The 134,193-nt window shown below is 40.2% G+C and overlaps 3 protein-coding genes, 1 long non-coding RNA gene and 1 pseudogene across 9 annotated transcripts; 2 read left to right on the top strand and 3 right to left on the bottom strand.

Annotated features, from left to right (window-relative positions):
* Window positions 1-12,867: 12,867 nt before the first annotated feature.
* LOC116630950 (cytochrome c) lies at window positions 12,868-21,125 on the bottom strand. Of its 3 annotated transcripts, XM_032401905.1 has the most exons (4): window positions 20,978-21,125; window positions 19,702-19,879; window positions 19,434-19,578; window positions 12,868-13,251 (listed from the first exon to the last, which is right to left on the bottom strand). In XM_032401905.1, exons 2-4 carry the CDS (start codon window positions 19,868-19,870, stop codon window positions 13,248-13,250), a joined length of 318 nt encoding a protein of 105 aa, XP_032257796.1. In that variant the 5' UTR covers window positions 19,871-19,879; window positions 20,978-21,125; the 3' UTR covers window positions 12,868-13,247. The 3 variants fall into 3 exon arrangements, with proteins under 3 accessions (XP_032257796.1, XP_032257795.1, XP_032257797.1); XM_032401904.1 differs by lacking the exon at window positions 12,868-13,251 and having other exon boundaries at window positions 18,328-19,578; window positions 20,978-21,124; XM_032401906.1 differs by lacking the exons at window positions 12,868-13,251; window positions 20,978-21,125 and adding an exon at window positions 20,788-20,921 and having other exon boundaries at window positions 18,328-19,578.
* A 143-nt stretch (window positions 21,126-21,268) lies between these two features.
* LOC116630952 lies at window positions 21,269-76,969 on the top strand. Of its 4 annotated transcripts, none has more exons than XR_004299052.1 (5): window positions 21,269-21,401; window positions 54,689-54,841; window positions 65,723-65,936; window positions 75,159-75,591; window positions 76,740-76,969. It is a non-coding gene; the product is annotated as an uncharacterized LOC116630952 (long non-coding RNA). The 4 variants fall into 4 exon arrangements; XR_004299051.1 differs by lacking the exon at window positions 65,723-65,936 and adding an exon at window positions 62,356-62,399; XR_004299050.1 differs by lacking the exon at window positions 65,723-65,936 and having other exon boundaries at window positions 75,164-75,591.
* Window positions 26,621-27,224, top strand: LOC116630951 (annotated as a pseudogene).
* On the bottom strand, window positions 33,337-70,070 carry CUNH7orf31 (chromosome unknown C7orf31 homolog). The gene is made up of 9 exons (XM_032401902.1): window positions 69,937-70,070; window positions 60,239-60,415; window positions 52,096-52,167; window positions 50,035-50,064; window positions 46,832-47,013; window positions 44,856-44,944; window positions 37,282-37,456; window positions 36,913-37,004; window positions 33,337-34,158 (listed from the first exon to the last, which is right to left on the bottom strand). The coding sequence occupies exons 1-9, from the start codon at window positions 70,068-70,070 to the stop codon at window positions 33,337-33,339; spliced, it is 1,773 nt and encodes a 590-aa protein (XP_032257793.1).
* Window positions 76,970-96,824: 19,855 nt separating the features above from the next.
* On the bottom strand, window positions 96,825-100,534 carry NPVF (neuropeptide VF precursor). The gene is made up of 3 exons (XM_032401903.1): window positions 100,351-100,534; window positions 98,366-98,769; window positions 96,825-96,928 (listed from the first exon to the last, which is right to left on the bottom strand). Exons 1-3 carry the CDS (start codon window positions 100,486-100,488, stop codon window positions 96,877-96,879), a joined length of 594 nt encoding a protein of 197 aa, XP_032257794.1. The 5' UTR covers window positions 100,489-100,534; the 3' UTR covers window positions 96,825-96,876.
* Between the last annotated feature and the right edge of the window lie 33,659 nt (window positions 100,535-134,193).

Genomic DNA, 134,193 nt, shown 5'->3' with positions numbered 1-134,193 from the left:
TCTCTGTGTTTCTTCACTAGGGGCAGAGAAGACCCAATCAGAGTACAGGTTTCCCTCGTTATCTGAAACTAGAGTGTTCTTATGAAACCCGAAAGCAGGAATGGCATAAATTGAAGAAGCTATTACCATTAATTTATATGGTAAATTTATTGAGCATCTCCAGACCAAAAACATAACCTCTCTTTGGCTTTTCTGATACCTGAGGACACATCTTGCTAACAGATGCACAAAATAAATCAAGACAAAGCCCAGATGCTCGCAGACACAGTTCAAAGCCCGGCAGCTTGCAGAGACGTGGCTCCCAGGGAAGGAGTGTGGCGGGCCATTCTCGCTGCTTGGGGCATGCTGCTGCTACAAACCTCGCCGCAGAACAAATGCCGAGTGCTATTTTCACTTTTCGCCTTTTTTCCTAAAAGCAAAAATCCTCTCCAGATTACGTTCAGTTAGCGAAAACCCGTACTTACGTTAGCTCTTTCGTAACAATGGTGCGCCGTGCGCTGTCGAAGAGCCGGAGATCTGGGTTCCAGGAGCGGTGCCAGGAGCTCTACCTGCAGGGGCTTGAGTGGAGCCAGCATGTGAGCTCACACGGAGGCCTCCTCTGAGTTCTTTATTAGACTTGTCTTCCTCCTCAGCTCCAGCACCTCCAGTGATGCCATTTGGTTTTCTCCCTTTCTGCAACGAGATCCATCCAACGGGTCACGGGCTGTTTACTGCATTTACTGCTCAAATGCAGGCACATCAGCCTATTTACCTGCTCTGAAAATACTGTGAGTTAGGGGTACCTGGGTGGCGCAGTCAGTTCAGCACCCAGCTCCCGATTTTGGCTCAGGTCTTGATCTCAGGGTTGTGCGTTTGAGCCCCACAATGGACTCCATGCTGGGCTTGGAGCCTACTTAAAAACAAAACAGAACAAAACAAAACTGTGATTTAAGTTTGTGCTAATAGAACATGCTAATAGAACTCTGGAGCTTTCTGGCATTCAGAAGCAGAGGAATAAGTCATGCCATACTTAATCATCAAGTTTTTATTATATACCTCTGTACTATTTACAACAATATTTTTTGGTGCTTGCTTCAGCAGTATGTATATTAAATTCTTTTTACCAGCATCATATTAATTGGTGGGCAGCCTTGTTTGGTGGGGGAAGACATGCTTTGGAGTAAAGCAGAGCTATGTTTTAACTCTGGTGCTTCTACTCAGCAACTCTGGAACCTCAGGGGCTGAACGCTTTACCCCTCTAACCTCTGTTCCTCATTAGTAAATATGGGTGATGTTTCCCAGCTATGAGGAGTGAAAATGATACCTTATTTAAGTTCTTAGTAGAGTGGATGGTCTGAGGAACACATTTTGAGAACCGGAGACCTATTCTCGTCTTACTGTATTTTGTATTTAATAGTAAGACTGTTCTTGTCTTACTGTATTTTGTTTTCTTAAATAGGACATTAACCTCCCATTCACACTGATATGTCTTGCTTTTATTCTTTTTATGACTACCAGAGTTTTTAAATTACTTGACAAAATCTCCTGTCTTTAGTTATTAACGTTTTTTTCTGTTATGAATGGAATTTTTATAAAGTTTATAAATTTTAACTTGGCGGACAAGGCAGTTGATTTGTGTGGATTTCTCTTATATTCCACGACTCTCATTAATTTTTCATTTCCTTCATTTTGTTGTTGTGTTTGTTGACTTGCCTAAGTTTACAAATAACAGTGTAACAGGTACATGAGGGAGTTCAGGCTGGAAAGTTTACCATCTGGTGCAGGAGTACTGATGTATTTTGATGATTGGTTCAGCCATACTGGTGTAGATGAGCTCAGGATCAGCCTTATTCTTAAGTAATAAAAAATCGACTGGTCATGTCTAGTGCCGAGTTGCTGATTAAAACTTTATCTCGTATATTAGGCAAAATGCTAAACTTCATTTCACTTTAAAGTCTTTCCTCTTCCCCAACTGAGGAAAGAAGGGAAAATCAGCTTCTTTCTTTCCTTCTGCTCCCCTCTTTCCTACTCACCAGGATGACTCTGGCAACTCCCCGACCCGGTTGGGGGCCGTGGAGGCAACTGATTAGAACCAGGGAAGGTGGGACTTTCACAGGCACAGATGTAATCTGGAGCTGGTGTCTTTGATGTTGGCAGTATGGAAGACTGTCTGTGAAAAGCAGAGAGCTACTGCCTTCATTTCTAGGACTGTACTACATGGGAGTGTGTGTTAATAGGGGCTGTAGTTTTGAGGAGATAGGGGGCAGGCGGGATCGAATGTGGATATTGCCACCCACTGGGCACAGAGTGTAATGCAGCACTTTCTCAGAGCAAACTGGACAACAGTCTATGCTTTTAAAAAAGCCCATGTTTTTAAAAAAGAGAGAGAACGGTATAAAGAAACCTCCGCGTACACATCACCTGGCTTCAACAGTTACCTGCTTATGGCCAAACTTGTTTCATCTGTTCCCCACCTACCCCTGACTTACCCCTGGGCTATTTTGATGCAAATCCAGACATCATATCATTTAATCTGCAAGTATTTCTGTGTATACCTCTAAAAGAATAATTTTTTAAAAACAGCACTGTAGCACCTAAAAAAACCCTAACAATTGTTTAATATTGATTATACTGTTACTGTTCACATTTCTCCAGTTGCCTTATAAATTAGGACACATCACAATTGGTTGAGGTTTCTTTTTTTTTAATTCTTTTTTTTATTCGACAGAGAGAGAGAGAGAGAGCGCAAAGCAGGCAGAGAGGCAGGCAGAGGGAGAGGGAGAAGCAGGCTCCACACTGAGCAGGGAGCCTGATGTGGGGCTCAATCCCAGGACCCTGGGATCATGACCTGAGCCGAAGGCAGCCACTTAACCGGCTGAGCCACCCAGGTGCCCAAAGGTTTCTAAGTCTTCTAACAGTAAGTTTCCCTCCATCTTTTGTTGTTGTTCTTATAAGGTTTTGTTGTTGTTGGTTGGTTGGTTGGTTGGTTTTGTTCTGTTTTGTTTTGTTTTATGATGTATTCGTTTGTTCTGTGGAGTTTCCCACAGTTTGGATTTTGCTTATTGCATTTTTCAGAGTTGTTGAGTGTGTTCCTTTGTCCCCTGTTTTTCCTATAAACTGGTGGTTGGATCTGGAGGCTTCACCAGTTAGGATCTGCTGCTTTGGGAAGAAGAAGTCATAGGTGGTGCTCTGTACTCTCGTCAGGAGGCACAGAATATCCAGATGTCTGTTGCATTTTTGTGATGTTAGCTGTCACTGATAATTATTGTCCAGATCCATTAATTCACAGAGGATTGGGAAATGATGGTGTTCTCTCTTAATGTAATAGCTGGAATACTTTTATAAAGAAAATTTTTCCTTTATCAACTTTTTGGTTACGAAGGGTCAGGATGAATACTTGATCATTTCCCTTTATCAGTCTTCAAAATACTGTGCCAGTTTCCTGGCAGTGAGCTCTGTTTGTCTTAATATCATTTTGAACTTATGCATTTAAACATATTTGATGTGTTTCAGTCTGTTGTAGTTACTGTGGTAGGCCATGACCCATGTCCATGTCCTGATCCCAGGAAACTGTGAATATGTTCCATTATATGGCAAAGAGAAATTAAAGTAGCAAATGGAATCAAGGTTGCTAACCAGTTGACCTTAAAATAGGGAGATATCCTGGATTAGTTGAGTGGGCCCAATGTACTCACAAGGGCCCTTAAAAGTGGAAGAGGAAGCAAGAAAGAGGAGGTCAAGAGTGATGGGAGCTGAGGACTCTACCATTGCTAGTTTTGAAGATGGAGGAAGGTGGTCATGAGTCAAGGACTGCAGGCAGTCCCCTTGCATTTCTTGGAAAGTCATGCTGGAAAAGATAAATTGGAAAAGGCAAGGAAACAGATTTTTCCCCTAAGGCTTCCAGAAAGGAATGCAGTCCTGCTGACATCTTGATTTTAGCTCAGTGAGACCTGTGTTGGCCTTCTAACCTACTGAACCGTAACTTTGTGTTGTTTCAAGCAACTAAAGTGTGGTAATTTGTTATAGAAGCAATAGAGAACTAGTACAGTTACCATCCTTATTGATGCCATATTGATTCATCTTTGGCCAGTGCTATCCTTTTCAAACTGGCTTCCAGATCCTTGAGTTTTCTTGCTTTCTGGTATGACGATATGTTTCCAGCCCACCTCCTGGTAAACTCTTAGAGTTTGACTTCTACCTAAACTTATCTTGTTCTCCTGACTGTAACCAGTGATCTTAAATAGGAAAATCCAGCCTTTACAGTGTCTTCTCTGCAGCACTTGACATTACTCCTTTCCTTTCCAAAAGACATCTATCCTCCGCTATGATAGCGCCACAGGATCTTGTTCCATTGCCTTTCTTGGGTCTTGCTTCCTAACCCCCTAAGGCTGTCCTCAGGCCTCATTTCTTCTTTCTCCACACTGGTCCTTAATAATCCCATGCATGCAATAATCCCCCCATGCCAGTGGTTCCTTCACTTGTATTTCTCTCCCTCATATTTCCTGGTACCAACATAGGACCTCATTTCCAACTGCTTGTCATTGATGGCTGTCACCTATACAAATAGCCTGTACCTCAAATTCATGGCAAAACCTTAACTGCTATAGTCGCCCATCTCTTTTCTATTTCTGCTAATGATTCTGACACTCAGATTCAAACTCGGGGTGCTATTTTAAAATCTTCCTTGTCCTGCGACCCTCCTAAAACAAGAAATATAGCTGCCACCAAATAATTATAATATTTTCACTTTTGTTTTGCTATAGGAAATAAGAATTTTTAAAGTTTGTTTTGCCCTTGAGCATCCGTTTATGGACACAGACCTCCCATGAGAAGCCAAATAATCTCCAGAGGTTGCTTTGTGAGCATGGAACTAGAGCACGGGGGTTAGATGGTTTGAAGAGTTAATGGTGTTCAGCTAGGATGATGTGAGTATATGGGTCTTCTCATGGGATTGCAACATTTGAAGTCTTTGCTAAGCCTCCCTCTTCACTGAGAAAGCTTAGGGGGTTCCTACCAATGCTTCTGCAACCTTTCTATGCCCCTACGCCTGACCAAACTTCTTTTTATTTCCTTAGAAATATTAGTATCTTTCAGGCATAAAAAAATCACAAAATTAACTGAGATGGATGTCTACTAAATTAGGGGTAGATAAGTCTCTGTTTAACACTTTATATAACTTCTTAAAATTTCTTAAATTTATTTTTTATTTATTTATTTTTTATTAACATATAATGTATTATTTGTTTCAGGGGTACAGGTCTATGATTCATCAGTCCTTTTTTTTTTTTTTTAAAGATTTTATTTATTTATTTGACAGAGAGAGACACAGCGAGAGAGGGAACACAAGCAGGGGGAGTGGGAGAGGGAGAAGCAGGCTTCCCGCCGAGCAGGGAGCCCGATGCGGGGCTCGATCCCAGGACCCCGGGATCATGACCTGAGCCGAAGGCAGACGCTTAACGACTGAGCCACCCAGGCGCCCCTGATTCATCAGTCTTAAACAATTCACAGCACTCACCATAGCACATACCCTCCCCAATGTCCATCACCCAGCCATCCCATCCCTCCCACTTGATATAACTTTTAATAAATATCACTTGAGGGGCACCTGGATGGCTCAGCTGGTTAAGTGGTCGACTCCTGATTTTGGCTCAGGTCAAGATCTCAGGGTCCAGGGAATCAATCCCTGTCTCAGTTTCCCCACTCAGAGGAGAGTCTGCTCAAGGATTCTCCCTCTCCTTCTGCCCCTCCCCCTGATAGCTCTATCTCAAATAAATAAATAAACCTTTGAGAGACAGAGAGAGACAGAGAGAGAGAGAGAGAGAGAAATACCACTTGAAAACTGCTATTTGTATGTATGCCACGATGCTAGATGCAGGCCTTAGTGGCCTATGCATCATTGTGGAGATTAGCGCCCTCTTGTGTTCACTACAAAGCCAAGCACAGCAGCTCTCCAGGATTTGCCAATCATATTTTGAACTGCATCTCCTATTTTATGGGGACTGTCTGAATTTGGCTATCAGTTTTTAAAAGGACCTGTCATATGTACACAGAGACAGCTCTAGGAAAAACCGAGGATGTAAAATTCTTGAGCTCCTTTATTTTCTCTTTCATCCTATTCTCCCAACACTTTCTTTTCCCCCATTTTATTCCCTCCAGAGCTCCCATATCATATCTGATCCTGTGACTTATTAAGTCATCTAAATTTACATATTTTTTATGCTTCCAAGAAATATTTTCATATATTGGGCACCAAACTATGTTGTCTAGATGGACCCAAAGAGAACTCAGTCAGCTGCATCAGATAATGAAGAGCACCGGGGGGAGGAAAGGGGAATGAGGAACAGGGGAGCTGGGAGGCAGTTCTACTTCTCTGTGAACCCCAAATAATGCCCTGTGTTCTGAAAGAGTCTGGAAAATGACTAAACATAGGTGGGTAGAATGACCAGACTGACAGCCATGGGCTTTAAACCTCCATCACTATACTCACCAGCTGTGTAAACTTAGACAAATTATTTAACCTTCCTGAACTCTAATTTTCTAATCTGTAAAATAGTAATAATATCTACCTCACTGGGCTGTTAGGAGGACATCAAATACTGTATGTAGCATATTAATAGTATACAAAAGGTATACAAAAAATTCATGTTGAATTAAAAAAAAAACAGACATAAGGCAAACAGAACACTCAAAGGCCAAATCAGGACAATATGAAATTGCTTATTTTTGTACTGAATGATTCAGAGAGAGAAAAGGACATATTGCTCTGGTAAATGGTTATTTAAAAATAAAGTGTCACAGCTCTAGGCTCCAATGGGAAAAACGTTTAACCTCAGAAACGAGCTGGCTCTTTAGTCAAAGGCACAGAACTGACTGTGAAGAAAGGGACAGATTCACAAACTTCCAGAATCTCAAAATGGCAATGACAGCTACAAATCAAAGAAAAGGACATTTGTACCCTAGCTCAATGTTAAGGCCCAACCAAATATCCAGGACACACTAAGCAGGATTAAATTATACACAGTCATGAAATTCTTCTGGCTCTCCCTTCAGATAACTTAAATAAACATTTATTTTGAACTCCGCGTAAGGCCCTTAACGGACATGCCAGTCACAGGGCCTGCCAGGCCCACTAGCTACTTCCTCCTTGAGAATCCAGAGCTAACTGAAGTAGGCTCTTGCTAGATTGTTTTTTGGGTTAAAGAAGACCACCAATTAGGACAGAGGTGGGCACCTGGAAACTTATGAAGTGTCTTGGTTTAAAACACTCTACTTATCAGGAATAATTAATAAAGTAATTGGATTTTTTCCCTCAGGTAGTTGAATGGGAAGAGTCAGCTAGTTGATAGCAGGGGTAGACAAGACAGAAAAGAGAAGAAATCTAAAACAGGAGTCACATTAATGGCGGCATGTTAGGTTAGCATCTTTAGATCAGCAATTTCTGCTGGAGGAGCAAACATGTTAATCTGGCCCCGAGAGCTGCCTTCGACTGAGAACTTAGAAGCCTGCATGATACCAGCCTCCCTCCCTGCAATGAGTTTTTTTCCAGGAAACGCCCACTACTTGAGATAGTGCGAGATCTCTGGCTCGTGCAATCAAAGAAGAGTAATTAACAACAGTGCGGGGACTGAAATTAAAGGAGACAGTCTCTGCCATCACTGAACTTAAATTGTAGTTGGGAAGATCGTGCATATTAATTCATGGCACATTAAGTTTCCTACTGTCGAATAGTATATTAAGTGCTAGGGATACAAAGATAAACAGAACACAGACCCTCTGCTCCAGGGGCTCAGAGACTGCAATGGGAAATGGACAGTGTGAAGGGGATGCCCAGCATGCAGAAGGGATGGGGGAGGGGCAAATCACTAATGGTTGTACTAAGAATCTGGATTTTTTTTTTTAGAGATAACAAGGTACTTAAAAGCCTCAATCTTCTTTGTGTGTTCTCAGCCACTAACTAGTACTTAGGTATAATAGTCCCAAATTTTGTTATCAGCGTGTACAAATGTTCTGTGTGTCACTGCATTTTAACTGTTCAGTCAGGGTGATAGACTGTACTGCGTCATCCACAGCCTCACCAGGGGTGGTTACGATGACTACACCGGATTGAGGTTAGCAATTGTGGCATCAGACACTGAGAATTAGGGGCCAGGGGGCAGAACTGTGTTAGAAAGAGTAAGGGCTTGGGACTCAGACTTGACTTTGATTCTTAGTTCTACCACTTGCTAATGAGCAATGTAACATTTCTCAGCTCCATTTCCTGATAAAGTGTATTCAGTAATCCCCCCAACCCTGCCCTGCAGAGGATTGTTGTGTTAAATGAGACCAGGCACAGAAAACACCTGATACCCATGCAATGGGAGCACAAAATCTCAGAACTATAAAACAGCTACCATTCTTGCTTTTAATAAAGATCTTTGACCCTGCTTACCAAACATAGTCACAAACTGACTCATTTATAATTTCTGGAAGAGAATGCAACCTACGAGAGGGCTATTAAGGCTTTTATTTCAGGAATAATTGGAAAAACAAAAGGAATATATATATGAATGTCAAAATGAGCCTTTTTTCTTGCCTGATTTGGAGCTGGCAAAGCACTTCAGAATTATCAACAAGGAGAGAGGAGGATTTAGAAAGCAGGCAGTCCTACTTTGCCTACGTGTTATTCACTCTGGCCTGGGATGCAGAGTGACGCTGGTGTGGTGTCAGGAACTAAACCAGAGTGAAACACTGGCAGACTGTGGGGAACGAGAGAGAACATCAGCCCTCTGTCATTAAAGCAGGGCTCAGATGCCAGGCAAGTTCTTTACAGGGGCAGGTCACAGGTAGAGCCTGAGAAGAGCGGTTCAGGTGGCCTAGAGCTCACCTCTCTCACACATGTGGAGCTACCATGAAGTAGATTGCAGCTACTGTTTGAAGATAATGGAGAAGCTATCAGGTCTTGAAAAGATAATCTTAGAGAAGGGAGGATTTGAGAGAGAGGTGAACCCACAGTGTGTAGCTGCGTTTTCCTTCTGGGCAATTACTGATTCCGGATGTGGGTCAAAAAGCCTAAGAATCCAGTGGAAGGGCTTGGGCAGAGGACCTCTACTAAAAGGTAGAGAAACTTCTCGGGGATGAAGAAACATTAAGTAGAAAATGGAAGGGTGAATGTCTCTAAGAAGGGGCAAAATGTATACCCAACATCCTGCCCTTAAGACATTTGCCAAATTTTTAAGCTGACCAAAGAAGCCAAGCAGACAGGCTCTAAAGAGCACAACGGAGTTCGTGTCAGTCTAGGAGTGCTGAGCAGACAAGGGTAGATAGAGTTCAAGACTTACGTTGGGATGAGCCCAGTCAACTCCCCACACCCAATCTTAGCCAAAAGGCTGAGAAGTGATCTGCTGGAACCCTTAATGGTTACACTTTAACAGCAGGGTTGAATCAGACATAGAAAAAGCCTTTCCAGAATTTCAGCCCAGCCTTGGGCCAGCTCAGTCTCTAAATGGATTGAGATAATTAGCCTCCATTCTAACTACCCTGCAAAGAAAGGGTGAACTTCTACTGGAGGAAGATATCATCCAGAGCCACTATAATTTTTAATACTCTATGTCAGCATTCAATTAAAAATTACTTGGCATGTCCCTAGGCATGCGGGGTGGGGGGGACCACATGATAATCACCTGTGACCAACAAAGAATAACCAGCCCCTAAAAAGGAAGTAAGTCATCAAAGTGTTATCAATAGAGACGTTAAAAGGATTTAAGTTCCCTGGTTAGCTTTCTATTTTAAAAGACCAACACTAAAGGCCCTCTTGGCAACCCTGCCCCAACCCTGTTGGGACCCCTCTCACTCTTTGAGAGCTTTTTCTGTATCTTCACTTAATAAACTTCTTACACACACACACACACACACACACACACACACACACACAAAATTACTTGGCATGTCAAGAGAAACGTCAAAATGACTGAAAACTGATGAGGAAAAAAAATACAATAGATCTATAAGTGATCCAGATATTGACACTATTAGTCAAGACTCCTTAAGGACAAAAAAGAGTCATATCTGGAAGATATAAAGTGAAGATTGCAATAAAGTAATATTTACAGTAAAGCAAATGAATTTTTTGGTTTCCCAGTGCATATAAAATTATGTTTACATTATACTGTAGTCTATTAGGCGTGAAATAGCCTTATGTCTTAAAAATATGTACATACGTTAATTAAAAATACTTTATTGCTGGGGCACCTGGCTGGTTCAGTAGGTAGAGTGTGTGACTCTTGACCTCAGGGTGTGGGTTTGAGCCCCATGTTGGGTGTGGAGATTACTTACAAATAAAATCTGAAAAAAAAAAAACTTTATTGCTAAAAAATGCTTTCAGTGAACTGTAATCCTTTTGCTGGTAGAAGCTCTTGCCTCCATGCTGATGGCTGCTGCCTGATACGCTAGTGGTTGCTGAAGGTCGGAGGTCTGTGGGAATTTCTTCAAATAAGAAAGCAGTGAGGTTTGCTGCATCAACTGGCTCTTCCTTTCACTGTAGAACTTTCAAAATTGGAGGCAATCCTCTCAAACCCTCCCACTGCTTTATCAACTAAGTTTATGTACTATTCCAAATCTTTGTTGTCATTTCAACAATCTTCACAGCATCCTCACCAGGAGTAGACAGATTCCATCTCAAGCAACTACTTTCTTTGCTCATCCATAAGAAGCAACTCTTCATCTTTTCCTTTGCATTCACGACTTTACTATTTGGCACAAGAGGCCTAGCTTTGGGCCTATCTCAGCTTTTAGGACATGCCTTCCTCACTAAGCTCAGACATCGCTAGCTTTTGATTTAAAGTGAGAGACTGACTCTTTCTTTCACTTGAACACTTAGAGTCCACTGTAGGGTTATTAACTGGCCAAACTTCAATACTGCTGTCTTGGGGAAAAGAGGGCCTGAGGAGAAGGAGAGAGATGGGGAAACAAGTGGAGCAATAAGAATGTACACACTTCTCAATTAAGTTTCTCCATCTTAAATGGGTGTGGTTTCTGGCACCCCAAAACAATTATAAAGTAACATCAAAGATCACTGATCACAGATCACCGTAACAAATATAATAATATGGTAAAAGTTTGAAATATTGCAAGAATTACCAAAGTGTGATACAGAGACACAAAATGAGCAAATGCTGTTGGAAAATTGTGCCAATAGACTTGCTTAACGCAGAGTTGCCACAAACCTTCAATTTGTAAAAAAAAAAAAAAAAAGTAGTACCTGCAAAGTGCAATAAAATAAGATATGCCTGTAGATTTCACCAGGGAATTGGAAATTATAATGATCGTGACTGGAGTGGTTTAAGATAGGAGGCAAGGAGACTAGTTTTAAGACTATGGCAGGCTTTCTCATCTTGGCAGTATTAACATTTTAGGCCAAAGAATTCTTTGTTGTGGGTGCTGTTCAGAGAACTCTAGGATGTTCAGTAGCATCCTTGGCCTCTACCCACTTGATGCCAGCCAACAGCATCCCTGCACAGTGGTAACAACCAAAGATGTCTCCAGACATTTGCCAAATGTCCCCCTCCTCTGCCCAAGGTGGCACATTTACCCCCAGTTGAGAACCATCGTGCTACTATAATAATACAGATGGAAGATAACGCACACAAATTAGGAACTGATTTGAATGACAGTTAATACATAGAAATGAAAATACAAAGTGATGAGTGAAGGATGATAGAGTGGGGCAAATCTAGGATATACGACTAACTTCATATATTTCATATTTTGGATGCTATAATACTCAAGATAGGAAAAGGATCAGGTTTTGGGGGAAAGTTAATGAATTTAATTTAGGATATGTTAGGTTTGAGGTACCTGTATCAGTTTCCTATTGCCATTGTAACAAATTACCATAAACTTTATATCTTAAGGTTCTGGAGGTCAGAATTCCAAAATGGGTCTCAGTGGGCTAAAATCAAACTGTTGGAAGGGCTGGTTCCTTCTGGAGATTCAAAAGGGGAATCCATTCCTTGTCTCTTCCAGCTTCTAGAGGCTGTCAGCATTTCTTGGTTTGTAGCCACATCACTCCAATCTCTGCTTCCATTGTCACATTGCCTTCTTCTCTGACTCATCAAGCCCATCCAAATAATTCAGGATAAATTCTCCATCTCAGATCCTTAACTTGATCACATTTAAGGTCCCTTTTGCCATATAAGGTAGCATTCATAGATTCCAGGGATTAGGGCATGGACATATTTGGGTGGCCCTTTTTCAGCCTACCACAGTGCCTAGGGGGTAATCCAAATAAAGATGTCTAAAAGGCAGTTGAGCATATGGCTTTTGAGCTCGAGAAGGATTTGGACTGTAGTTATAGACATGAAGTCACTGGCATGTGTGTAGATATGCCAAAGGGGGAAATGTAAAGAAAAATATCAAAGATGTAACTGTGGGGGGCACTGACATTATAAGGGGTGGGCATCCGTTAGGATTAGAATCAGCTGCATATAACAGAAACTTAAGTAACAATGGCTTAAATAAAAAGGAAGTTTATTAAACTATTAAAGAAGTCTAGGTTAGTATGGCACTTTGACCACATCACCAATGTGCTAGTTCCCTCTGTCTTTCTGCTCCACCATCCTAAGGTATATGGCTTCCATCTTCAATGATGCAACATAGTCAAAAATGGCTGCCAGGGTTTGGCCATCTTATCTAGTTTCTAGGCAGGAAGAAGAGAAGGGTTAAAAGGGCAATCCTTCTAGCTGAGTCAGATCTCTCTAGAGATTTCTTGTTAAGTCCCACCCAACTGACTTCCACTTGACCCACTGACCGCACCTAGGGAAGTTGGAGAGTGTAGTCTTTTATAGGTATATTACCACCCTAAAAAAAAAGAAAGAAAAGAAAATCAAGGTTCTGTTACTAAAAATGAAGGGGAGAATGGGTATCAAATAGGCAAAGAGCAGTCTCTTTGAGAATGGACAACACACACACACACACACACACAAACCAAAAAACTCTACAAATGAGGCTGAGAAGGAATGATCAGTGAAAGAGGAAACGAACCAAGGGTGAGGAGTTTGGAGCTGTGTCCTGGAGGGCAGTGCCCTGTCAAAAAGTAGCTGGACTCAGAAATTGCACCTGCATGTAAAATGCCAAGGGTAAAGTCATTAGCTGTCTACTTTCAAGATATTCTGCTGGAGAACGAGCAAGGGTAAAGGGGGCAACTGCTCCAGCTAAGAGGGTTTTTTAGAAAATCACACACCTTACCTGAATTCTCTTGTATCTTCCAATAGAGGCCTTGGTTGTGAACTGCTTCAACTTTAGGATGGAAAATAGAAAGAAAGCTATCAGAATTTTCAGGTAGGGTATCTACAAAAAGAAGTTGGCATATGCAAGCTACCTTTTGTTTTGTTATGCTATAAAAGAGCACTGGAGTCTTTACCCTACCTTGATTTACAGTACTTTATCTTGAGAGATATCACGTTGGAAAGGGGCAAAGTGAGCAGGCCCTTCCTGTTTTTCCACGAAACACTGGTTCTTTAAAATCCCTTTCCCCCCTAATATTATGTACATACCAAAAAACCAAATATCTTAACCTACTCTGATTCAGGAGACTCACAAATTAAAAATCTTTCCCACAGGGACGCCTGGTGGCTCAGTCAATTAAGCGTCTGCCTTCGGCTCAGGTTCATGATCCCAGGGTCCTGGGATCGAGTCCTGCATCGGGCCCCCTCCTCAGTGGGAAGCCTGCTTCTCCCACTGCCTGCCGCTCCCCCTGCTTGTGCATGCTCTCTCTCTGACAAATAAATAAATAAAAATCTTAAAAAAAAAATCTTTCCCACAGATCTCTTCCCATACTGTCTCTAACCTGGGTACATGTTTTTTTGGCTAGAATAGTGATATTTTGTTACATCACACATGACCCATCCAAGAATTATACAAGGTGCTGGTTTCCAGAATCAACATTCTTTAAAAATACAACGACTGAATATTGTTCATGACAAGTTGTAACCGCTGTGCCAAGACAGGAAACAGAAGCACTAGTTCTTCACAGGCAAGGGACTTGCTGGTGGTATCCTACTATGACCTGGATTAAGCCTCCAGATAAATCCTGGGAGGTGGAACAGTGGAGGGCTGGAGTCAGCCTCCTAAACATTGTCCTCTAAGCTGCCTTTATTATTATTACTTATTTGAGAGAGAGAGAGTTAGCAGAAGGGAGAGGGAAAGAGAATCTGAGCTGAGCGCAGAGCCCAACGTGGGGCTCGATCCCAGGAGCGAGACGTCATGACCAGAGCTGAAACCAAGAGTTGGATGCTTAACCAACAGCCACCCAGGAGGCCCTCTAAGCTGCCTTTAATGCACATGGTCCCATCTTGATTTGTCTCCTTTCTTGTTGAAATTACCTTTAAAGATTCAGAAGTTGGCAGACTGGCATAATCCCAATAAGTAGGCATTAACAACTAGGTTGCTGGAAAAACTAGACACACAAGTGTATGAAAATTAGGTGCCCATTTAATCCTTTGATCACATCTCAGACCTCCCTCCAAAAAGGTAAATGGAATTGATGGATGTTGCACTTCACTGATTCTTGTTCCTGGTCATGAATAGGGAATGAGGCATCACCCCATGAGTGAGTTACTAGAATTATGGTCTGGAGTCATGGATACAAATCTCTGATTCTAGGCACTTCTCTTCCATTTTACCACTTCAGTTAGGAGTCCTCTTGGTCTCCCTTCCATGCAATCTGTCCAGCTATTAATTTAATAAATTGTACTGCCCATCCAATTAAAAATTAGCTATCATTTCAGTGTGTAGAATGTCAGGCAGCGTGCTAAGCACATTCTCTTGTTTAATCCTTACAACAATCCTGTTGTAATTGTCAGTTTACAGATGAGTTAACTTAAGGCACAGAAGTGTTACTGTGCAGGAGTCCATTAAGCAGCGTCAGCAGAGGGTTCAGATCCTTGGGCTGTCTTCTTCCAACACTCACCAAAAGTAAAATTTATCTGACAATATGATATGCTCCAACTCAGGGTGGGTGACTTAGAAAACCTATAGATTTCCCCTATCCTCCCCAAATTGTAAAGATTTTTTATCTCTTGGTTCAGATGTATTACCCCTGCTGAGCTACAATTTCATTAAACTAAGAAAAGCTGTAACTTCCAGAACGTAAGTGTATTTGTTCTGTTGGCAGTATGGGTCCCAAAGTGAAGCTCCTGCATGGAAATGAAAGCAAGCATTTACCTCTTCAAACTTCTATGGGAGAGGAAGCAGAAGACAGAGGGTTCGGAATTGGGACACATCTGGAGCTCCTGTTGATGTAATTGAACATTCTGAACCATATCTGAATTAAGAACACTGTTGAAGGTGGGGGATGGGAGACAACGAAACCCTTCCTTGTAGTCAGGAAGTAAAGAATTCGTATCTGAAATGGGAGGCAAGGTCATCCATCTACTGCGAGAACAAGGAACACGGGAGAGATAAGTTTGAGGAGCATGATTTTATAACCATGAGGAAGACTGGGAAAGAATGGTTATACAAGCACAGTTGTGCTGGGTGTCTGCTGGTTCAGTTGAATCAGAGGTTTACAACAGTGCCAATTGGCAGATGTGTGTGATTTTCTCCAGTAATGCTCAGATTGGGTGTGGAAGTGGAGAAATCAGATAGCTGGGCTGCTCCCAGGCCGGGTGTGCATAGAGCAGATGCCCCAAAAAGCAACACAGATGACAACGGTAGAGGGTGCAGGCAATGCAGTGACTGAAAGATACAGAGAAGTTGGCTAAGGAAGGAAAGCCACAAGGGAATGATCAGGGACTGGGGTTTTGAGGAGTTCAAGGAAACAGAGATTAAGAGAGACATGGAGTAGTATGAGGTTGTATAATGGGATTTCAAATTTCAGAAGTGGAGTAGTTCTGGAGCAATGACAAGTTTAAGTTGCAACGAGAAAGCAGCACTGAGTTAAAATCAAGTAAAAAATTTTGAGGTTATAGGGGCGCCTGGGTGGCTCAGCCGTTAAGCTTCTGCCTTCAGCTCAGGTCATGATCCCAGGGTCCCAGGATCAAGCCCTGCATCGGGTTCCCTGCTCCGTGGGAAGCCTGCTTCTCCCTCTCCCACTCTCCCTGCTTGTGTTCCCTCTCTCACTGTGACTGTCAAATAAATAAAGTCTTAAAAAAAATTTTTTTGAGGTTATAATTGCATTAAGGACAGGTCATTCATTCACTTTTATGTAGTTATTACCAGTATAATTTTTTTAAGAGTTGGAGTACGTAAATTCTCAGTTAATGTAGTGAAGGTCCAGGAGTACAGAAAACAGAAAAGGATCCACAAAGATACCATGAATCTCACACAGGTAGTTCTGCCTGTGAGAGGAAGAGTAATGACCTGGAAGATGACAAGACCACAATGGCCTCTGTTGTGGACAGTGTGAAAGGACAAGCAGGCACCACCTGCAAGTACTGCAGAGGGTTAGACACCTGGAGAACGCAGTCTTTTTTTTTTTCTAAGATTTTTTTTGAGAAAGAGTGAGAGAGACAAAGCATGAGGGGGAAAGGTGAGAAGCAGCAGACTCCCCACTGAGCAAGGAGCTGGATGTGGGACTCAATCCCAGGACTCTGGGATCATGACCTAAGCCGAAGGCAGAAGCTTAACCGACTGAGCCACCCAAGCGTCCCTGGAGAACGCAGTCTTTAGTAAGAAAAGGAAGATGTAAGTTCTGTAGAGACTAATAGATGACCCGGTTTAAATGGAGATGGAGTTTTAGAAGACAGTGTAAAGAAGGCAGGGTCAGTTCATGTGATACTACTCCAAGGTAATGCCTGTGTGACCTTTGACAGAAACCTCTGAGCCTGTTTAAATATAAAATAGGAACGATACTTGTTCCATACACCTTATGAGGTAGTGAAGATAAGCTGAGAAGTGAATGAACTTTATAAAGCAATCCGAGTTATAGGGCTAGAATTTGGCCAAAATGTGAAAAAAATGAATTTGGGTTAGCAACAGATTACAGCGAAGTGTGTAAAGACTTTAGGATGCCTGTTTTATTCCACACTGAGTGTGAAACTACTTAAACCAAGGGAGATTAAAATAACAGCAGTCAAGGGTGTCAAAAGTCCTAGAGATCATCAGAGCTAATTGAGAATATGAAAGAACACTAGATAGGACAATTCGACCACTGCAACCTTGGAAGAGGTAAATTTTCACTCTTTCAAGGAATTTGACATGGCTATAAAATGAAAAGTATTCCAGTGCTCACCAGTTAAGTGCTTTCACAGATGTCAATGCTCAACAGCAATCTTATAATGTAGCCATCTATGGCTATGTAAATTTAGTCATAATTCAAGGGCTTAATCGCCAAATGTGGTTACTGGCTACTGTACTGGACAGCCCAAGTACAATCCATCATCACAGAAATTCTATTGGACAGTGCAAAATCCAGAGTGTAGGTGGCACTTGGGAAACACTCCTTAAAAACCTGACTCACTTGTGATAGCACCAAGCCACCTATAATGGAGCAATAGGAATGAAAACATGGGTTAGACAGTGCTTTTTTTTGTCTTCTTTTTAAAGATTTTATCAGAGAGAGCACACAAGAGCAGGGGAGATGGAGAAGCAGGCTCCCCACTGAGCAGGGACTCAATCCCAGGACCTTGGGATCATGACTTGAACCGAAGGCAGATGCTTAACCAACGGAGCCACCCAGGCGTCCTTGTCCTCTTTATTTCTAAGAAAGCATATATACTTCATAGATGGGAACCTCACTTCCGAATTAACTGTAGATCACTTAAACGTTATATATAAATCACCAGGGGCACTTAATGAGTACAATTGGCCTAGAACACAGCAGGTACTTAGTAATTATCTCTGCCAACACAGGCTTTAGTTGATGTAGGAGGCACAGAAATAAATCAACTCCCTGGCCTCCAAGTCTTCCCATAATGATCTATAATTCTTATAAGCTAAATTGCTGTACTGTCTCTGAATACCACTAACTTCTGCAGTTACCAAGTTCTCTGTTACATAGGCTTTTCCTCTGAGTTACAGCAGGCTTTGTTTTGCTTTCCCAAATTGTTTCTGCATGTTTCGTGACTTCTTTGCTTACTTACATTTCTCTGATGACTGAAAATAAGATTCTTAAGTTACAAATTGCTTTGTCAAGCCTTAACAGGCTATCACCCCCATCACCTTTGAAACCATTAACAAAGCCTCTTCCCACTCTCCTTGTCCCAGAGATGGCTCTCATCGCCACCAGATTTCCTTCACTGAGAATTTCACCATCTCCATAAAACCTCCAGGGCCTACTCTAAATCGTATGGCATGGACCACGTATGAAATAACTTGGTACACAAATTATACAGTTATATACCTCAAAACTATGACTAGAAGCACCTTATCCTATCCACATTTGGCATAAACACTCCAGTGCTCATTCTGGCTGAGGAAACTCTAAAGATAAATTACTGATGTGTTGTTCTAGTTCAGGGTGTCCTAGAGGACTAAGTAAACACAATTGAGTACTATAACTAGTAACACTGCTCCACAAGTACTTGGAATGGTTTTACTCAAAATTTTGGCATCAGTCATTAAATCAGGCACATTAGAAAAATCATGATCTGTGATTTTGTTTTTAATTATCTCAAGCCTCATCACATAATTTACAAATTTGTGCTGATGATAGATCTCTTTATTTTAACCTTTCTAACGAGTTGGCAAAAGCACCATTACCGATCATACATATATGGTATTTCCACAGCTGTGTCTTTGCATAGCTGTTTAGAAGACAATCCTGAATTATAACTTAGTCTGACTTAGTAGAGAATTCACAAGCCAAGTCTGCTGCTGTATGTTGTCACACTGAATTTTAAAAGCATCTGACCTTACAGATCATCTATAAAATGTGAGAAGTGTTAAATATTCTTTAATATTAAACATAAACCACACTAAAATGCCTTTCATTAAGCAAAAGGCAACATTTTAGATGCAGAGAATTTTAATTAAATTGGCATAGTTAAGACCAAAAAGATAAAGTGGACATCGCCAGCTTATCTTCAACCTTTGCCTTTAAAAGGCTAACAAACACAACTTGAAACACAGCTGAGTCTTGCTGGTTCTGAGACAGTGAAGGGATTTCTTCAGTATTTAAATATATTAATATAACCAGTTATATAAATCTAAATATAAAACCAATCTCCTAGAAGTTTAGAGATGGCATTTACCATCTCTGCAAAAAGCTGAACATTACTAATCAATTCCAATCATATTTTAAGAAGGGGAAAAGTGACAGCACTTGCTGAACCAGAATTACTATCAAAGTTCAAAAAGCTAATCATATTCATTTAACCACAAGCCAATCTTATCTAAATCAGGACTGTCCAAAAAAATATTCTATCAGCCATTCATGATCTGAATTCTGGTGTATGTGATCAATTTAAATACGGTACACACAAAAAAAAGTCATGAGACACTTTTGTTTTGCAATAAATAAGGCAATAGCCAACTATTACTCCTTAGTAGCCATTTTGAGATAAGCTATCAAGTCTGCTCTTTCCCCTGTCTTCTTAATGCCAGCGAAGATCATTTTTGTTCCAGGGATGTACTTCTTGGGATTCTCCAAATACTCCATCAGTGTCTCTTCTCCCCAGGTGATGCCTAAACAAGGAGGGATGTATTGTTAAGTATTTTACACTCCCGATAAAGGTCTCACCATTGGTTATATCCATGCAATTTGTGCTTCTGTTATTTCAAAACTGACCCCAGCCCCCAGCCCCTTACCTTTGTTCTTGTTGGCATCTGTGTAAGAAAATCCAGGGGCCTGACCTGTCTTTCGGCCAAATAAACCATGGAGATTTGGCCCAGTCTTGTGCTTGCCTCCCTTTTCCACGGTATGGCATTGGGCACACTTCTGAACAAAAATCTTCTTGCCCTTCTCAACATCACCCATTTTTTAAATCTAAAAAATGAAAGACTCCATTTATTACCTTTTTCTTCCACGGAAAAATCCAATGGAAACCAATGAGTGGTCACTCTAGTGACTTAATTACTAATCCACTGCACATCTAGGATGTAAGTACCAGGATGAATCTTGTTTTACTCCGTACACTTGCAACAGACTCTTTAGTACCAAAACCACGAGGTGAAAGGAGAAATTCCTGAAATACACATCTATGTGTGCTCAAGTGACAGAATTAAACACCAAGTAAGCCAAGTGGGAACCTAGTTCTAATTCAAAAGTTGAGGTCAAGGTCACAGAAAGTCACAACTCTGAGTAAGTTGAAAACCATGATTACATTAAACCAAAACTACCAAAATGTCAACCTTCAAGAAAGCCTAATTACTTACTCATACTACAAATTGAAGCCACTTCTGAGAAGTCAGAATACGTTTTAAAATAACAGAAGTCGTGCTTGATCCAGCCTGCTCAGGTCACTATAAACTGCCTTGCTGTGTGGGTGGGAGGGCAGTGGTGGGCTGCGAGGTTTCCCAGGGACCCCATCCTCCAGTCTGGATCTCAGGAGTCAACCACGAGATCACCCAATTAGGCCGATTTCAAGAAAACTGATGAAACCTACCCTCCCGAGATGCCTAGGCAGGTTAAGGGGAAAAGCGACAGGTGACCCAGAAGAAAAATAACCCCTTTTTGGAGGAGCAGCAGTTTTTGCTCCCTTTGAAGGAGAACGTGAGGCGCTACGCGCCGTCCCTCACCTTCCCGCCCTTATCTCGGGAAGTCTTGTCACTTCCACTGCCCCTCAACCCCGACTACGAGAGCTTGGGTCTCAGTCGTATTGCAACAAGGTCTCCTCCGGGCTTTCAGGACCCTGAACAAGTCCATTCCCCGACTTAGATGGGGTTGCGCCCCACCTCAAGCCGTAGCCCACCGGGTTCTGGCTGACCACAAGCGGGGGTCGTGACTCCCGGGCCTACCGGCCCCGCGTGGGCCCCACCCGCAGAAGCCGGGCGCTGGCCTCGGTCTGCCCGCGCACCCTTCAACCAGTCGCGCGCTCCCGTGCTCGGCTTGCAGCCCGCTGCGGCCCCCGCGCCGCGCGCTCACCGCTCTTTTGTCGCGCGCGAAACCAAGGTACCCGCTCGCAAGCCGGACGTCCCGCTCTCTAAGTCCAAGGACACGCCGGTCCGCCGTAAGTACCGGTGTTGGTGCAACCGAACTCTTTCCGTCCCCTCGCGGCGGGACGTGCGGCGGCGCCGCCTAATACGTAGTAACGTCACCGCTCCTCATTGGCTTCAGTCTCCAGGGCCTGCGCCAACGACCTGCACGTATGCCGGCTAGCAGGGTAGGGTGTATCGCGCGAGTGCCCTTCTGCTCTCTTGACTGCAGTTACGACAGGCCATTGGATGTACGACAACGAGGTGGTGCCGGGAAGGGCTGACATCACCGTTTTGCACTTGTGTGCATGCGTGTACCCAAGGGGAGGGTGGAGCGGAGTCGCGTGGTGGATGGAGGGCGTTATCCTGCCAAGGTAACTGCTCTTGTGCTAGTTGACGTAATGCGCTTTGAGGGCGGCGTTTTGCCTGCCCGGAGGGGAACGCCCCAGCTCTACGCACGTAGAGGTCTCCTGGCTACCGTGCCTTCAGCTGGCGACCTTTACCAGTTTCTGTGATGGTTGTACGGCTGGCGCCAGCCGCACCCAAAATGGATAGCCTGGAACCAGGAATTGTAAGAGTTGGACCCGAGCTCCCGACATGTTCTTGTTTCGCCTTCACTCTGATACTTTAAGTCATGTTTCAAATCTCCCCTTGATGGACGCCCCGAGACTGGGGAATGGGGAAGGTGCTGCAGCTGCGGCAGAAACTGGATTGTAGCTCTGGTCGCACACTTGCCGGCTTTTGTGCCGACACGCGTCTCTCCCTTGCGTTTATGTACAGAACAAGGAGGATTTATAGGCTACATTAGGAAGAAACATTTTTACATGGTTAGAGAATTGTTGGAAATCTAGAGAGGATTTGCGTCTCATCCAACCTAGGTTGAATGACATGTTCCAGTAAGAGGATGTGGTTGGGGTCATGAGAAAGCAGGTTTGATACCACAGCTTCCAGTTGTACTTTTCCTCCAGAACTAGCTCCCTTTCCAGACATACTCAATTCCACTGGCAAGCTTCTTCTGGACTCCCTTGTCCCTCTGATTCAGCCCCCAAATTGTGAATGAATTTTTCCTCCCATATTCTAGCACTGCCATATTCAGTCAAAGGTTTATTGAATGCATATTATGTACCTGGAGTAAATCATTGAGGACTCTTTCTCTGGTGGAGCTTACATTCTAGCAATCTTTGTCCTGCCCCCAATTTAAGCAATAGATACTATTGCCTTACACCCCTTCCAAATCACTGGTACTATGATAACTGCTCCAGACCACCCATCTCTCCATATAACTGGATTATTTCGTTTTCTGTGTCCTGATTTCCAGTTCCCTCCTCTCTAATTGCACACACTACTGCCACAAAAGGGTGCTGGGAAACAGCAGAAATCACACTATTCAAGATCTTCTGTGGCTTTTGGAAGCGACCAAGATAGCATTTAGGTGTACTCCTGAAGTAGGCTTATTTGGCTAACCAAGTTTTTAAAAGACCAAGCTTAGCAACACCTTGCAAATTTAACCTGTACTTCGGAAGCCAAGTACTGATATTCTCACCCATATCCCTCCAAGAAATACGTGGTCCTTAAATAGGTATAGTTCTATCAAAATCTGTTGTGTTTGTTATATCAGAAGTTACTGTCTTTGTTCATAGGGGAGTTGACTCATGGGAGTATCAGCATTGTGCTGATACTGCAGATCATATAGATGTAGCATTAAATCACTTGGCCCAGTGAATTGATTGATATCATTTAAAATTTATTCCCATGAAGGGGAGAATAGAAAACAGAAGTTCTTAATACTTTTAATTAATGACATTGTGGATAAAGAGTCTTGTTATTGAAAGTAATGGGAAGATGAGGAAAAAGAAATAACAGCAAGACTAAATACTTGACACATTCCTTTAGTAAAGCAGATACCGTAAATTATGTTTTATAATATCTATGTATTCACGTTTGGAAGAGACACATAGTACTTACAGTTTACTCAAGATACCTGAGAGAATTAGTTGAGAACAATAATATTCTGTTTTTTATTCTATGTAGTATCTGTTCTGTCTACCTCCATCTTATCCCATAGGTTTGATAGTGGCTGGTAAGGGGTAGAGCTATTATAAAGCAAATGTCTTAGATATTTCCTTCTACCAATATAATGGATGCCATATTTTTTTTTTTAAGATTTTATTTATTTATTTGACAGAGAGAGACATAGCGAGAGAGGGAACACAAGCAGGGGGAGTGGGAGAGGGAGAAGCAGGCTTCCCGTGGAGCAGGGAGCCGGATGCGGGGCTCTATCCCAGGACTCTGGGATCATGACCCGAGCTGAAGGCAGACGCTTAATGACTGAGCCACCCGCGCCCCCCTGGATGCCATATTTTTAAAGACCCCGGATAAAAAAGATCTAATAAGATACCCTCCCTCCAGATCAAAACATTGAACAAGGTCACAAGAAAGTAAGAGAAATCAGGTTAGAGGCAGGGGTGAGGTGGGGAACAAGAACTGAAAATGAACGGGGTAAGCTTAAGCTGACTTTAGGGCCACCCTAGGGACTTTTGCTGAAATAAAAGAACTTTAGGCTTTAGCAGCAGCTCAGCAGAATGAAAGTAACGCTCATAAAAGGTGAGAGTAAGGGGGTGAGGAAATAAGCTCGGCTGAGACCCCTGCATAATGCTGAAACACTTGAATCCAAATGATAAAATAACAGTCTGTTCACTAGCAAAGGGAAGAACCAGGTTAGTCTTGTCTGGCTTGGCCTTAGATGATGTAGGAAAGAACATTAGGGTTTGAAGCCGATGACCAACAAAGAATTCTTGAGATGTCTTTGGTGCAAAAAGGTGGTTTTATTAAAGCACGGGGACAGGACCCGGGGGCAGAAAGAGCTGCACCGGAGTCATGAGGAGCGGCCCATTATATACTTTCAAGTTGGGTGGGGGTGTAGGGATAGCGTAAGTCTCTAAGGAATTTGGAAGCGAGGTTTCCAGGACCTTGAGGGGGCTAGCTATTGTTGGGAAAAGGTCATTTACTACTGTTAATAAAACCTTAGTCATGAGACCCTTCAGATGTATATCAGTGGGCCATATGCTTGGGTTTGGGGTGATTGCCAACACGTATCTCGGGGGATTTAGAGATAAAGGAAGTTTCTAAAGGAGTTTTTATGTTAGGTAGATTTACAGGATCCTGGGAGTGCGGGTGGGGCTAGGGTTGTCTTTTGCCCTTAGCAAAGTATTAACATCGAGGCAGCTGAGTCCCTAGAGGACTGTCACTCTGCCTGCTTCAAGGACTTGTCAATGGGCTGTAGGTAGTAAGGAAATTTAATAATTTTTCTTCTGCCTTTGTTTCCCACATCATTAGTAGGTACTGAGTGGAAGGAAAAAGTGTTCCCTGAGAATTCGTAACTGCAGGTTGGCCCTCATGCAGTTTTAGGGTTTGATTTTACTCTATCTGCATGGTCTGGGAAACCTCTAGCTGAAAAATTAACACAGTAGTTGTGGATGGGCAGTGTGTTCTGGTGTGTGGCAGAAGCAAACATAAATCTGCAAAGGACTATTTTAACCCAGGCTCTCAGGATTCCTGCACTTAAGAAATGCAAGGCATGAGATCATTATGAAAAACAACAAAGAGCAAAATTACACCCACAAAGGGCCATAGGAGTTGGAATTATTAGATATCATTGGGGAAGTAAGAAACTTACCAAGAAAGAGATGTCTCCTCACTTTACTATATTATGAAAGTAAATTTGTTCATTATTGAGTTAAGTACAATAAAGTGGTTGTATATAGGTAGTTCACAAGGAACTACCCAATCAGAATAAAATTTCACACAGTTTATACAGCTAAATTAATTATAATGCTTTTATACCATGCAGTTTTTAGCTAGCATGTAACAAACCTGAGGCTTTAGGATCAATAGTAGCCTGTTTCCCTTTTGGCAGCACAATTATTGCTTAGTATTTGGATTAATGGTAACCACTTTTCTGTAGGAGGACTGTCATCACAGTTTGTGGCCAGATCCTTCTTGGTTGAGTTTTTGTTTTTTTCACATTCTCTCACCCTAAGTTCACTCAGGAATTGGGGTAGCCATTTGTTTAATTAGTTGTCCTCATCCAAAAGAATAATACAACTTATTTTCCCTAGAAACAAGTAGATACACCTACTTTAAGCTCCTAAGGTGAAGCTCTGTCTTCCTAGGTGTTTACATACCAAAAGGGGTAAAGCCCAGACCACTGAGAGAATCTTTTACGTTCTTAAAAGGCTGGAGTGAGGACTTTGGCCTTTTGGATTTTCTTTTTTTTTTTTGGATTTTCAAAGGAAACAGTCCTAGAAGAGGGAAACGAGAAAATGGTGTCATTTTTCTTTAAAAACAGAGAAAATTTTTTATTTACCTCTTGAATGGGTAATATGAAATGACATTTAAAACATTTAGACAAAGCAGAAAACAAAAGCGTTTGCATTGAACAAGAGACTATCAAAAACAACCAGGCAGATTTTTTTTTTTTTTTTAAGATTTTATTTGACAGAGAGAGAGAGAGTACAAGCAGGGGGAGCGGCAGGGAGAGGGAGAAGCAGGCTGCTGCTGAGCTGAGAGCCCACTCGGGGCTCTATCCCAGGACCCTTCCCGAGCAGAAGGCAGACACTTAACCGACTGAACCACCCCACCCGGGTGCCCCAACCAGGCATATTTTAAAAAAAGCCAAAGCTAATTTGTAGACAGTAACATAGCGGATTTGAAGAAGAATCAAATAGAAATTCCAGAGCTGAAAAATAACCAAAATGAAGAGGATACTGAGACAATATATAATATACTTTTTAAAAAATTTTTTAAATTTTTTTTATTTTATTATTTAAAAAAATTTTTTTTTTAAAGATTTTATTTATCCATTCATGAGAGACAGAGAGAGAGATGCAGAGGCAGAGGGAGAAGCAGGCTCCCCGCGGAGCAGGGAGCCCGATGCGGGACTCTATCCCAGGACCCTGGGATCATGACCTGAGCCGAAGGCAGACACTTAACGGACTGAGCCACCCAGGCATCCCTATAATATACTTTTAAGTGGAGTCCCAGAAGAAGAGAAGAGAGAAGGGGTAGAAGCAGTATTTGAGTGAAAGATACCAGTCCATAGGTTTAAGAAACCAAATAATTTCTAATACAGTAAAAAAACTAAAGACAAAGACAGTAAATAATGTAAAAGCAAATTGAGAGAAATACTGACATTCAAAGAACTCAGACTGACCACTGAGTTCTCTACATCAACAGTGGAAGCCAGAGGTCTGTATATGGATATTCTCAATGTACTTGAAGAAAATAACTGTCCAATTCTTTATCTGGCAAAATATTTCTTAAGAAAGAAAGAAAGAGGGGCGCCTGGGTGGCTCAGTTGGTTAAGCGACTGCCTTCGGCTCAGGTCATGATCCTGGAGTCCCAGGATTGAGTCCCACATCGGGCTCCCTGCTCAGCGGGGAGTCTGCTTCACCCTCTGACTGTCTCCCCTCTCATGCTCTCTCAAATAAATAAATAAAATCTTTAAAAAAAAAAAAAGAAAGAAAGAAAGAAAGACATTTCAAACAAAAACTGAGTTTGTTACAGCATATCCACAATGAAGGAAATTCTAAAGGGTGTTTTTTATACAAAAGGAGTATTACAGATTAAGAGATCAAAGATGAAAGAAAAAATCAAGAGCAACAAAATAGGTAAATACATCGTTGAATCTAATGGACATTGTTCAAATAATGGTAATGTCTTTTGTAGCTGAAATATATACAGAGCAATGCAAGATGGCAGCCATGATTGACTTGGGAGTAAAAGTCCCCTGCAATGTTAGACTGTTGGAAGAACTGGAAGGAGGCCAGAAAGGAGTAGGAGATGGCACAGTTAGCTGGAGTCTGGAAGATGTGATGTCATGACACTTACAAGATGAGCAGGGATGATAATTGGGCCTCCAAGAACAATTTATGAAAATTGCACATACAGCCTAAAAATAGAATGTGGTCCTAAATACCCAGAAGACCCCCCCCCTTTTGTAAGATTTGTAACAAAAATTAATGTGAATGGAGTTAATAGTTCTAATGGAGTGGTGGAGCCAAGAGCCATATAAGTCCTAGCAAAATGTCAGGATTCATATAGCATTAAAGTTGTCCCGAAAGAGCTCTGGCACCTAATGATGTCTAAAGAAAACATGAAACTCTCAGCCGCCCAAAGGACAGTGTTACAGCAACTAATCAAAAAGAAAAACCACACGACCCCCTCCCTGCCCCCCACTTCGATTTAAGCAGTCTTCATTTTCCATAGTAGTACATTTTCTAGATAACGTCTTAAAAACCTCAAAATACTGGGAAGGACGCTCCCATTCAAAGGCAGTTTATCTTAAGATACTGTAAACGATACTAATTTTTTGCCCATTTGAAATATGTAAGTTGTGATATAACAAATCATCCTGTCAAGTGAAACTACTGTCCACATACTTGAACTTGTGGGATCAAGAAAGTATATTTAAGGGCGCCTGGGTGGCTCAGTTGGTTAAGCGACTGCCTTCAGCTCGGGTTATGATCCTGGAGTCCTGGGATCGAGTCCCATATCGGGCTCCCTGCTCAGTGGGGGGTCTGCTTCTCCCTCTGACTCTCTTCCCTCTCGTGCTCTCTGTCTCTCATTCTCTCTCTCAAATAAATAAATAAAATCTTTAAAAAAAAAAAAAAAAAAAGAAAGTATATTTAAATTGATTCCCATAACCAATGGGGCACATCTGAGTCAACTATGAAAAGACACATCACATAATCACCTTGCTGCTGATTACATGGCCTGGGTTCTCTGCCTTCTACCCTTCTCCCTCCCTGCCTTCTCCCTCCCTCCCTCCTTGCAACAGCCCTCCAGCTGGGGTGGCTTGCTAGAGTAGGTGAGAGGTTTCAGGTCACAACCTGTGGGACTACTGATGGGTGGGCGGAGGTACTCCATCTGCACCCCTGGTTTCTTTTTCTTAAGTCTTAAATGATGCCCTCTCCCTTCCTAGCCATTGTCCTTTCTTCGCTTCCCACTACCACTCTTGGCCAAAACATAGATTGTAACCCCCTCTGCTCCCCTCTGAAATTGGCCTTTGGTGAGGAATTCAGGGCTTTCCCCATATCTTCTCCCCCACCTTAATCAAGGGGTACTGCTTTTTCCTTCTTCCTAACAGCCCTTTTTGTACCATCACAACCCAACACTTTTCATGATACTTCCTTGCTTTGGCCAGAAGCCGTCAGGTAAGGTTGGAAAGAGCTTCTGACTTCCTTCATTTAGTTTTGGAACCGCATTTACTCCACCAGCCTGGGAATGAATATTGGGTCCTCAGCCCTGCCACCCTCTGCTGTCATCATCAACTGATGGCAGTTTTTTTTTTTAAGATTTTATTTATTTGATAGCATAGGCAGGGCGGCAGGCAGAGGGAGAGGGAGAAGCAGGCTCTTGCTAAGCAGGGAGCTCCCCGACGCAGGTTCGATCCCAGGACCATGGGATCATGACCTGAGCTGAAGGCAGCCGCTTAACCGACTGAGCCACCCAGGCACCCCTGATGGCAGTTTTTTAGCTCAGGTTTTGATAAAGTGAAAAGAACAGTCACCAGGGGTACTCAGACCTTCCAGCTCTCAAAATTCTTGGTGGTGAAACTTGGAGAAAGGCCACAGAAGACACCTGTAAGCAAGTACACACAATCCCTCTGAATGAATTGTTTTCTTTTCCTATAATTGCTTTTGCTTTTAAAACTTGAAGAAGTTTTAAACAGGGTTCTCATTTGGTAATCTTGCAATCCATTTGGGTCTAGTTTGGAATCTGACAACTGGGACAAAAAGAACCTTGAATTTGGTGCATATTTTGGTTTTGGTGCTGCTGTTTCTCATGGTCCTCAGCAGAGATTAAGAAAGAACTCAGTTTGCACAGCAGATCCCTGAAACTGGTGGGCTTGACTCGCAAATTGCTGCGTTTTTCCACTTTTCTGTTCAGGACCACTAAATGCTGAGATATAGATGCATACCAAAATAAAAGCATTTCATTGTGTTCTAAAGTTTTTTGTTTTTTTTTTTTAATTTAGTGTTTGTGTAAAACCACCTTTGAAGCAGCAGCTATCAAGTCTGAAAAGCAATTGATGTTTCCATTAATCTTTTTCTGGGGAAACCTTAATTCTAAGGATTTAACACCCTGAAAGTAAAGTTTAACATAACAGTATTCCATAAGCAACTTTTTTATTGTCAGACCATTTTAATACAATAAAAAAGTATACATTAATATTAGAAAATATATATATATACGTAATTGTAGCATATAAATCAGAAAAAAACACAGTACAGTGGTCACGTGTGACAGATTTAAACCGCTCATACAGAATGTAATGGTTTGGGTTACAGTGTGGTTGGGGTTTTAACGCCAGCTGTCTCCAGTACAGATCTTCATCTTTTTAGTATCCGTGATTTTTGGAAATGTTTTTATGTCACAAATGTTAGATCTTTTGTTGGGTAATGAGGTGGGGATGCATAGGTAGATAGCAAGCTTTGTTCTTGCTTAATCTTGTATTCTGGATGTTTGTCCTTTGTTAGATATGTGGTTTACAAACTATTTTCTCCCAATCCGTGGCATAGCTTTTCATCCTCTTAACAGGCTCTTTCACACAGCAGAATTTTTTAAGTTTGATGAAGTCCACTTCATCAAGTTTTTTTTCTTTTATGTATCACATTTTTGGTGTCAAGTGTAAGAACTCATGTCTGAATGAAGCGCATCTAACAAACATTTTCTCTGTAAGGCACATCAAAGACTTCTTGCTCTTAGGGATATTAGACAGCACTTCAGCACTATGCTTGAGGACCATCTTAAACAGCAAAATTACCAACAAAAGATAGAAAAATGTGAAAAACATGGCACGAAGTAGACTGTGAAAAGGATACTTTTTTAAAATTTATTTTTATTTATTTTTAAAGATTTATTTATTTGTCAGAGAGAGAGTGAGCACAAGCAGGGGGAGTGGCAGGCAGAGGGAGAAGCAGGCTCCCCACTGAGCAAGGAGCCCGTTGTGGAACTCAATGTGGGGCTCTATCCCAGGACCCTGGGATCATGACCTGAGCTGAAGGTAGATGCATAACCAACTGAGCCACCAGGTGCCCCCCCACCCCCAAAGGACACTTTTAATATGAGAACTAAAATAAGAAAATAAGAAGGCAGTGTGTAGCCTTGTTCAGCCTCAGCTATGAATTCTCTCTCTCCTGGAGAGCTGATATTTGTCAGTTTTCTGGAAGCCTAGTGTGGAAGGAAGCTGCATGTCTCAGCACTGAGGAGTTGGTATTTATAAGATCACTGTTCTGGTTATTTTCTTCTTGCCTGTCTATATCCATTTTCCGCCTTTCTTTGCCTTAGTACATTGGTATCTAAGGACTACATCACCTGAGTCTCCTTGCTCTCTGGCTTCTGGTTGGGTATATTAGTGGGAGGCACTGTAATACTGGACCCTCACCTCTCCTAAAGGGTTGGGAGTGGTAAGGCTTCTTGCTGTTGCTGGTTCCTGGCTACCTCACTATTGGAGGTTCCCTTAACCCTGCCCACATCTTTGTAAATTGTTCCTTTACTAAACTCCTCTCAGTGGAATCCTTTGACAGGGGTCTGTTTCCTGCTGGGACCTGACTGATCCAAGTACTTATTCCTCCTGGTTTCAGAACAGCATCCAGTTCTCAGCTATGCCTGGTATTCTCCATGCCAGAAATCCTGTTTTACCCTTCTTCAGAAAATTCTCCTCTGGACTTCTGCCAGGGTGAGGGAAGTAGCCTAGCGCTGTGGAGTGAGACAGGGCAGGGAGAGGGTCTAGGGAGCCCGCTGTGGCTTAGCTTTTGTCCAGTCTTCCTTATGTAGCAACGTCTCTCTCCAACCCCACCCCTGGCCTTTACTCCCAGACCCAGAAGCTCTAGGTACTGATTTCCTAAACCTTTTGAGGAGTCTGCTGTGTAAATCAGGCTGTTTTCCCCACTGCCGGTTTAGAGTTCTTAGTGTCTTCAGCTAGTTAGGATCTATCTTTCATTTATCTCCTTTCCAAGATATTCCTAATGTCTTGGCGCTATTCCCCTTACTGACCTGGCTGGTTTATAGTTTTGTGTATAGGATAAAACAAACAAAAAAATACAGTAAAAAACCAAAATAATTTACCAAAGTTTTTTTTTTTTTTTAAATTTATTTATTTGACAGAGAGATAGCACAAGTAGGCAGAGCGGCAGGCAGAGGGAAAGGGAGAAGCAGGCTCTCTGCTGAGCAGGGAGCCCGATGCGGGGCTCGATCCCAGGAGCCTGGGATCATGACCTGAGCCGAAGGCAGCCGCTTAACCGACTGAGCCACCCAGGCGCCCCAATAATTTACCAAAGTTTTAATGTGCTTTTTAGAGTGAGATTAAATACATGGATTCAATATATCTTAATGTGGAAGACTCCATAAATATTTTTCAAAATTGAGCTTATGACGAGCATACTTGGAGGGTAGGTATTCACTGTCACCTAGTAAGGCCTTAACAACCAGAGAGTTAGGAGTAGGTCTTCCATCCTCTTAGGAGTATTGAGAAGGGTGGCTAACCCCGATGTGTGAAGAGAAGCCTGTGTCACTCCTGCATAGAGGTGGGTGGAGTGAATGCTCATGGTCCTAATGCAATTCTGTGTCCCTGCAACCCAGGGGAAAATGTGCAATTAAAACCCACAATTCCTATACTGTAGAATTGCATCTTCCAGAGTTCTTCAGAATTGTAGTCTGATGATAACCTCTAAGATAAAAAGATCAAATTAATTTGAGAAATGTGTATATCTCCCCCCCCCCACATTCCCAAATATGTTTCATATTAAAGGCTATGGAGAATCCTGTGATTAAGTAATGGGATTGGTTTTGTTACCCTCGGTTTTCTCCAATATTATTTTACCATGTAACTTTTTGCATCCCGTAATCCCAATACTAGTGCTCTAACTATACTATAACTAGTGCTCTAAAATAGAGATTGGAAAAAATTCCATAATTGTAGTCCAGAATAGTTTTAAAGGAGGTGTAATTAAATGACATGGTCATGAAACATAAAAATTAAAAGAAATCTCAACAAAATACTCCTTAGAAATTCCTTATGAACTTTCCATGATAAACTATGTCTAAAATGTGCCTGTTGGCTCATTAAATGAGTTGACTTTGCATTTGAGGGTTAGCCAAACTCTTGGTAGACAACTTTCAAAAATATTTGGCTTTAGAGTAATTGATATCAAGCCATCTGCTATGATGTGCATATTTATGTCCTCCTAAAATTCATATGTTGAAATCCTAACCCCTAAAGTTTATTAGGACCTTTGGGAGGTGGTTAGTTCATGAAGGTGGATCCCTCATGAATGGGATTAGTGCCCTCATAAAAGATGCCCAGAGAGATTCCTTGCCCCTTCCACCATGTGAGGTGGGAGAAGTTGGCAGTCAGTGGGAAGCTGACACCAAATCTGCCAGTGCTATGACCTTGGATTTCCCACCGTCTAGAACTGTGAGAAGTAAGTGTTGTTGGTAAGCCACCTAGTTTATGGTGTTTTGTTTTAGCAGCCCAAACGGACTAAGACACCATCCTTTCTTGCCACAGTTAGAACTCACCAGTTACTAATTAAAGCCATTGTTAGATCTTCACAATAAAATCATTTTTTTTCCTGCATGAAAGAAATGGTTATGTTTCTCTATCAGAGGGCTAAAGGAAAAGAAACATCCAACTTTGAATGTGTGCATGCAAAGCATTTTCGGTTTCATTTTTTTCTACCAATTTATTTTGTCCACATGTTTACATAAAAAAAGGGCCCGTATATTTAATTAATTAAGTTAATGTAATTTATAGAGCTGTCTCTCAGTTAACTGAGTTTTGTCTTTTGTATTTGGTGTTATTTTGTACAAACATTTATAGAAGGGGACATTGTTCACATATTTATTTTATTAGGGTACTATAGTTTGTATAGACATCTGTCAATTATTGGGCATATAAATTTCAAATACTCATTTTTATAAAACAATGATGTAAACTTTGTCATACACATTGTTTTTCAAGATTTTGGAAAATTTCCTTGGAGTATAATTTGAAAATGAGATTAAAGACTATAAATTTTTCTGGTTCTAATATTTTATTGAAATTGTTAAACTTCTCAAGAAGTAAGAACATCCCCTTTTCTGGGTTCCTCTGACCAGATCCTAACTTAAGTTCCTGAAAACAAACTTCATTAGCAAGATCATCATGGCTCTTCTAGAAAACAGAATCCAACAACATGGAAGAAGTTCTTTTATATTTTTACTTTCCTTGCAAGAAGCTGAGTTTTGAAGGAAAGGATGAATATCTCAATTATAGAAATAATGGGAATTATGGCCATAGAATTGGTGTTTCATTCCTGAATACTCCTTATCCCTGAGGTCTTTATGGTCTTCTAGAACTGATTTATGGAAATGTTTTTGTGCACCAGTTTTTGAAAAAGAGTTCTTAAGCTCCAGCAGGTCAGTCTGAGGCTTGGCCACTCCAGCTCTAGGAATCCAACCCAGAATAGGTCTTGTTTCCTCGTTGTTTTCTGTGTTCAAGGACATCTGTTCTTCTCGCTTACTTAAAAAATGGTCTAAATCAAAAGCTTCCAAGTCTGGTTTACTTTCTAAAATACTAGGCTTACTAAGGCTAACAGAGTTTTGACACATAGTACAGTGGTCACGTATGACAGATTTAAACTGCTCATATGGAATGTAATGGTTCGGGTTACAGTAAGGTATATGTTGGGGTTTTAACGGCAGCTGTCTCCAGTACAAATCTTCTATCTTTTTAGTATCCGTGATTTTTGGAAATGTTTTTATGTCACAAATGTTAGTCAGATCTTTTGTTGAGTAACTAGGTGGGGATGCATAGGTAGATAGCAAACTTTGTTCTTGCTTAATCTTGTCTTCAGTTTCCTGTTTTTTATGGGTGACACCCCCCACTGTGTTATCACTAAGTGCCATCATTTCTGTATAACTGGGTACAAAGGTATGAAAAGTACACAAAACCCTAGGGGTACAATCTGGACAGGAAGGTGGTCTTTGCTGGACAGTAGCCTCCAGAGGACGTCGGTTCTGAATCAGTCGAGCAATTCGTCCTTCCAGGGGTCTGGGAGGTTTTAAGACAGGATGGAATTTTTCTTGCTGTAGTGGTGGGATGAAAAGGAGAAAATCAGTTAATCTGGCATTATTAAGTTTATCGCTACAAATGTCAGGTCAAAATTCATACCCATTTTCACTGAGTAAACATGGGATGGGTGTAGGAGTGCATATTGCAATGTTTATTTATTTATTTATAGACATTGACATTTGTGCCCTAATAAACACATGTTTTTCTCATCTACTGGTTTTTGCTGATAAAGGGGGATAGATATTTTTACTTGGCTATAGAAAAATTCCTCCATCTAGGAACTCTTTGCTTTCAAACTTTCAGAGATATTGAAAGAATCTCAGGAGCAAGACTTCTGCCATCCCCAACAGATGATGTTAACAGTTATGTGCAGTTATTTAAATCTCAGCGAAAGCCTTCCTTATTGCCCAACCCAAGGGTTCTTAAACCTTGGTTGAATCAGAATCAGCTTTGGAGCTGGGAGAAAATGAGATTCCTAAGTTTGATCATCTGAGATTGTGATTCAGAGGTTCATTCAGACTTAAGAATCTGCTTTTTTAACAAGCATCTTGGGTGATGCTGAGGCCAGTGATGTGTTTTGCTTAGAGAAACACTGGTGTGTGGGGAGCTAGTCATATCTGTGCTTTTTGAGATGTTTTACAAATATTGTGAATCATGTCTGGTAACTTCAAAAGTGTGTGTATTTAAAAGGTTATTAATAGACATATGTCTGTGGTTGGGGGACAGGAGGAAGATGGGGGAGTTGATGAGGAAAGGGCATGTGGAAACTTTCTGGGATGATATTCAATATATCTGTAGGTGGTTGGGTAACAAAAGTGTGCATTTGTCAAAACTCACTGAACGTATACTTAAAATTTGTGCAATTTCATTGAATGTGTATTTTGCCTTAAAAGAAAAACTGCAACAAATTGAACTTTGTTTAATGATATGCGTGCTGAATGTTTAAGGCTGAAGTATCCTCTTGTCTGCAATTTACTCTGAAGGGCATAAAACATCAAGTGTATTAATGGATGGTTGGAGGGATGGAAAGATGGATAGATTATGTGATAAAAGAAGTATAGCAAAATGCTAATGGTGTAGAATGTAGGTGGTGGATATATGGATGTTAATTGCAAAATTATTTCAAATTCTGTATGTTTGAAAATTTTTATGACAATATGTTGAAGAAAAACTAAAAAAGAATGGATGGATGGTGAGGATGGAATTGATAGCAGAGATAATATAAATGAGAATGGTGAGAAGATCGTAACTGTAGTTTGGATTTAGAAACAAAACGGACTTAGGAGTGTCTTCTTGGATCCTAATTTGCTCAGAGTTGGAGGAGTTTCCATCTGTTATTAACAAATCTGTTATAACCTTTAGCCAATCAGGTTTGAGTAGATACTATGAAGAAAAAAAGAAACCCCAGCTCTTTAAAATACTGTGTTAAATTTGTCATAAAGAAAAAGTCTAGGGTGTATCATATCATACTTTATAGTATCCTTTTATGCAAGAAGCAGTTTTTAGTATCTTTATTTCATTCTACTACAACAAAATATTTCAACACTATTACCACTAAAACATGCCTTTCCAGAGTCCGTTATTTGTGTTTTAGAAACCAGCAAGATTCACTAAAACTTACTTTTAAACTTTTAACTATTTTAGGCATATTTTATCTTGTTATTAATAAAATTTTAGTTGATGATTTGCTTGCAGAATAATTTTGCACATAATATACTTGACAAGCATCCTTTGTATTACTGTACATATATTTTTTTGTAAACATGATAAAGCTGCTTCCTGAGGGGCTGGATCCTATGGGGTCAAATCTGTGGAAGTCTGGACAGCTTCTGAACACGCTTGACAATGTCAGTATAGGTATAGCGTTTTCTAGTATTAGATAATATTTGCTGCCAGTGAAACATAAAGAAAAAAACCCTTCTATGAATGATAAAGCACAGTCTGTGGAACTACTTCAGGTGTTATGATTTTTTTTTATCACCTTGGGAAATACTGAAGCTAATGTAAAATAAATGAGTCCAGTCTAAAAAGAGTTCATACTGAAATATCTTACAGTCACTTTTTATGGGTCTTTCCACAATTTATATCTTTGAAAATACTAATTTTGTTTTAAAAACTTTGTAGTTTTATAGGATAAAATCGAGGCCCTAAATAAAACAACATATATGTGTACTATTACTTCATTTTATTTCATGTATATAAGTAAGCCAACAGATGATAATTTCTGTCACTAAGGGCTTAATCATTTCTTTCAGGCCATTTCACATAACCAGTTAAGAAATCTGTATTGATATTTGCAGAGAATTTATTGGCTTTCAATTGTAATTCAGCCAACTCTCAATTATTGTGGATATCAGGAAGAAGCCTTTATCTCTTCAAAAGCAGTGATAATGTAGAAGATATACAAATCTATAAGGATTTGTAGAATTTATTAAGAATCTCATTAAATTAAAGGGTAAACATTTGTAAACTGACTCCTTTGTAAATTTTAGAAGAGTAGCATAGTAGAAAATCTGTTTTAAAAAAACACAAAACAACAGCACTGTGAATAGGAAAAGAAACCTGCCCTGTTCTTTGAAATAGTGGACAAGGATATTCAAACCGGTTCAAATCAATTCAGAATTAACTTCTAAGATGAGTTAAATTTTCCCTTTGCTAGCTTGGTCACCACTACTCATGAAGCAAAGAAAAAGTGGGCAAAACAAGAAGGAGCCTAACACCTGGATACTTTCCCCCTAAATAACTGAGAGTTGACTGCAATTACTTACAGGCTCTGGGTCAAATCCTATCTGTCCAGTTAACTCTGCTATCTCCTTTTCATGGTAATCATCCAGTTCAAGGGGGTTCATGGGCCCCAGACCTTAATGGAAACATCACATCTTATTACTTTGTTAGAGTAAATGAAGGATGACAGTTAAATGACCTTTTATAGAAAAACTTACCCATTTCTCTTTGTAATATGATTAGAACAAATAAATTGAAAATGAATTTTACCTCCCAGTTTCTTACCACCCACCCTAACTTCTATTAGTACTTAGATTAAGAAACGGAAAAACACTAGAAGATGCAAGCTTGTAACAGCATTTGTCAGATATTCTAATTTTGTTCTTTTTATTTGGATTAAAGTAAACTCATACCTGTAAAATCATGAGTGTATGAAGTGATCCAGTGGGACCTCTCAAGATTTCTTTGTATGTTGGCTTCTTTTAGAGAGCTAATAGGGTCCCACGAATTTAAAGAAGTGTTAGGAGCGAAGGTTTTAGGAGGTTTTGGGTAGAATACGGGCTTGTTTCTCTCAACGCATTTAGGAAACTAGAACATGAACATAAGTTTATTGTCGTTAATGTTATCTAGTAGAATAAGGGCTGATTCACTATGTCAGCAGGAAGGAGGGTAAAGGAAATTCCAAGCTGAAGTCGGATACTCTTTTTTTCTTCATTAATTACTAACATTCTGCAACTTAACCATATATAGAGTTAAACACAATATTTTACCAAAGGAATGGTGAGGTCTTTTCTGAAAGTTTTTTGCTTTAGTAAGGACTCTGTCTGATAACGTACATTGGAGAAACGTCCCTGGGAATACTCTGCCTCCAGTAACCTTTTATTAGAGACATAAAGGGCTCTGAGGTACTCCTTTGGCTAAGTACAACAAAAGTTGTGTGCCTCCCACTTCTCTTTCCTTGCTTGAAGTGGCACCATTTGATATATTTTATGGATTTCTTTCTTTCTTTTTTTTTAAAGAGAGGGGGAGGAGGGAATGAGGAGAGGGAGAGAGAGAATCTTTTTTTTTTTTTTTTTTTTAAAAATTTTTTTTTTATTTATTTGACAGAGAGAGACACAGCGAGAGAGGGAACACAAGCAGGGGGAGTGGGAGAGGGAGAAGCAGGCTTCCCGCAGAGCAGGGAGCCCGATGCGGAGCTCGATCCCAGGACCCTGGGATCATGACCTGAGCCGAAGGCAGACGCTTAACGACTGAGCCACCCAGGCGCCCCGAGAGAGAGAATCTTAAGCAGACTCCACGCCCAGGGCAGAGCCCGATACTGCTCAGTCATGACCCTGAGATCATGACTTGAGCCAAAATCAAGAGTCTGATCCTTAACCAACTGAGCCATCCAGGCGCCCCCATTTTATTGATTTTTGATGAAGTTTAAGTCACTCAAATTCAAATAAAATTTTTTATTCTGTTGACATAACTGTTTACTATGGAGTTTATTTTGTATTTTCAAAAGGAGGTCTAAAAGTAAATGAACGAGTGCGTTTCATTACAGGCTTTTTGGCAGTTTAGAAATTCACTTTTTTCAGATTGATGACACTCAATATTTACTGAGTACCTATATGTGCAAGGTAGTGGCAGGGAACAAGGATGGATCAGAAACAAGTCATCCAGGAATATTGACTAGAGGGGAGGTAAGGCATGAACATAAATGACTGTAAGATGGAAAGTAACTCTTTGTTATAAAAGAAGTTAAGAAAGAATTATTTGTTAAAAAAAAAAGAAGAAAGAATTATTTGTAAATTGAGGGGAGGAAGAGATTGATTCCAGCTGAACAGGGAAGTAGGGCTGGGATCAGAGAAGAAGGGAGGAGACAAGAGACCATGTTATGTCATATTACAGAAATAGGCCTTTGAGGACATGCAGAGATGGGGAGGCCGAAGGAACAGTAAGAGCAGAGGTATGGATGGCGGTGGAAAGTATGGGATTAACATTCTTGAACACTATGCACTTGTCCTGACAGTCAGGCCCACCCTTAACATTTGCAGGTTCTGGGGCTAGAGTATAGTGAGAGCCCACATTCCACTAGTCTAACTAGTTTAATTTATAAATGAAGCAAATAAGCTGTTAAAGAAATAAAGTGTGTTCCTTTCTCCTACCCTGACAAAATACCTTCATGACAACTTGGAAGACTAAGTTCAAATTTAGACTTCTTAGACTATCCTAATTGTATATTGGGACGTGGTAGTTCAGAAAGAGCTAGTTGCTGGCCCTTGACCTCAGCATCCCTTACTGCTTTCTTCCTACCCCCAATTCCATCCCAAATTATGAAGTGTCTTGGATATGAGGGTACCCTGGCGCTCCATTATAGTTCAAGTTCAAGCTCCATTATACCTATTATCTCTGCTTCCAGCAAACAGCCATCACTTGGCCAGCCCTTTGACCTAGAGGTATATACTAGCTTGGAAGCAGTGTCAACCCCTGGGAGGATGGACCTGAGGAAGAGACCCCATGAACTTAGTTCAAAGCCATTTTGTCAAGGATTTCTGCAGTCCAACATCAGGCTGGGGTGGGAGACTGGGGAGCATGGGCTCTTGATAGATATATCCTCATGTTCCCATAAACATCCTGTGCCATAGGGAGGGGTATAGCCAGAGGAAGGCCAGAGCAGGGAAGAAAGGCATGGGACCTTCTAAAGTTCCTGGATCTAAGGGTGATGCTGATTATAGCAACACTGTGAAGTTGGAATGATCCCCATTTTCCATGTATGGAATAGTCATGGTAAAAGGCACTTGACAGAAGACTATCAAGTATTAAGTAACCACCTCTATAAACCTTTAATGAATATGTGGCTTGCTTATTCTTTGTTCTTTTTATCATGATTTGCAAAGCCAGCTTAGAAATAAGGACTTTTTTTTCAAATCTTGTTCCAAGGGGCTGGATTAATCCTGTGTCTTAATCTAGTTTAAATAACAGCAATGATCTACTGAAATGCAGGCAAGGGCGCAGAGGAAGAAAATAGGGGATGTGAGTTTTTACTGTAACCTGTGGTCTCTTGAGAAGAGTTTAAAGAGTCAGGAATATTTGAGAGTAGAGAGCTCACCAATTTTCAGTATGTTAAGCTAATGGTATTCTGAGAGGATAGTGAGAGGGGCTGCTGGTGATCATCCACTCAATAGGAATTAATTGGTTAAATGTACTATTCACAGGGTGAAGTTTGTGTCAATATATGCAAGATAAGTACAAAAGCAGGAAGGAATTCTGGTTCCTGAGATGTCAGTATCTAGGCAGATACTCTAGTCTACAAAGGAGTGATGTTAGTTGTTTTAAATTTGGAATACATTTTCAGAGGAGTAGTGCCATATAAATTGTAGTTACATTCCCCAGTAGCCCATAAAATTTATGTAATTCATAAATTGCTTAATAAACATTTACTGAATACCTATTACATGCACAATTATGTGCAAGCTTCTAAGGGCCTGTGGTAAGCACCAAAACTCCGTTAGTTGCCACAAAATAACAGAAATTAATACTATTGTAACACATTAAAAAAACCAAGAAATTAAATATAGTTTTTTGTTCTTAGTCTCGAATGATGGTGCTTAATCAGGTTTAATAGGGGAACAAGAACAGGTTTATTTTGGAGACCACTTTGCCCTTTGGAGAGCTTAATACTGGGTACGGTGGTTCCTTAGTGAATCGTGTTTCACTTAATTCTTTTGTATCAGCATCATTTTTACATTAAGAAGTTGTGATTAGGAATTTTTTCATTTACATATGAAATGAATAGAGAGAGTGTTTGTAAATAAGAGATGAGAGACTGGCAGAGATATATTTTCCTTTGGTATCTAGCTAGGACTTTGGAAGAGAGAGTTGAAGGGAGAAGAGGATGCACAATGGGAGGAAAGGCTGCCTGAGATGGAGGAGGAAAAGTGGAGGGGAGGGGCGAGACCATAAATGGGGAAGCATGCAGGGTAGAGAAGAGAGAGCCTACCAGTTTATTTCCCATTCTGGATACATTGGTTGTTGCTGGAAATGAGCAGGTGGGAGGATGGGGCCCAGGGTGCTGGTGGTGATGGAGAGGTGAACTGTGGGCAGCCAGTTATTTGAGGACACATTCCTAAAGGAGGTACCTGTGTCCTTGCCAAATCTATTGTGGTTATTGAAGGATGAGTGTGGATTATGGGTGTTCTGGTGGAGAGACAGAACTGTCCTAGGAATGAGGAATGTATCTCTAGGAGGGGGATGGGCACTTCAGATTAGAAAGGTGGCAAGATGGTTCAAGAAGGAAACCACACTCCTCTGTAAGGGTGATATGAGTGGATGCTCTTTACAAGGGAAGCCAAAGGTCTTTCCAAATATTTACAGTTAAGGAAAGTTGGATAGTAGACTCAGTTTGGCTTTGAAAATGGTTTGTTAAAATATTTCAAACAGGCAAAGGTTAGAGAGGTTTATGGCACTTGACCTTTGTGGTTATTATATCTCATCTTACTCAAAAGATGATTACAAGGGGCGCCTGTGAGGCTCAGTTGGTGGAGTGTCTGACTCTTGATTTTGGCTCAGGTCATGATCTCAGGGTCATGAGATTGAGCCCCTGCATTGGATTCTGAGCTGAGCATGGAGTCTGCTTAAGATTTTCTCTCTCTCTCTCTTCCTCTGCCCCTCCCCCCCTCAAAAAAAAAGATTCCAAGGTAGATTTTATCCTAAAGAATATTTTCGTATTGCAAAAGCTAAGACCAGACACTTGAATTCTTGAGAAATAGAACAAAAATCTTTGGCCATTTGAGGAAGTAATGACAAAAACAATCCAGAAGAGTCAAATATTTTAACCTATTTGTTTGCCAGTTATAAGAGGAAAAGGAATGTCCTGACTGGCTTGGTGATGGCTAGAAATGGCCAGTGGGAAGAGGTCACCGAGGAAAGAGAGTGGTTTGGAGGAGAGGCCGTGGCTAAGGTGAGGGCAGCGCAATGGTCAGTGGCTCTGCTGGGGAAAACTGGACCAGGCCAAAGAGATAAGAAGGGAGGACAGCTCTGGGGCCTGGGTGGGAAGAGGCACCTGGATTTTTGCGATGCCTGAGTAAAAGGATGGGAGCAAAATGAGGATATAATACTGTTAAAATTAAGGCCAGAACGAAAAGGTTAAACTTTTTTTTAAGAATATTCCCCTTTCCAAGACTACCCATTTCTTTCTTTTTTTTTTTTTTTTAAAGATTTTATTTATTTATTTGACAGAGAGACACAGCGAGAGAGGGAACACAGCAGGGGGAGTGGGAGAGGGAGAAGCAGGCTTCCCACGGAGCAGGGAGCCCGATATGGGGCTCGATCCCAGGACCCTGGGATCATGACCTGAGCTGAAGGCAGACGCTTAACGACTGAGCCACCCAGGCGCCCCTACCCATTTCTTAATCTTCTAGGTCAACAAAGTGTTATCATTATTGTAATAATAGCACTGGCAGAAGCTAACACTTAACTCTAAGCTTTCTGTCTGCTAACATGCATTTCATTCTCAAGACAACCCTATGAGGTAGAGTGCATTATAACTGCTGTTCTATCTATGAGGAAATTGAGGTATTAATGGGTTAAATATATTATTCAGGGCCATACAATTGATAAATATTAGAGCCAGGAGCTGTGCCACCTTAAAATTTATACTCTTTCCAAATGTTACACATGTTGTCTTATTGGCTTGGATAGAAACTACTAAAATCTGGCTTCTGGGGTTTTCTGTTCTGTAGCCAGGAGATATATTTTTGGTCCTACTTATTTGTGTCCCTGCATCTCCTCCCACCCTCAGAGAATGATGATTATAATTATGTCATCAGTTATGATGTGGGTGGGGTACAGCCTGAGAATTGGGATTTTTGAAAGCACCCCAGGTGATTCTAATGTGCAGCCAAGGTTGAGAACCACTGTTCTAGCAATAGGAAAGGTAAATACTATAAAAATATTCTCCTTTAACAAAAATAGAACATGAGAGATAAAGTTGACCACTTCCCCCAGTGAAGTGGTGAAAGGCAGGGGAGGACAAGTATAGGTATTATCCTAAGCGGGGGTGGGGTGGGGGGAGATGAGTCATGAGGTACTCCCATCAAGCTCAGTATCAATTTTATTTTTATTTTTTTTGTCCAGCAAAGTGCAAAACTTGATTAGAATTAGGGATAAACCAGAAGAATAATTGAAAAGTTGAAAAGATTAGAACAGATTAAGAAAGTCAGATTAATCATTGGAAGAAGAGTCAGATAAATCAGTCAAAAATATTTACGTACAAAGTGCTGTGGGGAATATACATATTATAAAATATTCCATTTTTAAAGAGCTTGTAATTTAGTTGACAAGATATAAAATACATGAGAAAAGTTATTGGTTATAGTGAGTGTTATAGAAAGTCAGAAGAGGGGAAATCATTTCTATTGGAGTAATAATGCTTATAAATTATAGCACTTTCTATTTTTCAAAGTGCTTTTATATCTTTCATATCCTCATATCCTGTGAAGTTTATAGGATAGATTTTACTGAAATCTTATAGGTACGTTTTATTAGTGAAAGCTCAGAGAAGAGAAACAATATCTCTCATATCACCAAGGGAACAAATGGCAGATACAGGAATAACTAGAACACAGGTCTCCTGATTTGGTTCACTTTCTGCTCTGCACTGCAGAGAATTAGAGTTGAGCTGAGGCTTGAGGAATGAGCAAGTTTGAGATAGGCAGAGAGGCTGTGAAAGGAGAGCACTCCAGGAATGGGACATGGCCGTCCACCTGTTCAAGGACCAGTGAGCTGAGCCAGGCTGTAGGAAGTAAGGAAGGCCAGACTCTGAAGGGTTTTCAGAGCTCAGTTAAAGCCTTGGGATTTACACTTAGGTAAAGGGGAGCTAGTCAAGATTGTGCAAAGGGGTGAGATACGGGGACAGCAACGTTTTCCTGAGCAGGACGAAGGGAGGGAGATTGAAAGAAGAAACTAAGCCACAGAGCTGAAGACTTTGGCTATAATGTGTAATGATGGAATGGTCTCGAGAATAACTTCTCATATTTCTGGGTTGCTTTGATACCGATTTTGCTTGAAAGAATGAAGAAGTCCAGTAAGATAAATGATTCTTTAAGGATTTTTCTTGATGTATAACTTTACAAAGAACAAACACAAAATTGCTTCCTTTGGAGATGACCGTGTGACACTGCAGGGACCACACTCCGGCCTGCCACAGTGGTCATCCCAAGTAAAATTCAAATGTTTCTAGCCTTGCATAATTATTTCTTGCCTACCTCATAGATTCTTAGATGCAAGAGGATAATATATGGAAAACGCCTGCCACTGCCTCTCACAGACTAATTGGTCAATGAATGTCAGCTGTTACAGTTTTCAAATGTGTAGATCTTTTCCTTCATGATTTAAAATTTTTCTTCCTGTCTATGTGGAGTCCTGGTACAGAGGTTAAAAGCAGAGACTGGAGCCTGACAAGCTTGAATTCTATGATTATAAGATAGCCACAAACTCTCTGAGCCTCAGAAATGAGAATGATGATACTAACCTTTAGGAGTTATTGTTAAGGGCTAAGTGACCTACTGTATCTAAAGTGCTTAGTGTGCAGCAGTTGCTCAGTGCACAGTGGCCATTGTTTTATTTTTGATTCTATACAAATACAATGGTTGGGACAATAAATTATAAATCTTTCTGAAAATTTTTCATTTACTCTGTATATTTGGAATTACTTAATATACTATGAATTATAAGAATATAGTTGGGGGATACACAGTGAGTGAAACACAGCCCTCCACCTTCTTTCAGTGGGGAACCTTTTTTTTGTAATCGTGGAAATGTTACATAACTGCCCAAGGTTTGTGAAATCAGCTAAGAAAACAAAAAATGTGAATCATGGTCAAAATCTCAAGTTTTTTAACCAGATAGAAAACAAAAGAATCCATCTTTTGGGTTTTTGTAAGTGTATACAGTAAAAACATTTTTTACTTTGTTTTAAACACACATTTTAAAAGATACTTACATCATAATATACACCCTGGCCTGGCCAAGTCAAGGCTTTCTTCTTTGAATCCATTGGAAGATCAAGCAGTTCATATCTGTAAGGATTACCTGAAATTTTTCAGGAAGAGCACTGTTATCCCGAATATTCAAGAACAGTTTCCTATGAATGGGGTTTTGGGGTGCAGTGGATAGAAACGAGATGATGGGAGGTAGAGAGCAATGCAGGTGCTACTGTTAATAAGCTACTGTTTTAGCTACTGTTAATAGCTTTGTTTGAATTCTTGCTCCCCTTAATGAGCAGCACGTGGCCACACACAGTGAGACTGTCTAACCCGAGGTGTGGCCAGCAGCATAAGAGAGCCCTGTACTGCACCTCTCTGATTAATGAAAGGGATTTGTAGGTAAGTTGTAACTTTTAAATTTAAGTTTTCCTGGATCCTCTTTCTGGTCTCTGAATGCTGAGCAAATACATTTCTATACCACCTGATTTGGGCTTTCCCTGACCAAATATCAAGACATAGAATTAGTACTTGCTTACCAAAAAGGTGTTGAAAGAGAACATTTTAAAGACTCTAGCTTCTTAAGTATTAGTGGTAGTTTGATAAGCTTTATCAAACACAGCATGGCCTCCTCTGGTCCTATAGTAAGTTCCACAGTAAAGAATGCTCTGAACATCCATCCTCAGGGGTAATAAGAGTGAAGGTTGGCATTTAGTGAACACTTACCATGTACCAGTACTGTTCTAAGTATTTTATGTCTATCATCACATTATTATGAGGAAGGTACTATTATTTCCACTTTAACAAACGAAACTGAGGCACAAAGAAAACAAGCAGTTTGCCCAAGATCACACAGCTAGTAAATGGAATAATTCAAACTCAGGCAATTTGGTACTAGGGCCTGCACTCTTAATCCATATAGTATTGATTTCTATTAAAGAAGAGTTAAGGTAAGTGTAGAAAAAGAGTAGAAAACCTAATGCAATAGTAGTTTTTGGAAAGGTCTTTTATAAGGGTTATTACAATATACTCATCTTTTTAAAGTCCTGTAAGAGAGACTTTGCTATGGTCCATGGTAAGTGGCAGAGCTAGAATTCTACCCATGCAGTCTGACTCCATAGCTCTTAAACACTCCACTATTATGTCTCTCGAAATGTTACTATCTCCTAATAAGGTACTGAAGCCGATATTGATGATGGCAAACATTTGGGCCTCAATATTTATGTACAGAGGAACCGCATTATAGGACAGTTCTTGGGTCTTCCCTTCCCCACAGCCTAAATTTATTCAACAAATGTTTTTCTCTGCCAACTATGCACCTGTTCTGTCACCTTCAGTTACCTTTTCTCTAGTATCTTCAGTCTTTCTCCGTAGGTTTTTTTCTCTCTTTTAAGGTGTCTAGTGTGGGAGAGTCTTGACGACTAATGTATGGGCTTACCATCCTAATAAAACACATCTGGAAAGACCCCTAGGTTTGCATCTGAAGAAGATGCCCCAAGGTGTTAAGAGGACCTAAACAAACTGTTCCCGTTACCTTCTAAGTTTTATTTCAATGACAGTCTTTCAGTTTCATCACCACTGCTATACCCGTGTCTAGACCCTGATGATCTAAACCAAATATCCTTGTGCTAATCACTTGAGCTAGGGTGAAATCTTTAAAAGCTAAACCATAGAGAGAGCAGGAAGGAAATGAAAATAGAAAATACAGGTAAATAAAAACAATTAATTCTTCAATGTTTGGTTTCTGATTCCACCATGGAAGGCTCTGTATAAAGAAGAAAAGTTAAGAGCACCTGCAGAGAATCTGATGTACTTGGTCTGTGGTAGGGTCGCAGATGATTCTAAAGTGCAGCCACAGTTAAGAACAAATTTCATAATCTATTGGTGGGTCACACTTTTGTGACTTGAATTCTTTGCCCTACCTTATTTAATTTTATTATTGAATATAATTCAAATATGAGAAGAATCAATATTCTTATATCAAATCACATTTTACCTCTTGTTTTCAAAATTGTTGTATCATAAGCCTTCGTTGGCACAGTGGGAGGAAATGGCTGTTGGCTTCGGGCTTTAATGCCTGTGTAGAGATCCTTAGGTGATGTAAAGGTCGGGAACATGGCACCGCGGGAGATGTGTGTGTGGTATGGGTGTTCAATCGGATATGAGCAACAGATTTCTCTGAGATTTAGTTGAGCAAACAAAACAGAATAGAAAGAAATGCAATTGAAAAAAATTAATCATCAGTTATTTATTGGGATCCTTTTTTGTAGCAGGTACTGTTCTAATCCCTGAGGATATGACAGTGAGCCAAAGTCCCTAGACTCATGGAGTTAGCTTTCTGGTGGAATATATTCCATTAAACATGAGATTTTCTTAATTTTGCTAGACAAATTAATTTTTAAAATAAATCATACTGAATTCTTTATCAGGGAATAACTTTCACAACTAATGCAGAAGATACATGAAATTTGTAGTTTTTAGAATGCTATAGGACGAATTTCTAGTTGCTTTCAATTTCTGCCTCTTGTTTTAAGAGGATCCCAGTACTTTATTTTATGGGATCATTTTGGGCATTCAGTATGTGAAGTGATCTCTCACCATCTTGCATTGAACTTTCAATCCAGGCCATCTGTTCCTTTTAAGCAGTCAATCAACAAAAATATACTGCCTGTTTAGAGTACACAGTACTGTTTAGAAATAAAAAAAACTAGTATACTGATGGGAAAAGAAACAAGTAATCCACAGGGATATAATTTTCCTATGATTTGAAAAACTAGCAGAGTTCTTAAAAGAAATAGCAGAGGTTTAAAAAAATTGTGATAGCTGGCTCAGATCTGGGCCCCTAATGCTTGCTTACTTGGCTCACTGATGCAGATCTGTACTGAATTCAGCAGTCTTGGCATCTCGATGGGCCTCTGAAATACCTAGCAGTATAATATTTCAACAAGTTCCTGGTCTGTCCTAGATACCACAAGAAGTTAAGGTTGATTTGTAAGAGAGAAAGTTGACTCCAAGCAAAAGTCATTTACGAGGCCAGCTAGTTCTTTCTGTTTTTGTGTAAAGTGATTTGGTTTTCTTGCCCTTGTCACAAATTCTCTCAGTTGAACACATTTTTGCCTTGGGTGTAGCATCATTTTATTGTGAATCACTAAGCACTTTTCTGATTTATTTACTTTGCTTAAAAAGCACCACATCAACTACTACATGGCTTGGTACAAGGCACAAGGTCGTCAACTCTGTGATGACATGAGAACATAGAATCAAGACTTTCATTCCTCAGTTCTAACTAACTGATGCCCCTCATAGTCATAAAAACACTAGCCTAGTAACTGCTTTCAGTGAAGCAATGCTTCATTTTATAGAAGACACAATGATTTCCATTTATTCTAAATAAATATTTTCATTGTCTAATTTGGTGGGTTCTATAGTTAACTATCCCTCTCAAATTCACTTCCCCTTACAAATTGGCTTGAAAATAAGTGATCATTTATAGTTTGAGCAAACTATTTGTGTGAATAAAACAGGAATGAACACATTTTTGCTCATGGAGAGAGTATCCAGTCTAAGGAAAGGATGGAGTTCACTGAGGTCTAGTAAAAAGCCCATGTTCCAGGGGAAGTTCTTAGACATTCAAAGCCTTGGGGGACTGCAGGTGGAGTGGTCAGGAAGCAGGGGACCTGGACAAGAAAGATAAGAGACCCTGGGGACAGTGAAGAATGAAATGAGAAATGCTGGGGTTCAAATATTGTCCAACAGTCAGAGGCATAACAAAACATATTGGAAAGAATGGCTGAGTAAATAAAGTGTAATGATTGTCTCAATATGTGCTAATTATCTGGGAAGAAGATTCATCCTGATTCTCTTGGATTTTTTCCCAGTATGTGTCAGGTTGACCAAAGATGGAAGAATTAGTGGGAATGGGGAATCAATGAGGGATTAATTTTTAAACTTCCAATACCATTTCGCACAGACTTGATGAAGTTTAAGGAAATGTGGTATGAATATTTCACAAAATGGTCACATTTGTACACTGTCCCTACAGAATATCTCTGGGTAATGTGGGAGGTCCTGAGACATTGTAACTACTGTATGAATAGGAATTGTACTCAAGAGGACATTGCCTTGAAATATTTTTAACTCCAGCAATAACTACTACAACAACAACAATAAAGCATTTATGTGCCAGGCCTTGTGCTAACTGCTTTATTTCTAATCTTTATCAGAGTATCATTCAACAAGTTAAATAAATGCTAGCATGCTCCCAGAGGCCAGGGCAGGGTGGCCCCATTTTCTACTAATCTGATGTTGGTAAGGACTTCCTGACAAAGGCCATTACCTTTGGTTTTCATTGTATCTTGTTCTCATTACAAAGCCATGATCAGAAAGTAGAGATTGACTTCTTAATTAATTCTAAAGACCAAGATCATGTTAAATTACAAAAAAAGAACCAAAAAATTTCATAAGCCATTTTTTTTTTTTCTGGGGATTAGTCCCCTTGATAGAAGAAAGGCAATTTGCAAAATGTGTATACATCGTTACTGGGTCCTTCTGGTTTTATCTGTAGCCAGGATTTTGGCTTTGTGAAGAAGGGATAAAAGGTAGAAGTTAGGAAGGCAGGGAGAGGCCCCAATTAATTCTGTTCATTTGGGATTAAGGCAGAAATTTTTTCCCCTCAGATTCTAGAAACTATTTCTTAGTTAATAGTATTGAGTTATATCTGGTAATGATTTAGCAAAACATACTTTACTCTAAGACCTGCAAGCTATGGACTCTGTGTCTTGAGTCTATGTATAATACAAGATTTCATTCAATATCTTGTACATATTATAAAGGTTATTTTTGTTAAAAAAATCTGAATAAAGTAGGATTTTAGTTAATAGCAATGCATCAATATTGGCTCATGAATTTTGACAAATATACCATACTAATATAAGATGTTGTTAATAGGGAAACTGGGTATGAGGTCTATAGGAACTCTGTACTATTTTTCAAATAATTCTGTAAATTTAAACTGTACTAAATTAAAAAGTTTATTAAAAAAAGGTTAGCAGGGTATATAATACCAGCCTCTTCTCCCACTTGTTAAAAAAAAGTCTTTCATGAAAAGGCACATTTATCCTCACACTGTCTGAGACATATGGATTGCCAATATTTTTTTCTTGATTGTAACAGGGAAGGAAAATGTAAGTATATACTTACCCTACTATTGAATTAGGTGGTTTGGGCATCCTAGAATAAAAACAGGAAATAAATCCTAATTTATATTAAGAACTTTTTAAAGCATACATTCCTATTGGAAATTTGCTTAAGAATAATGATGTATCCCATTTTCAAACTACAGCGTCTTTAATATTGTTGATTGACTTTCTGGAACACTGAATATTGACCAGACAGAGATATGATATCCTTATAACTCAGTTCTGTTGATCCATCTGACTTCAGTCCCACTCGCCACACATTTTGCATTTCCTATTTGCAGTGCAGGTGCAGGACTGACTGCTTCTAATGATAATATGGTTCTCCTTCTTATTGACATTCACCCTCATAATCAGGCAATTGCCAGAGTGCTTGGAGGCAGCCTGACACCATGTATGGGTACAATTACATGACCTAAAGTGACCTGAGTGTGGCCAGGTGGACAAGATACATAAGTACTGTGTGTACTTTGTGTGCTTTGTCCTTTTGCCCAGGATTGCTGATCTCTCATGATAGTAAATATTGTCCAGTTGACAGAAAGGCTAGAACAAAACTGAACAAGTTCCTGGAGCCATGTCTTTTCTGACTCAGTTCATTTGAAAGTTGTGTATTTACTAATTACTCTGAGCCCTGCCTGCCAAGAAATAATACTGAAGCCCAGGAACAAAGTCCACACTAGAGAAGGACTGTCACCTGCTTTTACTGGATTCAACACTTACTTTCAGCCTGTGAGGATATTTCTGAAGTATTTCGGGCATGAAAAATGAATACAGGGTTATCCGTTGATAGCAAGGATGGAATATACTATTCAATATTTGTATGTTTATTTAGAAAGTGGTACATAAGCTATATAATTTTTTGAGTCTACAGTGTATTATAAATACATAGTTCACATTAATTTTAAGAGGTTTATATCTTTCTTTATTTGGACTCCAGGTTTGTAGGCTTGGAACTAAAAAAAAAAGAAAAGACCCAAAACATGTCTTCCAGTTATATTTGTGGTTGAGTTGGGAAAGGGGGGGCAATGAATATGAAGAATCCAAGGGGTCTTGAGTTGGCTATGAAACATTAAATAGGTTAAATCAGCATCTAAAATTTTTCTCATGTGACAAATTTGGCTGATATTGACAAGTGTATACCTAAAATGCATTCTGATTCAAAATGGAAAAAACAAATTTAAAGGAAAGCTTTTTTAAAAATTAAAAGTTTGAAAGGTTGAATAAAAATTAAAAATGCTCAGACACTAGTTCCTTGACTTGAGCCAGTCCATTATTTTACTGCTGCATTCTACATTTACTTTTCGAAGTTTACTGATCCCAAAGGGATAAACAGCCTAGCAACCACAAAATTCATGTCTTCTTGCCTCCCTCTTGTGGCTAAACTCCATATTAACTTCCTTCCTATAAACTTTCCTAACGGTTCTAATAGTTAAAGAAGTGATATTTTCATTGTTACTTTAGTATTGTCAGTGTTTTATTTTTATCTGAAAATTAAAAAGTATGCTTTTGTAATATATATACACCAAACTATTTCAAAGAGGAAAAAATAATTTAATATACTGGAAAATAATTCCTCTAAGCAAAGGATAAATTAAAAAGTATTCCTTATCCAAAAAGGAGACTTAGGGAGTAATTTTATTACAAATTATTTGTAGATTGTCATATTAACCTCTATCCTCATAAGATCCTGATGAAAAATTTTGCTGAGGGCGCTGGGGCATTTCCTATGAACCTTTAAAGAAATTTAACAGATTCTTATTAGATTAACTAGGTCAAAGGCAGAGGAATGGACCCAGATGACTTGTGTGAATTCTTTCAAACATTACTATTCCATATTTTGTATTTTTTTTCTTGTTAAATGCCACAAACTCTTAGTGGGTTTTGGTTTATTTTATTTCTGTTTCTTTGGTCTTGGCTTCTATTATTAATGATCTCTGTTAAAAAAAAAAAAAGGAACACTTTTTCTGAAAGATCCCATATTGGGGCTTTTTTATTTCTCATATAACTCACTTTCACTTAAAAACATTATTTGGTCCAATATAAGGAAAAGAAACCCCAAACTTACAAAGAATCATTTCCATAGATGCCACTTTTTTTATTCTGCGTCAAATAATAGAATTGTTCAATAGGAAGTTTTCTGAAAAGAAAAGATTAAATTGAACATCTTTTCAAATTAACATAGTGATGATCAGATAGTAAAAGACAAATAGACTAATACAACCATGTATATATGGAAATTCAGTATATGAAAAAAGGTGGCATTTTAAATCAGTGGAAAAGAATTTACTTTTCAATAAACAATGCAGGAAAAATTCACTAGCCATTTGAAGAAGAGTAGATTTCTATTTCATACTATGCATAAAGATAATTTCAGATGGATTAAAAATCTAAAGAATTGGGAAAAACATACAAATATTAAAAGAAAATATACAAGAATATGTTTTTTTCTTTGTGGTGGGGAAAACTTTTTTTTTTTTTTAAGGGAGAAAGAGGGGAGGTGATGGGGAGAAGGAGAGAGAATGTTAAGCAGGCTGCATGTCCAGGGCAGAGTCCAGTGCAGGCTCAATCTCACAACCCTGAGATCATAACCTGAGCTGAAATCAAGAGTCCAATGCTTAACCGACTGAGCCACCCAGGCGCCCCATGTGGGGAAAACATTTTAAATTAGATTTTTCTTTTAAAATCCAAATCCAAAAGGAATTTGATAACATCAGAAGAAAAACTTTTGAAGATAAGATGGAATAAAAAAGCTCAGATAAAGTGTGGAAGAAATTTTTGTAATAAAGATATGTAAAGGATTAATATCTAGAACATAATAAGAATCCATAACTAAAAGACAATAAAAATGGGCAAAGAATAAGAACAGAAAAGGGAATGTAAATGACCATACATAAGAAAACAAACATAAGTACTCAACCAGAGAAATGCATTCTGATAACCAAGATAACCTTTACACATATTAGATGGGCAAAAATTATGGTTTGATAATATAACATAGTTGTCCAAGAGTATGAGGGAAATGGATACTTTTACTTACCACCATGAGAATATAAAGCATTTGGGCTATATTTCTAAAATTGAAAATATTCATATATTGTGACCCATAACTTTCACTAAGGCTTTTCCCTAGAGAAACATTTGTGCATGAACTCAAGGAGGCCTGTACAAGAATATTCGTTACATATAGTTAATGCCAAGAAGAAGAGGAAACAATATGAAAATCGCTAAATAGTCTATGATGCATCTATATTGTGGAACACAAAGAGAAATTAAAAAGAATTAAATAGATCTGTGTTGGGGCGCCTGGGTGGCTCAGTTGGTAAAGCGTCTGCCTTTGGCTCAGGTCATGATCCCAGGGTCCTGGTATTGAGCCCCATGTTGGGCTCCCTGCTCAGTAGGGAGCATGCTTGTTCCTCTCTCTCTCTCTGCCCCTCCTCCCTCTGCTTGTGCTTTCTCTCTCTCTTGCTCTCTCTCTCAAATGAATAAAATAAAATAAAATAAAATAGATCTGTATTTACAGTCTCTAGATTATAGAAAGAAAAAAAGAACCAAGTTGCCTACTACTATATATCCAGTGATTCCACACATAAACAATATAATACATATATTTTCAATGGGAACATATATAATTATGTAATTGTGTAACAAAATGTGTGAAAGGAGACATACCAAAGGAGACATTTCCCTTTCCTTCTCACTATACTTCTGTCAGTACATCACCAGTGGACTTACTGAATACCTTCTTCACTGCATGCCATCTTAAAAAATACTACTTTTGACTAAGGAACTCAGTTTACCACCAAAGAAATAAGGCACTGATTGAATTTAAAGGACTCAACTGGTCTTATCCTATTTACAGAATGTAGACCAGCCTAGTGAAGATTCTTTTGTGGCTGAAGGAGTGTGGCACATGCTCTGAACCAGTGACCAATAAATGGTTTCTCCCATAGCCAGAATGGATGGTCTAAAAAATGAAGGGTGAAAGTGGGAGTGGTACCTCTCACTGTTATACTTACTATTACACTTGAGAGAAATTTTACTTCCTTCCTAGCCACCTTGAGTTTTGCTGGTTTTGAGGTCAAAGGAGAAATGCTTCATCGGGAAACACAATGGTCCCATTGAATTGGAAGCTGAACTGATGATGTGGTAATTGGGGCTCCTTATGATTGGGGTTTGAAACAGGCAAGAAGGGATTATACCAAGTAGATTGGGATGATTGATCCTGAATGTCAAGGGTAAGAGGATTGCTGTTATGCAATGATGGGGAAAAGGAGTATTTCTAGAATCTAAAGAATCTTTTAGACACCTCCTGGTATTGCTTCTAGTGGCATAAAGTTAATGGAATACTGGAACAGCCTCCCACAGGCAGAACCACTAATTGCTAGATCTCTCAGGAAGAAAACTGGAGGCACTCCACCAGGTAATGAACTCCTACCAGCTCAGGTGCTGGCTGAGGGCAAGGGAACTTGGATGTATGTATATAATTATATTAATATGTATATAATTATGTTATATATAGTATGCTTTTATATACTATAATATATAATTATAATATGAAAAGATTATAACATATAACATATTTATTATATTTATATGTATTAACTAGTTTTATTTTTTTCATTCACCCTTTTCCCTTATTTCCTTATTACTCTATATAGGGTGTTGGTGATGGTTTACTTCATTAAGTGCATAGCTATGGACTATCAGGACAAGATTATGACTGAACTAGAGAGGAGAACATCACCCAGACATCTTGGACTTGGAGCTGGTTGCAGGAACTGATGAGACTCTGAATTTCCCCTTTTGGGGAGGTGAGTGCATTTTCATTTGTACGAAAAAGTCTTGCATTTTCTTACACTGGCAGCAGTTCTCAAACTTTGCTACATGTTGGAATTACCCGAGGGATTTTCTTAAAATGCGGATTCTCTCTCAGTCAATCTGGGGTGGAGTCCAAGATTTTGCACTCACCATTTCCTTGATGCTGCTGGTCCATGGGCCCCATGTTGAACAGAAAAGCATATTATTGTTGTGGCTGCTATTATGTAGCATGGCAGCCAGCTGGCTGGCACAGATGGCTAGCATCTTTATAACACTCTCTCTACATTTTGTTAGTTTTCCACATTTTTAATATCCCATTTGCCCAGGAAGAATCCAGAAAATCTACTTCCCAGCCTCTTGAGCAACCAGGGTACAAATGTGTGCCCTAAGTTCTGCCACTCAACCATATCTGCACTAGACTTTGATTTGAATGTGAGTAGCCTGAGCACACAGGCTTCTTCCTTTATGAATAAAATAATGTAACCAGGTTGTATCTCAATGTCAGTAGCTCCGTTTTTTCCATTGTATGGCATATCCTTTTGATTTTCAGAACCAGTTCTTAATTTCTTTTCTTTTTCTTTTTTTAAAGATTTTATTTAGTTATTTGAGAGGGGGAATGAGAAAGAGAGAGAGAGAGAGCACGAGCACGAGAAGGGGGAGGGTCAGAGGCAGAAGCAGGCTCACCGCCGAGCAGGGAGCCCGATGCGGGACTCGATCCTGGGACTCCAGGATCATGACCTGAGCCGAAGGCAGTCGCTTCACCAGCTGAGCCACCCAGGCACCCCTCGGTTATTGATTTCAAGGGACTTTTCTTGTGTATCTCTGACTATCTATTTCTGTTAGATTTACTTATTATTTGTTGTTTTTTTTGCTAGATGATCTACATTTGGGACATCAGTTTTCCTTATGATAAGTAATTATGCTTGTTCTTAATAGCATAGCTTTTTATTTTTATTGCTTTAATATCCTTATCTTTCCCCTCTGTCTTATCAATTTTAAGTCACATCTATTCTGTTTCTTGCTGCTTCTTTTTGGACTAGATTTGTGAGTTCTTTTGTGTAGTTGTTTTTCTCATTTTTCCCCTTAGCCCTGTGATCTTCCCTTTTATAATGTTCTACCATTTAATCATCTTGTATTTTTTTATTAGAATCACATACTTATTTTGTCCTTTAGAGAATCTACTTTTGTTTCCTGGGCTGTGTTTCTTCTCAGACTAGTTTCTTCATGTGTTTTATATATTAAAAAAAAAAATATATATATATATATAAATGTATATATGTAATATATATATGTTATACATATATAACATATATATCATATTTTTTCTTTTTTCTTCCTGGTTTACAAAATTGCCTTACCATATGTTCTCATATTACATGTGTTTAATTGGACAGCTCTGTTTAAACCCAGCTATTTGCTATGATACAGTGTGAGTGAATTCTTGATTCTGTCATCTGAAATCAGTTTGCCTTTCTGTCTGTGCTACAAGCTTGACAACTGAATGTTATTGTCTCCATACGTCTTTAGCCTGATGGGATGGAGGTGGCGGAGAGTAAGTGCTGAGATTGAGTCAGATAGGATACAAGCATCTTGGGTACCGCAGTCTAAAATCCTGTTAGATGTCCTCTGTAAGGCTCATTCCTTTCCGTTGGGGAAGTAGCCATACCCTTGGGCTTCTGCTTACTCCCTCAAGTCATCCCAGTATTCTGGAAGAGTACACATTCTGCACAACTTCCGTCTCTCTTGAGATCTTGCTGTTTTAAAATAGAGGCTTCTATTCTTGAGGCTTTTTTCTTTTTTTTTTTTTTTTTTTAAAGATTTTCTTTATTTATTTGAGAGAGAGAGCACAAGACGGGGGAGCGGGAGAGGGAGAAGCAGACCTCCCGCCGAGCAGGGAGCCCGATGCGGGACTCGATCCCGGGACTCCAGGACCACGACCTGAGCCGAAGGCAGTCGCTTAACCAACTGAGCCACCCAGGCGCCCCTTGAGGCTTTTTTCTATTCTAATAGGATTACCTACCCAATCTTTTAATCTTCTCTTCAAATTGGAGAAATACCAGGATTTTGTTGACTCACCTTGTCTCCGTACACATTTGGAATGTAGGGATGGGGTTGGGTATGGTGCCTCTCAGGCAGTAACGTGGCTTCCCTCTGTACCCCCAGCACTTCCAGGCAGGTCTGGAAATATGTGTGGCTGGGTTTATTTTGGTTGTCACAATGAATGAGATGGTATTAGGTGAAGGGCCAGAGATGTTAAATATCTTACAGTATATGGGACAAAGAATTGTCCCGCTCCAAATGCCCTCTTGAGAAACATTTAGTTAGAACTGGAATAAACTACACAGAATTTTCTTTCCTTGGCACATTAAAATGAGTGGCATAAGATGTTCTCCTTGTATTGTTTAGGGGGTGCTAGTAAATTTCCCATTTATTTCACTTTTAAGTAACAGGAGAGGGATATTCTGTGATTTTGCTTCATAAGCATTAACCTTCAAGCATCACTACCACCTCCACCACCGCCACTGCCACTACTACTATCATTACTATAGAGTGCTAGTTACAGTTAGCAGGAATTTCAGAGTATTCTTTAGTTCACAGAGCACTGTATATTTAACAGCTTTTTAACATTTGCCAATATGTTAGAGGAAGATCCATTTCTTTTTTCTTAAACAAAGTAAAAACTTAGCTACTTTAGGGGCTCCTGGGTGGCTCAGTCATTAAGCGTCTGTCTTCAGCTCAGGTCATGATCCCGGGGTCCTGGGATCGAGCCCCGCATCGGTCTCCCTGCTCGGTGGGAAGCCTGCTTCTCCCTCTCCCACTCCCCCTGCTTGTGCTCGCTCTCTCACTGTGTCTCTCTCTGTCAAATAAATAAAATCTTTAAACAAAACAAAACAAAATTTAGCTACTTTACTAAACTTATAAAAAAGAAGTGTTTATGGGGGTGCCTGGGTGGCTCAGTCCGTTAAGTGTCTGACTCTTGATTTCAGCTCAGGTCATGATCTCAGGGTTGTGAGATCAAGCCCCACACGGGCTCTGCGCTCAGCACAGAGTTGGCCTGAGATTCCCTCTCTCTCCCTCTGCCTGTTTCTGCTTTCGCACACGCACACTTTCTCTCTCAATAAATAAATAAAATCTTAAAAACGAAGTGTTTATGGAAGTGAAAACAAAGTTATAAATTTTTATTACTTTGTAACATCATTCTTCTAAGTGAATGTATGCTGAATTAGGTGATGACAACTTTGCTTGGAATTTCTGAAACTTGCCCCTATGGTTAAGTAGATACTGTTAAAGTTCCTTTAAAAAAGTTTTACTTAGATATAGGTATGTCGCAAAGCGCTGGAAGGAAGAGTGATGTTGGAAGGGGGACGTTGCATTGGAACATGTGTATATAAACATATGTGATTATAGTTCCATTAGTAAGCCATGTTCTTTTGCTTTCTTAACCTCAGATGACATACTGTCGGATATCTCACTAGATATTTTCCTAAGCAGTAGGTACTTTCAGTTTACCGAGTCCTATGACAGGAGGGTTGGTGAGGCAAAGCAGTGGTCCTGCTCCTGCTAAGTGATGCCTGTATGGCACCATGGCACTCCCTGCGGATACCCTGCAGGGAGGGTGGTAGGGCGTGATGGGTAGCACTAGCTTTTATCTGGACCACATGAGGCCTGACCCCTCAGGGAGCTGGAGAATATCCTGTTATTTTGAATAAAAGGCCCTTTTTTGGGAGAAAGAAAAATACTGTGACAGAAGTTATTCCCTACTAGGAAACAAGAAAAACCTATTCTGTAGTTGTTTGGCAAGGGATGTGCATTGTATCAGAAAATAGGACTGTGTCCTAAATATATTTTTAAGAGATAAATATGCCAAAATGGTAACATTTGACATAAAAAGATGTGAAGAGAACAGAACACAGGAACCTGCATTTCTGAGCTGGGGATGATGGGCGTTCTTATTGGGACAAGTACTTCATCTCCTGGTGGCCCGCCCAAGGCTGCATTCAGTGAGGCAGCAAACACAAACCTCTCATTTCAAACTGGATTTCCCTTAAGAAACTCATCTTTGGCTCTCTTTTTACACTCTGGGATTCTGTGAATACAATTCTGATCCTTTTAGAATGTTGTGCATTTTTTTAATACATAAATTTTGAGGACAATACATGTAAACTCCATGAGGAGCTATACCTCTAGTATCTAGAACAAGCTTGCTGTACTCAAATTACTGAATAAATGAATAGCTGGAGTAAATGATGAATGGAATGGACAGATGAAAAGAATTTGCTTGGGCTTTGGACTCAAAGAAATGTGGACTCTAGTCCCTGTTCCACAACCTCATAGTTGTCTGATCCAGGGGAAGGTATTGAATCTTCCAGGTCTCTGTGTATTGTAAAACCAGGATAACAGTAGTTTCTTTACAAAGATATTATAAATCTACCTATATTATATTATAAAGTAAGTTCCATGAGAGTGGGGACTTAAAAAAATGTGTTGGATGAATGAATGATCTTGAGGTCCTTGCTATCTATAATGTGTTGATATTTGCATCTTTCCAATTGGACTGACAGACCTTTTCGTTTGCCCGCTTTTTATTGCTTCACTGAGGCTTCATTAAGGTTGTTGGCTGCCACATGTCATTAATGTGGCTGTTTCTCTTTCTACTTGCAGCTTGTCTTTCCTAATTTATTTTTTTAAACTGCTTTAGCTAGGTAAGCAGTGACTTTATAAACTAGGTAAGCAGGATTATTAGATAAAGCAGGAGTAGGTAGGCTCTGTGTGAAGGTTTGTGCTTTGAGTAAATTTCATAGTTTTTTTTTTAAAGTTTCATATTTTTAGTAAATAATGTGACATTTAATTTGCTGCTCAGATTTTTTGCTTTCTCTTCAGTTTTAATGTGTTTTGAATAAAGTTGCTGAAAGAGTGACTTTAAAAGTTATAAATGATTATTGCAATATTTTAATACTTGAAAATGGTGCCCAGTAGATTCTAATGAGTACAGATTGATGAACAAATTAGAAATCAAAAGTTCCATAAATCAGCAGCATCTGTACAAATTAGGCCAGCTATTTGCTCAAGAAAAAACATTTTTAATTTAATGTCTCTCAGGAATATTCCCATTTAGTTTTAGATAAAATGTGATTAGCAAGGGAATTAATCAAAATTTCTGACCACAATACTTAAACATCTCTAAGGATAGCAAAGTCATCCATAAACACAGATTTTTTTTTTCTGATTTCACAATTAGAAATTATATAATTGGTTTTTCCATCTGTGTCTTTTCATAAACAGTAAAAAGTAAGTTTGGAGGTAGATTTAAGTTAACAAAGGACTCATAATAAAAGTAAAGAAAAATGAAAAATAAAGACCTCTGTGTGAAGGGCAGAAAGTTTACTTACCTCGGCCAGGTTTCCCCACCAAATCCATAATGCTGATGTCCTTTGCCCATGACATGAGGAGGTTCACATTTTTGCCTGTGTTCCTCAGGGAGTGAAATGGGCATTATCCCACCATATTCCCTATCAGCACCCCATCGAAGTCTACGTTGTTGGAGCGACTCCCTTAATTCCTGATACCTGTGAAAAAAGACTTTTGAAAATCATTTCAACATGAAATGCTATGGTCAGAATGTTTTTGTCCCCAAAATTCAGATGTTGAAATCGTAATGCCCGATGTGATGGTGTAAGAAAGTGGGGCCTTTACTTAGTGATTAGGTCGAAAGAGTGGAGCCCTCGTGAATGGGACTAATGCTCTTGTAAAAGAGACCCCAGAGAACTTGCTTGCCCCTTCCACTACAGCAAGAAGGTGCCAGCTCTGAACCAGGAGGAAGGCTTTCACCAGAATGTGACTATGCTGGCATCAGGATCCTGGACTTAAAGCCTCCAGAACTGTGAGAAGGAAATGTTGTTTATAAGAAGCCACCCAGTCTATGCTGTTTTGTTACAGCAGCCTGAACAGACTAAGACGAATAACCAAAGTTCCTATAGCTTCACAATTATTTTTGGATTGCATTTTTAAAACACGGAATTCTCCCTGCTGGGGAGATTATGAGAGATACTGTTGCTCTAGGTGATATTTCATGCCTTCTCACCTGCCGTCTCAGAGATGCGGCCTTCCTGCCCCTATTCACTACCCTAAACTCTGTCCCATTGGAACCAAACTACCCAGAAGACCCCAGAACGTTCCCATGTTCAAAATTGGCTGATGGTAACACAGGAAAGGGAAAGCAAGATGGAGATCACTTAAATGCCAAGCACTATATCGTGCACCTAATATATGGTATTTCACTGAATCTTCATGGGAGCCCTAAGAGGTGAAAGTAATAATGATATGCCCAGATAATGGGGCAGTAGGACACCGGGGGAGCCAACTTGATTTCAAGGGTCAGCAGAATCACAAGCTCACTAAGAATGATCTGTAGACCAAATAAATAAAAACATCTTACGAATACCACACTACCAATTTTCAAATACATGTGGGCATTACATACTTAAATGAAACTTCATTGTAAAGCATTATCAAATTCATAAAAGCTTCTGGTCATTATGGTTTTTTACAATTTCAATCAATGAATCATGACACACATGTGGGAGATAAAAACTGTTGAAAAGGAACAGGAAAACAAAGAGATCCTCATCTTTGAAAAATATTGAGAATCACTGCACTGTAGTATTATAACTACACTGAATCCACAGCAGAGTCAGTACCTTTGGGACAATGCTAAACTATTTAGAGTGGTATTCTTACCACTAAAAGCCTACTTTTTGCCATCAAGGTAATTTAAAACTCTAGACCAGGAAGTCAGTACACAGATATGAAAGGCATCATCAGATTGCTGAAAGAACAAGGTTAAATTCTTGAGGGCCTACAGATTATTATTATTATTATTTTTTACAGTTGTAGTCCATGTGCTGATTTCTTTTAAGCATCTTTATTGAGATACAATTTACATATCATATAATTCATCCATTTAAAGTGTACAATTAAATGGTTTTTAGTATATTCACAGATATGTACAACCATCATCACAATAATTTTAGAACATTTTCATCACCTAAAAAAGAAACCTTGTACCCTTCAGCCATCATTTCCCACTTTCCCTTCCCCACCCAAGCCCAGAGCAACCACTAATCTACTTTCTATCTGTCTCTCTTTTTTCATATAGCCCTCCCAGTGCATGTGAAGTGGTACCTCTTTGTGGTTTTGATTTGCATTTTCCTAATGACTAGTGATGTTGAGCATCTTTTCACATGCTTATTGGCCATTTGTATATGTTCTTTGGAGAAATGTCTATTATTCAGATCCTTTGCCATTTTTAAATTGGGCTCTCTTTTTATTACTGTGTAAAACTACTAGATACCAGTCCCTTCTCAGATATATGATTTGCAAGTATTTTCTCCTACTTTGTCTCTACATTGTCTTTTCATTTTCTTGATAGTGTCCTTTGAAGCACAAAGTTTTTAATTTTGATGAAGTCCAGTTTATCTATTTTCTCTTTTGTTTCTTGTGCTTTTAGGGTCAAGAATATAGTGCTGAATCCAAGATCATGAAGATTTACCCGTATGTTTTCTTTTAATAGTTTTTATAGTTTTAGCTCTTACACATTTAGGTCTTTGATCCATGTTGATTTGTTGTTAATTTCTATACATGGTGTGAGATAAGGATACAACTTCATTCTTTTGCATGTGGATATCCGGTTGTCCCAGCACCATTTGTTGAAAAGAATAGTCTTTTCCCATTGAATGGTCTTGGCTAGAGATTGTTTTTTTTTTAAATATAAATTCAATTTAATTAACATATAGTGTTAATAGAGTCTCCCTCTCTGCTTTCATTTTATTTTTCCTTCCCCTTCCCCTATGTTCATTTGTTTTGTTTCTTTTTTTAAAAGATTTTATTTATTTATTTGAGAGAGAGAGAGCATGAGGGGGGGATGGTCAGAGGGAGAAGCAGACTCCCTGCTGAGCAGGGAGTCCTGCAACTCCAGGATAATGACCTGAGCCGAAGGCAGTTGCTTAACCAACTGAGCCACTCAAGCGCCCTCTGTTTTGTTTCCTTAACTCCACATTTGAGTGGAATCATATGATATTTGTCTTTCCCTGACTGACTTATTTTGCTTAGCATAATACCCTCTAGTTCCACCGACGTCGTTGCAAATGGCAAGATTTCATTCTTATTGATGGCTGAGTAATATTCCATTATATATATATATAAATACCACATATTCTTTATCTGTTTATCTGTCGATGGACATGGAGATTGTCTTTTGATTTTTAAAAATGGAGAGTCATGTAAAGGAGCAGAAGCCCTTGCTCCTAAGCTTTATCTAGAGCTCCTTTAATAGTGGTTCTCAAAGTGTGGACCGTGGACCAGCAGCATCAGCATCTCTCTTTTTTTTTTAAGATTTATTTATTTATTTGAGAGAAAGAGAGCACACAAGTGGAGTGAGGGGCAGAGGGGGAGGGGGAGAGAGAGAGAATCCTCAAGCAGACTCCCTGCTGAGCATGGAGCCTGACACATGGATCAATCCCAGAACCCCGAGATCATGACCTGAGCCAAAACGAAGAGTTGGCTGCTTAACTGACTGAGCCACCCAGGCACCACAATATCAGCATCTCTTAAAACTTAACTAGAAATATAAATTCTCAGGCTCTCCCTCAGGGCTAGGAATCAGAATTTCTGGGGGTGGGCCCCAGTAATCTGTTATAATAAGCCCTCTAGATGATTGTTAAATTGTGCTAAAGTTTTAAAAGCATTGCCCCATTCAACAGTTACCTTTCATAGGAATCAGGTCTCATCCCTTACAACTGTACCATTTAGTGGACTGGAGATGTGGAAATTTCATAAATTGGCTGGTAGGCCTTAACCTGATCTTGAAAACTGGTAATTCAGATGACTTTTTCTGCTCTTAACAAGAGAGTGGAGGGCAGGGAGTCGATTTAGTTCACTGTTGTAAACATGCTTTGTAGGAAGTACTCAGTGGAGTCTGTTGAATGAGTGCCTATATGAGTGAATGAGTGAAGCCAAAGAGATGGTTTGTTTCCTGGACTGTAGCCTGTGACATAGGAATGAAAGCTTTTTCCTTAAAAGCAGGCCTCGTAAAACACTTAAGAACATGTGGCAAAAAAATCTGCTTCCTAATTAGCAAGGATTTAATGACTTCCGGTTTCTAGTAATGGCAGTCTAGATTATTTGGAGTATCCTTCCCACTGAAAACAACCAAAAGTGCTGAAAAGGGAGCTTCTGGTTGGTGAATACATGGAGATGTGGGGGAGAGTAGTGCACTCAGAGAGCATGGAAGCACCATGCACCTTTCCATATACCTTGCCCTATGCATCTCTTCCATCTAGCTATTTCTGAGTTACATCCTTTTATAATAAACTGGTAATCTGTCACCAAGAGATGAACAGTACAATATTGTAGAGAACAAAGAACATTGATTCGTCACAGTTTCCATAGCACAGCAAAAAGGACAAGTCACCGTAGATAAGGACTCTGCCACACTCACCGTAGAATCCCCAGGATATAGAATAGTGTCTTGCAAATATATGATGCCTAACAAATATTTATCGACTAGGTAGTTTTCCTTGAGAGCAAGGAAATGTAACTCTTAAAAAGGGAATCAATTACTTTGGATTAACTTTTCTTGGAGAAGTTGAATTCTATTTCTATCTGACCTTATTGATTTACCTGGAGAAGACAGACTTAAAAACAAAAAACAAAAACCCTGAAAAGAAAAAAAGAAAAACATCTTTTTAAAAGCAACTAGTTGTTAACAAGACAGGAAAGAGTTACCAGAGCTCCATAAGAAGAAAATAGGACTCCAGAGAGGTAAACAAGCAAAGGAGACACTTTTGCCCTTAGGGCAGTGCCAATTCTTGCAAATTTTATTTCTGTTTTAAGGAGGTTTCTGGGTGAGGGGTACAGAAATCAGCCAAGTGACAAATCTCAAGGAGACCATCTCCACAATCAGTTGCAAAAGGTTACTCTCTCATATTAAAGATAAGTTAGAAGTAAACCACCTCTCTTGTTGTCTTTTGCTCAAATTTGCATCTGCCCACCATCTGACCTTGGTTTTAAGTGGTCCAGGATAGATAGTATACTGCCAGGCACCTTGCAGGACCAAGATTCCTTTCTGGAGGAAGGACTCTTGGGGGAATCACTATCTAAGATGAGTTCTAAAGAATGAGTAGGACATGTAGGTGGGGGAATAACACGTCAAAAGGCCTAGAGGTCAGAAAAGTGATGGAATTGAAAATTCCTGACAGTGTTGGCTCCAGAACCCTTCTTTGGAAAGGATCTGTTTTGTTTGATAAAATATTTTGTTAGGCCACTTGCTGTAGAGGTTGGGATTCTGCAAGTATGGGTGTTGGTAAGACACGGAGCCACCTAAGACTGATTAAGCTGCCCTGCAGAGGGAAGGATTTGGTTTTTTACTCTTGTGAGAGGAAGATGAGAGGAAAGTAGAGTAAAGGGAGATGAAGAAGGGAGAAGCCAGCAAGGTATTAGGAGGCTGGGGACTGCACTGGGTGAAAAGCCAGTGAGGAGGGGTGCCTGGGTGGCTCAGTCATTAAGCGTCTGCCTTCGGCTCAGGTCATGATCCCAGGGTCCTGGGATCGAGCCCCACATTGAGCTCCCTGCTCGGCGGGAAGCCTGCTTCTCCCTCTCCCGCTCCCCCTGCTTGTGTTCCCTCTCTCGCTGTGTCTCTGTCAAATAAATAAATAAAATCTTTAAAAAAAAAAAAAAAAAGAAAAGCCAGTGAGGAACCCCGGTGACAGCTGGGTTCAAGAACTTTTGAGAATACAGAAGTTACGGCTAAGAAGGGGCTTTAAGTTATGTGTTATATGGTGTGATGTGATTCTTCCTTTTGACCCCTAACTAATCAGGAAAGTTTACAAGGCTCACAAATGCTCTGTGTGGATGAGGTCTTTGGAGGAAACTGGAGAATGACTGTGTTTCACATCTGGGTCAAAGTGTTACTGAACAGAAGCAGCAGAAGTGGAACCAAAGGAAACCAAAGTCAGAAAGTCATTAATGACCAACCCCACCCCTATCCTGGGAATGTGGAAAGTTTTGAGGAAGGCTTTGGACTTCCAGAAGGTATGGAATAAAGATTTGAGTGGAACTTATCTAAATCTTAAGGCCTGAGAAAATGGAGTTGAATTTTGGGCCAAATCAGTAGAGATGATATAGAATTCAGGTATTTAAAGCACAGTAGAGAAGAGCTATGGTAGGAGGTGAAGCAAGAGAGGAAAACAAGAACAATAGCCTGTGTTGTTCAATGGTCAATTTAAATAGTTATATTTAAATTAGATGAGTCAATTTCTCAACATCTGACCTCCATATATATTACATTGTCCTAGGAAGATGAGCCAGTAGAAAATGTTAATCATTTGGGTGGGCATCCATCTAAAGCCAATAAGTTGCAGGAAACCATTTAAAATAAAAGGCAAAAGCAAACATAAGTCCTATTTCTCCTTTATTTTAGTGTCTCACATATCCCCTCTTAGCTTGAATACTAACTGCATCTTATAGAAGGAACTAATTAAAATAAATATTGAAGTTTTAGGATTAAATAATTTGAAAGCTTAAATAATACATGTCTCCACAACAAAGAAAATAACAGTAAATTGTTAGTACTGCAAGTTGTGGCCACATAAAATTAAGTGTTTACTTGTTTTTGAGATAGATAGGTTTCCTATGGATGAACAAGCATCTTGCTTTGGAGTCACTGTGGAGTTTTGAGCATTACATTCTACTTGGGCTGAATTTAGCCAGTAATTATTGGAAGGAATGATTAAAGGAAAGCTCAGAACAAACGTATTCTCATTTTTAGTTGGCAGAGAACTTGTAGTAAAAAAAAAAATACTCAAGAATCCTAAAGCAATGGAATGAATCCAGAAACCAAATGGGAACGTTTGATGAAATCTTAAGCAATTCTCAAGGCACTGCCTTAACTGATGTTTGTTTGTTTAATGAGCTAGAGAACTTGCTAGAGGTAAGGAGATGTCAACTGAATGGAAAACAGACATCTGTCATGATTTTGAATAGCTGTATCAGCCATTCTTGAATTTTCAATGGAAGGAATACAAAAGACTACCACTTGTTTACTGATATATATATTTTTAGTTTTATTTTATTATGTTGTGTTAATCACCATACATTACATCATTAGTTTTTGACGTAGTGTTCCATGATTCATTGTTTGCGTATAACACCCAGTGATCCATGCAGAACGTGCCCTTTTTAATACCCATCACCAGGCTAACCCATCCCCCCACCCCCTCCCCTCTAGAACCCTCAGTTTGTTTCTCAGAGTCCATGGCTACTGATATTTTTAAAGGAGATCAAGTCAGAGTATATATAATAGTGACTACTATAATTGCTCTAAAATACACCAGTGAAGAAAGTAACTGACTCCCGTTTGGCCAGTGGGTAAGCCAGAACCATAATCCTGGTTTTCTTACTGTTTTCAGTGCTTTCTGCTAGCCTAGTGGTTCTCAAAGTAAGCTGAAAAATTTCTAAAAATGAAGATTTCCTAGACCCACCTCAGACCTTGTGAGCCAGAATATCTCCAGATTGAGCCTGGGAATCTCTATTTTTAGAAAGCTGCTCATGTGGTTCTGATGTGTCCTGTGCATACCAGGGCGGGGAGCTAGACTGCCTATTCTGAAAAGAAAAAAGTATGCTGATGTGAGGAAGTCATTTTGCATTGTTGTTAAAATGGCTGAGTTCAGAACACATGATATTTAAAAAAGGTATCCCCTTAAGTACATCCAAGTTTAGAAAAGTGAACTGTTGAGAGCTAACATATGCTAGGATTCATACCCTTACCATTATGAAGGGTAATCCCTAAAGGCTAGGAGCTTTTTGTCTTGTTTTGCTCTTGAGATACCTTGAGGCTTGAGTTGGGAGCCACAGACCCTGACCTTGCTCTGAAGAAGTAAGCCTCAGCATTGACAGCAGTTCAGAAGAAAAAGAGAACTTCTGTTTCTGTAAGCTGCCCAGCTGCTTTTTAAGAGGGAGTTAAAAGGAGGGGTTGTGAGAATGCATGATCATCCTGGCTTTCCCATTTGGGGACGATGATAGGAAAAAATTCACATGGATTGAAGGGAAAGAAAGTTTTAGTTATTAGGAATCAGGAACATGGTTGTACCTACCTTTTGCTTCAAGTAGTACCTTACTGTAGTTTATAGGTAACTGAACATATGTTGTATTTAATTTTATAATCAGTTAATAAAAAGCAGCATTTTCTTAAAGATACTTCTCTTAAATTTCATGCCAGTTAAAAGGTTTTGGAACCAATTACTAACCAACCATAGGTTGGTATGTAGAAGAGGTAAACATTTCAGCGAGAAGCCTTACGAAAGTGCTTTTGAGGGGATAGTGAATTTATTCAGATAGGATAGCCTTAAATCCCTACTCAGATTCTTTTTGGCTAAATATAAAATTTTACCTTGCTTTTGAGCCAGGGACAGTTGCCTATCCCCAAATCATGCACAGTCTGCTAAGGGTTCCCTTTGACTCAAGGGAAGCCCTCCATAATCTGATCCCCTTGGAGCTGAGTAGTAGGACTTCAGGGCTGACAGCCGCTTTTGGGAATCAGGTAACAAAAGAGCACATGCAGCAAGGACTGACTCAATAGAATAAACTGAGTCTTCTTTCTCACAAATATGAAAATATTCCTTTTCATTAAGTGAAAATACCAGTTTACAAAAAATATGTTAAATATGATCTTTAAATTTTAAGAAATGGAGAAGACACATATTGAGATGTTAACGGTGGTGGTTATTCGGGATAAAGGAAGTACAGAGGTTTTCTCCCTTGTGCTTTAATTTCATAGCTTTTCCTTTGTTAGAAAAATGGAAAATTTGCTTTCTTTATGGATGTCCATGATTTCTAAATTATTTATAAGGAACGTGTGTTAGTTTTATCATTAGGAAAAAAAAGTCGCCTTCTTTTTTCATATAAAAAGCATGTTTACAAACTAGACTAGATCCATGGACGTCTGATCAAGATGGTGAAAGCCTCGATGGAAGAAAGAGTAAAGTCTATAGAGAACCAGTGTTTAGTCTGGCAAAGAGAATTCTTACAGAGCCAAAGGATCTTCAAACTTTTGAAGGGCTGCTGTCATGGAGATGATAGATTATTCTTATTTTGCAAAGCTTTGGAGAGAAGAACTAGGATCAGCAGGTAGAAATTAGGAGGAGGAAAAAATGTTCTCAGTAGAAAGAATTACTTAACAATCAGTAGCATTCAAAATTGGGATGGATTGTCTTTGTGGTAGTGACATTCCATTTTGGAAGTGTAAACTGAGGCTGAGTGGCTTTCTTTGTGGTTTCTTAAAGAAGGAATTCTTAAATGAGAGATTTGACCAATTGAAATTATAAACAAAACAAAACAACCACACAGGCTATTTTTTCACTGTCCAAGTGTTTTGAGATTTTCTTTTGCCTCAAAATGATTGAAGTAAAAACAGAAAGCTGGCACTAAGATCTTGGAAAATTACTTATTTGTACCCATTACTTCATATGTAAAATGGGGATGATAATAGTACTTATAGGGTTGTTGTGAGCATTAAAAGAACTGCTACATTCAAAGCATTTGGTTCAGTGCCCACTCACAGTAATTACTTGGTATACGTTAGGTGCAGTTTTAATAATAATTTGTAATTAATGTGTTACAGGAAATTCAGTAAAGCAAAAATTTAGATAGCAATCATGAACAACAGATTCTGGGAGTGTTTTTGAACAGATGGTGTTAGGGGATGTTAGGGAACCACTACACTACTCCTTATAAAATAAAAAGTTTGATTAAACAGATTAATTTTCAAATGAAGGAAGTGATCATTCTGGAGTTCCAGAATGTAGTGGATGAAATTGAGGTCTGCCTTGTAAAAAGACACACCAACTTACTTTTGATCAAGTTCCTAATGGATGTGGAGACTTTACAGTTAATTGTCATGTTATGCCATCCCTATGATGTGAAAACAGAAGAGCCCCCTAACTGAATGTTTTTTTCTCACATATATCACATATAAAAATAAACTAATGTATTAAAGCCCTTTTTAATTATTTACGTTCTCTAGTTTTTGTTTTACCTGTCCTCTGAGGCAGTTGGACGAACAGTTGTTTGTAGCGGAGTGTGCAGTTCATTAGAGTAGAAGGTATTGGACAGTATGTGAGCTCCTTCAAGCTCTCTGCAACAATAGGGCCTGCCACGAATTACCTCCATGTTTCTTGACTAAGATGGCACAGACTGGAAGAGAAGAGGAGGGCACACTCCGTTCAGCAGTCAGCTTGATTTGGTCCCTATCACAATGACCCTCCCTCAGGGAAGGCAGGGAACATACTTTATACTGCTGAATTGTTCAAGTCACCACTGCATAGAAATCACTTCACCAACAGGCCCTCTGTGGACCCTCGGATGATCACATCAGTAATAAATAGCAACTTAAATTCTATGGAAATGAATTTCAATGGAAACAAATCCACAAGTGGAAGATGTTCCTTAGTATAATCTAAACACTATGTGGATTACATGACATGTAGGTCCATATCCATAAAAGGCCACTACTGTATGGACATCAACTGAAATGATATTTTTGCCTCAAAATTTACCATAACTATTTAAGAAAGCTCAGCTGATCCCCCACTCCCTCCCCACCCCATAATATTTCCAAAAAGTAGGCAGAATCATCCAAAAGAATCAGCAGCTGTGCTTCTAAAGGTTTCAGGGATCCGGAATGAGAGAAACCCTTTGCAGAGTGGAGAAGCAGGGGCGCAGCACGAGCAGGACGCCAAAGGGGTGAGAATCCCACCCTCTCCCTCAGACTTGGAGGGGGAAGCCAAGGAGGCACCCTGGCTGGGACCGCGTGGCTCCCTGGCCATCAGCGTCCTGCCAAGCAGTGTGACTCGGGGGTTCGGACGCACCTGGGACATCCGCCTGGGAGCGGCTCTGGACCGCGTCTCCCCTTCCCCAGAGCTGGTGGGCCTCTGCGGGGCGTGGAATCCCGCTGTCATCCGCACCTGCGGGCCCGGGGAGCTTGCGGGCTGGGGGCAGGTGCGGGTGGGAGAGAGAGAGGGACCGCGGACAGGCCAGGGGTGGGGTTGAGGGTGCCTGTGACGGCAACCGTGACCGTGGCACTAGGTAATGCATTCTTGCGGGGCAGCGGGCGGCTCTTAGAGGTTTCGCAGGCTCGCTCCGCGACCCGTAGGAATGGGAAGTGGGACGTGAAGCGTGGAGGGAGGGCTAGACATCCAGTGTAGAGGTGAAAGGAACTCTTCTGGCGACCCAGGCCCCCGGCCCCGCCCCCACGCCTCGCCCCGCTCTGCCCCCAGGCGTCCTCTGGTGGCGGCTTCATGTTCTTCTTTGTGGGCTGCCTGTTCTAGGCTTTTCCCCTGGCCGAGGCGTTCGCTCGTGTGGACCGGGCAGAGGATGAGCACAGGGCCAGGATTGAGGGCCAGAGGACACCCTGGTGAGGCGGGAGCGATGAACCCATGTTCCCCCTCCACCTCCCCTTGCGGGAATGGAGAAGAGTGCCGCCACATCCAGGGTGGCTTTTCAGGACTCTGCGCGCGGAGCCCGCGGGATTGCGCCCTGTGAGAACCTCAGCTCTTCCTCCGCTGGGTGGGTGCGGACGTGGGGAACGGGCAGGTTGGCCTGCGGATGCCCTATGCAGTTCCCAAGGATCTAGCCCCACCTTGATGACCTCAGTTACCCGCACCCCTGCCCTTGCCTTCCCCAGCCGCCCGAAACCAAATGTGAACCACGTTTCTGCACTTAAAGAGCCACGAGTTTCTCTGATGACTGAGAACTGGGCTCCCCAGAGGGATGGGGGCGTGGGAAGCTTAGGTTTCGGGAGAGGCTAGAACCAAGCCTGCAGGAACACAGAAGGATGTGGGGGTAAGAGTGATCATCACCTCTGAGAAGGGAGGTGTGACAGTGTCCTCGTTCTCTGCCTTTTTTTTTTTTTTTTTTTTTTACAACTTTTTAATCAGCCGACCAGTGGTTATCATTTTATGCTGTGCCTTCTAGGTTAATGTTAGCTGATGTGAGGGAAAGAAAGGTACATTGGAGTAGGCAAGGTAGTCATTTTGTATTCTTGGTCAACTTTTTAGTCCCGGCACCTCTTCCACAACTCCACTTGCAAGAGTAAATACTGCTGGAGATAGAGTTGTGAATTAGGTGGTTTGCCTATGCCTTTTACTCCTTTAAACATCTTTCCCCCCCAAAAAAAACTTCTCATGGAAGTCCATCCTAACTTTTTTTTAAATTTTGTTTTGTCCTTTTGCTGCTCTAGGGTTTTCAGGATTTCCCTTTAAATTCCTTCCCATTAAATTTCCTGTCAGCTCAGCCTATTTCCTGTGCCCAGCCTTCCATTAATTTCCATATTCCACCTTTCTCTTGTGCTTGACCTTTGTCCCATTTCCTTATGGCTTGATTCTTCCTGGGAGGTAATAATTGAGCATAATAGATTGAATCAGGCATATCTGCTGAAGCTGCATCACTAGCTCCATGTTTGTATGTATGTGAATGGTTGTGGTACCAGGGAAGTTAGGGCAACAATGGGTTGGTTGACCAGGATATATGGTGATAGTCTACAGGTTCTCCTGGGTTTGAAATTTTATTTTCTGTCAAGTGGGAGTAAAGGATAGGAAAATATAATTACTTATTTTTAAATTTGCTATTTCCAAATAAAACTTATAGGCAAGAAAAAAATTCATTGTCAGGGGGCGCCTGGGTGGCTCAGTCGTTAAGCGTCTGCCTTTGGCTCAGGTCATGATCCCAGAGTCCTGGGATCGAGCCCCGCATCGGGCTCCCTGCTCGGTGGGAAGCCTGCTTCTCCCTCTCCCACTCCCCCTGCTTGTGTTCCCTCTCTTGCTGTGTCTCTGATAAATACATAAATAAAATCTTTAAAAAAAATTCATTGTCAGATCTTTATAAAACAAGAGAAATCCTTCCCTATCTGAAAGTTTCCTGAGGATGTCAAGACTGGGTCTACTTGACCATGCTCCTTATTCTAGGCTTTTTTAACTTAACTCACACCACCTCAGCCATCAGGTGATATATATGTGACCCCAACAACACAAAGTAGCCACTTACGGGGAGGTGCTCAAAATAACTGACTTCTTAGGTCTATCACCACCACCAGCGGAGTCAGTAGCCTCGGATCACTTTCCTACTTCTGACAGGTTGATCTCTCCTTCATCACCTCATTTACCTTAATATATTCTTTGAGTCACCACTAATCCTTCCAGCAGGGAAAATGAAATTTGGGATTGAAAAAATGTATGCATAGAATATTGTGGCTGGGTTGACAAAAATTCCAAACCCCTAAAGTTAGACCTTTAACCTTCAAGGAAATAATATATAGGAAGACTATAATAATGTAAATTATTAGTTATACTCTGTAACCTTTGTTTTAAATCTGTTATTGAGACTTTTATTTTTTATTTATTTATTTATTTTTAAGATTTTATTTATTTGCAAGAGAGAGAATGAGAGACAGAGAGCATGAGAGGGAGGAGGGTCAGAGGGAGAAGCAGACTCCCTGCTGAGCAGGGAGCCTGATGTGGGACTCGATCCCGGGACTCCAGGATCATGACCTGAGCCGAAGGCAGTCGCTTAACCAACTGAGCCACGCAGGCGCCCTATCGAGACTTTTAAATAAGTGGTATTTGATAATGAACCAAATAAGGTTTTGAGATATCTGGTACTTCTTGGCAGATAGGAGTATTTAAAAAAATTCCCACCTCCCAGTTTTGATATAATTGACATATAACATTGTATAAGTTTAAAGTGTACAGCATAATGACTACATATATGTGTATGTAATGAAATAATTATCACAATAATTTTAGTTGTTAGCATCTGTCACCATGTTTAGTTACAAAAAAGACTTTTTTCCCCTTGTGATGAAATCTTTCAGGATTTGCTCTCTTAGTAACTTCAGATATACCATATAGCATTAACTCTAGTCATCCTGTTGTGCATTATCTCCCAGTACTTTTTGTATTTGGAAATTTGTACTTTTTGACCACCTTCACTTGATTCCCTCATTTCTTACCCCCTGCCTTTGGTGACTACAGATGTGATCTTTTTTTCTATGAGTTTGGTTTTTTTTTTTTTTTGGATTCCACATATAAGTGAGATCATACAGTATTTATCTTTCTCTTATTTTACTTAGCATAATGCCCTCAAGATCCATACATGTCATTATGAATGCAGGATTTTTTTTTTTTAAGATTTATTTGTGAGAGAGAGGGAAGGAGAATGAGAGAGAAAGTGAACAAGCAGGGAGAGCAGCAGGCAGAGGGAGAAACAGACTCCCTCCTGAGCAAGGAACCAGATGCAGCACTTGATCCCAGGATCCTGGGATCATGACCTGAGCTGAAGGCAGACCCTTAAGCAACTGAGCCACCCAGGTGTCCCGAATGCAGGGTTTCTTTATTTTAATGGCTGAACAGTTTTCGTGTGTGTGTGTGTTTGTGCATGTGCCACATTTTCTTTATCCACTCATCTGTTGATGGACACAGGTTGTTCCATGTCTTGGCTATTATAAATAATGCTGCAGTGGACATGGGGTGTACAGATTCCTTTTGATATAGTTATTTCATGAGTATTTTATAAAGATTATTTATTTATTTGAGAGAGAGAGAGAGGGAGAGAGCACAAGCAAGGGGAGTGGGAGAGGGAGAAGCAGGCTCCTCGCTGAGCAGGGAGCCTGAAGTGGGGCATGATCCCAGGACCCTGGGATCATGACCTGGCTGAAGGCAGATGCTTAACTGGCAGAGCCACCCAGGCGCCCTCATGAGTACTTTTTAAAGGGAAAAAGTTTGAGTCTTATTCCTTGCCTAGAAGATGGGTTGGGAAGTCTCTTTCAGTGACTTTAAAATATACATTTAAAAAAATTGCAAAGCTTAAAACCTCATTGATTCCAATGTATATATCCTACTTATTAGGATGACAAAAATACATATTCTGCTGGCTTTAAAATTGAACTGATTACAGATGAGTTTAATGACACTTTAATTAATAGTAAATTGAGTTTTTTTGCCTTAAGTAGCTAAGGAACTATGTAGTCATTGAAATGACATAGATGCAGATATTTATAAAATGTGCTTATTTAGTAAATAATCCCTAATTGCCTAGAATGTGTCAGGGATTGTCCCAGTGCCTGCAATCTCTGGGGATATGGACCCAGGGACCAGTTATAGTCCAATGTGTAGGTGCAGCATCGAGAGGCAAACACTCTTGCACTTCTAGCCTCAAGAATTATGGAAGTGAGGACTGTAGTCATGCTGTATATTTTCTTCCTAGTCTAGGTGGACTAGCTCCAAAGATGGCCCCCAGTGAACCACAGCTCCTGCTATTAATGCTCATGTGTACTTCCCACCTACATTTGAATGGGCTGGTCTGTGACTCATGTTAACCACTTGAATGCAGTAGAAGTGATGCTGTACCAATTCTAGACCTAGTCTTTAAGAGGATTGGCAGCTTCTACTTTCTCCTTCTTGGAACATTTGCTTTTGGGAGCTCTGAACCACCATGAAATAAGTCTGACTGCCTTACTGGAGAGACCCTGTGGAAAGATTACATGAAGAGGGAGAGAGACCCTGTTGTCATAATGTCCCTGTTATCTGAAGAGATGACTCCAGTCCCACCTGTCATCTGACTCAACCACATGAGAGGCCCCAGGTGACACCAGCGAAGAACTGCCCACATGATCTCAGTCAACCTACAGAATCACAAGGTAATAAAACAGTTTTTCTTTAAAACCACCAAGTCCTGGGAGGGCTTATCATGCAGTAATAGATAACCAAACACTTGTTATGTAATGTTTGTACATATTGTGTAACTTTTTGTCTTTCTTATTTTTTTAAATATTAGAATGTTTTAATATTTTAATGTTAATTAAAGGATGTTTGTTGGTGGTTGACTTTACAGTGTAGTATTTAAGATGCAGAATATTTTGATGGCATTGTAACTAAACTAGGAGAGGAAATTAACATCATTCAGAAGTAGACATGGTGAGTGTTAGGACCGTCTGGGGAGTGAGTGATAGTATATTCATTTGTATGAAAAATAATTTCATCATTTTAGGTGGAAGCATGCCATATTATTATTGCATTGATGTTTAAATATGGGTAGAGAGGTGTCTGTGGATACCGAAGGGCCAAAGGAGTGGACTTTAGGCTAGTTCATGCCACAGTAACATATAACCCCTGAATCGAAGTGGCCTGAAATCTCAGTAGCTAGTTTCTCCTTATGCTCCAATACTGCAGGGGGCCTCTGGACCTTGTCATTCAGGGGTCTAGGTTGATGGAAAACCTACTGTCTGACAATTCTGCCATCTCAGTATGGGGGCCTCAAGATTTGGACCAGCAGAAGGGAGTGTAGATAATTAAGTACCAGCTCTTAAATGTTTCTACTCAGAAGTGATTTGCATCAGTTTCTAAACATTTCAGTGGCCACAGGAAATAACAGGACGTGGCCTGGGATATGTCATGTTCCTATATATCTAGAAAAAGAGGGAACTGGAAATGTTAGTGAGTTTTAGAAACATCAGTTACAGTGTTCTACTACTTTGCCTCCCTCCAAGTTTTAGCTTCATCCTATCATTCTCTACACTGCCACCTGGGAGACTTTTGTAAAATGCAAATCTGACATGTAAAATGCAAATCTTGCTTGAAAGATATGAGTTGGCCAGAACTGGCCTTTAGAAGTGGCCTGCCATTGCGGGAGGGTATGGGCTGGATACAGCTGCTGGTGGAGAGAGAGTGGTCTAATGGCACAGCTGGAACTCTTCTTTGTAGCTGCTGGGCTCTGGTGGTGAATAATAATAATAGAGGATCAGTACCTGAAACAGAAGTGTCTTACACTGTTACCTTTGCCTTGCAGGGTCATTCCAGTACCCTCTACTGATGAAGTTTAAAATTCTGCCACCTGACAAAGGAGAAGCTTTTGTGGGATCCAAGTCCACTATCACAAAACGCAGGGCAAAGAAGAGTGAATTTGGAATGGAGAACCAATAAATTGATAATTTGCACACCTTAGCAAAGATAATTTATTTAACACATACTATGTGCCAGGTGCTATGATAGAATTATGTGTGTGTGTGTGTAGGTGTACATAATTTTAAATCCCACAGCAGCCCTGTGAAGTAGATATTATTCTTATTTGACATATATGAAAAATGATCCATGTTTGTCTGGACATCAAAGCTATGCTCTTTTCTGCTATCCTGATATTCTTTTCTTCTCTGTGGAAAGTTAAATGCACCCTCATGTCTTCCCCTTTAGTGCTTGCCTCTGTATTACAACACTTATATTGCAGTACCTATTGGTTTGTATGTCTACCTCTCTCCATAATATAGGAGTTCCTAAAAAGCAGGAATAGTGTTTTTCGATTCATTTTGGGTTCCTAATGCACACCTTTAGTGCTTAGTACCTAACAGGCACTTAAATGCTCATGAAAAGAATAATTGTTTGGGTGTTCCCTCCTTGAAGCCAGTGCCAGTGGGCTAAATAATTCTGGAAACACCTAGGTAGGTACCAAGTAAATCTGTTGAATTGGGTTGAATATTTGCCATTGGATTAAGCTAGTTGGGTCTTGTTGAGTCTTGAGAATAGGGAAAGCCTTTTTTGTTTTTATTTTATTTTATAGTTTGGTTTATTTATTAATACTATAATGTGGTGGGAAACTGTCTATTTAAAATCTCTTTGATATGTTTTTGTGCCTAGGAGATCTTTGATTCCTAAAAAACACTTGGCCCATAGTATAATGGTACAATTTTAGTTCACACTCCTGGGTAGGTTCTGATGTTGGTCATTCCATTAAATTTCCTTTAGGTCCACATTTTACCTCTGTCACTTTTTCAAGTAAGGAATTTTGGAATCATCCTTTGGATTATGTTGTTGGTATTGAAAGAGTATTGAGTTTTTTTCTGGCAGGCAGTTAAATTACCAGCATGTATGAGACTTGGTTTTAGGCTTTATTAAGGTGGGTCTATTTCAACTTTGCCCCTGACTCTTTGCCCCTTTATAAAGGGGCCTTAGCTGAATGGCCAGAATGTTCACCAAAGTCCCTTCACTGTCCCTAGGCCTGAACTCCAGTGTGTCCCCAGCACTGTTCAGTGTCTAGAATCTTTATTCAGTTCTCGTGCTTCCAGCAGCTATTCTAGTCCTGGATTTTGCTGTGTGTTTGAGACCCTCCCTCACAGGTCAGAGTTAAGATTCATGAGCTTCCAGGACTTGGTAACCCCTAATTTATCCTCTGCTTCCCCAACTTATTGTCATTATTATTTGTTTTGTTTTTTTCTATTCTTGTTTTGGTACGTCTCTGTCATCACTTTTCTATATTTCATCTCTGTACATTTCAGTACATCTCTGTCATCACTTTTCTGTATTCCCTCTGCTGAAATGCCTAGTTTCGTTTCTGTTTTCCTAACTATACATATTGTATCACACATAGGTAAGAAAAACTGTTGAATAAAAAAGAAACAATAAGATCTAAAGCTCCATGACATTTATTTAAGTTAAACACAACGGAAAAAGTGACATAATCAATATGGTGACATAGGCCATTCTTCACTTCAGTCCCCCTATATAAGAAGACCAACTAGCAACTATCTATAGACAAGACATTGTGAAAATCGCAGAACCCAGGGGTGAGGCTGAAGCACCTCCATGTCTGCAGAGATTGAGAAGAACCTCATTAGGAGAGTAGGAGGAGTGACTGCACTCTGATTGTATTGCCCCTCCATGCCTGGATGCACTGAAGTCCCCCCAGGGCCTATGGTTTCACAAGTGGGGAAAAATATAGAGCCCTAGGTGGACATCCAGCCTCTGAGCATCGTGGGATGCTTCCCAGGAAACCCACTTGGGTCTTCCTTCACAGAGATGGCTGGGAGAATCTGTGGAGCTCAACCACTGGGGATAAGATAGAGATGGAGAAGAGGTTAGGGCTTACAGCAACCGAAGCTCAGAACTTGGCAAATCACATTCCTGCTTGCAGTGGTGCCTGAGCAGAGGTCCTAGCCAGTGGCCCTGTCTGGACAGGGAACTTGGTTGGCAGTTCTGCTTGATTTGGGTCCCTAGCAACAGGCTTTACCAGCTGTTGAGCCTGTTCTATGCCTCCTCACCCGAGGCAGGGAAGTAAATTTCCATCTGCACCCAATTCTTGAATATAGCTTCCAATCCCACCTGATCAGGAAATCCAGGCAACCACAGAGTCCATCCTACAGCCATGCACAGGCAGGGAGCCAGGTCAGCAGTTTTGCCCAACTATTAAGTGTAGCTCTGGCCCCACCCACATAACCAGGGAGTGTGAACAGTGACCTTAGGAAGGCTTGCAGTCAAGCCTATATTACTGCCCAGCTGTGGAGCCCAGCCTACAGCCCAACCCAATTGCTGAACCCAGTCCATGGCCTTACCTAATTGGGAACCCAGCCAGTTACGCTGCTAGACCTCAGTGTACACTATCTAGCCCCACCAAAGTACAGGATACAGCTGGACCCCTCCTGACCAGAGAGCATAGCCAGCAGCCTACCTCATCATGAAGCATAGCCTGTAGTCTTGCCCAGCTTCAGGGTCTGTGGCCTTGCCTATTCATAGGAACTAGCCTGAGGCCTGTCCAACCCTGAAGCTCTGCCTGCAGTCCCACCCGAGCACAGAGTCCAGTCAGCAGCAGCATCCAGTTGGAGAGCACAGTCTGAGATCCGATCTAACAGGAGCAATTGCAGAGCTCAGCCCATAGCCTTTCCCAACCGTGGAGTTCAACCAGTGGCATCACCCACCATGGAACATAGCCTGTGACCTTGCCTGACCAGAGATGATTGCAAAGCCCAGCTAGTGGCCACATCTGACTGTGAAGCACAGCCAACAGCCTCACCCCATGAGAGAGCCCACCCAACAACTTTGCTTGACATGTAGCTCAGCCAGGAGGCCTACCCTGGAGCTCAGCCGGTGGCACCGTCCCCCCTTACAACCTCAGAGCATAAGCAGTGGCCTCGCTCGACTAGACCCTGATAGCAAGCCCAGTTGCTCACAGACTGTGCCAGCTGACCCATCCAGTCCAGCTGAGCTGACTAGTGAAGATCTTTCTCTGCTGAAATGAACCTGTAAAGTATAGAAGAAGACACTGCTATTCAAATGCATAGATACAAATGCAGGGAATCAAGGATCATGAAGAATCAGGGAAACATGACTAAAGGAAACTAATAAAGGTTCAATAACTGACCCTAAAAAAATGGAGATCTATGAACTGTCTGATAAAGAATTCAGAATAACCCTCTGAAGAAATTCAGTGAACTATAAGAACACACAGAAAGTTAAACAAAATTAGGAAAACAATGCATAAACAAAATGAGAAGTTCAACCAAGAAATGGAAACCATAAAAACCCCAAACAGAAATCCTAGAACTAGAATACAATGACTGAACTGAAGAATTTAATAGAGAGCTTCAACAGCACACTTGACTAAGCAGAAGAAAGAATCAGTGAACTAAAGGTAGGGCATTTGAAATTATCCAGTCAGAGGAGCAAAAAGAAAAAAGAATGAAAAAGAGTGAAGAAAGCCTATGGGACTTATACCATCAAGAGAAACAGTAAAATGGAAATCCCAGAAGGAGAACAGAAAGAGAAAGGGACAGAAAATCTATTTTTTAAAAGATTTTATTTAAGAGAGAGAGTGAGTGGGGGGAGGAGCAGAGGGAGAGGGACAAGTGGGCTTTGTGCTGAGTGTGGAGCCCCATGCAGGGCTTGATCCCCCTGAGATCATGACCTGAGCTGAAATGAAGAGTTCGATGCTTAACCGACTGAGCCACCCAGCCACCCCCAGAAAGTCTCTTTAAAGCAATAATGGCTGAAAACTTCCCAAATTTGGGGAGATAAATTGACATCCAGATTCATGGGGTCTAAACAACCCCAAATAGGTTGAACCCATAAAGGGCTACACTAAGATATTATAATTAAATTGTCAAAATTTGGAACAAAGAATCTTGAAAGCAGGAAAAATGAGTTGTCACATACATGGGAGGCAGTCGGGGTGCCTGTGTGGCTCAGTCATTAAGCGTCTGTCTTCGGCTCAGGTCATGATCCTGGGGTCCTGGGATCGAGCCCCTGCATTGGGCTCTTTGCTCAGCGGGAAGCCTGCTTCTCCTTCTCCCACTCCCCCTGCTTGTGTTCCCTCTCTTGCTATATCTCTCTCTGTCAAATAAATAAATAAAATCTTTAAAAAAAGAAAGAAACTTTGCAGTCTAGGAGAGAGTGGTATGATATATTTAAAATATTGAAAGAAAAAAAAAACCTGTCAACCAAGAATACTATACCTGACAAAGCTGTACTTTAAAAGGGAACAGAAAGACTTCCCCTAAGAAACAAAAGCTGAGGGAATTCATCACCACTAGACATGACTTACAAGAAATGCCAAAGGGCATTCTTCAAGCTGAAATAAAAGGATGTTAATTAACATGATAAAAAGTGAATATGTAAAAGTCACTGGTAATGGTAAACATATAGTCAAAGTCAGATTTTCTAATATTGTAATGGTGGTGCATAATTTACAACTCTTGTTTAAAAGTTCAAAAACAAATGTATTAAAAATAGCCATAACTACAATAATATGTTACTGGATACATGATATAAAAAGACATACATTGTATCATCAATAACCTAAAATGTGAGAGTGGGGGAGAAATAAAAGTATAAAGTATCTGTATGCTACCAAAGTTGAGTTGCTATTAGCTTAAAATAGGATATTATAAGTATAAGATATTTTGTGTAAGTCTCGTGGCAACCACAAAAGAAAATCTGGATTAGATATGCAAAAATTATGATAAAAGAGTCAAAGTATACTACCACAAAAAGTCATCAAGTAACAAAGGAAGACAGTAAGAGAGGAAGCAGGAACCAAAAATCTACAAAGCAGTCAGAAAAAAATGAACAAAATGGCAATAGTAAGTCCTTGCCTATCAATAATTGCTTTTAAAATAAATGGATTAGATTCTTCAATCTAAAGATAGAATGAATGCATAAAAAAAGATCCAATGATATGCTGCTCCTAAGAGACTCACTTAACTGTAAGGACACACATGGACTGAGAGTGAAGGGCTGGAAAGAGATATTTCAAGCAAATGATAATCAAAAGACAGCAGACATAGCTTTACTTAGACAAAATGGACTTTAAGCTAAAAATGGTCTAAAGAGACAAGATCATTATAAAAATGATAAAGGTGTCAATTCATCAGGAAGATACAACAATTGTAAATATTTATGCAGCCAGGGGCGCCTGGGTGGCTCAGTTGGTCAAGCGACTGCCTTCAGCTCAGGTCGTGATCCTGGAGTCCCAGGATTGAGTCCCGCATCGGGCTCCCTGCTCAGCGGGGAGTCTGCTTCTCCCTCTCCCACTCCCCCCTCTTGTGCTTTCTCTCTCAAATAAATAAATAAAATCTTTAAAAAAAAAAAATTTATGCAGCCAACATCAGAGCCCCTAAATACATAAAGCAAATACTAACAGAACTAAAAGGTGAAGTAAACAACAATGCAGTAATAGCTGGGAACTTTAATACCTCTCTCTCAACAATGAATAGATCATCCAGACAGAGAATCAATAAGGAAACAGCGATTTGAACAACATTCATCCAACAGCAGCAGAATACACACTTTTCTCAAGTGCACACAGAACATTTTCTAGAATGGATCATATGTTAGGTCACAAAAGAAGTCTTTAAAAAGATACTGAATCGTTCAATATCTTTTTTGATCACAATAGTATGAAACTAGAAATAAATAATAGGAGGAAAATTGGAAAATTCATAAGTGGAAATTAGAACACTTCTGAGCAATGAATGGGTCAAAGAAGAAATAAAAAGGAAATAAAAGATATCTTGAGATAAAATGAAAACACAGCATACCAAAATACAGGATATGCAGCAAAAGCAGTTCTAAGGGCTTATAGTGATATATGCATACATCAAGAAAAAAGAAAGACCTCAAATGAACAACCTAACTAGTTCCTCAAGGAATTAGAAAAAGAGCAAATTAAACCCAAAGTAATCAGGAGGATGGAAATAAACATTAGAGCAGAAGTAAACTAAATAGAGAATAGAAAAACAATAGAAAAGATTAACAAAACTAAGAGTTGGTTCTTTGAAAAGATGAACAAAAAGGACAAACCTTTAGCTAGACTAGCCAAGCAAAAAAGAGGACCCAAGTTAATAAAATTATAAATGAAAAAGGAGGCATTATAATTGATACCACAGAAATAGAAAGGATCATAAGAAACTACAATGAATAATTGTACACCAACAAGGTGGACAACCTAGAAGAAATGGATAAATTCCTAGAAGCATGCAACCTACCAAGACTGAGTCAGAAAGCAATAGAATATCTGAACAGATCAATAATGAGTAAGGAGATTGAATCAGTAATCAAAAACCTTATAACACAGAAAAGCCCACGACCAGATAATTTCATTGGTGAATTCTATGAAGTACTTACAGAAGAAGTAACACCAATCCTTCTCAAACTCTTCGGAAAAAAATAGAAGAAGGGTAACACTCTCACACTTATTTTACAAGGCCAGCATTACCCTGCTACCAAAGCTTGATAAGGACATTACAAGAAAAGAAAACTATAGGCCAATATCCCTGGTAGATACAGTTGCAAAAATTCTCAACAAAATACTACAAAACTAAGTTCCACAACACATTAAAAGTATCTTATCAAGTGAGATTCATCCTTGGGATGCAAGAATGGTTCAACAGATACTAATCAACAAATGTGATCTATCACATTAATTGAATAAAAGATAAAAATCATATGATAATCTCAGTAGATGCAGAAAAGCATTTGATAAAATTCAACATTCATCCATGATAAAAATTCAACAACTTAGATCTAGAAGAAGTATACCTTAATATAATAAAGGCCATATAAGACAAGCCCAGAGCTAACATACTCAGTAGTGGAAGGTTGAAAACTTTTTCTCTAAGATGTGGAAAAAGACAAGATTCCTACTCTCACCATAGTACTGGACGTCCTAGCCAGAGTAATCAGGCACAAAAAAGAAGTAAGAGGAATCCAAACCACAAAGGAAGAAGTAAAATTATGTTTGTAGATGACATGATGTTATATGTAGAAAATGTTAAAGACTCTAGTGAAGAGTTGTTAGAACTAGTAAATGACTTTAGTAAAGTCACAGGAAGCAAAATCAACATACGAAATTATTTGCATTTCTATATACTAACAAATTATCTAAAAAGAAAATGATAACATTTACAATAGCATCAAAAACAATAAAATACATAGGAATAAATTTAACCAACCATATGAAAGATCTGTACTTAGAATTATGAGACAATGATGAAAAATTGAAGAAGACACAAACAAGTAAATGGAAAGATATTCCATATTCATGGATTAGAAGAACTAATATTGTTAAAGTGTCCATACTACCAAAGCCATCTATATATTCAATGCAATTTTTATCAAAATTCCAGTGGCATTTTTTACACTTGATCTTAGCCAAAAGGCCGAGAAGCGATCCAGTGGCATTTTTTAAAGAAATAGAAAAAGCAATCCTAAAATTTGTATGGAAGCACAAAAGAACCTGAGTAGCCATAGTGATTCTGAGAAGAAGAAAGCTAGAGGCATCACATGTCCTGATTTCTAACTATATTACAAAGCTATATGATCAAAACAGTATGGTATAGGCATAAAAACAGACACATTGACCAACAACAGAATTGAAAGCTCCGGATAAAACCCATGCATATATGTCAGCTAATATTTGACAAAAGAGCCAAAAATAATCAATTGGGACAAGATAGTCTCTTCAATAAATGGTGCTGGGAAAACTGAATAGTCACAAAGAATGAAACTGGACCCTTATACTACTCACAAAAACGAACTTGAAATAGATTAATGACTTAAGACCTGAAACCATAAAACTCCTAAAAGAAAACATTGAAAAACCTCCCTGACATTGGTCTTGGCAACAATTTTGTGGATATGACATCAAAAGCACAAGCAACAAAAGCAAAAATAAATAAGTGGGACTACATTAAACTAAAAATTAGCTTCTGCACAGCAAAAGGAATGATCAAGAAAACGAAAAGGCAACCAATGGAATGGTAGAAAACATTTGCAAACCACATATCTGATAAGGGGTTAATATCCTACATATATAAGGAACTCATACAACTCAATAGCAAAAAAACAAACAAAAACAAAAACAAAAAAAGAAACAAAAACCCCCAAATAATTTGGTTAAGATGGGCAAGGGGTCTGAGTAGACATTTTTTCCAAAGGAGACATTCAAATAGATAACAGGTACATGAAAAAGTGGTTAAGATCATTAATCATCAGGGAAATGCAAATCAAAACCAAGTGAGAAATGATGCCATACCCGTTAGAATGGCTATTATCAAAGAGACAAGAGATAACATGTGCTGGTGAGAATGGAGAAAAGGGAACCCTCATGCACTTTGATGGGAATGTAAACTGGTGCAGCCACTATGGAAAACAGTATGGAAGTTCCTCAAAAAGTTAAAAATAGAACTACTATATGATCCAGCATTTCCACTTTTGAATATATATTTAGAGGAAATGAAATCACGATCCCAAAGAGATATCTAGGCCCCTATGTTCATGCAGCAGTATTTACAATCGCCAAGACATGGAAACAATGTCAGTGTCCATTGATGAATAGATAAAGAAAATATGTGTGTGTGTGTGTGTGTAAAATGGAATTGGTAAAAAGAATTTTGAGCATTTTGGGCATACACATATGTCACACACATACACATACACTTTACCAACATAGACTACAGTTGACTCTTGAACAACACGGATTTGAACTGTGTGGGTCCATTTATATGTGGGTGTTTCACAGTACGGTACTTTCTTATGATTTTCTTAATACTTTCTTTTCTTTAGCTTACTTTAAGAGTACAGTATATAATAAAAATAACAAACAAAGTACCTGTTAGTTGATTGTTTATGTTACTTGTAAGGCTTCTGAGCAACAGTCGGCTAATAGTTAAGTTTTGGGGGAGTAAAAAATTATACTCGTATTTTTGACTGCTTGGGAGTTTGGTGCCCCTAACCCCTGTATTGTTCAGTAATGAACTGTGTATATATATCTGTACACAACTTTTAAGACATTTGGTGGTAAAATATGCATATTGAAATGAGAGATTTTATATGCTTATATTTATTGCTTACCAGATTTATTCTTTTTTCCATGACTTCATTTATTCTATAAATGTTAATTGAACAACTGTGCGTTCAACATAGGGGATGCAAAGTTGAAAATGTCTGATCCTTGATCTCAGAAAACCGCAGTTTAGTAACCTGTTGGATTCCAAAGTGGGGTGAAGCATTACCAAGATGGTACAAGGTGATCCAATAGGGCATGGAAAAAATAATTAGAACCTCTATATTTTTTACCCAAACATTTAAATTTCTACTTTTACTTATATTTTATACTGGACTTTGTTAATTCTGTGATACACATAAAGGAAGTGTATGGGGAAATAGCCTCTCATTTATTTTTCAAGGGAATATAATTGGTACAATATAAATGGAAGGCAATATAATGGAATATATTGGAAGGCAATTTACAATATAAATGGAATTTTCCAACATCTATCAAAATTGTGACTGGATAGCATTTTGACCTAGAAATTCCTTTTCTAGGAATTTTCCCTGCACACATGCATACCCACAGGGCTCAAGCAGTACAGCATTGTATGTAACAGGAAAAGATTTGATATAACCTAAAGTCCATCAACTAAGTTATATCACATCCATACAATGCAATACCATGCAGCCATTAAAAAGAGCGATGATACTTTTTATCTATTGTCTTCAAACAACCTCTGAGATATATCTGAAGGGAAGAAAAATCAAAGTATAGAACAGTTATAGGGTATGCTACTATTTGTTAGTAAATGAAAGAAATTGATATATTTTCTTTTTTTTTAAAGATTTTATTTATTTATTCATGAGAGACAGAGAGAGAGAGGCAGAGGGAGAAGCAGGCTCCCAAGGAGCAGGGAGCCCGACGTGGGACTCTATCCCAGGACCCTGGGATCATGACCTGAGCCGAAGGCAGACGCTTAACCATCTGAGCCACCCAGGCGCCCATAAATTGATATATTTTCTAATAATTCTATGTATATATATACATACATTTCTTATATATGCTTAGAATATTTCTAGAAATATGCACAAGAACCTGGCCACATTACATTGATTGACCTCGGGAAGGGGAAGTGGTAACTGTAACTCAGTGGAGGGAGGGAGGGGGTTTACCATATTCCCTTTTTGCAACTTTTGAGTTTTGAACCATATTACTTATTTGTTGTAGATGAGGTTTTCTGGAAGCAGATGCTGAGAGGGAGTTTGGGGTACAAGATGTTTGTTAAAGACAACACCTGTGGAAGGGAGGAAGGGAAGCAGGACTGGGCAGGGGGAGAAGCCTGTCTGTGTCTCCAGCCTGACAAAACCTTGACTAACCCTCTGGGGAGCTTTGGAGCACAAATGGCCTGACATTACTTTTCCTAACCCTATACTTCATTGGGAATTTGGGTGGATATAAAATCCCAACAGTGTGAAGGAAGAAAAGTTATTCTTAGATTAGTAAGTCTTGGAACAATGTATCTTCCAGGAATCTCTTTCAATTTGTTTAAGTCAGTGATCCTCCCCACCTCATCCCTGTCTTTGAATTCAAAGGTAATTTTTAACTGATGCAAATGTATAATCATGCTTGTTTGTTTGTTTACAAATTTGACACCATATGGAAAACTGGGATGCAGTCACCCTAATACAAATCCTGTAGAATTCTTTTGACTTCTTAAACTTTGTTCACCTATTTCTTTCTAAACATAAAATTAATCTTAAAAGAAGACTCAAAGTTTGGAAGTCAATTAGTATAACTTCACAGGCCATGCAGAAGTGCTGTCTGTGATATTCCTGATGTATAACCATCCAGTCTTTGCTCACATTTCCTTAGCTCATGTAAGTCAGATCAATTACTGGGCAGCTATAATTGTTAGAAGTTCCTTTCAAACTTGCCAATTTGTAACTTCCACCAATAGGTAGTAACACAGAAGCCTTTCTCTTCTCTGACTAGCCTTGACTTTAGAAGCACGTTGCTTTCATTAGTCTAAAAGAAGGGACATGACACCTCCACCATGTCCTACCCCTCAGCTTTTCTCTACCACTTTGCTGTGTTTATTAGTATTAGAGTGAACAGTGCTCATAGACCTGAAAAGTGAGGAGAACAGGTTTGCTTAGGGTAAGAAACAAGACTTCAGAAATGATTTAGTGTCTTGAGTAAGGTCATGCATAACACTACAAGGTAAAAGCCTTACCCAGTTTGATTGGCAAGTGAAAGGCTCATGCATCAGAGAAATCACTGACTTCAGTGATGTATAATCCCTGGCTCCATGCCTGCCCCATTCCCCTATCAGGAGAGGGCCATTGCCCTCTCGCCGTCCTGTGATGTAGGATATGGCCAAGACTGACAGAGAAGGTTGAAGGGGCAGTTGTTAAAATGTCACCCACCCAGACTGAAATCCAAATGGCTTAATTTAACATGATGCATTTTAATTAATGAGAGTGAAAAAGTGAAGAGGTTGTGGTTTCTAATCAAACAGAGTAATGCTTTAATTACTGAAATGCAAATGGCTTAATTGGGAGGGAAATAAAAGTTAATTAGATCAAAAAGATATATTAAGAGGAGACTAAAAACATCTTTGCCAGAAGTAGATCTATAGTCGGTTTGTGGTAAAAGAAGGTACATATAGGAATTAAAGGGTCTGGGGTGCCTGGATGCCTCAGTTGGTTGAGCATCAGACTCTTGATTTCAGCTCAGGTCATGATCTCAGGGTCATGGGATTGAGCCCCCACTTCGGGCTCTGGGCTCAGCATGGAGTCTGCTTGTACCTGTCCCTCTGCTCCTCCCACTGCTTGTGCTCTCTCTCTCTCTCTAAAAATAAATAAATAAAATCTTAAAAAAAAAAAAAGAAAGGCTCTAATGTAAATATTTTAATATTTGATCACTTTGTGACTTGAGTGACTATTTCAATTTTATAATAAATATAACCTTTGGATTTCATTACAGATATTTTAACATAGATCCTTGCTGATTCTCAGTGGGTACTGTTTTTTTGTTTTTTTGTTTGTTTTTTAAAAGTACTCTGCTTTTCTGGGTGCCTGGCTGGCTCAGTTGGAGGGGATTGTGACTCTAGATCTCAGGGTCGTGTGTTCGAGCCCCATGTGGGTGTAGAGATTACTTAAATAAATAAAACTTAAAAAAAGATAAAGTACTCTGCTTTTCCTTAAGGATGTACCAATTCTCTGATGCTAATCATCCTTAACTCATAGCTAGACTGAGGCTGCAAAAATGTTTACTTTTACCTCCTAAAAACTGTTGAATTGAGGTGATTATACATTAGTTTAAAAATTTTAAGTTGTTAACTGAGCCTTAAGTGTATAGTATACTGTACAGTATAAAACAAGAGGCTTTTAAAGACTTTTTGTGGTGGTGGTGGTGGTTATTGTTTTTGGTGTAAGAATTTAAAATTGGTTAAGTACAGGGTTGCCTGGGTGGCTTAGTCAGTTAAGCGTCTGCCTTCCGCTCAAGTCATGATCCCGGAGTCCCAGGATGGAGCCCGGCATCGGGCTCCCTGCCTCAGTGGGAGCCTGCTCTGCTTTTCCCTCTGCCCCTCACCCTGTTCTCGTGCGCTCTGTCTCTCGCTCATTTTCTCTCTCAAATAAATAAAATCTTTTTTTATTTTTATTTTTTAAAGATTTTATTTATTTGACAAAGAGAGACACAGCGAGAGAGGGAACACAAGCAAGGGGAGTGGGAGAGGGAGAAGCGGGCTTCCCACGGAGCAAGGAGCCTGATGTGGGGCTCGATTCCAGGACCCCGGGATCACGACCTGAGCCGAAGGCAGAGGCTTAACGACTGAGCCACCCAGGCGCCCGGTCAAATAAATAAAATCTTTAAAAAAAAAAAAAAATTTGGTTAAGTACAAATGTGGAGCATTTTCTGCCCTCTAGTGGTTAAAAGTAATTTTGCAATATCTGTTATATTTCAGTGCTTTAAATTACGGGGGAAAAGCTCCATGATATTTCATATTTTAAAAACGGTTTGAAAATTATGTGGGTGCATTTCTGTAGCTAATTACTATGGTTGCATATTTTAAGAAAGACACAATAATTTTATGTTTTATTAACCACAATATGCCAATTCCTAGAAATCTGGTGAGAAATAAATTTTGAGAGAATTGTTTTTCAGGATTAAAATAATACTTCTCTACTTCTATGAAGAGAGTATTAATTTGACATTGATCTCATTATAATTTAATTCCACTCCTGATTCTAATAGTGATTTTCCTGTTTGACTCCTTTCATAGTTCCTGTATGTAGGAAGAGACAATTGGGTGATAATCCCGTCCATTTCCTAAGCATAGGATTGGACATATTATCTTGGTGTTATAATATAAGAGGAAAACTTCGTAATAGATGAAAGACAAGAATAGGCTATTAAGAAGAATGTGTTAGAGCCCTGAGGTTCAAAGAAAAGTGCTGTAAAATAGCAAGCATATGGATAATTGTTGACCATTCTTTATTTCTTAGGATAATTTTCATTACTTCTCTGAAATAAATGTCTCCTCATAGCTGACTGCTGATAGAGACCTTTACTGTTCCAGGTATTTCCAGAGAAGCACTAGCATGGTCCCGGATGAAACCAATATATTATAAGCTGGTGAGATGATAAAATAGTTCAGGAGGAAAAAAGATTAGCAACAATAACCCCCTTTCCAGACAAGCTTAAAGGGAATATAAAACAACTTAATGTTCTGGTGAAAAATGTGACATTCCTAAATAATGTAGGAGTCTGTCAGAGTCGACATCTCTAAAAACATCAGTCTTATTGTTGTTATAGAAGTTTTGTTGGTAGGCAAAATCATGCTAAGCTTTGGATGTGGTTATTTAGGTATTAATAGTGTGAGTATAATTAGAGAAGAGTGCCAAACTACTTAAAAAGACAAGTGAAATGTATTTAATGCCACTGAATTGTACACTTAAAAATGCTTAAGCTGGTAAATTTATATTGTATACATTTTACCAGAATAAAAGGGATACATAAAAAAGGCAAGTGAAATCTCCCTGATTTTTTTAATACTTCTAACAACAATGAATAAAATGTGCAACATTTAGAAAACATTTTACAAACTCAGGGCCAAATTAATACATAGTAAGTTAAAATAAACATTGGATATAATAAAGAGGGACAGACATTCACCACATAATATTTTCCTAATTCAAGCCTGACTCCAAAAAGCAAAGTGATTAATAACAAACATCAGTCCAGGTGAGAGATAGGTAAAGGGTCCGATACCTGGATACTCCTGAGATCCATGTCGGTGGGCTGGGGCAGGCTTCCTCCTGATTTATTTTATTGCCTTTACTGCTTTTTTCCAGTTCGTGAATGAGATCTGTGTGAGGTGGCAAATAGCCCAGGGAGTTAAAGACCTATCAGGCCAACTCTACCTACTAATGCCTTTTGCCCCATTCCACTTGCCAATGACTACATATGTTAGCAGCTCTCTTGACCAGTTCAATTCTCCCACTGAAGCAGAAACTGATAGTTGAGTTTCATCATCAACAAGAGCACTTGGTCTGCTACGGGGAAAAAAAATTACTAGTTAATGTTTCTTTAGAGTTTATTCTGTGATGTTTTTATCCTTTATAATAAAGTCTTTCATTAGTGATAAGGTAGGCACCTCCTTACCTGCTCTTAAGGTAGATCCTTTAAGGAACAACGAAGTTAGAGCTGTCCAGGCATCTGTGGTCTTTGTTCCTTCCTTCCTTCCCACCCTTCCTCTTTGTAAGATCTGTATATAGTGTTCTAAAACACTGAAGATGTATTCCTGGGCTCCAATGCACTTGTGTTTTCTTTTTTTAAAGCTTAATTCGACAAATGTTTCCTGAATGCTTCAAATGTTTGGGGCTGGAGGGGAGGTGGTTGCAGGGTGGTGGAGAGGATGGTGGACAGGATGGTGGACGGAGGAGAAAGAGCACAAACGTGGAAGTCAGATCTCGGTTTTGCCCACTCCTTAGCTCACATTTCTTCAGAAAATTCTTTCTGAGCTTACTTCTCATGTATATAGATGAGTACCACAGTAATAGTTACAACAGCATTGGATGTTAAACCAGACATAGTTATCATAACAATAAATCGTCACTATTACTAAGCCGGGGAGAGGTACAGAAACACGAAAGTGTGTGTTTCTAGGAATAAAGCATAGTTTAATGTGTTCATTACATAACAGGGTGAGTTCCAAAAGAAGAGTGTCACATAATGTCTGCAGAAAGAGCTTCAGTACAAAGAGAAAACACACATGAGGCAAGTGGAGGCCAGTGCTCTCACTTTTCATGCCTATTTCATTTTGTTGGTTATACTTAGGTGAACACTGACCTATCATTTTTCTCACTGAGAAATTGGTCCCAGAGTCAATACATTCCCCCCCTTTTTGTATTTCTCAAGGTCATTGTCATAGTATGATGTATGAAATGTGGACCTGAGATCACATGGAGGTCACTTTCCATGAAAATCGTTGGTGTTGTCCACCCCAGCTTTCCTGAAGCCCCTACACTTTGCTCACTTTTACAGGCTGACTGAGGTTTAGGTCAGGACCAGTCCAAACGGAATATCCTTGGGAAAGAAGGGAAGTGTTGGAAAAGAGGAGGAGGGGTATAGAATGGGATATTTTGGGGATGTGCCTAGGAAAGCACATCAAGGAGAAGTGCATAATTACCATGTCATTTCCATTTTATGCTACTGTAAAAAGTCAGAATTTGGAGGAAGATCGGGTTAAACCACTTCAGTGATTCTGATTGTTTTGGCATTACATTCTCTGCACTTGATTGTCTTATCAGATAACAATATTCATTTATAAACTGAATTAGATGTTAAAGTAATTCTAGAAATTAAAAAAACTTATATTGCAGTGATTCTTAAACTTTACGGAGATCACAAACACCGCTGAGAATTTACCCAAGAACTCTGAACTCTTCTTCAGAAAAATGTGCATATATGTGTAATGATTCAGAGAAAATGTCATTTTTAGCATCTGTAAGCATTCCTTATAAGGAGAGGTCAATCATTGTTGCAAAGGATGTCAAAATGAAGTTTTAACCGAACACCAAAATCTAACAGACTTAAAATTCCAAAGTGAGATCACCATTTGCAGACTCTGAAGGAAGTGTTTGGAAAGAGGTTCCATTAGTCCTCAATCCCCTTACTTACGTGGAAACTATAAAAGGGTAGGATTTGGGTTTATGAAGAGATTTCTTTGGAGAGCTTTGTTCCCTCTCTCTGAATGACCACTTCCCATGCCCAGGTGTCAGAGATTACTGCATTTCTTACTCTTCACCAGGGAGGGGCTTCCATATGATGAAGAAATGTCTTGCATGTGGTTGAGAGAAAAAAAGGACTGGTACCCCAACTCCAGACCAAAAAGCTAAAACTTCTGGGGGCAGCAGAATAGCAGAGGTGTGTTGGAGGTGTGGAAGGTGAACCGTGTGTGACCAGACTTTGGTAAAGAGAGGTTTGTGAGAACCATCAGGAATCCTGCTGAAGAGGCTCTTCAGAAGAAAAATGGGCATGCATGGAGTGGGTGGCTGTGTCCTAGGGCAGGAGCTGAGGCCAGCTTGGGGGTTGAAAATTATTATGGGAAACAAAAGGTGGAGGGAGAGGGCCCAGCAATGGGTCCCAGAGGTGAATCCATCATTCCCGGTAAGAACTGTCCTATCCTCTTGCCTTTCATCTCAAACTGTCTTTCATCCCAGTAGAGTTCAACAAAGCAGCCAGAGTGAGGAACTGGGTGAGCCTAGAAGAGAGGCACAAGTTGAGTACAGTCCTGACCCCAAACTCAGTCCCTGTGTGGGAATAGTGGAGAACGAATGAATGGGTGGCTGAACACAGACTGAAATGCTGATTGCAATGGAATTGAGACCCCATGTTTTTGACTTAGACAGACTAAGGGTCTGATGTCACTCAAGAGCTGTGAGGTTCATGGCGTCTGTCTATGTGTCCATCCAGGGCCAGGGGAAAATTGCTGTATGCCCTCTTCCCTGTCCCTTAGATTTTAAAGTGGGTACTAGGATGCAAAAATAAATTTGCATTTGACTACATCTTCCAAGTTGTGCAATTATATTGTTACCCACTGTAGGATGTAAGCAGACTTCCCAGGCTCGTGTGACCAGCTGGCCCTTGGGTTTCATGTGGAAAATGGGAGCTGCTCTGATTAATAAACATGGGGAGGGATGGAATACTAGAAGTGTGGGAAGAGCCAGAGGGACAAGTCTGGGGGAACAGGACAAACTACATAATTTGAGGGGCTTGATGCAAAATAACAATACTGGCCCCTTATTCAAATTTACTACGAATTTCAAGAAGGCGACAGCAGAGTATGTAACCAATCGAGGGCCCTGTGTGACTGCATGGGTTGCACATCCATGAGGCTACTCTGGGGTGAGGAAGGAGGGAAACCTACTAGTTGTCCAGTTAAAGAGCTACTCAGGAGAACAGGCTTGTCCAATTGAGACTTTCTCAGTGAAACGCTCTGCAGTGTGATCCCCTCCTCAAGATCCCACAAATCCTTAGCAAAATTGCGAACTCCCTTATGTGAATGGTTTCTTGTGGAAGCTGGCAAAGGGGCTGGTGAGCCGTGAGGGACTAAAACAGAACAAGCCAAGTAGGTAAGGGGACAGCTGAGGGCTGGTTATTTACCTGACATTTCCCATATATTTCAAGGGTTTAGGTAAAGAACCCATGTTATATGACAAGAAATTTCCCCATGTCATATAGTGTCAAAAGGGATTACATGGCCTTTTGTTTATTTCTTTATTAGTGTTATCAGGATGTTGTGTGATACTTTCTCTGTTGCTCAGAATTGGCGACTAGGGACCAAACCTGGATATACAAAGGTGCCAAAATACCTAACATTATAAAGAAAACTGTTGATGGTGGGGGCCAGACACCCCTTCAGGGTTTACAAAGAGGTGGTAGAGCCACAGCAGTCCCTCCCAGCTGTATATGAGAGGCTGGCCTGGAGGAGGCCCTGCTATAGCAGCTCCTCACCCTGAAGCCAAGCTAGAGAAGTTTCTAGAAAACCCCTCATTGAGAGCAGGCATGAAGCGGGCACTGGCAGTTCACTTCTGACTGGCTGTCTGCTTAGGCAGTAGACTTACTGATCTGCCCTTGCCCCTCCTAAGCAGGGCAAAGAGGACTGGAGACAAATGGGCTCAGCATGGAGCAGCCGAGGGGCAGCATGCAGTCCAGCCCTTGGCATACAAGGATGACTGCATTTTCTATGGATCAAGTGGACACTGAGAAGGTGGTTGGCTCTAGCCTTTCTTTCTGGCAATAAGAAGCTATGGGGAGTACAAATAAGGTAATGGTAGTTGGAAGAGATCAAGTAGCATCCAGGTCTCTCAGGTCAGTGACCCGGGTAGGGCTTCCTGAAGAACTCGCTTGTAGAAGTGAGACTATAGTGATTATATAGAGAAGACAAAAAGGCTACTCTTGATCCCTTACTCCATCTCTCCTTTGCCCATTCAGACACCCTGGAGAAAATAGGAGAGGAGATTGTTTTCCAGAGACCTACCATTTTGCCTCTTACCACCCTACCTTTGAGATGAGGAGAGGGGGAGGGAGAGAGGAAGAGCAGAGAGATGCCCCTTTCACCACTTCAGGTCCTTCCAGTCACTGGCCAAGCCGGCAATGGGGGAGGGGAAACTTTGCTTTGGATATGAGGTTGGCATCTTTAACGGGACTTCATTGAGTTTTTTTTTTTTTTTAATTCCAGTTAGTTAGCATACAGTGTAATATTAGTTTCAGGTGTACAATATAGTGATTCAATACTTCCATACAACACGTGGTGCTCATCACAATAAGTGCACTCCTTACTCCCCATCACCTATTTAACCCATCCCCCCACCCACCTCCCTTCTGGTAACCATCAGTTTGTTCTCGGTAGTTAAGAGTCTGTTTCTTGTGGACTTGACTGAGTTTTTTAATATCAGGAAGTGACCAAGGAAGTTATAGAATCTGTCCAGGGTCTCTCATTAAGGGATCACTACCCAGCAGGGAAAGGAGATTCAACACAGCACAACTGGGGGCCAGATAGGAGGAAAAATAACACCATTTCTTATTTGTACCCTATGGACTTGAGACTGTTCAATAAACCAGCTATATTTGATTAGGGACTTCATGTTCTTATGTAAAGTTGAATAACTGTGCATTTGTGTTATGGTGTACTGTGTTTATAAATTGTTAGTTTAGGAGTTACCAGATTATTTCTGCAAATCAAAAACTTGAACTATTAAATGGGGAGAAAAGAGACACACCAGAAGGCAAATTTCCAGATAGAGGAGACACTTAAAGAGGTATCTAATAATTGCCTTTTTTTTTTTAAATCTCCTTTTAGAAAAATTACAACCTATCACAGAATCACTAACAATTGATGCAATAGAAAAAATGGGTGTATAAAACATGTTTGTAAGTGATTTGTTATTCTTGTTCATTTGTCAACCATGTTACTCTCTTAAATTATTTAAATTTCATAATAATATTTGTCAGGCTACTCTCCTATTTAATTTTTTACTTCAGTGTGGCTGTATCTATGATTTTTACATAAGATGGTGAGATGGCTTCAGCTTACCCCCGCGCCCTTCTCTCCCTTTCTCCCCATCACCAGAGGCTTCTTAAGTATTTGCCATGTTCTTTTTATTTAGACAAAAATTATTTCATCTTTACATTACAATATTCTTTAAATTGCTTTTTAAATAACTTTTAAGATACTAGCTCTAGTGACAAAGAAAAATTGTTGTCAGTGATAACCCATCAAAAGAATACAGTGACTCTTCATCCATTGGTGTCTTCACTACAGAGTTGTTTGCAGATTACAGACCACAGCTTAAATCATCTTTAGGGACAAGCTCCAGACTTCTTATGTTTCTTGTTTCAGTTCTGCATCATCTATTTTCTTGAATCCCAGTCTCCTAAAATGTAAGCAGTACAAAATGTTCTCATCCATCATAACAATGGCATGAGTACATATAAAAATACTGGCCATGATCCTAATTGCTTAATTATACTTGAGTTGAATTGTGTTGCACTTGAAATGAGTGAGATGTTGATGAGAACCTGAATTTGTAATGGGTGCGTACTCAGACTTACCAACTTACCCTTGACTCATCCCTCTCCCTCATGACTGTCCCACTGCCAACATCTGGTGAGCTGCCAAATTCTACCTCCGCATAATATCCCAGGACCTCAGCAGAAATGTCAGTGGTTCTCCTTTCCTTGATGAATAAGGTCCAAAGTCCTTTAGTCAGCCCTGAGTGCACTCTCTGCTCTTACCCCAGCCTCCTTGCCTTCTTTCCTTTCCTCTTCCTACCCCTGCTGCTCTTGCCAAACTGAACTCCAGCTGTGCTTGGCTCATCTTGATCATACTCCTCTCTTTGCCTGAAAGTATCTTCTCTCCTCCCGCCAGTCTCTGAATATTCAAAACAGAGCCACCTTTCAAAGTCTAACTCATGAAACGTTCCCAGATTTCCACATGTAGAAATACTCTCCTTTTTTTTCCCCCTCTTTTTTTCTGGGCACTGGGGATATGCAGTGGACAAAAAGCATGGGATTTATTGACCTGAAATTCTAGTAAAGGGGGATGGACTCTAAACATATGTCAGATGGGGATAAGAGCCATGGTAAAAAATAAACCAGGAATGTTCTGAAAACGTCTCCCTTATAAGGTGTCACAGCTTGCTGCCTTCCTTTCTACAGGCCTTAATTAAGGTGTCATGTTTTACTTTACAGAAATTTGTTGTTTTTATATATACTCTATTAGAAAATAATAGGTAAGTTGCCTATTAATTTTATGAACCTCTTGCTTTCTAATTTGTACATAGTAGATAACTTAATTCTTATTAATGCAAACAATGATTGTAATAGAACTCATTTATAAAATGAGACCCAGAAAAAAGAAAAAAATTTTGATTTAAAGTTGAGGAAGAAAACCTTCTGAATTTGAGACTTGGCATATTGTGATGCCTTCCTTTGTACTTGCAGATAGCTCCCTCATGCGGGACCTTTCACATTAAAGAGGTCAAATGCTGGGCAATATGTCATAGGCCTAAATTCCCAATCCTGTTATCGAATCTTCTTCCTACTCAGCGTGTGGCTATAGAGTAGTGGGATTGATGCCCATGTGGGGCTTAGGGGAAGCCACCTCATTACTTTCTACCTCTGGTCATGTTTGTATCTGGCCTTCTGTAGTTCTCAGTTTAGGTATTTATTTCCCCATCTCTTTACTTTTTTCCTTCTAAGAAACTTAACTTTCTTAGAAACTTCTTTTGAAAAGAGGTAATCCTTTTTAACGTTTCTGGACCAGCTATATATAACAGCCCATGCATTTTAACTGGTTTTCAGGTATTTACCATGGGTGTTTTTGATCAGGATTCTGGATTTCTTGAGGCGGGCAGTTCACGGAGTAAAGTAACTCACTGGCAGATGGTGAATGCATGGATTGTTGGAGCAAATCACTCAATGTCTTGGCGACACTTTTGGCTGCTGTTCTGCCAAACCTTTGGGGCAGATTAGGAACATGTCTTGAGATGCTTTCCTTTATATTTCTTCCAAATCTCAGAGGCAGGTTGGCCATTACCCCAGTGCTTCTTTCTTCTTCCATGGTCCTCCCAAATCTCAATGGCAAGTTGGCTGCTGAGTGTGGCATTTTGTTGACTGTGGGTGCACTCATCTTAATGACAGTTTTTGGACGCCAATCTTTTAGTTCTTCAAAATTGAGACTTCTTTCCTTCTCCCCCTTAAGGTCTCCTTCAGGCTATGATTAGAAATGAATATTAAAATAAGTTATTGTTATAAGCAATAGGTTTAAACCCCAAATTAACTTAAATCCAGACTTTAGTTTGCGGAACTGGTAAAGCTATAAACAAAGTTTGTGTTTCCATTTGCAGAATTTTTAAATAAATAGTTCGTATTCGGTTTCTTAAAGCAATCCAGTTTCTCTGTCCCTGGACAGATTTTTTATTTTAGAGAAACCTCCCACTGCCTCTTCATGTCTCTTGTGTCTCCTCTTTTTAACACCAAAGTGGCGGATACATGGAAACAGATGCTAGCTAGGCTTTGGGGTAGAGTTAGAGGAGGCTCCCTTGTATTTCTTTCTTACCTGCTCATATTTAGAGCTCCACTCTAAGAAACTGATTGTATTTTTATTAGTATACAAGTTACATTTTTAGTAAAGCACTGGTTGGTTTGTGGACTACTGTACCACTAATATACCAACTTTAAAATAACCATTTAAAATACAGCAAATAGGGGCGCCTGGGTGGCTCAGTTGGTTAAGCAACTGCCTTCGGCTCAGGTCATGATCCTGGAGTCCCGGGATCGAGTCCCGCATCGGGCTCCCTGCTCAGCGGGGAGTCTGCTTCTCCCTCTGACCCTCCACCCTCTCATGCTCTCTCTCTATCATTCTCTCTCTCTCAATAAATAAATAAAAATCTAAAAAAAAAAAAATAAATAAAAAAAAATAAAATAAATAGCTACAAGATGTTTAAAACAATAAATAAATAAAATAAAATAAAATACAGCAAATAGGGCGCCTGGGTGGCTCAGTTGGTTAAGCAACTGCCTTCGGCTCAAGTCATGATCCTGGAGTCCTGGGATCGAGTCCCGCATCGGGCTCCCTGCTCAGCGGGGAGTCTGCTTCTCCCTCTGACCCTCCCCCCTCTCATGCTCTATCTCATTCTCTCTCTCAAATAAATAAATAAAATCTTAAAAAAAAATAAATAAAATACAGCAAATATTTAATTAGATTTAGCTCACCATGAAAATTTGTCCCTATGAAGATTTATAAATGGTTGTTTTTCTGATTGTAAAAGTAATACATACTCATTTCAGCAAATTTGGAAAATATATAAACATAAAGAAGAAAATAAAAATAACTTGCAATTCTACCATCTAAAGATAAATACTTTACTTAGATATAGATTTACCATAAACTTACCAGCTCATCATTACTAAGTAGAACATATAATCCTTGTATTTTTTTTTGTTTGTTTGTTTGTCTGTAGTTTGAAGACAACTCAAATGTTCAGCTGAAATGTATCAGATCTTATTTCTGCAACTATTTATTACAACTGTGTACTTCTGAGTCAATTGAAAATTATTAATGCACCTTATACTTGCACCAAATCCTGTACGTAACTTGTCATTAGAGAGGCCAGACTGTTTGCTGTTGTGTTAAAAAATACAAGTTACATCAACGCACTGTCATGGAAGGCTGCAGTTGGACAAACAACAAAGCACAAACGAACTTATTCCTTACTCTTTATAAAATACAAAAGCATTAGAATTAGGACAAATATATAGTTAATGCTAGTCATGTTAAAGTTAAAAAACTTACCTCAGAATATTTGTCATAATTTTCTTTGCTGTGAAGATTGGACATCATTAATTCATCTGTACAAAAGATGTTTGATGTTAACAAGCTTGAAGTGGCTAAAATCACTAAAATAAAGCATTTTGATGAAATAACTTTCATTTTGTTCAGAATCTAGAATTAAGTTTCTATGTGCAGCCTGATGTCTACAAGGAAGGGAATCATGGTCTTTTTATACTGTCTAAAAACAAAGGAAAGTTTGATTTATCAGTGAAACCAATCCCACATGTTTTACGTACTAATATTAATTAGAGTGTTTAACTAAACTATGTATTTAAGGAATGTGGGTAATTCATTCTGGAAAGACAGCAACGTTCCTGTTTGCAAATTCATTAACTTTGAAAGTAATTTTCCTCACTATGAAGGAGCTTCTAATTAGATAAGTTTGGGGCCATGGTAATTAAGATTCCCAACAAACAGAATGCTTCATTTCTTTGAGCTCGAATGAAAAATATTTCGGTGTTTGCGTCAATTCTTGAGAAGGAAGAAAAATAGTATTCAATACATGCTAGCTATGTTAAAAAATTTTTTTTTTTTTTTTACCCACACAAAAGAGTTAGGCATAGTATTTTCAAAATGTCAAACAAAATTCAGAATGTAAAAAGAGTTCTAAGTCTCATAATACCCAAATAAAATGACATTAATTAACTTTTTGTAATGCTGTTTGGTTATTAAAAAGAGTCAGGAGTAAATGTCAGCTACGACGTGAAAGGTGGGCATAAGACCGTGAGTTAGGTGTTTTGACAAACGGGCTGTCTCAGGAGAAGCTGGAGGCAGTTCTAGGCCTTTTGTATCTTCCCCGCGGGCCTTATTTGGCAAAACTGTATAAATCACTGGGATTGTATTTCTGTGATGATGCCATATCCTACCTTCCTCCTCAGAGCCCGTAAGAACCCTAGCAGAGGTTTGGTAAGTCACACGCATGCTAATTTTGTTGCTCCCCTGGCCCATATTATTTAGGTAATCTCACATTGCCAGAGGCACACTGACATCATGGCATAAGAAAGGAATTTATAGAAATACATGCTTATTTCCTGAAATGCCAAAGCGAGTCTCTTTTGGAGCAGATGACTGGTATTCTTAAAGACCTGCCTTATCATGAGACTGCCTAGGTTCTAGAGAAATCCTTACTTGTTCTCATTTGCCCATTCAATGCTCTCAGGAGAGAAAGACCTTACAGTGATTGATTTCTAGCTACTTCTAGACAGACACTTAGAGGTGAATTCACAAAAAAGCAAGTCATGAAATTGCACCTATTGTGTCAAGGACTGAACCACCTCGAGCCACTCCCACAGCCTACCATAATTTGAGGTTTGTGATGGGTGGAAGTGAAGACCCTACTCTGTATTATAGATCTCCAGAATAAATTAGAAAAACAACAACGGGTAAACTCTTGGGTACCCCAAGGTCACACTTGCCCGCAGCCTCTCTTAAGGCAGTTGACATCATTGGCCTCATTTGTTTTGGTCTGTGCTAGCCAAGAATCCCCACAGTAGGAGGCAATTAATTCAATTCGTAGTCTAGGGTTAATTTTGTAACACTGTTATTGGATTATTTGGGTTTAATTTCCCCGAGGATTTAATGCATTTCTCTTTCAAATTGTTCCTTTGCAAACTGCTGATGGAACTTCCTTTTTTTGTGGTCAGTAGATCCAAACTTTTGAGAAATGGGTGAAGCAAGGAGCGAGTTATGTTGGCTGAGTTCACACCCTGGAAAGAGTGAGTGGAAGGGGTCAGCCTGGAGCTCTTTCAAAGTATATTTGTTATCTGGTCATTTCAGAGGGTAGCAGTGCACCAGTTTTCAATACTGCTACTTGGGGTTTTGGCACATCTAGGAGTTTTTCTGATTGCAGTCAGCATCTAGTGTAGCCGATATGACTAATTATTCCCCTGCCTCCACCAGGTTCAAACTTCCAAGTTTGGAGTGTAATTAGAGTTATTAGTACAGGGCTTGGCACTTTTCAACCATATTTTCAGTTAGCTTCGAAAACGTCGATATAAAACAACATGACCTGACATACACAGTAAGAAATCACCATAAATCCTTTGATGAAATGTGCTCCTACATACATAGCCTATTTAGGGATTCTTGATGAGACATAGGAGCATACAAAAAAATGAAAAAAAAATCTATCTCCTGGCTGTGTGGCATTTACATACATGCTTCATTTACTAAGACTTTGGAGACTTGAAGGCCACTCATGTCTGAGACTCCCTCTCCAGCTTGGACACTTCTGAGCTTTGGACCCCTCAGATCCTTGGCTTCCTACCAGTTGGTGCTGTTGGGATGTCTCACAGGCATCTCAAGTGCTCTGTGTCCAAATTGGGATTTATCTTTTTCACGCCTGTCTCTCTTCCTATGTTTCCCGTTTCAATAAACAGCACTGTTTCTGTCAGGGTCCAATCAGGAGATAGAATATACATAGTAATTTGAACAATATAAAGAATTATTAATTATAATGGGGATTAGCTATAAAATGATAAAGAATACATGAGGGCCAGGGGACAGAGTATCCAAGGAAAGGACAAGCTGATTGGAATGCAGACCATATTGGAGAAAGTATGGATGGCAGAGAAATGTGCTACTCCACGCCAGAGCCTGTCTCTAGTCACAAGTGGGAGATACTCTTCTGGGGTGCAGGTGGGTCAAGGCTGGGAAGGCAACTTCTGGGATAACTCTGAGAGTCATTGGGAATCTGCCACTGAAACCCCCTCGGGGATGAGTGCTACCAGATGTCCCCTACATACACCACTGGCAGCCATGTGTAGGGGCAAAAAGAAGCAAATGGAAACCCATTTGAGCCAGAACGAGATGTCCATTCCTCGTGTAGTAGTATACCCCTGTAGTGCCCTTTACTGACAAAGCTTAAAATTATGCCTGCTGAAAGGATAAATGCTTTCGGGGTCCATCTCTATATCTCAGAGCATGAAATCAAGAGTGGATTTGGAGCTGAGAGGCAATAAATAGATTAACTGGCACAGGCAGCCACCCCTTTGACCAAGCCCAAATCCTTTGCGAGATCCATGACTATTTCCTCCCCATTTCTCCCTCATCCCATTCTAGAGTTAATGAAAAACTAGTTTCTAGTTTTGAGCTATTACACTCAATAATACTAGACACTATTTTTTTGAGCACTTACCACATACCAAGAACTGTCCTGAGTACTTTGTGAATTAACTTGTTTAGCTTTCATAATAATCTCATAAGCAGCTACAATAACAACAACAAAAACAACTGCTGCTACTACTACTCTTATTATTCCTACTTTCCGGAAAGGAAGACTAAGGTGCAGAAGGATGAAGTAACTTTCTCTACAAATGGCAGGGCCAGAATTTGAACCCAAGCATTCTGAACACGTTCTCACTCTGCCAGTCTGCCCCATCAAGCCTGGTCTCTTCTCACTTCTAATTAATCTGTTCACATCTCTCCATCCCCAGGGCCAGTACTCGGTTCACTATTTTCTCTTGCCTAGACGTTCTCCTTGGTCTCTCCAATTCTTCCTCTACGGAGCAATCAGAAACGTTTTTACAAAGTAGAACATATTAGTGATTTCTTTTTAAAAACCTCTCAGTGGTTTCCCATTTTTCTTGGAATCACCTAGGCCACTTTTCATTACTTGTAGTCTTCTTAACGTCTCTCGAGTTTTCTCTCCCACTGCTCCCTGCCACCTCTGTGCTTTATGACAAACTTCTTTCTATTCTTCCAAATGGATGCAATTTCTCTTGCCTCTGCTCATGATTTTCCTGTGCGTGGAATGTTCGCCCACTCCCCTCTCTCTTTCTTACACCTCTTCATTGTTTGAGACTCAGTTGAGACATCACATGTTGTGAGAAGTCTCTCCTGACTTCCAGCTCTGATAAATGGCTCTTTGTTCTTGCCCAGTTGTGGCTTTTTTACTCAGACTTGTCCTGTACTGTACCTTGCCTCCCCTCCCCCTGTACTGCTCGGGGAAACCATGTGAAGGCAGAGCCTTGCTTGTGTAGATCACAGTGACATTTCCATTGCCTAACTCACAGATGTTAAGGATACTTTATTTCTATTTTTTTAAAAGATTTTATTTATTCATTTGAGAGAAACAGAGAGAGCACAAGCAGGGGGAGTGGCAGGCAGAGGGAGAGGGAGAAGCAGGCTCCCCCTGAGCCTTATGTGGGGCTCAATCCCAGGACCCGGAGATCACGACCTGAGCCGAAGGCAGACGCCTAACCATCTGAGCCACCCAGGTGCCCCAGGACACTTTATTTCTAAATGAGTGAATACATTTTTCATTGGTGTTAGGAATAAGGGTTAAAACTGAAGGTGCTTGTTCATTGTTTTTCCCCAGTTTTGGCTGTTGACCAGACTTTCCTCTTTACCGTGACTTAAACATTATTAGAGCTTAAGTTTGTTGGCTTATCCTGAAATCTTAACATCTTAACATTTTCCCACTGAGGATTCGCATCTAAGGCTTTCCCAGACTGAGACCTATACGAGGACAGTCAGGTATAAGTAGGTTGAATGTGAGTGCAGGTTTATCCTGTTATAGTGCAACATGCAGCTTGGTAAGTTCAGTATGTTCTGATGGATCTTGCTGTGTTAATGGGTCCAAACACCAGGAAGGGTGTGAAAAGGGATGACACAGCCCTAAGGAGGGCTTCCTGACGATGCTTAAGGGTTGTCCAGTAGGCGGACTTCATAGGCTCCCCTGGCTGAGGGCAGAAAAGGGTTCTCTGATTGCTCGTTATTTTTCCACGCCCACCAGATGCCCCCAGCCTCTGGCAGGCAGTTAGAATAGGGGACAAATTCTTCCTACCACTCAGGAACTGAGCTGACTTGAGTTGGGTTTAGGACTTTGTAAGGTTCTGGTTTATCCTCACCTCTAGGGCAATATTTAAAATAAGTGGTTGTTTTTGTGCCATGGGCTGCAAATTTTCATTTAAATTTTTATGCAGCAGAGCTAGCTTCCTCCACACATTGATCCATGCCCCCTAAGGCCCTGGTGAGGTCTACGGAAGAGGTGGTGAATGTTAATATGCAGAAGAACTTTGTTATAGAACCCTATTCCTTGCCCTCAGCCCAGCAGTTGACTCCTAGGCCATTTGCCTCTTGATAGTTTCTTTCTCCCTCTCCATCCAAGCAGAGTCCAATTGCTGCACTCTGCAGAAGAATTTGTGGGCATCGTATTTTGCATCCTCTTATTTTGCATTGGCATGTTTGCAAAGTATTTTGTAACCATTTGTTAACTAATTTCAGGCCCCCTTTAGAGGTGGGCGGTGGCATTACTGTATAAATATATTTCAGTATATTGTGTGCAGAGACAAAGAAATACCTGCCTTGGTTCCAAATAAAATCATCCCATGCAAATTGTGTAACACTACTATTTTAAAAGTGCGTGGTGGTGCCTTTGTTTCAAGATTTATGAGTGGCTTGTTATAATGAGCTTGTCATATTTTGATAGCCAGCTTGTATTTACTTCTCTGCTTTTTGTTATGACAGAGTACAATGCAAGGGCCTTGGAGGTGCTGATGTGAACGTGAGACAGGATGATTCCTACGTGTAGTAAAAGCAGTTGAAATTCAATTCTAGTTGGAGTCACTTGAAGAATCGGTTTGTACAGGAATACATATTAAATAATTATAAAATTAATTCATAAGATTTATTCTAGAAGGTTGATTAAATGGCAAGGTCCCTCTGTCTAAAGGACATATTTTAGAATAATATACTGAACAAACTTTTCAGTATTAAATCTTTCAAGTGATATGGAGTGGTAATGTTTTAAAGAATTTTTACAGCAATTGTGCAAGGCTGATTAGGAAGCCGCCTCTCTACAGCACAGCTTTCCAATTCAAGCTTTTACGCTTTTTAATGTTTCATTTTTATTGACATTTTTTCCTTGCAGGAAAAATGTGTGATTTTTACTGGCCTGGCAGGGGGTTGTGGTACCTTTTGCCAAAGTGTCAAGAAAACTCAGAATTCTCTACATGAGGGACAAAGACCAGATGTTTAGTTAAAACAACACATAGCTTTTATACAAATACAGGTAATGGAAACCAAGACCTTTCCTGGGATTTTTTTTTTTCCTCTTTTTTTAGCCAGTTTTGCCTTTGATATTTTTAAAATAAGCAAGCAGCCATCTTGTTATTCTAACCTGAGCAGAATAATTTAGTTCTTTACAAAGTGTGTGCCTTTTCAATATCTTGTTTTTGTTTTATCTTTGTTTTGAAGGATTCCGCTCTAAAGTGTGGAATGTGCTCTTCAAATAATAATTTGCTTTTTTAAAAAGATTTTATTTATTTATTTATTTGACAGAGAGAGAGCGAGCAGGAGAACACAAGCAGAGGGAGAAGCAGGCTCCCCACTGAGCAGGGATCCCAGGACCCTGAGACCATGACCTGAGCTGAAGGCAGATGCCTAACTGACTGAGCCACCCAGGCACCCCAATTTGCTTTAATAAAAAGAAAATTTGAGACTTTTAGTAGTTTAGGAAGGACCTAGCCTAATTCACTAGCCTGATTTTTCCACTAGCCTGAACACATCTTCACTGGGGAGGAAATTTGTTGCTTAAGCCTACACTGATGCAGTTTCTGGAGGATGTTTTAAGTACAACTGTTTTCCCATTTCAAATAGGAGTAAGGGCAGATGGCTAACTAATAAAAATGAGTGTCATCACAAATGTGGACTTTTCTAGATGCTTTTTCATCTCTGATGGAAAGAGATGATAAGGGGGCTACTTGAGATGTACACGTGAATGGGTTGTGGTTTGTTTTTTTCTTTTGGTTAGGGGTCATGTGTCTTCTGTGCTCCTGAATACTACTGGTAGGAGTTTCTTGAAGGCCCACAGCAGCCATGCACTTGCTGTTCTGAGCAGAAGCTGGCCCTTGTGTTAACACTCTGGTGCTTGGACTTTGTTCTTCTCTGTTACCAGTCCTTTGGCTTTGGACATACTGCCTGCCTCTCTGTTCTAGGTCTGAGCTCATGTGGGTACCTCATACCAGTGGGTGCCTGTATCCCTTAGATCACAGTGGCTGGATTCCATTACTGAGGAGGGGTTTACACTTTCCTTCAACACCGGTTTTATTGGACCCTCAAAAGGATGTGTCCATGACATAGCCAGGAATGACACCATTGCAGTTCTTCTGGTTAAACTCAACCAATTCCAAGCAAACAAACAGAAAAACTCTCAGTCAAATGGTTGTCTTTGGAGGAGCACTCAAAAGCATACTTTTAAATCTATAGTGACTTGGAGTATAAATTTAATTAAAGGAGAAGATTTTCTGGCAATCTTCTGATTCTAAAAGGTGAGATCTAGACAGAAAATTCTGTACTTACTTGAGGTTAAACGAGCTAAATAAATGTTAATACCTAAAGGATTTAATTTTATACTGGGTTTTGTACCAGATGAGTTTAAGAAATCAGGTATTTACCCTTTGAGAAACAATAATAAAGAAAACAGACAAAGCTGGTAAAGGTTTTAGAACATACTTAGATGTACAAGCAGCCGTACCATCTCTAGGGACAATAACCTGTTGTAAACACAGGCTTGAATGACCCAGAGCAGTTTATGATGGTGGGCTTCGGCTGATGAGCCCTGTTGGAGCCCTCTCTTGATTCATCGATAAGAGTAGCTGATGATCCATGATCTAGAAGCATCCAGCTAGGAAACTGATGTGGATCTTTCAGTGGATACTACTTCTGTCCCTGCCCCATTCCCCAGTATCTAGGTCAAGAGCAGGGGAACTGCCCTTCCTATGCTCCCATATTCTTTGGGTTGATTTGTTTGTTTAAATTTACCACTTCAAAACTTCCCTTAATGATTATCTTAACCTGATCTGACTTGGATAAAAATAACCGAGGAGGAGGAGCCCAGAATCCTGGCCATGGTGAGAGATGAAATAGGGAGAAATCACTGTGGGCTTACCTTGGACCTCCCTGCCCCTTGAGCAGTTTCCTAGTCTTGTAAATGTTTTGTGGTTGAGGCTTTTCATATTGGCACAGCTGCAAAACTAGCTTTCCTTTACCTGATACATTACTCAGAGCTTCTTGGTTGCATGTAACTGAAATCTCTAATGTGTTTAAGCAAAATGGAGAATTTATTATGAGGATATGGGGATATCTTATGAATGGGGTTGGGGCCTGTAGAACATCTGGAGCCTAGGACTCAAATCACCATTGGGACTTTCTCCTTGATTTTCATTTCTTCTCTCAATGCATCAGTTTCATTATTCCTTCCTACTGCTGTCTTGATTTTTCTACCTCTCAGCCCATTTGTTAATACCTTCTGAGTTTACATATCTTCAATTTCAGCAACCTCATGAGAATCTGCTTTATCTCAGTTCCGGATTCAAAATAGCCAGGGGAGGATTCTGATTGGCCCAGTCTAGATAAGGAGCCCCAAGCTGAACCAATCATTTATGGTCAGAGGTGGGTCACGTTGCACTAACATTGAAAATCCTATTGCAAACCTGTGAAAGCGTTGGGGTAAGTGTTGCTACTGGGACGACAATGCAAAAGTGTCTAATACAGCTGGATAGATAGAGCATGAGGAAGAATCTGGACTCTTCTCTTCCTGAATCCAATTCCCCAAGCAGAGGAAAACTGCTTCCCACGCCGGTGAAAAACTGAAGTTCTAAGTTGCAGTTAGAGGACCACTTGGCCATTCTATTGTAGGCATGTCTCTGTTTTTCTTTAGAGATGCTGAGGAGATCTCCGTCCTAGCTCAGTGATACTAGCAGACAGTGTTTTCATCTGTGCCATCTGGGTCTTTGTTTTTGCAAGCAGGTGTTCTTGTGAGATATTTTTGTGGCTCATGTGGGGCTTTGATGGTAAAAACAAAACAAAACAAAACAAATTCGAGATCTTCCTTCCCCAGGGGCAGCCGAGGGCACAATTCCCAGCTATTTCTCCATATATCCATCAAAAGCAGTGCCAACTTTGAGAGCCTGTAAGATTCCCTTTCTCCCCTGGCAGGTAAGAGGCCTGGCTCAGGTGTTTCTCTTTGGCATTTGGAGGCGCTCCTGTTTCCACCATTATGCTCAGCAGCAGATATGAAGCACTGTCCTGAGAATTTCAAGACCAGGTGGTTTGGTCCCTAAATGGTCCTAAACTCTTTTTAACTTGGGCCTCTTTCCTAAGTGTTTCACACCCTTTATTTTGCTGTGGTGCTCCTGCCTTGCTTCATTTCTTCTCGCTGTATTTACTGAGGTTGAGTGAGTTCTATGACCTGGAGTAGAGTGGTTCATTGCTTTTTGAGCAAGCGAGTTTATTTTTCTATTAAGTTGGTAGACTTGCCATTCTCTGTCTGACACTTGGGTAGTCTTTGGAAACACTCCAAAATTCCCTTTCCTTAAATAATGGACTTTCCTTAACAGATTGGTAAGTGTTTATTTTGGAGATAGTAAAAATAAGACTCTTGTGTATAATTCCAAATATAAGCATATATTCTTTTGATAATTAGCTTCATTGTTTCCTGTCAATTTTTTTGACAATATTTACACTAAATTAGAAATAGTAATAATGGGACATCCTAGTTCAGTCCTACAAATATATCTGTCTACAATAAAATATTTGCTTCAGTGACAGAAAGTATTTTAGAAGTGTTCATTAAAACAATTTGAAAACTGTGTATCCATTATTAATAACCCAAGACAGGAATTACATGTTATGTGACTCATGTAACCAATAAGGAAGCTGCCATTTCCATAATTATAAAGAATTCATACCACATCCATTTTACTATTCTGTATCATTTGACCCATTTATGGCTCATTTTGAAAGAGAAAGATTAAAAAATTTATAAAGTTTTTTGAATGAAAAATCTGCCAGGTAATTTTTCCCTTCCAACTGCTTACAGTAGGTGCTCTCTATCTAAGAGCCTGGACCATTTAGGTCTAACCCCTCTCCTTAACTACACTAGTGAAGGAAGTTCAGGATGCTCTGGGTTATGTCGATCCTTCTCCTTCACCTCCCTCCCCCCACCAAGCCTTCTGAGGGATAAATTGTGGAAGAAGTTGGAGTCCAGGAGGATGACGTGGGTTGGCCCCATTCTGGAACAAATGGAAACTGTAGGGTGAAGGGTGGCTAGTCAGTGTCCACATGCTCTCTGTTCAGCTGCCTGCAGTTTCTGAATGGCCCGTTTGGGGAAAAAGTTGAGCAAATGCTCAGCAGGGCTGCCCCGAAAGTTCCTTCAAAATGTTGGTTACTGATCGCTGCTACCCCTCTGCTTTTATTCTTACTATCCTCTAGAGTTAACTGTGGGGTGGAAGGAAGATGAAGAGGGATGAGGGCTGGGAGGGAGGAGAGCATCACTGGAAGGCTGGTAGAAGATGAACTTCTAGCTTCAAGGTTTACTTTTGGGCACGGAAGAGAGAATCAGTCCTAGCGAGTGATTCTGGGCCTGTTATTCTTTTCCTTTACCCCCATCCCAAATCTCAAAAGTAGTTGAATTCGGAACTTATTGTAATTAGGGTCAAGGAGACCCCCAGATCTTTGTCACACCTGAGAACCTGGGGCAGCACTGTTCTTAATACACGGTAAATTAGTACCACGAGACTCCAGCTCCTCTCCCACATGGTCTGATTGCATCACCCTCTTTCCCTTTGGTCAGGTCTGTGAACAACAGTTGCTGAAGTGATTTTGATGAGATGTGACATTTGCAGACTGTGGCCACGGACCAAAGAATCTGAGCTACAGTATCCAACATTTTACAGGCTACAAAATATAAGCGGGCCAGCATTTATTGCTTGTCCTAGCAGCTCGAGCCAAGTTTCCTAAGCCTACAGAGCAGACCTCTTGCTGCTGCTAATTTTACTATCAGCAAACAAAAGGGAAGTAGGAAACAATGCGGAACGGCTGCGGGAGCGTTTGCGAGAGTGGTACAGACTCAGGTGATCTGAAGAGAGAGTGACTTTCTTTTTTCTAAAACCAAAAGGGACTCAGTTTGCACAGAAATAAATGGAAGAAAAGATGTAATGTAGAAAAAGTTATAAGCAGAGGTTCTGCACTGGTCTCCCAGGATGGCAGTGATTTTCATATTAAGGCAGCCACCAGGGAAATGTTAAAAACTCTCTAGGAAAATTTCCAATATGATGGATAGAACTTTAATATTAATATAGGATTCATCATGATAATGTAAGTCATAGATCTAAAGCTCCCTTCGTCAATTGGATCAGTCCTTTTCCAGCCTATTATACACGTAGTAAGTACATGCTTTAAATAGTGTCATGTCACAGGCCTGGAGTCTTTCTTTATCTGCAGTTTCTGAAGTTCTGATCACAGAAATAGTGACCCCGTGAATCATTCATCTCTTACTATGTTATCTAGACCATCTGCATTTCCCCCATTTTTATTAATATTTAGTACTTCTTAAAATATACTTAATTATACTTTTTTTCACAAATACAAAGAGCATAATTCAACACACACATGCAGTGAGTGTGAAGGGAAGATCTGATAGTTAATCTATTTGTTGGTCATTATACAAAGAAGAAAAGTGATTTCTGGGTTGCTATTTGGTTGAGTTATCTCAGACATAATCACCAATCAAATGCATATGTATTGCTCAGTCATTTTACTCTGGGTTTTCTGGTCTTCTTCGAACACTGACACCAAACAAAATGGTGGCATAGCCTCTCTAGAATTCTGTAAGATAATGACAACCTTCAGGAATGAGAATGATTGTAGTGTTGATGGCAATAATAATAATGTTAAGACTTGTCTGCTGCTTTTTCCAATAGGGATTCGAACATTCACTGGTGGAGCATACAATCACCCTTTCTTAGTCTAAAACACACCTGAAAATAAATCCACGAGTACAGACCATGAATATAGATGTAAAGTCTGTACACAGACAAGTAGACCCTCAAGTTCTATAAAGAAAAGGGGACTTTCCTTAAGCCTGGGAATCACTGCATATTCTGTCCCTCCTTTCTAGATTCCTGTGATGCTCACTGATTCCACTCCACCCCCGTTTTATACCCATGGAGTAACCAATGCTCACACTTGGATGTATCATTTCATGTATTTTGTTGGCATAAAATTTGAGGGTGTAAAGTTTCTGAGAAATCCTGCTGTAAAGGAAAATTTCATGTTGTAGAATCCAGCATTTCCTAAACTTTCTTTTGACCATGGAATCCTTTTTTTTTTTTTTTTTTTTTTCCCTCTCCCAAATACAATCTATAAACACATTGAGAAATGCTGGCCTAATGGAGGTATTCATAAACTTGGCCTCTTCTATTTTCAGGTTTTGATTTTCATTGGAAACTCTGCAATGAACTCTAACTTCTCCCTAAGTCCTGGCTCAGTGTCACTTCCCCTGTGAAGGTTTTCCCACTTGCCCTAGAATAGATATGTAATTGTTCCCTTTTGCCCCCCACCCCCCCACAGCACTTTTTTGTCTGTGTGGAAAATCTATGTTGATGTTTAGATCATGAGCTAATTTATTTATTTTTTATTTTCCCCTTCCAATCTACAATATCCTCTATTTTAAGGAGTGTGGTTTTTTTTCCTTTCTTTTTCCTTTTTTTTTTTTTTTTTGTTCTCAGTGCCCTATGGAGTGCCTGGATCCTTGTAAGAGTTCAACAAATATCTGGTGAAGGAATGAATGAACAAGTAGAGTCAGGGAACTTAAGCAGAAACATTATCTTTCTGGTGTGTTGATATGTGATTAATGAATGAACCCTTTTGAGTTAAGTACTTTTTTCTATTATAGTGATTCATTTCCATACAGTTGATTGGATTGAGACTGACTCAGATGTGAAAGGGTTAATCATTTAGTCTGCCAAAAATACAAGATTGACTGTTATTCAGTCTGTTATCCCCCTTGTATAGACATGGCGGTATATATAAAAAATTCTAGCACCCAGTCATAACAGAGACATTTTTCTTTTCTATTCACAATCAGTCCATAACTCAGAATTTCCCAATTTTTAACTGCTAAGGGAAAAAATGGAATTTATAGACCTTTTCACCTTTCATTAAAAACCTAGCCTTATAGATTTAAAGAATTATAGATTTGACTATATTATGCCTGTAGCCTTTTTATTTGTAATATATACTTAAAATATTTTTTTCCCTGATATACTCTAGGTTTCAGGCTTACAAATTTTATTGTGGTTTAGGCATGTTTTCCTCCCATTTTTCCTTCCTTCATTTTCCCCTCATTTTTTAAAAGATGTTAATACGATGAAGATAGTAACCTCCCTCTCTGGCTGTACCCCACTCCAGTTCTACACCCATGGAGTGACCAATGTTAACACTTTAGTGTATCACTTCATGTATTTGGTTGGCATAAATTTTGCGGGGAGGCCAAGGATAGAGGATAGATAACCTAGGATAACCCAGGTCAGGATAGAGGTTAGCGGCTACCTTTATAACATTCCCTTCTACATTTCCTTGTTCTCTTTTGAAGATGGTTCACAAGCTGTGAACTGGTGAGGGCATTAAGAAGAATTAATATGCCTAAGAAACTGAATTATGTTTCTGTCATGGAGACTAGGCTGGCCAATAAGCTAGGGTTAAGTCAGCTCATTCTGTGGTGTTGTCCGAATGCAAAAAAGAGGCAGCACACCTGATTGGAAGAGGAGGAGGAGAAAAGGTTGTTAGACTGGGGTCGGGAATGTCCACTATCTGTCCCCACTGCCCATCCCTTAATTTTTTTTTTAGCAATGAAGGTTACCGCTGCAGATAATTGACACTCATGGGTTCCCCTGGCACCATGGAAAGGCCTAAAACTAAAGCAAAAGCAACGAGAGTAGTTGGGGGATAGGAGAGGGGAGGGAGGAGAGGAAGACAGAGATAGAGGAAGGGGAGAGTGAGACTCTGATGTAATGAGAAGAGCACTTGATTTGGAAAGCAGATTTCAAAAAGCACTCTATTTAGAAAACACTCAATTTAGAAAATTCTAGTTTCTGGCTTCTGCATAACCTTGGGCAATTACCTAGCTCATAGTTTCTTCACAGGACTGGTTTGTGGATTGCCGGATGATCACTCAGGACTATTTACCTCTAAAAATCAATGTTGATGATATGAGATAAAGAATTTGAGAGAGTTGGAGAGAAGAAAGAGATATGTGTGTATGTGATTGATAAGGGTCACCCAAGTCAGGTGCCCCAGAACTTGTCTGCTCGGGAGCAATTCCTGCTTCTGTAAATCTGGGGGACAGTTGATTAAATCTTGAAGTTTCTGTTCATTAGCTGGGGTGGAGATGAGAATCTGGCTAATAGAGAAAGCTGTTGTATAGGCTGTTTTATATATAACCCCTGCCAGGAAGCCAAAAGATGGTGGGCAGTAGATAGAGTCCTCGTTAACCAGATAATTCTCGCACCTGCAGGTTTATCCCAGGAAACCAAGCATGAACATGGTGGCTGGATCCTCAAACTTTCATCTTTAGATGGGTTAATTTTTGACAGAGCACAAAATTCTTGGCTAAGAACCAAAGGTTCTTGGGAACCAATCTCTGTAGCAGGTGTTCGTCTCAAGACTGTTTGAAGGCCCAAACAAAGAGAATGAGTTTCACATTTTCATGAAACTGCTCTCCTTGTCTGACTTCCAAAGGTGCTTTAGAAACAGAGCTCAGACTTGGACCCTTGACCATCAGAGTTCTCCTGTGGGCCATTTCAGGGTAAGCTGGGTGACAGTCAGCTATGGAATGTTAGGAGCAGAGAGAATACGTTTCCAGGGCTGTAGGCTGTTAGTTGATTTCCCAGAAAGTAGTTCTGGGAAGCCATTCTGACTTTTACATATGGCATATCTGAAAAAGGGGTGATTCCGCAATTGCAACATTTTTTGTTTTATGTGCCTCTGAAGGAAAGATATGTTTTGTCCTCCATCAAGTCTTAAAAAATATTTATCCTGGCATCTTCCCATTTTTCTTTCCACATGGGAACTCTGATATTTTTAAGACTAGTTGTGAAATCATTCCTAGGTATGCACATTATATGGAGATCTTAGAAAAACTTTTAAGGAAAATGAGTATAAGATGGTATTTCTTTTATGTACCAGACATTACAAACCATTCTTTTGTTGGGCTTTTCTTGATGAGCAAGGTGTAATAAAATGATGTATATTCTCACCCTGTGGCAGATACCCTTTATCTAGTGGGACAGAATATTGAAAGCAGCATGGAAGATTAAAAAAAACGGGGGGGGGCATTTGAAAAAATGTCCTCATGATAGCATCATGAAAGCAATGCTATCTTCTGGTTAAATAAAGCATGAACAATAATTTTGGGTTAGGTATGTTCTTCAATTATGCATTTGATTTTGGTAATAAAAGACGCATGTTTTTCAATAATGTTTGGAATTTAAATACACTGTTCCTTTTTCCCAGTCTTCAGGATAGTACTTACCAATGCAAAAGCTACCTCAAACCCATTCTTGTCCATTAAAAATTAAATGCTTTTACAGTAAATTATTAAAAGAGCTAGGTTGGCTGCAAATCATCAAAGGTACCATAAACCATTATGCAAGCAAGCGAGAAGTCTGATTAAATCTAAGTGATCAGAAGGCATATACATCCCTCGATATCCATCGCAAATTCTAAACTACAAAAGCAACTATAAAATGCTCCATTAAGTGACTTTTAAAAACTCTTTCAGGATTTTCAAAATTCAACAGTAACTTGCCTTTTCAATTAAGTATGAACTAAAAACCTTTACTGCAAAGCACAGATAAACCACTTTCTTTATTATTTCCACTTTCTTTAAACCTGCCGTAAAATTAGCCTCATTTTTCCAACTGATATCACTCACTTAATGGAATTGAGGCATTGTAACAGAGTTTGCCAAAAAACTAGTTATTAATTAAGTCCTGTTTCCCCAACGTGTCTTTGTTATCTTTTGATTATATTGGAAAAGAAAATGATGGGTCCTGAATGTTGCAAAATCGCGCTGAAAATGTTGGAAGTACTTAAATAAGACATGTTTAAAGATAAAAAAGATAACACGTGGTTTTAGTTTAAATGAGATAATATATAGCAAATACAGGATGCCTAGCTTAGTGCCTGGCACATAGGAGACAATAAATAGAGGCTTTTCTTGTTGTTAGGTCCATTTTTCATTTGAAAAACTCAGGCTCCAGCAAAGCTAACTTGTCCAGTGCTCCCTGGATGGTGTGAGCCCAGCACTGGTTGATTTTGAAGCCCATGCTCTTTTCTCTGTCAGTGTTATGGCCTTCTTAGTCTCTGCCCATGCAGGCAACTATCTGGCTACTCGTGTATGCATAGATTGGTCTATTGAAACAACTCCTTGACAAATAAAAAGATATAGGAGAAAGAAAAACATAAACATTGAGGTAACATTTGGCCAAATTGTGATAATTGTGGAGAAGGGGAACAACAGCCAGAACAAGCATTTATAGTTGGGTTTTAGAGCAGGGTCTGTTCCAAGTCTCCCACCCATTGTTCCCATCTGCCAAGTGTGGTGAGGAGAACTAATTCTGCAGCTTCGCTGGGATTGGTTTGGGTGGCTAATAAATCTGAATGACTAGGTGAAAAGCAGACATTGAGGGCCAAATGAGAGTCAGGTGATTTCATTTGTCAGTGGTTTTCAAACTCTAGTGTAGATCTAAATCCCCTGGAAGGCTTATTAAAACACAGATGGAACAGGGCAACCCCAGAGTTTCTGCTTCTGTCAGTCTGGGGTGGGTCCCAAGATTTTGTGTTTCTAACTAGCTGGCAGGTGATGTCAATGCTGCAGATCAAAGGCCCTCACTTGAGAACCACTGATTTAGGTTATCTTAAATGAGACAACTTGTCACTGCAACACTGTGATGTAGACGTTATTAGCCCCATTTTATAGATGAGAAAACAGGAGAGTGGTGAGTTTGGGAAACTTGTCAGAATAATGGTTTGAATCCTGGTTAAAGAGAAGCTGAGATACTGCCTTCAAAGAATCCTCAGATTTTCTGGATCACTATGATAGGTGACAGAAATGCAAGACTATGGCTGTTCATTCCTACTCTCCTATCCCCCTCCAGAGGCAAGGACGTCATCAGAATGAGACAAAAACTGTCACGGATACATGCCCAGCACTGAATGGTCTACAGATGACAATGAAAACTGAAGCCATTCTTTCCGAGATCCTTGAGCACTATAGATGGAGAAACTGAGGTATGGAAAGGTTTAATGATTTGTCTGATTATACATAGTGTATGAGTGGCAGCATTGAGATATCAGATGTCCTGAAACCCAATCAAGGTTTAATTATAAGAGGAAAAATATGGAGCTTCTGTTTGCCATCTTGATTGCTATCTGCGGTGTCCGCCATCCCGAAAGTGACTGAATGCAGAGGCAGCATAATGAGATGGGATAGGTACTAACACAGGACCCAGAATTCATTTATATATCCTATATTTATTGACTATCTTTCACATGCTTGGCACTTATAGGTGCCAGGGACAAAGGGGTAAACAAGATAGGTGAAATGCTTGTTTTTGCGTTCTAAAAACAGTGAGACAATCCATGAAGTAAAAAATAAATAAATAAATAAAAGGCGGGCCCTGGAAATTTAAGGCATTATAAATATTATGAAGAAAATTAAAGCCAGATAATGTCAGAGAAAATGACTACAGACTCAGAAATTTATAAGCATGGGTTTAATAGTTTACTAAAGATGCAGAAAGAAATGTGGATGATTGACTACCAGTCAGAGGTTAGGACTATCATACCGCAGTTCTCAACATTTCAGTTTTGTGGGTTCTCTTTTATCCATGAGTATAACCCAAGATTTCCCTTCCAGACTTCTCCAGAAATTATTTTAGGATCCTCAGATGAGGGAGATTCTTGTACTCACAGGTGAACAAACTTTGAAATGTATACCTTTCAATGTATTTCAAAGACAAGGGCAACAATCATAGAAATAATTGATTCAAGCAACAATTATCAAAGGATGGTCCAGCTAGTGTGTATGCACATGTTTTTCCAACTTTGACTTGAGTGATATCACAGTGGGAGCTTGAAGTCAGCCATGAGGTAGTATTTAAGTCAGGAAATTGGCAAATGATACAATGCAGATCTCTGAAAATTACTACTTTTCCCCCAGAGGGCTGGTTGTTATTGGGAAAAACTCCTCCATAAGTTTCTCATGCTTCTATACATCTTGTTGTGTATACCAAGAATGTAAGGCCCTGACCTCTCTTTACCCAGGCTATTTCTCAGGTTTGTATCTGCAATGAGCAGTTTTGAAGATTAAGGTAATGTTTCCCTCTGGGACAAAAGGTAGACTTGCTTACTGCTTGCTATAATATTGGTAGATTCTTGAAGATAAGTGTTTCTTTCCTACAGTGCAACGCACTGCATATGTAGGTATCCATCTGGGTCATCCATGTTGTCCCCATGGGACCTGGGGACAAGGGGAACCAATGTAAGCATGCTGATGCTCGTGGTGCTTACTGTGTTGTGAGTAACCGAGTCCATGGTCTGTGATACAAGCGTCTTGTGTTTTCTATAAACATCCATGAAACAGCAACAGGATAACTTCGTAGCTTATAAAACTAGGGTAAAATCAAATTGCAATTTTGACAGTTTGGGGGACAAGGATGGGATACAAACAGAGATCTGACTTTCTGGAAGAGGAAGGTTTCATGAACCCAGTTCAGAGAGATGAGAAAACTTCCTTCAATCTGATAGTGAGTGTTGTTGCCCAGGTGTGGGGAGGAGGGGTGTGTCTGGGAGGTGGAGGTGGAGGAAGGTTTTCCTACTGTCCTGTTAATGAACACAAGTTGAATTAATGCTTACAGGCTGAGCAACAAGAAGGGGGATTAAACAAGCTACCCAAGTGGTGCTTGATTGTTGTTTATTCTTTCCTCTTTGTGGGCAGAGGAAGGGATGTTATCATGACAACAGGCAAGCAAGCTCCATGGCCCTAGCTGAAAGGCAGTATGTCTGTGGTTACTGAGCCAGGAGTCCCCCCAAACCAAACAATTGGTGTCACCAATGAGGACCTTGTTATTTCAATAGAACTTTGGGTGAACCAAAAACATTGTTTTGGATGAATTGAAAGCACTGGTTAAGTCATAAGCAGGAGGCCACTCAGAAAGAAAAGGGAACCCAACACTTTGCCTAACAGCACAGAGACACTGCACTCATCTATCTGCCCCTTTTCACAGCTCAGCTTGGTTGATGAGAAGATGGGGCGCCAGGCACAGGGGTCATCAAAGCCCCTCAGAACAGCTGGGTGGGACTGTCATGGCATGTATTCAGGGGCAGAAAGAAAAAGGATCCTGGGTCCTGGTGCTTGCTGGACAGCAGAAGTGTCTGAGGGAGGAAGTCGTGCTCTGCTTAGGCTCTGATCCTAGGGTGAGGGGTTGAAAGGGGAGAAAAGGCCTAGCAATCAACTTCCCTTTCTGCTGCCCCTGCCATCCTACCATAGCCTAGATTCTCCACCTACCCATCTGGGAAATAGTATGATTGGGAATCTTGTGTAGGCTCTGATGTGCATCAGGTTAGACTCCTTGGTGCCTGAATTCAACTTAGGGGATTTGGCCACAGTTCAGAGTGGGGAAGGGAAGCTCAGTGGCCTACTGCATGGGGCTTCTGGGCCATTTCACTATATTATTATTGTGGTTTCCACTGTTGAATGCATAATTGGCAATGCTGTTTTATATGCTTGTACTGTAAATGCCCATACACATCAGGGGATTTTCCTACTCAGGGACTACCACATGGACTGTTCCCTCCTGGCTGGTTCAACAGAAACAATATATAAACCTAGATGGAAAAAGAGATATCTCAGCTTTAGTTAAGGGTGTAATGATTGCTGGAGTATTGGGAGGCCCCTTTTTCGTACGACAGACCACCTTTCTGACGGCCACCAATTGGTGTCTCCCCCCCACCCCCCTTTTTTAAGGTAGCTGATAATCTGCTACTAAGGTCTTGTTGAAACTGAAAGCCTCATCAATGGAGGCCTCGTGACTCTCAGGCTGGGTATACCCATTTGGGGATGAGTCAAAATGGACTCAAGAAAACAAGAATGGGAAGGGTCCAATAAGTCTGTCTTGTGAAATGGAAATGGTGTATTTAGAAGTGTAGGTCGAGTGGCATCTGAGTTTTACATGAAAAAGTGGCAGTCATCTCTTTGGGAGGAATTTCATCCCAATTTTATCCCCCATTCCGTTGGGACATCTTCACCAAATAATAAAAGTTCATATTGCCAGGAACTGGACAAATGGAAATTGTGTGCTCTCTGAAAAGATGCAATGGGAGGAACACAACATATATAAGATTCTTGTCAAAAATATATAACTGAATCTAATCTTGAAGAAACATAAGATAAACCTAAATGGAGAGACATACTACAAAATAACTGGCCTGTATTCTTTCAGATGCCAAGGTCATGAAAGATAAAGACATACTGAAAAAAAAAAAAGACATACTGAGGAATTGTTCTATATTAAAGAAGATTCAAGGAGACTCATGATCCTAGACTAGAGCTGAGTAGTACAGATATTTTTTTCTAGACTAGATTGAGTAGTACAAATGTTTTTCTCTTTTGCTATAAAAGACATTATTAGGATAATTGATGGCAATTAAATAAGATCTGTATATTACATAGTAGCTGCGTATCAATATTACTTTTCTAGGTTTTAATAACTGTACTGTTGTTATATAAGAACATGTCCTTGTTTCTTTGATAGAAATATACTCAAGTATATATGTCTGTAACTCTCTCCCAAACAGTTCAGAGGGAACACACACACCCCCCTTCCCCCACCACACACATACAGAGAATAATAAATAAATGTGTTAAAGCATTAACATTTGGTGAATCTGAATCCAGAGTATATGGGGATTATTTGTGCTATTATTGGAACTTCTCTAAAAGTTTGAAACTATTTCAAAATAAAAAAGTTAAAAAAGAAATGAGGAATCCTAACTGATAAGGTGAAATATCCACTGAAAGATTTAGAGATAATTTAAAAAGAAAGGCGGCCACAGTGTTCCTGGTCTTCTTCAGGGGAGTAGGACTTTGAAGGAATAAAACATTAAGAATATTCTTATTCTTTGTGTTTTTAACTTTTAGAGTATTTGACAAAGAGTTGTTTTGATTATGGAGGGGCCGATTTTATACTTAGCTGTGGGAAGGAGGATGTTAGAGGCTTTACCTGGGATGGTTGAACAAAGGCTCCTTGACCTGAGAAAGGATGAGCAGACAGCTTTGCATAGATGTTGGGGCAGTGACAAACTAAAAGAGCCAAGGGGCCCTTTGGGCAAGATCTTGGTGTGCTCAAGACTGCAAGACGACCACTGAGACTGGAAGACCAACATGCTATTCCTGATTCTAATAGCTCGACTTTGAGCAAGTCATTTTACCAATTGTGATGTTACTTTCCGAATTTCTAGTGTAACCCAATCTGTCAGTACATTATAGTTCCTGATGAATATATTAGCTGAATGAGTGGATGAATAAATTAATCTGAAACGAAGGCAAGATATGGTATCTCTAAAGACTCTAAAGCTCTAAAACTTTAGATTCATGTAATATTTATTGAATGTTTGCAGAATGCCTGCCATGGTGTCAAATGTTTTAAGTTGGCGGAAGACGGCATGAAAGATGCATGGTTCCTGCTTTTGCTATGTTTATAATCCAGTGAAACAGGCATCCAGAAAAAGTGATGCAAAATTTACACAGGAGTCAACTCTCTTCTCTGTTTTTAATAGATATATTTGTCCTTTTGGCACAAGTTAGTGTGCATTATTCTAGATTTCAGATGTGTGTAGGAAGATTCAGAGCAAAAATACACTTCTACCTGCTTTTTAGGTGAGGAGATCAAATTCTGCATTTCTTCAATGTAGGCAGACTTTTTCGCTGAACCATTGTGGGCTTGGTGGCTCCAGGAAAGACTTATCTCTGCAGTGAGAGAGCATTTAGTTCTTTTCTCACCAGGCCTGCAAAATACTACTACTACTAATCACCTATAGAAGGCTACTGTGTTCTAGGTGCTGGGCTTGGCATTTCTATTACAACCCTCTCAACCATGCTGCGAGACCGATATTATTAGGTAGAGATTAAAAATTCCTTTTTCGGGGCACCTGAGGGTTCAGTCGGTTAAGCCTCTGCCTTCAGCTCAGGTCATGATCCCAGGGTCCTGGGATCAGCCCTGCATGGGGCTCCTTGCTCTGCGGGGAGCATGCTTCTCCCTCTCCGCCACGCTTGTACTCTCCCACTGTCTCTCCTTCTCTCTCTCTCAAATAAATAAAATCTTTTTTTTTTTTTAAAGATTTTATTTATTTTTTGAGAGAGAGACAGTGAGGGAGGGAACACAAGGAGGCGGAGAAGCAGGCTTCTCGAGCCCGATGCGGGGCTCGATCCCAGGACCCCGGGACCATGACCTGAGCCGAAGGCAGATGCCTAACGACTGAGCCACCCAGGCGCCCCAAATAAAATCTTTTTAAAAAAATTCTTTTTTCAAAGATGTTAAGATTCTTGCCCAAGTTTCAGAGGTAGTAAGAAGCAAATTCAGGATTCAAACCTAGGTTTTTCTGATGCCATTGCACGCACCTTTTCCATTGTGCAGCGCTTCTTAGGTAATTTTAAATGTTCCTTCTGGTTCAGGCCCCTTATTGCTCAACGATTCTGTGGTTCTCAGAATAAGGCTTCCATGGTCAGCCCGCAGCAGCAGATATGAGCTTATGGTAGGTGCTAGGGAAGTGGGCTGACCCGTGTGCGAGACGATCTCCCGTGAGTCATTGACTCCCATTTCAGACAGTGCTTCAGGCCCACAGGTGTCTAAGGCTGTGCTGTGTTGGGATAGAGTGAAAGCAGATCCTACAATACAGTGGCTGAAGGAACAAAGAACTTTATTCTCATTCCCAAAGTGGCCCAGCATGGGTAGGTGGGCCTATTTGCTCTGTGCAGTCATTCAGCGTTCCTTCTACCTTGTTTCTTCCTGCCCGGTAGGGCACTGTCCTCTACATGATTGAAGCTCGTTTGCAGGCAAGTCCATGTTCCAGTTCTTGAGAAAGTGCTAGAGCACCTGTGCAACGTTTTAAGGCTTAGCAGTGAAGGGGCACACGTACTCCCACCTCATATTCCCAGTGGGGAGAAGCGAGTCACCAGACCATGCTTAGTTGCCCAGGAGAGAGTTCAGGGGGTGGGGGGCTGGCTATTTGCTTAGCTAAAGCTCTATTAATATGGAAGAAGAGTGGAATCAATTTTGGTGAACAGCTATAAATCTTTGTCATGAGTACCCTGTGTAAATCTCTGTCATAATATTTGTAGCATAGTTTTATTTATTTATCTTCCCCCACTGGCCTGGGAGCTCACGGACGACCAAGGTCTGTGCTTTCACTTCTGAACCCTCAGTACCTAGCTCACTGCCTCTCGCAGATGAAGCACTCATTCTATTTTTGTTGAAGAATGAATAAGGCAAGTTAAGAGTGTGGATTTGGGGGAGTAAGACAAGGGCAAAGATGAGCGATACTTTCATTACCTAGTTCAGAAAGCAAAGCTGAGCCTACCTAGGGCACGGCACACCGAGTGTGTATAAGGCATTTGATGAAAAGCTTTGCCATGAGAAGAATGAAGTAATTCAGCTGAAAGCCAAATAAAGGCAAAATTTAAATGTGACACTCTGCAGCTCAGCTCAGAAGAAACAATTGCCGGATTGTCACCAGGTGACCTCACTTTTCTCTAGTCATCAGCCTGGGAAGATATAAAACAGGTGAACCTGTTAGTTTACACAACTTTTAAACAGAGGTAGAGGATGTAAAAGTAGTTTAGGGGCGCCTGGGTGGCTCAGTCGTTAAGCGTCTGCCTTCGGCTCAGGTCATGATCTCGGGGTCCTGGGATCGAGCCCCGCATCGGGCTCCCTGCTCCGTGGGAAGCCTGCTTCTCCCTCTCCTACTCCCCCTGCTTGTGTTCCCTCTCTCTCTGTGTCTCTGTCAAATAAATAAATCTTTAAAAAAAAAAAAAAAGTAGTTTTGAAACATATGCGAGGAGCTGCATATACAAAACCTAATTTCCCAAGCACAGGGTGAGATCTGAGCAGGGGCCAGGGACCTTCGTTCTTTTGTAGACCCTGCACTCCTTATAGAAGGAGGGTTTCCAGCTGGACTAAGTCAGCAGAACCCAGCAGGGCTACCCATCTTGGGGTCCTGGAGACAACAACAGATGGCAGATAGGCAAAGCAAATTAGTCAAGCCACACCAAATGTTCTCAGATTTGGTTTTCAAATTCACGAGGCTAGTTATACATGGCCACTGTCGTTACTGTGCATCATATTTATTTGACAGCATTGTCCAGCCTTTAGATTTCTCTCCCTGGCTCAAACTAAAGAACATGTGCATTGTATTTCAATGAGCACTTCCCCAAATTCAAGGGAATTCTGTGGCTAAAGAACCCAGTATGCCAGCAATTCATGCGCAAAGGCTATCCATGGGGGGCTGTTTCAGTGTTCTAACATAGCCTAAAGAGCAAAGGCTTCAGCTCAGTCTTTTTGAAACCCAGGTTTTGGAAAAATTCCTTGACCATGTTACAAGGCGCCCTGTTGGGATTCTTGTCCATCTTTCATGACTTTTAAGATCTCTTTCCACAGTCCCTTTGAGAACCTGGCTTATTACGGAGCGGACCATGTAACAGTCTAACCTCCCATCCATCTCCCCCTCTCTGTGGTCCTACTCCTCCCCATGAAAGGCTTTGGACAGTGAGTAGGCAGCCATTTGTCAACATGGTACCAGACTCCAGAGACAGCACTAGTCTACATGGATAAGCGTAGGGTATGGGGTCTGCTCATACAGCATCTGGCTGTGTTGTGTCACTCCTACAGGATATTTTTAGGATTAAAAAAAAGCCTTCTGGGAAAAGCTGTCTAGAGGGCAATTTGGTTATAGGCAGGAAGATAAGGAGACTGGGTAAAATTAGGGGATGGGGACAGGCATGATGGGCACATCTTTAAGCACTATAAAAATGTTCCAGAGACATGTTATGGTATTTGGATATAGTGACTTCAAGGCAGTGTGGCATACTGGGCTGAGAGTTAGAAGATCCAGGTTCTGGCCCCATTTCTACTACTATCTCCTGTCACCTCTCTGGGGCAGTTTCCTTCTTGTAAGATGAGAGGGTAAGACTACTTGGTTGATCCTTAATGGGCCACATCCACATGGCGTGGCAAGTCTAAGCCAAAATTCATGAGGATGGAGAAGGACAAAAAAGATGAGCTGCAGGCAGGATCAACTCTGGGAACCTCATTTTCACTAATCAAAGGATGTATTTGACACAGACTTGGCTGGAGAAACCTTAATCAGAATTTTTTGTTTGCTACCAGGAGAGTGAAAACCAGGAAACCAGTTGCCATGATATCTTTGAATCAGGGCTGGTCTTGAGATGAATTATAATATATTATTTTGTTTATATACCACTTTTCAGTTTATAAAGTACTTTTAAGTCTTACTCTTTGGGAGACAAATGGGGATTATTAATTCATTTTAGAGACAATGTTGTGTAGATTCTGAGACCTACTAGCAAAGGGTAGACAGGTTAGACCTAATGATGTAATTTAGAAGGCCAAGGCTCTCCTCATCTGTCCCAGAAAAATGTCCTTTGACACTGACAAAGTGCAAGAAGTACCCATTCATTAACCCTTTTTAGCATGGGTTAGTGATCAGACCAAACTGGTTAGCTGTCATCCAATGAATGGCAAAATCCTGGGAAAATCAAGCAGAGATGAGATAACATTTTGTTGGAGGGAAAGGTCTAGATGCTCATATAGTGCTCACGTGAGTAAACTAAGTCCGGGTTGGAGCTTCAAGGGAGACCAGGGGCAGTAGGAGTGCACTGATAAACCTTCAGGGCTGTGGCATCAAGAGGGCTGCTTTGAGGAGGTAGGTACAGGGGCAGAGGTGGGTTTGTAATGCATGGATTTTGATACCTTTAGTTATTCCATGGTTTTGTCCAAGGTAGGCCCTGCCTGGAATATTGCATTTAGCACAATGAAGGAAAACAGAGTAAATACTTGGAAGGGAGGTTCTTAAATGTTAGCATGGATAAGAATGGCTGCAACTGCCCCTTGTACATCTATCTTCCAAGGCTCTACCCCTGGGATTCTGACAGTATAGGTCTGGGATGCTGGCCTAGGAACCTGCATTTCAAATGATCATGCCAGATGATTCTGATTCAGTGGATTGACAGATTACACTTAGGTAAATACTCGTCTGGATTTTCATGCAAATGGACATGTGATGTAATATCTGAGTGGTATTTAGGTCTTCCCTTACCTGTGGGTATTTTGTACACCATGAGTTTTTGCTCCTGGGAGGGAGCAGTGCCAGCCAAATCTAGAGGCAATGCGCGGATGCTCCATGGCATTTTTACAGCTGCTATGAAAGAGGGGTTTTCCCACCACAATCTCGTGCCCCGTCCTTGGATTGGGGGGTGCTATGGGGAGATCCTTCTGCATTTCCTCAACAAAGATACAGCTTAACTAACTTGCCACACTTTCTGCCTCTGAGGCAGATCATGAAGTGGTTAGGGGGCTTCTTGGTGTGACTGGAAGGGAGTGGAAGCTAGAGAGTAAACAGGGAAAGTGAGCAGGAACACAAGCCTCCGATACATCCATTAGAAAATGGAAAGAGCTGGCCAACTTTGAGTTATGGGGCCATAATTCCATCTCAGGATTCTGGCAATAGCGTGAGCCGTGTGAATTCTTTATTGTTAGTTTATGAACACTTCCCCCTCCCCAGCCCACCCCACCTCCTGCCTTGGAAGATTAATGGCTCTGTAAATTACATTGTATTAAAATATATGCATTATATCTCAACATGAGGCTTTCATATGGGTCTGAAAATGCCCTCAACTTACATCTCCTTGGGTGACATGTCTTGCTCTGTGCAGTACTGCAGTTTCAGTTTTGTTAAATAAAAAGGGACTTCCAGACTGACATCAGCTCCACAAAAGACTGTAGGCCTTGAGTCAGACCATTCTGGGCTAGGAAACAGCAAATGCAAAAGCATGAAGGCAAGAAGCAGATGGACATTGGAGGACACCGAGGAAGAGAAAAGTGGCTAGAAGTAGAGACCTTGAGTAGGTTGGGACTATTCATGTGTGTGTGTGTGTGTGTGTGTGTGTGAGAAAGAGAGAGAGAGAGAGCGAGAGAGAGCGAGATCCTGAATGTATAAGGTATTTAGACTTTGAAGGCAATATACCTTTGAAGAGTCATACCTTTGAGGATCTATTTGAAGAAATACAGCTTTGAAGGTTTCTGTGTAGGGAGGTGGTATGATGAAAATGATATCCAGGATGGACTGGTTGCTCAGGATGGTCCTAGGGATGACAGGCTGGTTGGAATAGGGCCCTGATGGGAATGAGGAGCTTCATCTTGTGGTCACATTTGCATAATGACATTGTTTTTGATTACTTCTGTTGTGTGTGCTTGGGTGGCTTGCTGATTTGCTGGTGGACATGATGGGTAAGTTGCCCTTCTGCTTTTCTTTGAAGAAGGCAGAGGAACCCACTTTAGTGTCTTCCTGCCTCCGTTTCTCTATGAAGCTGCACTTATGTCCAGATTTCTTAGTTTTTGTACAAACATATTACATTCATATCATAATCCAGGGACAGGGTCAAGGCCAGTGAAACCTGTGCTTCCTGATTGCTCATTCAGTATGTGCTGAGCTCTCTAGATGTCATGGTATTACCTCTTAAGGTGATTATTATTTAATTATTTATTGAAACCATATTGTCTAAATTTCTTAAATCAGAATCCAAATTCTCTCCCCAGACAGAAGGTCTGCATCAGTTTCAGCCCTCATGGATGGGCTGCTAAATAATAATACTGTGGAAGGCTCTGGAAGGCAAGGAGGAAGGAAGAAGTAGATGGGAAGAAAAGGAAAGACAAAAAGAAAGAGAACAAGAGTGAAAGGGGGAAGGAGGACAGAGGGGAGAGAGGCAGTAAAAAGCAGCTCAAAGGTAGGATGGTGGTCAAAAGGCATGGGTTGCTACAGATACCCTTCCGCTGACCTAGAGCAAGAGGCTCCAGGGAAATTAAGAGCAACCCCTTGCTTTCACCACGTGGGGGCAGACTCTGCTTATAGGAAAGAGACTCCGAAGGGAGAACAACTTTCCAAGGCTGCCAGGTGAAAGCCATCCTCCTGGTTCGGAGAGGATTCAGTATTGACCTAATCAGTCACTCCCTGTGGCCCTTGGGGTCCCTCTATAGCTACAGCCCTATCTCTGGGCACAGTACCTCGGTAATTAAAGAGAAAAAAAGCTAACTTTGCTCAAACTCAGATTTTCACATAATGTGGAATATAGAATTACAGTTAAACAGGTACTACAAATAACAAAACGCTTTGACATCTCCCCTTACTATTTGAAATGTACAATTACCCAAGCTTTTATGCAACACTCTCTTTTCTGTATGTCTTTCTCTTTACTGCAGGGTTATTGCATATACAATATATGTGCATTACTATTCTGGGCATTTCAAAAGGTTGGAAAGGCTCTTCATTCCTTTCAGCTTCTTCTCAATCTTTGCTTCTGTTACATTTTCAATGCAGGGTGATGGAGTGCAGGGGAATGTGTATGTCAGTTTCCAATAATAATAATAATAATAGTAAACAATTTACAAACTCAGAGCCTTTGTGTTAAAACATACTTAGCACAAATATTTTTGTTTGGAGAATGGTTGAAACCAACCGAATTACTGCAGCGAGTTCTGTGGTACTTAAAAAGCAATTGTCGCATGCATCTGATTGCCTCTGAACGTAATGCGACTAGCATAGTGATAGCAGAGGGAAGTGTGGACTGAGGCATTAAAGGGGAAAGTACTTCATCCACCTAAGTTGTTAAGTATTATTATCCAGATAACTGCATTCCGATGTCCATGCTGTGTTCCTTGTGGTAGGATTTGCCCTTTCTTGAACCATATAGATCAAGGTGATTCCAGTGAGTTTGTACAGTTTTCTAGAACAGACTAAGTAACCAATTAAAGAAAGAATCTCTTAAAAATAAAAATCTTCTCTTTGAAATCGTGATTGGGCCTCTGAGATAAAGAATCCCATTTACAAGTTTAAAAAGAGTAGTACTAACTTTCTACTCTCTCCTGGTTGAGTAAGGGCTGAGGAAAATGCAACTTTGCTCTTCTAAAAAAAAATTAAAAAAATAAAGGGATAGCAAATTGATCAAACAGTTGTGGGGAGTTTGGCTCCATTAGTCTCGTGCTTTTCAGTATGGCCCCAACTAGCAATAAGATCCAGTTTATATGAGTATGTGAGGCGACGGTTTTATTCAAATTGTCTGCTAAATTTGGTGGCATAAGAAGAAATGAAGCAAAGCCACTGTTCTGTAGCAAAATCTTGTGTCTCACAATCTCCTCATCCCCAAGTATAATGAGAAGAGCGTTACCTCCCTTTAAGATTTACATAACTTTTTATGAAACACCACCACACTAATTTAGTCAATGGCCCCTTTAACATAATCCATTACAAGTGGCTGGGAGATGATTATTTCTGGATGTGGTTTCCGTTCTTTCCTTCTATTTTGTGAGCTGCGTGCTGATGTCAGGAAGCCCTTGCTAGAAAAAAAAAAAAGGTCTTCTAAAATGATTTCTTATTCTTAAAAAACAGGAGAACTGACTATAAAAAATGATTTACTATTGGTCTCTGTCTTTACAGCAGTGGGAAATTGGGAGAGGATCAAACATCCTCTCCAATTTGGCCACCACCTGCTTGGTTTATTAGTGTTTTAACCCTGACACATCTTCATCAGGGCTATTTGTACCTTGCAGAAATGTGATTCAAAATTTTCTGGAATACAGATCACAGAGAGGGTTTTATAATGAAGAAACATAGGACATCTGGAATTTTCTCTGAAAGCTGATGTGCTCTCTTATCTGAAAATCAAAGGCTTTGACTCAAACTTTCAGATTCCCTCTCCAGGTTAATTCGGGTAGGTAAAGAAAGTCTGATGGATACAGAATGGCTGACAAAACTTGTGAGGTCTGTTTTTTTGCAACTAAGAGAAGTGCCAAGACTTCGGCTTTCTCTTATTTGGATCTATCCCCTGAGAGCCTTGTTTGTTTTTAGTACCTAATTTTATTGTTCATTCTTACTAACCTTCAAATCTCAGTGCATTTTTAGAAAAAAGTAAACCAAAAGTAATTACTTGGGGAACACAAAGGCCATATCTCTATATGAGATCAAACATTTCCAACCTTGCCTTGCTATTTACCTCTAAATAACTACTCTTTTTTTCTAGTGCTTTCTACTTGTTTTCGTGACAAACAAACAGCAGGGAATGTCTTCAGGCTAATTATACAGGGCCATTTTGGGATCCCGCAGGGAGTAGGATGAGGTAGAGCTCTATCTCTGCTTTAGTTTTAGGGGGAAACTAAACCCCAAGGGAGGTCAGGCCTATGCTGACTTCTCAGATGACAGGTAATTGTGGTATAGGCGTCCTTCCCCTCCACTAAGCAGGACGACCCTGAGTATCCAGAGAATGACTGCTGGCCATCGTATGGACTGCTGGCCATCCTATGGTGGCTTAAAGTGGTCTAGTATTGTCATATAACCAGCCCCTTCCCTCCCCTCATCCAGAACGTTGAGTGTGGGTGTGAAAAGGATGAGAAACAAAAAGGAGCAGAAAAGATAACAGCAGTGACCAAAAAATAAAGACTTCCCTTCTCTTTTGAAAAACAAATCTCAACATAAAATCTGGTAGTCACATTGAGAATTGTGAGAATTTCTCAGAAGATCCAGTGTTCTGCCCACACTGCAAACCTAGCCTCAGGCAGCTGCCAAGCCCTGCATGCTCTTAGGAGCTGTGCACACTGGCCTTTAAGAGAAAAGGACTCTTTTGGCTGCAGACACCCAATTCTAACTTCTTTTAAAAGGAATTTCAGAGGTAGCCTCTTGCTTCAGGGATCAAATGATGTTACTGAGTCTCTGACCCTCACTGCATCTGTCACTTGTACTTGTTTCTGCCTATTCATTCTGTAGCTAGGTAAGCAGTATGGCTGCCACATGCCCGAGACCTATAATAAGCTACCTTAGGGAGCCCGAAGCCCAGGGAAGGAACGTGAAGTCAGGTCTGGGTCATGTGCCCACCCTGGAGCCAGGGGTGGATGAGGCTAGCTCCACTCAAACCACAAGGAATGGGCTTTCTGCTGGAAAGATAGGTTTTACTACCAGAAGCATATGGGGAAGTAGTTCTGGGCACACAAAACCCAAAAATGTCCAGTATGCAGTCCTTATCTATATACACAAAGAATGCCACTGATCCAGGATCAATACTATATTGCCATTGTCTTATAGTGTGAGTTTTGTCTCTTAGGGAAACTGTGTCACTGCTTTCTCTTCTTTTTGTGCTCCCTTGTGTCCAGTCTGAACCTGTACCTTGACTTCTGCCCATGGCCTTTGGTCTCTGCCTCTGCCCTCACATGGGACTTCTATCACAGGACATTATGCCCATCTTATCAGTGTTTCTTAACACGTGTGGATCCCTTAAGTGGTGACCTGATACCTCCTTTGGCTTCATCATGGGCACCCCCAGAATCCAGTATCTGTCTTCTAGGGTGGACATGGCTCTCCATCCTTGCCCTTGTGGTGACCCTGGCCTCCATGGAGCATTGTTCCTCATGTCTGTCCAGATTGGCCTGGTCCCTTTTGGCCCCTTCGGCCTGCCCTGTCTCACAGCCAGACCTGACCAGGTACTGACAGGGAGATGACTCGTTACACTGCAAAGAACCTGCCAACTTTGTGCATTGACTGATCCCTGGCCAACATACTGATTTACTAGCTTGCAAATTAGGTCCTGGAGAAATATAAGGGCATGAGCTTCTAGATGACAACACTGAACATGTGTGATGGGTGGACTTTTCCCTTTCATATGCATGGAAAGTATTAGGAGGGGAAATATTCCCCTTAGGGCATATTTTACATCGGCAGTCATGTTTTCCTGGAAATTGATTTAACTTTTAACACTTCAGAAAGGATCTGATGTAAAACACTTAATAGCCAGTGAGAGGACTGTATTTCCCGTCTTTCAACACCACCATGGCTGTAAAATGCCTTTCTCCACTGACTAGTGTGTATTGTTCCATACATTATTATCTCACCACACTTCATTCATTCATTCCCTCATTGATTCACAAGCATTTGAACACCAGGCTCTTGGAACGGTACCTAGGGATGCAAAATGAATAAGACCATGTCCTTGCCCTCAAGGGGCTCTGCTCTCAGCAGTCAAAGTCCCAATGAATAAACACAGAATTCAAACAGATGCTCTTAGGTGCATCTAAGACATCAAACATGGACTCAGAGGAGATAAAGTTGTGGAGTGAGCTGGGGTGGGGGTGGGGGAGCCATGGGGCTGGCAAGGCCCGCTATAGAATGAGCAGGAATTCACTAGGTGGAAACATGGAGTAAGTGTATCCCAGGAAAAGGAATGTTCCAGGAAGTGTATTCCAAGGAGGATCATGTTGGATGACATAGGGCTTGAACCAGCATGGCGGGTTTGAGACAGAGTAATAGGTACAGCAGAGCACAGGGTATAGGGCAGGGAAGAGAGGGAAACAGCAGGATATAAGCTTGGGGTTATAGGCACAAGCCAGGTCATGAAGGGTTTTTCAAATTATAGTGAGCAGTTTATATTTTATCCAGGGGTAAGGGGAAAAATTAAAAGATTTTAAGTAGAAGCCCATCATGATTAGATTTACATTTTAGAGGCTCACTGTGGCATTAGTGATAGTGTTGCCTAGAGAGGGGGAGAATGAGGCGGGATGACCAGCTAAGAGGCTACAGTACTAGTTCAGGCCTGGAATGGTGAGGGCTTGAATTTGGGCAGTAAAGTGGGCTTGCCCAAGGAGGCAAGGGAGCAGATTAAAAATACATTAAAAAAAAAAAAGACATTGAAAGGTATCAGAAAGTGGCAAAGATTTAGGGTAAAGGCCTGGCGTTAGTGTTGGGTGCTGAAGTATGTGGTAAAGCCACTAAACCAGTCTGTAGACATAGACTTCGTTTTGAAAACCAATTCAGTTTTAGATCTAACAGATTAGAATTGAAAGAGGGACATCCAGATACAGATGTCCTGTAGGTGGCTGATACATGAACCTGGAGCTCAAGAGAGAAGTCTGAGCTAAAGATATAAATTTGAGAGTTGTTTGTAATAGAAAGAGTGGCTAAACTGTTGGGAGCATAAAGTCATTTAGGGAGGACACCCAATGCCAAGGGAAGAGGGCCAAGGACAAAGCCCCAGAAAACAGCAACTTTCAATGAGAAGCAGGAGGAACTATCAGTGGACAGAGAGTTCCAAGGCAAATGAGGAAGGTCGGGAGGTCACAGAAATTTGGGCTAGAGTATATTTTAATGAGAACAGAATAGGAAACTGTGCTGTGAGGAAGAAAGGCAAGATGAAGACTGATAGATCATCATTGGATTGGTCAATGAAAATTTACCTGGTGACTTTGCCTGAATAAAAGATCAGCAGGTTTGAAAGGCAGGAGCTTGACTGCACAGAGCTGAAAAGCCAATGGAAGGTAGAAAAGTAGGAATAGCAACATAGGGTATTTGTATTGCTGATTTAATTCTCAGTTCTCTCTCCTTGGTTGTAAGCTCAGAGGGAGCAGGGGCAATGCAAATCTTGGTTAACATTATAACCCTAGTACTGAGTACAGTGCCCCATCTATGGTAGGCATTTAATAAATATTTGGTAAATGACAAGAGAGATACAGTGGTAGATAAGGGGCATAAAGGGAGGCTTTTAATTTCCTTCCACTAAATTTGAGGAAAAAAATAGATGAGCTTAAAAATACACGTGAAGCAAGGTTTCAGAGAAAGTATAAAGAGATTTCTGCTGTATTACAACATAAATTTGGAATTTTCTCTAGCTTTTTCTAGAAATCATCCTAA

This window comes from Phoca vitulina, unplaced genomic scaffold, assembly GCF_004348235.1.
Source record: "Phoca vitulina isolate PV1807 unplaced genomic scaffold, GSC_HSeal_1.0 scaffold4, whole genome shotgun sequence".
NCBI lineage: Eukaryota > Metazoa > Chordata > Mammalia > Carnivora > Phocidae > Phoca > Phoca vitulina.
The sequence above is the reverse complement of the archived record's forward strand: the minus strand, read 5'-3'. Positions and strand labels throughout refer to the sequence as shown.

Bases quoted from the DNA above. Each gene is read 5' to 3' on its own strand.
- LOC116630950 (XM_032401905.1), bottom strand. From the start codon at position 19,870: ATGGGTGATGTTGAGAAGGGCAAGAAGATTTTTGTTCAGAAGTGTGCC. The intron at 19,579-19,701 runs GTAAGGGGCTGG...CTCCTTGTTTAG, and splicing joins AGATGCCAACAAGAACAAAG to GCATCACCTGGGGAGAAGAG.
- CUNH7orf31 (XM_032401902.1), bottom strand. From the start codon at position 70,070: ATGGAGGTAATTCGTGGCAGGCCCTATTGTTGCAGAGAGCTTGAAGGA. The intron at 52,168-60,238 runs GTAAGTAAACTT...TTTTCTTTTCAG, and splicing joins GGTGGGGAAACCTGGCCGAG to AAAACTTCCTATTGAACAAT. The intron at 44,945-46,831 runs GTAAAATGTGAT...GAAAAATTTCAG, and splicing joins AACAATTTTGAAAACAAGAG to GTAATCCTTACAGATATGAA.
- NPVF (XM_032401903.1), bottom strand. From the start codon at position 100,488: ATGAAAGTTATTTCATCAAAATGCTTTATTTTAGTGATTTTAGCCACT. The intron at 98,770-100,350 runs GTAAGTTTTTTA...TTCTAATCATAG, and splicing joins ATTATGACAAATATTCTGAG to CCTGAAGGAGACCTTAAGGG. The intron at 96,929-98,365 runs GTAAATACCTGA...CTTACATTTTAG, and splicing joins CCTGATCAAAAACACCCATG to GAGACTGGGATTCAAGAAAA.